The 144,179-nt window shown below is 47.8% G+C and overlaps 1 protein-coding gene across 5 annotated transcripts; it reads left to right on the top strand.

Annotated features, from left to right (window-relative positions):
- The first annotated feature begins 26,453 nt into the window (after positions 1 to 26,453).
- Positions 26,454 to 138,485, top strand: NMNAT3 (nicotinamide nucleotide adenylyltransferase 3). Of its 5 annotated transcripts, XM_079100486.1 has the most exons (6): positions 26,454 to 26,745; positions 38,756 to 38,899; positions 76,818 to 76,967; positions 124,037 to 124,220; positions 128,395 to 128,474; positions 133,976 to 138,485. In XM_079100486.1, exons 2-6 carry the CDS (start codon positions 38,839 to 38,841, stop codon positions 134,356 to 134,358), a joined length of 858 nt encoding a protein of 285 aa, XP_078956612.1. In that variant the 5' UTR covers positions 26,454 to 26,745; positions 38,756 to 38,838; the 3' UTR covers positions 134,359 to 138,485. The 5 variants fall into 5 exon arrangements, with proteins under 5 accessions (XP_078956612.1, XP_078956615.1, XP_078956613.1 ...); XM_079100489.1 differs by lacking the exon at positions 38,756 to 38,899 and having other exon boundaries at positions 76,822 to 76,967; XM_079100487.1 differs by lacking the exon at positions 38,756 to 38,899.
- Positions 138,486 to 144,179: the final 5,694 nt, after the last annotated feature.

Raw genomic sequence — 144,179 nt, 5'->3', positions numbered from 1 at the left:
AACCCCAGAAGGGTCAAAACCACAGTGACTTCAAGTTCAACTTTATTTACTCAACAATTATGTTTATAATAACAGAATATCTGTGCCCTTGATTTTTCTTCATTTTCTCATGATTTACTAAATTGTAGGTTTTTTTTTTTTAAAAAAAGGAGGGGGGCAAAACCTCAATCTACAAGAAATTCCCTAATTAAAATCACTTTCTTCTTCACCTGCCCTGAATTTCATTCCAGCCATCTTAGATTTAAACAGGTCTACTTCAAGTTCACAGATGGACAGGAGCCTTCTCAGAAGCAAGGACAACTTTCACTTCTGTCTTCCATGGACCCCAGCAAGAGAGTGCTCTGCCAGAAGGCAGGGACTGTGTCTATTCCATTTCTACCTCCCCAGCTCTGGAAACAGTCTGGCACACAGAAAAGTCCAGTTAGCTTTGGAAGGTGGGAGCAGCTCCAAAGCTGAGCTGAACCGAGGTAGCCTGTGCCCTGGGTCATGGACTCTTTAAGGGCAGGGCCAAGTGCCCTCACGTGGAGTCCCTCCAGCACAGAGCCTTGCATGGTGCCCAGCTGGCATTCACTGCATGTCTATTGAATGTGAGTGGAATACTTTGAATGATCAAATGCAGCTGCACCACTTTTGACAGAATGATGGCCTCTATTTTATATGACTTTGAGGGACCAAGAAGGGGAACAGCTACAGTCATTTAAGAGAGACTCTGCCCTACCAAAATTTACAGCAATCTTAATTTCCCTGCTGACTACCTTGAGTTCTGGTCTGGGGTCTCTCACCTGAAGCAAAGCATCTAATGTACTAACTGAAGCCTGACATGGTGGCATATGCCAGTAATCCCAGTGACTTGGGAGGCTGAGGCAGGAGGATTACAAGTTTGAGGTCACCTTCAGCAACTAATGAGGCCCTGTCTCAAAATAAAAAATAAATTAGAAAAGGGCTGGAGTGTAGCCCAATGGTAGAGCATCCCTGGGTTCAATGCCAATGCCTAAAGAAAAGAAAGGGAGAAAGGAAGAAGCTTTCTCCTGAAATTAGGGCTTCCGCTGCTCATCCATCAGCTGAGATGGCTGCTAGGACTAAGGTGAGTTGTCCCTGGGTCGAGGACCCTACCTGACCTGACCTACAGGGAGAGAGAAGGGAGACAGATTTTTTTTAACTTATTAGTGCCAGGGCTCTCAGTTAAGCAAGCACAAAGCACTATGAGAAAATTCACTTCGGTCCTTGTCAAAGGGGAGGAGCCACCTGTGCTGAGCAATGCAAAGAGGGGACAAGAAGACACTGAAGGTCTGTTTGCCCAGCATTGCACGTAAGGCTAGTTAGAAATGGTTCAGCTGAAGTGGCATCCTGAGTCCCGTGTCAGCCGTGTGTTCCTCCTCCTCCTCCTCCTCCTTCTCCTTCTTTCTTCTTCTTCTCCTTCTTCTTCTCCTTCTTCTTTCTTCTTCAACTTCTTCATATGAAATAATAACACACACAGTTTGTCAGTCCATAGCATTAAGCAATAAATAACGCCCTAAGGTTTACAGTGGACCTCTGTGGTGGCTTCACCAGGAAGCAACCCATGTTAAGCTGCAGAGCCCCTCATTGGGATGAACTAACTTGGAAATTCTTCTTCTTAGGGGATCCCCAAAATTATGGAAGCCTCTGCACCAAAACCTCCAGCCCTGCCGGTTTGACCTTGCCCCTGTCAAGCACACCCCAGCCCAGCACCCCAGAGTGAAAAAACTCCAACTCTCCTGCACGTTTTCCTGACTTTTATCTTCATTTTTCTAAATAAGACGCTTATGAGGCAGCTAGTGCTTGAAGTGTGTTTTAAGCTGTATCTAGAACCTTCTACCACAAAAGATGGGGATTGAGCCTCTCCCACTCTCATCGCCCAACACCCACCCCCCAAACACATGTGTATGCACACATGACCTTTCCTCTCCTTCCTTCTCCAAAAAAATCACATCACAGTTTTTGGATGAATCATTATAGTGTTTACTTTTAAGGACCATGAAAACATTGTTCAAAGCTGAGACAAACGGTACATTATAATTACATTTATTTTCTTGAATGTTTTTCATTTTCCCTGAAGTTGAGACTGCCTTACCTTTTCATTCGCTGGTTTTTCCTTGGCATCAAACATTAACGCATGTTCAACACGGACACAGCTGGAAAACTGTTCTTATTAGAGTCAAATGCACAAGAAAAGTCTCTAAATTTCTCTTTTTTCTGGCAATGTCTCTCCTGGATCCCTCCACCTCCTGCTCCCAGGTCATTTTCTAGCTGAACAGCTGTGGCCCAGGTCATCTTTTGTCACCAGCTTGAAATCCCTGTTCCCTCTGCCTCCTGGATGCCATGTCTCCGTTTTGTGCTTACAGAAAGGGTGCCTGAGAGGTCACTGTTTTATTCTTGAAGATTTGGCCGTACCGAGAATTCTAGATTGAAAAGTTTTTTCCTTTAAGTATTTTGAAGAATTGCTCGTTATCAGTCAGCATCCTGGGTTGCTGTTAAGACGTCTTCTGCCATTTGTACCCACTTACTTTTCTATGAAATATCCCCCACCCCCTTTAGGATCTTTTCATGATCTCTGGTACTCTGGGCTCTGTGGGTCATTTGTCATCCACTGGGCTGAGCATGCGTTAGGCTCTCTCTATCTACCTTCAGCTCAAAGCCTTCAGCTCTGGAAAATGTATTTATATTATCTCTTCAATAATTTCCCACTGATCTTATCTGTTCTCTATCTCTGTAGCGCCCATTGGTTAGCTTTAGACCTATTGATTGAGTCCATAATTTTTCTTCCTTCCCTTATCATTCTTCCTGTCTTTCTCCTTTCATCCATCCTTCCTTCTTTCTTTTTCATTGTTTTTTTTGTTTGTTTGTTTGTTTGTTTTTGTCCTATTTCTGTGTTCTAGATATCATTCTGGAATATTCCTACATGGTGATGTTGGACTAGGCCATCAGCATCCTTGTGGGAGCCGAGGGAAGGAAAGGGGCTGGGCTCTTTCCAGTCGACTGTGGACTGTGACTTGATCCTGCTTTTAGCAGCACCCTCCAGAGCTCCCTGCCCCACACGCTGGGTGTCCAGAGTTCACGGCCTCCTGGTGGAGTTACTTCAGAGTCACCTCCTAGGACCAGAGAAGAGGAGGTCTAGAGCCTACCTGCTCCCTACACAAGCTCGCATCCTACCTGCCTGTCTCAAACCTTGCCTGGGAGGCACCTGGGCTTCCCACCCCTGAACCACCCGCTGGCTGTGGACCACTCGGGTGCTCACTGGTTGCCCTGCTGCAGACAGAGCATCTCTGCCATCTCCACCTCTCCCATCCCACACTCCCAATGGCTCAGCTCTCTCTTACCCACTATCTTCTTTGTCTCCACAGATTTGTACCACATTTATTTCTACCATTTTAATGGAATCTCGGGAGAGAATAAGGAAAATACATATGTACAAATCACATTGTTTAACTCAAGGTTTCTATTTTTCTTCTTTTGTTTAAAAAAAAATTGCAATCTTAACATTGTTTCATACCAAACAGAGCTGTTGTATTTAACAATTGAAACTGTCAAATCTCGTCCTTCTGACAGTCCTAACACATTTTCAAGAACCTTAAAAAGTTATCTTCTGGGAATTTCAGTAACAGGTACATTCAGCTCCCCCTACCCGCAACTGGAACCCCACATGCTTTACTTAGATCCAGACATCTGGTATTTGATGCAAGTCACCTGTGCTAGTTCTACATCATCAGATTGGGTTCTTGGTCGCTGCAAGATCTGAGGTGGTCACAGTGAGCATGGAAGAACAGGTTCCAGATGGGTAGGAGAAGCCTAGACAGGCAGCGAGAGAAAACAAGAGGGAGGATCCAAAAGGAACCTGAGAGTTCCACCCATCTTCCATCACCCTCATTTCGTGGTGCCATGGACGAGCTGGCTACACCTGTGTGGGCGGAGGTAGGGCCCCACGCCCTGCTATGCCTGGCTCCTTCAGCTGAACCGTACAGAGAAGGAGTGGGCTACAAGTCTCAGAAAAATGTTGGAAGAGTGAAATGAGAAGATAAATCTGAAAGTTCTTGGAAAATAAAAGGGCTATATAAATGCACAGTGTCATTACCACCTCGTGCAGTTCAGACAAGTCCAGTCCTAACTCATTTTAACATTATTGGGTGAGTACATTACAGTAATCTATTGGGGAGATAGAAATGTGCCTTGGACATGACAAACGTCTGGAAGTGTCTGTGAAGAAATGCAGTGTTCATTAAGGAAATTAAAGCCCATGACATCCAAGGTTGATCAGGAATAGATCCGCTCCAGCACTCTCCTGTCTGCCATGGAGCTGACTCAGGAATAGATCTGCTCCAGTGCTCTCCTGTCTTCCATGGAGCTCTTGGAGGACTTGTGGGAAGATGGTGGAATTCCAAGATGGAGGAAGTCTGGGTCCTTGTGTCACCAGGTGGAAGCCAGCTTTTCTGACCCATACCAGACTTTGTCTAAGGAGAAATGAACTCTTGATGTACTAAGCCACTGGGATTTGGGGGCTCATTTGCTACAAATATACAGTCAAACCTAAGAAGCTTGGGCTAAGAAGAGCTCCCCCATGCACTCGAGTCCAGGGGGTGTATGGTGTGAGAACAGAGAGAACCAATTGGATTCAAAGGCCCTTCTGTCATGCCTGGGGGTTCAGCTGAGACCAGGAGGACCACCTGGACTGGGGTTGGCGAAATATTGTGGACTAGACGAGTGGGAAGTACAAGACTCAAGATGAGTCATCTCATACTCACGGTAGACAATTTCTCCACCATAGTTCACCACAAGTGCCTTCTCTGTCTCAGGGTGTCCACCATGTGGCAGGCCTCTCAGTGCCATCTCTCAGACCCAGTCTGAAACTCAATCTCATAAAGGCCCTTTTCTACCCACCTCATTTCTTGGGGCAGCAAGCAACATTAGTCATGCCCTCCCTGACCAGAGATCCTGCCCACAGGTGTAAGATCTCCCTCTCATGTGGGTCCTCCTCTGAGAACCTCCTTAGAGAACTTCATGGTCACCAGCCCTCAGTCTCTGACACACGGGCAGGTGCAGAAAGGATAGCTACATTTGACCAACTTCCTAATTAAAATGCCATGGAACCTCGGTTCCAACTAGAGTCCTCAACTTTGAGAAGCAGAAGTGCCTTAAACATCACAGATTTCAAACGCTCTTCCTTTATGAATCATGAGAGCCTGCGAGGATCCATTTAAACTGGAAAAACATCAACCTTGTTATTAGTTTTTTTAAAAAAATGTTGAATGTGGAATTCTCCAGTGGTTCCAGAATTTTCGGCTAAGTCTAGGGGAATGGAGTCACCAGGTGTCCTATATTCTAAAACAAGCCCAAAGCAATTTGAGTCCAACATCCTGACCCCTCCCTAAGTCTTAGGGGGAAATGGCACAACCAGGCCTGCCACCTCCAGCCCTGGGCCACCCTCTCTCCACCTGTCTAAATGATAAGGGGGAAGGAGAATGTACTAAGAAGAAGGAGGTCGAAGGAGAAAAGCATCACAGTCCCTCGCCAAGGCCAGGTACATGAGGCTATGGAGATTGAGGGAGGCTGCAAGAGGGGAGGGCGGGCCTCACCTGCCTGTAAGTGGCTTGGTGCACTTAGCACTCATCAGTGCCTCTACAGTTGGTGGCAGCTGGGATAAAGGCTAATGATACCTTTTAGAAAAATCTTGACATGGGTTCCATGAAGTTTGGGGAAAATTCTAGAAAGAGGCTGGGGCCTACATCTCTCCTAGAAGCTTGGAGGCTGGCTGTAGCAGCAGCTCATACCAGCAGTGGAGCAAGGGTGATGGTATAAAGAAACCACCACCATTACTACCACATGTAGTCCACAGATGGGGCCAGAAAGAACCCCCCTCCTCCTGTGGCTCCCAGGAAGGGGATTAGGAATGATAACTCCGGGGAAGAATGAAGGAAATCCTGGCTGCCCCCTCATGGATAAGTCTTTGGCTAAGGGGAAGTTGAATACTACCCCCAAAGTCTGCGTGTACCATTGGTATGAGCTATGATTTGGATATGAGCTGTCTCCTGAAGCACCTGTGTTAGCACAGCCAGGTCCAGGGTGGAATGAGAACTAGGTTATGAGACCTGTAATCCAATCAGTCCATTCTAGTTTGAATGAACTAACTGGGTGGTAACTACAGGCAGATGGGGTGTGGAGGGCATGCTGGAGGAGGTGGGTCACTGAAGGTATGCCCTGGAAGGTTTCGTCTTCCCTGTGAGCCCTTGCCCTTACTCTTACTGATTCCTGGCCACCCTGAGTGGAGCTGCACTATGTCATGCCCTTCCACCATGATGTTCTGCCTCAACTTGGGCCCAGAGCAAAGAAGTTGACTGATCATGGTCTGAACCTCTGAAACCATGAATCAAAATATTCTTTCCCCCTCCAAGGTGTTCTTGTCAGGTATGTTGGGCACAGTGATGCAAAGCTGAACGAGACAATAAGAAACCCCCACGTGGGCCACCAGCCAGAGTCAGACCTGCACCAAACTCAGGAGGCCAGTAGCACCATCTCCCCACTACTGACCAGTTCTCAGGAGGGAGGACTTCTGCTTCTTCTCTTCCTGCTTCTTGCCTTCAACCTGGAGGGCCTGGACCCACGGGATGGAGAAGAGCAGGTGTCTGATAGGCAAGCCCCATGTCCCAAGTCCAAGGAGCCAGGAAGGAGATGGGCCCATGGCCCCCTTCCTCCTACAAGTTCCTGGAGACAGGGCCAAGGCCTTCGCTGGGGGAGGGTAGGCAAGGAGGTCTGAATGGAGTTTCAGATTGAAACTTTAAACCGGTCAATTTCTAATGAGTGCAGGTGCCAGAATAATGGTGGCATCTGCCCAGGAAGTTGCTGAGGCTGGAGAAGCATCGACATGCCCAGGCAAAGGCACCAATTAGAGAAAATAAAATCATGACTTTATTTAATTCACCCCAGGTGAATTAAGACTATCCCACAAACCATAAGGGCACACCAATTTGTTATCTGATTTCAATATTTTTAGGAAAAAACAAAGTTCTGTTTTAATAATCCTATTTTTTTTTCCCATTTAACCCACTCACTTTATCGTGAGTAAAACCACGAAAGGAAGGTGGTTCACCCGAGACACACGTCCAGCAGCAGAACCCAGAGAAGCTCGTGCCTGGTTTCTGGTAGGGTTGAAGGGAACACCAGGGCTTAGCATCATCTGTAACCACCCAGGTGGGCCTTCAGGGGTACCCATGGAATTCAAACCACCACAGCTTCTTCCACCCCAGGACCATCTGAGGCACTGCAGACACACACCTAGGCACGTCAGAAGAGTGACTTGTAGATGGTGCTTTGCATCCATTGGAGACGTTGAAGCCAAAGACCCAGCATCATAGCCTGATGCTGACAGACAGACTGAGGCAAGGAGAAGTGAAGTGACTTGTCCCGAAGACTACAGCTGCCAAGTGGCAGAGCCAGGGCTTACTAAGTTGGATGTTTGTGCTCTGAATTGCCAGACCCTGCTATCCCCTGCCCATCACCTCACAGAACCCTTCCATCTCCACTTACCTGAATCTGCTGTCAAGAATCAGGATAGAAGAATCTGGAGAAGGATGCCCTCTTCAAAGTGGGCCTTTGCTCCTCCAGCCCCAGCTAGGACGTCTGCAGGGACAGACCTGGAGTTTCTTTTTTCAAGACTCTTTTCAGATCTGTATATATGCAGAGGTCACCCAGGCATGTGTCCCTGTGCCACTGCCCACAGGCCTCCACTGAAGGAACTTCCTGTCCCTGGAGAGCCTTCTCCTCATGACCCATCCTCAGCTCATTTTCATGTGACTCCAAGGAAGGAAGCTGGAGGAAGGAAGACAAGCCACACCAGGCACGTTCAGGACACAAGCACACGTATCCACATGCGAGTTGAAGAAAGGCCCAGACAAACCCAAAACATAAGATGATTGGATATTCTACCATTCTGGACAGTTCACCCCGTAACATTCCCTGCAGAATTGCTGGCCAACAAGTTTCAAGAGTGGATTGACCAGCCTGAGGCCTACTTAAGGGAAGAACGTGTGAATAAAGAGAAGAAATCTCACACCCCCCAGGTAAGGAAAGGTTTGTTTCCAAGTTTACTTTAAATATCACTGAATTGTTTCATTTTTCAAAACTTACAAGCCGGCCCTCCTTTCCTGTTAGAAATTGTGCAAACATGGCACATCTTCAGCATGCCTTGCTAACCACGGATTCCATTATGTGTTTAATAATTGACTATTCAATAGAGCATTGATGCATTTTTGTCTGGAACTAATTCACCTTTGTCTGTGCCTCAGCACGAATGTTCGGTGAATCACAGATGGGATCGTGGAAGTGCTTCGAGAGCAGGCTGCCCGGCACAGATCCACAGCCGCAGGATTATTCATGTCAGGCCCTGTGCTCAGAAATGTTCTAGCATGCTAAAACCACCTGAAAATGTGATTTATGAAAGCTGTGGAGTGCGGGACTACGCCTTTTCCCTGCTAATGAGAACTAACAAATCACAGTCTGCAGGCCGCTTAAGCCAAGGAAGAAATTGTCGGTTACAAAATTAACAAAAATGACGCCCTTACAGCCCATTAAGGCCATGGAGCTACCCAGTTGGAAATCAGGCCCAGCTGTGTTGACTGGGGAAGGAGCATTAGCAAATGCATATGTCTTGGCTTCTCTTTAGTGAAAGGAAAAAAATCCCCAGGCCCTCCTGAAGTGTTCCCACCATGCTTTCTTGGTTTGGATTTATGGGTTCGGGCAGCTCTGCAAACAGCACAATGGTACATAATCTTTTGATGAACTGGGTGCATCATCCCACAGGGTGCCCTCCTGGGAATGACCAGCTCTGTGCCCTCGCTCAGAGGCGGAGCAGAGCTAGTGTGGCATGAGCATCACAGATTTTTTTTTTTTTTTTTTTTTTTTTGGTACCTGGGATTGAACTCAGGGGCGCTTTACCACTGAGCCACACCCCCAGCCCTTTTTTATGTTTTATTTAGAGATAGGGTCTTGCTGAGTTGCTTAGAGCCTCACTAAATTGCTGAGGCTATCTTTGAACTCTTGATCCTCCTGCCTTAGCCTCCCAAGTCACCGGGATTACAGGCATGCGCCACTGGGCCTGGTGATCATCACAGATCTTTTAAAGGGAGGGAAAGAGAAGTTTAGAATGTATTCCCAAATTGTTATTAGCCATTGCAATTACTTTTGCTACTTTTATACCAGAAACAGAGGACTTGGCATGGGCCTTGGTGGGGAAGCCCAGGCACTGGCTGGAGGGGAAGGGTCCTCCAGCAGAGAAAGGCTGGTTGCTTGGGCCTCTTCCCAGCTATGAAATAGTATTGTACAATGAGGTAGAAGGGGTATGGGATTACAGGAGACATATTTCTTCTAGTCATTTGTAGAAATTGAGTATTTAATTTGATAGCTAGTGTATTATTTTGTATCCATTTGCTTCAAAAATTCTGGCACAGTTAGATGTCCAGGACTCTCTCTTGGTGCAGCTTGAGTTTGCCAAAGGGATTTGCACTGCTTTTGGACATGGGATCTGTGTTTTTATTTAGTGAGTGCCCTACGGGAATGGATGACTGAATTCATTTATTCCCTGAAGGCAATCTGCTTCTCTGTTAGGGACAGAAGAGGACAAAGAAAATACCTTTCTCTGACATCACATGGCTTTGACCAGTTCCTTTTTTTTTTTTTTTTTTTAACTTGAATGCAGGAATGCAAATTAGCACGCACCCAAGGGCCAGGAGCTGAGGATGGCCTGTGCTTCCTGGGGCAGCCAGAGCATTATAATTGAATCTACACCTGGGCCAAGACTGGAAGGATTTGGCCTGCCAATCAATTTTTTTTTTTTTCCCACTAATCAGCAAAGTTGCTAAAATGCCCTCAAAATCATTACCCAGGCCTTGAGTCTCTTGAATGAAAAGGATCCAGCTGCCGTTTTTGCTTTGTGAACCCTTGTCAGAATAGTCAAGCTGAAGAATGAACATCCAATATTTGTATCTATAACTATAGCTTAGAGCACTTACTAAAATGCAGACTCTCTTCTAAATGTCTGTACCTATTATTTAATCACAACTATATAAGTAACTACCTCCAAATAACAGATATGACAACTGGGTTCAGAGAGGCTAAGCAGGGTGCTCTGGGTCACAACAGTGGCGAAGCTGGCTGGGGACACAGACTATACAGTGCTCTAGTCTATGTCCTAAGACACCAGCTACTGCCTTGCATGACAGAAAAGTACGGCATGCTGTTGTATCATTAATGGCCTGAAAGGTTTTGATCTTTCTGAACTTCTTGATTCAGTCTCTAATAAGTGCATGGTATTATGACAAACCTTGAAGGAATAATAAAATAAGAGCACAGAGCTCCACCTCTCGCTCCACTATCAAGATAGAAAGATGAGCGTCGTGGGCGGGTGGAGAACAGGGGTCTGTAGACAGGGATGGCAGGCGGTGCCTCTGGGCAGCTGGGTGAACTTGGCCGTGAGACTTGCCTCTTAGAGCCTCCGTTTGCTCTTCTTTTATGAGATGCAGACACTGCGCTTGGCCTCCAGATGTCCTGCTCCAGATCACCGAGGCTGTGTTCATGTCCGCCTGCAGTGGATGGTCCCTGTCAGGAAGTTCTCTACATGGGATGATGGGGGACAAGGTTTGGGGCAGCCAGCATGTCCTGGTGTAGCTTTGGTCTACTGGGGACAGTGTGCTAGTGTTGCGATTTTTGAAGAAAGTATAGCAGGGTGGCCATCTTCCTGTAACCTCACAGGGGACAGGGGACATCAGACACAGGGACTATGATGTCCCTGGAGTGGGAAAGAAGAGCATGCATGGAAAGGCTGAAAAGGGCAGACCTGGGCGCAGGGGTGCAGCTGCCAAAAGAACATTTTAAGGAGAATATTTTGAAAAGTTTAGTATAAAACATATGCTATAACTTCCCCGCTCCATCTCCCTACAAAACCATCAGCAAAAGCCAGGCCATTTGTTCAGTGCTTCTTAGAGTTGGACTTGAGGGTAGTAATTTATCAGAGGTTGATGGTAAGGGTAAAAATCACGTGGTGAACCTGGCCTTTGGGCAAGAACAGAGAAGTCCAGACCCCCCACTGCTGTTTACCAAGGAGCCGGCTTTAAGATTACAAGAACCAAGGTACGTGTCTGGAAACCCACACTACACAAAGAACAGATAGCAGGAGAGTCCCGGCAGCCTTCCTGGAAGAGGAGGACGAATGACTGAAAGCAGAAAGGAAAGATGCTTTTCAGAATATTAGGAGCATAGCTCTTCCTGATGTGACCCCGGAGGGCTCCAGGAAGCCCCCAACCCACTGCCTGTCTGTCTCAGGCCCCTGTGGCCCCACAGGATGACACCTGGAGTGTGAAAACATCCCTGGTTACAAGACAGAGCATACCTGGCACACCTGGCCAAGTCTACCAACCATTTGGGCAGAAATAGGACATTTGGAGGGCAACAGGCTGAGCTATTTCTAGGATAAGCTCCCCAGGCCCCATGATTTGAGGGTTCCCACAGTGGGGGGTGGGGAAGGCATTACTGGAAAGAAACAGAAAATGGGAAGGAGCAGATGGCCCACACGCTCATTCAGCTAACCTCCCCTGAGCTCTGTGCCAGCTCCTGCCAGATGCTGGGCACCCTGTTTCCCCCTTCCAAGAGTGTTGGTCTAATAAGAGCATATAAATAAAACCCGAAGTGCATCTGCATTCAATCAGCCTATAAATATCTGCATCCTCCCTTAAGCCCAGCCTCCACTAGGGGCCTCTCTGTACAACACTGACTGCTGAGCTGGCTGCCCCTGGGCTGAACACACAGAGGGGTCCCCTGTACCCCAACACTGAGCAGAAAGGTTAGATCTTGGAAACTACGGGGGCTCTGTGTGTTCCCTGATTTCAGCAACAGTATGAACTTTAACGGGTTTGGATAGATAGTTCTAGCAGAGGAAAGCTCTACTGGCCAGTTGCTGATGGGGTCTCCTGTGACAGTCTCTCCAATCATCACACCTGGGGAGAAGAATGGGTGTCAAAATGACACTGGCTTGGAGAGTCACCCCTGGGCGTAGATGTGAGTATGGCAATTTATGGGTTGAGAAACTGAGTCTCCATGTGGAAACTTGCAGACAGTTATCCAGCTGCAAAGTGGCAGGACCAGAATTTGAGGCCATCAGACACGTGACATGACCGGCTGGCAGGCTTCTCTTTCAGCCTGGCTCCTGGGATGCTGCCACTCCACATCGAACCCCTGTTGAATGACCAGTGTGCCCCACAGATGTCTCTGGGCCTCTGCCGAGGCTCTTCCAAGTCCCACCCCTGTCTGGCCAGCACTCCCCAAATCTCTAGAGGACGCCATTTCCTCTAGAACACTTTCCTGGACCCCCTCGCCCCCTCACCTGTCATTGTCCTTTACTTCTCTGTACCTTTTGTGAGCCAGCTAAGACTGATCCTCTAACTCAGAACCTAGACTGGGACCCGTGTCAACTGAACTCAATTATTTGTACGAAGAAAAGAAGCAGGGGAGGGGCGCAGAGGGAGGAAAGGGGGTACATCCCCCAAGGACTGCCACAGGCCTTTCTTCCAATCCCACCGGGTCTGACCTGCCACCACCACCCCCTGACCCTCAGATCTGGCAAAGACAGTGACGTCTCTATCCCCAGATCAGGGGCACGGTTTCCCAAGCTGGGGCAGTAAATTGACACTGCAGTCAATTTTTAGTCTTCCCGAAAGGCACGATTTGTTGGCTGGTGATCTGCAGTGAATTTCTAATCACAGATCAGCGGTTCCCCTCCTGCTGCCCTGACAGGTCTCCACGCTGCTGTGTGCTGAGGGAACGGGGACTCTGTTTGCCTAGGATCTGCAGGAAAACTCATCAGGAAGGGGAACTGTGGCTTAAGCCTTCACGCCAGCTGCTAAAGCCTCATGCAAACACTTTCACCTGATAACTGTCCTCTCGGTTCTGGGACAGTTCAGAGTGGAGAAAGTCGTCGTCACTAGGTGTACAGATGATTTTGTCGCCCCTGCATACTGGGGCCTGTGACAGGTATCTCCAGGAGGGCATGGAGACCAGGGATACAGAATCTGTGATAGGGGCCAGTCTGGATCTGAGTCTTCCCAACTTAGGAAGCCGTTCGTGTCTATGACCTCGGTGAACCCTCACCGCAGCAGCAGGAGGGGTGACCTCGCAAAAGCTATTTTCTCACAGGACACTTACAAGACGCTAGGTTCTGAACTCACTTGCTTTACAAATGCTGTCTCTTTTATGGACATGTATCTGTGAGATAGGTGAGCTGTTTTAAACTTTATTTATTTATCTCAGAGATGTTAAGTTCCTTGCCTGAAGTCACCCAGTTAAGCGAAGGAAGTTCTGGAGCTTAAATTCAGGTCTATCTGATAACCAATGAGCTACAGGCCCATTTCACAGATAAAAAAACAACAGTACATAGCAGAGATATAAGAGAATTTGAGCAAAGTCACAGAGAAATAGAAAAGGATACAATGGAATTTAAGTCTTGGCTTGCCTTAAAGAAGCACAGCCTTGGCAAGTTGCTTTATCTGTTTCCTCAGCTATCAAATGAGGACAATGGCACCTGTCTTGCAAGCCCCTCAACGTGCTGCTTTGAGAATATACAAAGATTCTCACTCTGACCATCTTCTGGATTTCTAGACCCCGAAGTCCTTAGAAACCAATGAGTTCTTGCCAGCTCAGGCCAGCAAAGGTCACAGGGCAGAAGTAATAATACTTCCTACTGCTGAGTCCCAACCATGCTTCAACCACTCTTGAAGCGTGCTTGGGAGCAGCCTGCAAAGGGGGATTTTTATGAACTTGACAGGAGACCCAGGCACAGAGATGTCAGGTGATCATCTCAGATTTGGTCTGGGGCAGAGCCGCTGTCTGGACCTGCCCTCCCTGCCCCATCCTGCCTGTGATATGCAGTAGCACTGGTCAGTCACCTCCCAGAAAACCGCCTTTTCCTTTCACAGAGGAAAAAAAAAAAAAGACCAAGTATCACCAATACACGTACGGCTGAACTTTAAACAGAACAGCTCGGGTAGGTTAAGAACTTAATTATTTGGCCTTTTATTTATTTATTTATTTATTTTCAAAACAAAATGTATTCATGTGTATAAGAGCTTTTTCTTTCTGTTTGCAAATAATATTATTTAGCCTCCTTTTACTGAAGGGAATTTACTTGGGAGTAAAAAAGAGAGAAAGAGGGGAAAGAGAGAGAAAGAAAGGAAGAAATTACAGTGGATAAAAGACCTAGGGGACATAATTACAGAAATTCTGCAGGTTCTGCATTAGCTGGAAAATTGCAGCCATTTCATTGTGGGAGTAAAGCTATTTTCTTTTATTTTAAAGTGGATCCTTCACCTTCCAGTGGGCTAATTATGGTCCTGCCTACATGTTGCACTCATAGGCTCCAATTTCATTCTTTCATTAACCACATAACAAAATTGGGCCTGCACTCTGGAAGCATCTTTGTGACGGCTCCCGAGTAACATGCGGGAGGGAGGCGGCGATCACTCACTCGTGACTCAGTCCGTGTTTTCCATAATTGAGCCCCCCAAGGACCTTGTCGGAGGCCCGTCCCCCAGCTCAGCCCAGAGAAATCCAGGAGACAAAGCAGGTGGGGCGGGGAGCAAGGAGGTCCAGGCAGGGCGACCGCAATGCCTGTTAAGAGGAAAAAACCCTAAAATGATGTTTGTGGAGAGTTCTTAATGTTGTAGGAGAATATGTGAGATATAATGCTTAGGAAGAAAAGGAGGGTATACAATATAGAGACAGTGTGATTTCAACTATGTTAAATATATATATATATTTATATTCTGTAAATTGATGTGTATTAACTCCACAACACCATTTTCCATCATTACGATATTTTAGAGTCAATACATAGCAATTTACAGAATTCTTTAATATCCAAATATAATAACTCGAGCCCAAATCGCACCAGAAGGAAGGAATCCGATGCCACCTCCTCCTTGAGATTTCAAGGACACCCTGAGCAAAAGGATTTCATTTTTCTAGGAGCTGCTTCTCACCTTTCCTTGCAAACCCTCTTCGCGGGGTTATTTAATCCCCTCGAGAGATCTCAGCACCGTTCCCTCTCGCCCGCTCCTCTCCCTAAGCCACTTCATCCCTCTCAGGACAAGCATCCCTCCAGGCACCGGCAACATCAGGCTATTTGTGAAATACTTTATCCTAAAGGTTTGAAATTAAAAAGGTGGGGCGGGTGCTGCAGCATGGGCAGGAAAAGCCACCAGCTGAAGAGCCGGCTTCAGTCTCTGTGGTGACCGGACCTGCCAGGCCCCAGGCAAGACTGCCTGGCGCCTCTCATTCAAGACGCAGGGAGACCCTGGCACCCTGGGTGACCCGTTCTGTGTGTGCGCATGCGCAAGAGCATCCCTGGCCTCTGCCTCTTGCGTGTCACGGTGTCTTTCTGTGTTCCCTACTCTCCAACCTCTCTGTACATCCCTCACATCTGCGTCTCTGTCTCAGATGATCCCTTAGGCTTCCCACTGGGTTCACAGCCTGTCTTTTCCAATTTCTGGACACCCCAACAATGGAACCTCCCTTCCTCTTTGCTTTTGACAGAGAAATAAAAAACGTGTTTGATTCGCCTGCAGGGAATTGAGAAAACTTTTGTTTTCTTCTTCAATGCTTACCATCCAGCCTAGCAAAGGCTGGGAGAGCTAGTAAGCTTACTAAGGTGTCTTGCCCAACAAATGCCTACCTTGTCCTGCTGCCCAAACACAGAAACAGCTACTGCTTTAAAAATAGCATGCTTTCATCTTTCAAAGGAAATATGCCAAAATTTTAACACTGGCTTTCTTTGGGTGGTAAGGAAGAGTTTTGTATTATTTATTTCTTCCTATTTTTCGGAATTTTCCAAATTGTCCATAGCTAGCATGAACTGCTTTATCATGATAAAATCTCCCATGTATAATGCACCTGCCTGATATCTGGTTTAATCCTCACAACAGCCTTAATGGGGAGATATTTATATGCTATTTAGAGGTTCAGAGGGGTTAGGCAATTTGCTCAAGGTCACACAGGCAGAGGTAGAAATCAAACTAGACCTTAGGCCCTCAGCCACTAAATCAGCTGCCTGTGGGGTGGCCCATCCTCTGCTCGTCCTGCAGGTTCAGAGCCCTGCATGTGCCTGGAAGCTTACCAGATTGCCTGAACTTCCTTGCTTGGCTCCCCATTGCAAATGTGAGAGGTTCAGTATACTATAACTCTGGAGGCTAGCCTTCCCCGGGGGTCCACTTTCCCACTTGTCAACCTCAGACTTGGCCCTGGTGACCTCACTATGCATCCTCAGCCTGTGGAACCTAGAAGTGGCATGTGACTCGTTTCAGTTAATAACATCTTGGGGGCACATGACTGACATAAGGAGCCAGCTTACACTTCTCCCTGTCCCTCCCTTCCCTCTGCCACAAGGCAAGGTCTCTGTTTTGGTTTAGATATGAGGTGTCTCCCAAAGGCTCACGTGTGAGAAAATACAAGAAGGTTTAGAGGTGAAATGATTGAGTCATGAGAGCTTCACCTAATCAGGGCATTAACTGGGTGGTGACTGTAGGCAGGTAGGGTGTGGCTGGAGGAGGGGGCATCACTGGGGGCATGCCTTTGGGTATCTATTTTGTCCCTGATCTGCAGAGCACTGTGTCCCCTCCCTCACTCCTTTCCTGTTGCCACATCCTGAGCTGCTCTCCTCCACCACACCCTTCCACCGTGATGTTCTGCCTCACCTCAGGCCCAGAGCGAAGGAGCCTGCCATCTATGAACTGAGACCTCTGAAACTGTGAACCCCAAATAATCTTTTCCTCCTCTAAAATTGTTCTTGTCAGGTCTTTTGGTCACAGCAGCAGAAAACCTGACTGAAACAGTCCCCAAGAAGATCTGTGTGTAAACGTGAGGTGCAGGATGAACAGGTGGCCTGGGAAAGACTAGATCTTTGTTTTCCCAAGCTACTGGGATGTGGGGGTTGTTTGTTAGCACAGTGTGACTTAATCTAAGCTGACTGACTTGATGGATGTAAAACAGCAAATGGAGAAGCAATTACTGTGCATTTCATACTCCCTGATCTTGGGGGGGAGGCAAGAGCCGTCTTCATTTCACCAAAGCACTAGTGTGAGATTCCACTTGTCCTTTCTGAAAATGATCTTGGGACAATTATCTCCTCCTCCAGGGTATATTTCCACAGCATGCTCTCCTGATGGGACAGGCTGTCAGAATCCGTCCCTATCATGGGCTCTGGATCTGCCCTGGGAACGGCAGGCCAATTAGTGCATGGCTCTGAGACATTACCGGACCATGTGGAGGGGAGCATTCGGCCGGTTCTCCTCCCCTCCAGGGGCACAGAGCTCCCGCCAGCTGCGTTCACAACTGGAGGCTGCAGGCTCAGGTGCCATCTGGGCACAGCGTGAAGCAATAAAGATGGACGGAAGGGAGACTCGGGGGTAGTGCAGTCAATTACCACCTTGCGGTCTGAGAGCCAGAGAGCCACACGGCCTTTATAGACAATCTGTGCTCTCCATGCCTTTAACAACCCTGCCTCCGAGGGAAAACAGTGACTTAACCCTCGAGCTGCAGGCTCGGACTGAACGCAGTAGCTGTCCTCGCTGGGAAACAGGTGGGAGAGGAAGCAGACGCTGCCACTGCCACCCAAGGAAGAGGTCAAGTGCTTTTTCAAAGAATCCCGGCGGGAGGGATAGAGATGATCATCTCATCCCCCAGTTACTGAGTTGGTAGTTCTGTTGATGACGTTTTCATCCAATTTGCTCTTTTCCCATCGTCCCTGCATTCTTTCATCTGGGCCATTGTTCTTTGCTTCACTCATTCCATAACTCATTCTTTTGTCTGCTCACTCTGCCAGGGAGGACTCAGCACAGTACCATCGGGTGCTCAATAGCCTGGGTTGCATGCAGAGGAGGTGCAGGCAAATAGGGTGGGGCAGGGCCAGCAGACAGAGGAAGGGGACCCGGCCAAGTCCTTCACTGCATGCAGGAGCTCAGCAGGGAAATCTCCAGTTCGGGCTTTTATATTAGGATCTAGGATATGGGGGAAACCTCTCTGGCTACATAGATAGCTCTAACCTGCCTCGCTCTGCCAGAAACACTGGCACAGAGCTGCAAGTCCTATGGGAGATCTGAGTGTCCTCCTGGCTTCTGTTGATGAAGGTGTGGTGCATGCAGACAGTCACTGTTCAGATCTGCCTTCAGAAAAGAGTGACTCGTGATGTGAGAGGAATGTGGTTTCCTGACAATCTGCAGCTGCTGTCTTCCTTAGGGTCTGCCTCTATTTTCAGTCAAGGTCATGGTCTTCTTGAGCAGCCAATGATTAAACAAAGTAGAGGTCAGGGCCTGGCCATCTCTGAGAGATGCAGGATTCGCCCAGTGGCGCATCCTAGTCTGTGGGCTCTCTGCTCCATGACGCCTCCTTCCTCTGCCTTCTGTAACTTCTGCACCACTAAATCCATCTCAGAATCTGCTTCCTGGAGAACCAAACAGGCTCAGGAGGACAGGAGACGTGGGAGGGAGAAAAGGATGAGCAGGCTCCTCCCATGCCAGGGACTCCAGGTCACATTGCATTTCTTGCCTGCTCCTTTTCAGAAGAGGGAAGCTTCCCGGATCTTACTACACCCCTGGAGTCCTGTCATCTTCCTGCAGTTCTCAGCTGGAGCAGGACAACACCAGCAAAGAGATGCTAAGTGAGATGGGGAGATCAGGACATGGCCCCATGGCCCTACTAGACCAGCTGGGCCCACTGATCAGGCAAGCTGCTCTGACTGCAAGCATTAATGTCTGCTATGAGACTGGTTCTTGAGTGCTTCAGGCCCTAAAGGATCAGTGGCCATCCACACCTTGCTGAGGCAGCAGAAAGCAACAGGGCTGATCCTCAGAACATAGATCAGGGAGGGCTGCATGGAGGAGGAGGTGATATTTGATCTGAGCTTTGATAAATGAGCTTCCTGGAGACACAGTTATAAACCAGGGCCTGCAACCTGCTCTACACACATGTGTTTAGCGCCCACACTTGAAGCCTAGAGTGGGGTTTCACTAAGGCTTCTATGAACACCAGCAAAAGAAACCGATTCTGGCTAATGTGAAAGGAAAGGAGATCTGCAGGGAGGCCTCTGGAAGCTGAAGAACCAGCCGAGGGCAGTCAGAAACCCAGTGGCCCCAGGTCCTGGGTGGCAGGCGCTTCTTCACGGTTCCACCAGGCACTGACTGAAAATGGGTGAATGCCACCGCCTATAGGGTCTTCGTTCCTCTGCTCCATTTCTCAGGGGAGGGACAGTGTCCTCCCACTGGCTGGGGCATGGTCTGGTGCCTCAATCCACGGTCCTGGCCAGACAGATGTGCACCGCAGGACACAGGAGGAAACCATGAGCAGCCCAGGGAGAAGCTTCTCTGAAGGCAGCGACCCCAGCCTCCAGCATAGCCCCTAGGCCCAGCAAAATGAAGATGCAGATTTGCTACAGGAATGAGCCATCAGCAAGAGCCGCTTCAGAGTGGAGGTGTGGACAGAGTCTAGGTGCCCTGGGTCGAGGATTCACCAGAGGAGAGAAGGTGTGGACAGAGACATACCCGTAAGAGGAGGTGCATGATGGACTGTTAGAGAGGTCACTGCGCACAGCAGTGGGAGGTGGAGAGAGTTGAGGTTGTTGATAAGACCAAAGGAAGGCGCAGGGAAGAGAAGGCCAAGAGGCAGCAGAGGAAGGGAATGGCATGGTACAGGCAGCAGGAAGGTGAGGCTGGCCTTTGGACTGTGTCTTGGCCCTTGCAGTGTGTCCTTCGCTGCTGAGAATGTCTTATGCTAGGTCCTAATCATCAGCTTCTTGCTTTCTTGCTGGTCACTAGTATTATTCTAACCTTCGTGTTAGTTAATTTCATCTGTCAACTTGTCTGGGCTAAAGGATGCCCAGATAGCTGGTAAAACCTTTTTTTCTGGGTGAGATGAGGATGTTTTCAGAAGAGATTAGCATTTGAATCAGTAGACTGAGTGAAGAAGATCCACCAGTCTGAGTGGGCATCGTCTGAGACGTTAGAGGGCTGGAACAGAATAAAAAGGCAGGGGAAAGCAAGCTCTCCCTCTCTCCTTCAGCTGGGACATCCTTCTTTTCCTGACCTCAAATGCCAGGTGATTTAGTCAGCTTCATTTCACTGCTGTGACTTAACAGATCTGACCAGAACAATTTTAGGAGGAAAGGTTATTCAAGGGCTCACGGTTTCAGAGGTCTTAGTCCGGGGCTTGAGGTGAGGCTGAACATCATGGCGGAAGAGAGTGGCAGAGGGAAGCAGCTGGCTTCATCAGGAAGCAGAGAAAGAGACTCCACGCTCCAGATACAAAATATAGACCTCACAGCCACGCCCCAATTCCCACCTCCTCCAGCCACACCCTACCCTCCAGTTACCACTTCAATTAATCCCATCAGGGATTAAGTCACTGATTGGTTAAGACACTTACAGCCCAGTCATTTCTCCTCTGAACCTTCCTGCATTGCCTGCATGTGAACTTTTGGGGGGCACCTCACATCCAGACCATAACACCAGGGCTTCGCGTTCTCCTGCCTCTGACTCTGGAGCTTACATGAGCAAGCCCTTGGCCCCCATCTCACCCCTGCCCTGGCTCTCAGGCCTTCAGACTCGGACTGAAACACACCACCTGCATTCCCGCTTCTCCAGCCAGCAGAAGACAGACCCACAGTGGAACTTCCATCCTTCCATAATCTTGCCAGTCAATTCCCATAATAGATCCCTCTTATGATCTCAGTATATGGTATTGGTTGCCCCTCTGGAGAACCCTGCATAATAAAGCCTCAGTCTGACCATGAGTCCTTGAAGACAGAAACCAATGCTTTGTATGTAGAACAGGAACGGTGCTGCATAGGGAATCCAAAGAACGGGACTCTAGAACCACTTTGTATTATTGGATTGTGCAAGACTGTGTATTACTGATCCTCCATTACAACTTGGCCAAATCAAAATATAATTTTCTTCTGATAAGAAGTCTGGAGATAGGCAGTTCAGAGTTCATACTTAACATTTCAGACTCCTATTTACCTGCTTGCCCTCCTTAGCAGATGGACTTGAACCTCAGGCTTGTTACCTCATAAACTCAAGATAGCTCCTTGGTCTCCAGGCTTATATCCACATTCCAGACCAAAAGATGGAAAAAGGAGAGGGGCAGGTAGCTCCTGTGTTTATAAAGCAAAACCTTCCTAGTTATCACAAGCAGACTCCTATTTGCTTCTCGTGCCACCTCTAGCTGCACAGGAATCTACCTATGGTGATTTTGACACATCCCGTCTCCCCCTAATAGCATCCTTTGGGGTTTCCTTTGGGGGAATGGCCTCTCTCCACTATGAGAGTCTTAGTAAGAGAGGAAATTCAAAGGAGTCGGCAGCACCTTCCCCAGGACAGCCAGGAGAGTGTGTACTAATTGTGGCCAATCAGAGGGCTTCTCCAAGAGGACCGTCACTCATGACTGAGAGAAGTGAGGACATAAGAATGTCTAGAATCTGACCAGTACCCTGCAGTGACACCCCAACTGGACCATTTCTACTAAGAGCTCATTCCTAAGGTTCTCACTTCCAGCTTTCCAGAGCTGCCTTCTTCCTGCTTCTTTCTATCTTGATCTCCATTCTTCCTGTGAGTTCTGAGGTCCAATCCTGCCAATAAAGCCTCTTCTACTAGGTGAGCAGAGACTGTGTGTGTGGATGGTATCGAACAGACAAACAAAATCCTAATAGTCCAACCCCATGACTGCCTGTTGCGTGAGACCCCGAGAAAATCCTCTTTGGGTAACAATCTCTTCATCACAAAATGATGGGCTATTCCTTAAGTGTGTTCCATTCTGAACAATTTTTAAAACTCTGATCACTTACAGAAAGCCTTTTGTACCAAATAGGCCCTAATGAACACCAAGGCCTGGATTCAGGTTTTAGAGGCAGGGTGGGATGTAAAAGCTCCATTAGGAAAGACAATTGGGACACTGGGGAGCAGCTACTGGAACATTCCTTAGACAATTAAATCTAGGTAGAAGCCACTCAGAATCCACCGAGCACCAGAGTGCAATGTTTTCATTAGCAAATAGGTACTACTTTGTGTCTTCTGGCCATACTTTCTAGGGTCCACTTAAAATGCTATGGTTTCAACTGTTCTTAATCTAATACCTCTTAATTACTCCACTGTAAGAGATGTTTTTAGGGAGCATTTGTTTTCCATTTGAATGCTTCCTTTGCAGGGGACATGCACTGCCTTACAAAACTTTGGCATAAAGGGAGGAGACCTCTGTAAACTCAGTCCACACCTTCAAGGAAAAATTATTTTGTTAGAACAGCAAAGTGGCCCCAGTTTGGCCTTATGTTCTAGCAAAAGCTCATTGCTTCGCTGCATTTAATAATCCATGAAACATTTCTATTAACTTTAGTGTGTATGAATTGTGTGGCTGCAAAATGGGAAAAAAAAAAAGTGAGAGAGAAGCAGGAATACAAAATATGCAGAAAATGAAAATAAGTGAGATCTTAAATATTTGATCAAGGCCTCTCTTTTCAGGTAGCCAGTTACCATCTTGGGCTCTCAAACACCAACAGAAGCCATGCAACACCATTCTGAATTATTAAAATGACAGGGGGAACCTTTTTTCTTTTTACCACTTTTAAATGAGCATGTAGCCTTTCAAGCTAACCTTTACTTAAATATTTAACACAGACACTGGGTCAAATATAAAATAGCAAAATTTCTCAAATACTCAACCTGTAATTACGAATCAGATCAGATAATGCAATGCAGCTGCTCCATCTTACCTTTGCTGTGTTCCAACAAATCCAGCCGAGCTTACTTGAAAGTTTGTCTCCTAGAATGCTTTTAATCTAGGTATTCACTGATTTTTCATTCACTCAATTCTATTCGTTTACTCATTTTTTTTCATTCATTCAACAAATATTTTCTGAATACCTATCAAGAGCCCGGTACTCATCTGGGTGTGGAGATGTATTAGGAATTAAAATGTAAAGACTCAGCTCCTTTGAACGTTACATGTAAGTGAAGAAGACAGATAATAAATAAAGATACACCTCAGTAACAAGTAAGAAGTACTCTGAAGAGGCGGTATGTGGGGGTGCTCTTTGGTTTTGGGCAGGGTGGCGTGTTAGGAAGCTAATGAACTGGGCAAGTTGCCTTGAGACTAAGGGAATGTGTCATGTCAGGGAGTGAGACAGCAACACAACAGCTCTGCGGTACAAATATGTCCCCGGCATCTGTTATGGCTTGGAGACGAGGTGTCCTCCAAAAGCTCCTGTGTTAATGCAGAAATGTTCAGAGATAAAATGATAGGATTATAAGAGCTGTAACCTCATCAGTCCATCCTTGTTTAAATGGGCTAACTGGGTGGTAACCGTGGACAGGTGGGTGTGGTGGGAAGAGGCAGGGCACTGGGGGCATGCCCCGGAGGGGAGCATCGTCCCTACTGCCCCTTCTTCCATCTCTCTTTGCTTCCTGGCCACCAGAAGCAGCTCTTGTCCTCCATGGCCTTCCACCATGATGTTCTACCTCACCTTGGGCCTGTTATAATGGACTTGGCCAACCATGAACTAACCCTCTGAAACCATGGGCCAAAATAACTTTTCCTCTTCTAAGTTGTCTTGTCAGGTATTTTGGTTGCAGCAATGAAAACCTGACTATCACAGTGTCCAAGGAAGGGCAGTATAATCAAGGAGAACAGAGGTAAGGATTAGCAATGTTTGGAGAACTCGTCAAGGCAGAACACAGAAGGGCCTCGCCAGCCACCGGGCAAACGGGAGGTTTTATTCTCATTGTGGAGGGAGCCACTGGAGGCTTTTGAGCAGGGGTGTATTGTAAACCCACTCGTGTTGTGAAAAGTCACTGGTTGAGTGGTAGTGGAGGCTTTCTAGTGGAGGCCTGCTTCCACAGCCGCAGGAGAAAGACTTGGCATTAGCATAGCCAGTTAAAAGTCCACCTGTTTCCTTTTTCACATTTTATTTCCACCCAGGCAAACCCTGCTCTTTCTGAGGGAGAGCTCAGAAGTCAAGGTTGGAATGGGTGCATCTAAATGCAGAGGTAGATCCAGAGTGTGGTCTCATACTGCACACCCAAGAGCCTGTTTTCCAGAATGTGCTCAGATCACAGCCTAAACCTGTGACTCCCAGCCAGGCCAGCTGCACACTCCTTGCTGCCCCAAGGAGTGTTCTCAATGGGGCTCCATCAGAACACCATTAAGTGACACAAGGATCCTTCAGGATAGTGTCATATTATAACTTGAACTCTTTTTCTGCCTAGAAATAATTTATTAAATATTCACAATCATGAGCAAATCTGTAAGTTCCAGGTTTCCCCTTAGAGACGTGTTTCCTGCAGGCTTTTCTTGGGCGGGATAATTTAAAGTGTTTTTTTTTAAATACTGCTTTCTAGAACATTCCCATAGGATTAGGCTCCTATCTATTACAGTGGAGGTTTTTCCATGCCTTCTTCTAGGGGCTGCTTTTCATGTCCTGTGTTACACCTCCATTCCCCTCTGGGGATTCCTGCACCTCCCAAATAAACTACTTGCACTTGACTACTAGTCTTGGAACCTGCTTCTGGGGGACTCAGTATAACCCATCTTCTATATAAAGTCCTTCTCCTTTCCCAGTGGCATCACCTAGCCACTTTCCTTAAGCTGTAATGGCAAATAGGATCCAGGAGAAATTAAAGTTACTAATACAGGAGAGGGCCGACTATGCTAACCCCAGCATACTCGTGATCCAGTAGCTGCCTGTGATAGCCAGCCAAGGACATTGCTCACATCTAGGTAGTTTCCCTTCTGAGAGTTAGGAGCCAGCTGTCTCTCCAGAATGGATTTCTCAGCCACCACCTTCTCCGAAGGTTAGCTAAAGTTTGGCTGTTATGTGAGGTTCCCATCTCCCATAATAAGTGGACACTGGAAGCCAGGCTGTCTCCTAGAGCAAGCCTTGGCCTTCACTAGCCCAGGAAAGAAAGCTTCGCTTGCATGGGGACTCATTGCCCAGTCTTTCCCTGCCTGACCTAGGGACCCGACTCAGAATGACTTGGCCTCCGATTTTAATCTGGGGGCTCTAATCAATCCATCATTCCACAGGCTACACACAGATTCTTAGAAATCCCCAAGCTTTCTCGTGGAACTCCTACCATGCTGGGACATAAATTGACTTAATAAAGAAGATTCAAAGGCTATTATTCTTGTACACTTAGATGTTAAGCTACTTAATTCTCCCCCAAAGTTAGTGGGAGTAGGGCTCAATTACAGGGAAGGAAACTGAGACTTGAAAAGGTAAAATGACTTGCCCCAGGTTATCAGGTGGGAGAAGGGACCCAGAAGGCATGAACACTGCCCTTCAGTCTGAGTGGGGAGGCACCCTCCATCGGGGTGCTAGCTGGGGGCTCCCTGTGCTGGGGTCACTGTTTCAGCCCAACCAACCTCATGGAACACTGAGGATCTGGTGACAGTCAGGACCCAGAGTGAGTTTCACACAGCACTCCCTTGTAGTTAGGAATACCAACCTTGACATCATCCTTGATGCCTCTTTTTTGAACAGTCCAATTCACTTCTTTAGGAAATCCAATTGGCAGAAGTTGATGAATCTTGACCTTCAAGACCCTCCCTGCAAGTCCCTTGTGAGTGCCAGGAGTTTTGGAGGTTTGGGGGTGGGAAGCAGAGAAGCCAGTCTTCATTAGGGAAGCAAATGAGGGACCCATATTACCTAAGAAGATCTGAGGGGTTAAAGACCTGTATCTCCCAGGACCCAGGATTTTGTGATGAATTGTTTTTTTTTTTTCATTCCTAAATAAATTTTCCCTTGCAAGCCCTAGCTCTGTATTTTTTTTCTTTCTTTCTTTCCTAAAACTGCCCCTTCTCCATCCCCCACAATCGTGCAAGCTCCAGGCCCCAGAAAACCTTCATGCACTCCTGGTTTGAGGTCTCAGCCCTCACAGGGCAGGGCTGGAGAACAGAGGTGTAAATTTGTCAGGAGAAGGAAGCAGGGGCTCTGTAAGAGAGTAAATTCTCATCTAACATGGCAGAAAGTCAATAGATAAATCAAGAAATCGCTATGTAAGCTTATTTTTTCAGCGACAAGAGGTGACCACCAGAAGAACTAAACGGAGGAAATGATAAAAAGGGTTGTGGGTGGGAGAAGCAAGGGCGAGGGTCCTGTGCTTCCATTAGCAGCACATTACAGGCGATCATTTTACTTTGTAAAAAGTGCTCATGCATACTTTGGTATATATTCTGTAATTTGGCCTTTAAAAAAAAAGGTAAGTTAAAAGAAAATGAGAAGGAAACGTTATTCAAAATACAGGAAAATAAAAAGCCAACTGGGAAAGGTCCTGACAGTTGGGACTCAGGGCGGGAGCGCGGCGGGGGTGGTGGTGGTGGGCGTGGCTTGGCGAGGGGCGGGGCGGGTGGGGCCCTGTCCCCTTAGGACCCAGCCCGGGCGAGTGAGCCGGCCGCAGAGCTGCTCGCTCACTCTCCGCCCACAGCGGGGAGCCCGGAGAGCGCGAGGTCAAGTGCGCCTAGACCCCGCCCCCTGGCGTGGGGGCGGGGCGGGCTAGCTCGGGACTGTGGGTCCCAGTCCCAGGACAGTCCAGGCCCCGGGACACCAGGTGCGATCCCTGCCCTGCCCTCCAGCGCGGGTCGATAGCCCAAGTTCGGCCGGACAGATCCCCAGTCCCCGTCGCCCCCAGTGCCACTGCGGAGCCTCGTGACTCGCAGGTAAGCAGAGCCAGGGACCCTGGCCCGCCCGCCTTTGCTGGTGTGGGCGTCCGCGAGGACCTGGATCGCGACTGGACGCCCGTGCCCACGTGACTCCCGTCGGCGGCGGAGACCTGGGCGCCAGGTGGTGGCGGAGTTGCGGATCCCCGTAGCCCTGAACAGTTCCGCCCCTGCTCCCCACGCTGCGGGTTCTCACTGCGTCCACCTGACCCCAGTTACGGGTTAGACTCCAACCGCAGCCGGCGGACCTGGATGGGTTCGGATCCCACCGTCTGCACGCGTGCACGCGACAGTTTAACATAAGTACCCACAAATCTTCCTCGTGCACCGCTCAGTGCTCACCGCCACTGGGCCAAGTACTGGGGTCACAGAGATAGGCTGACCAATGTGGTGCACGCCGCGTGAAGGGCCGTGTCCGCACACAGAGGTGTGGAGAACTAGGAAGAGCTGCGAAGGTAGAAAGCCCAGTGTTTATCAGGGCCCCAACCGCAAAAGCTGCTGGAAGTCAAACTTCCATGTGAATCAGAGTTCCAGTGTGGAAAACCATGGAGCAGGCACGTCTTGTTGGGAGAGAAGGTGGCTTGTTTGAGGAAGGGGAGTCAGTGGGACTGGCCTGCAGAGAGCTGGAAGTGGGGGAAGCAAGTTCCTTAACCTTGACTTCCTCCTCTGTAAAATGGGACTGTATCTACTTAGGGAAGATGGAAGCCCTGTATGTAGGTGAAGGTGCCTTTCCAGGGGAGCAGTTGGGGAAGCAAGGGTGAAGGTGTTCAACAGGGACTCTGGGTGTCCTCTGGGGCTGCATTCAGCAAGCTCCCCTCCCCACTCCTGAGAGGTCCCTCTCCTCTGCCAAGTGAGGGGTTCCCAGTAGAATCTCTCAGGCAGCCTGCTCTCTAATATGAGGTCTGGTTCAGCTATTCATTCTTCAAACATTTAACTGGCCCCACCCTTCCTTGCTGTGAGGATTCTGAGAAATCAGACACAGGCACTGCCCTCCTAGAGCCCGTGGGGGGTGGGCCACAGAGTGACAATTCCAACCTGATGAAACCCAGCTGGGGAAGGATGCTCTGCTTCCATCCCCCACCAGGCACTGCCACCCGGTGAGTCCTGGGACACCAGGCTCACTCTCACAGACCACAGCTCTGTGAGAGAAAGAGAAGGGAAGCTCGAGTCTCAGTGGTCACAGACCTGGCACTTCACAGCTCTGTCCCTGACCCTGGGCAGTCACTTGTCCCCTGAAGTGTGACAGTTGCGAGCTAAACAGGTGCTCATCATCATTGGCCAGGAAGAAATATTAACTCTCACAGTCTCTCTCCCCTGCATGAACTAAAATAGTAATGACAATAGCGCCTCCTTGGAGGGTCATCCTGGGGATTGTCTGGATACCTGAAGTATGCTGAGCAGTGCAGGCATGTGGGAAGAGGCTGCTGCTGCTGCTAGCTACAGTACATGCCTTGTTCTGGGCAGACATCCTGGATGGAAGGAAGCAGCAGGCAGGTTGGGGGTGGGGTAGGGGCATGGGGACTGTGCAGGGTGATTAGTGGGGAAGTTGGATTATCTAGTTTAGTGGTGGTTTCCCCAGAAGCGTAGGCCTCCAGATGAGAGGGACGTTCTGCATGATAAAGGGCCTGTGGGAGCCTCTGTCAAAAGCACAGCAGCCCAGCTTGTGAAGACTCAGGCCAGAAACACAACCCATAGCGGTGGTTGGGTGGTTGGGGGAAGAAGGAAGGTTGGAAGACACCTAAAATGGTCTTTTGCAGGGGGTTGCCTTTAACACCTGGCCCTATGTGGGTCCCCTGCGGGGGCTACCTACCTTTGCCCTGCTGACCCCCACCATCCAAACGGGTATGGGAATTGTCTGGTTCTCTGTGGAGTCCAATTTTATAACCGCTGCACCTGGCAGAGTACCATGAACAAAATACGTGGATGAATAAATGAAAATAAGCCCAGAGATAAACTTTTTTGGCTGTGTACAAATGTGTTTTTAAAAATGAAATCTGTAGACAGAGGAAGACAACTTTTTTGTTTTGCTAAGGGCCAAGCATGTTCATGCACGTTGCAGTTTCATGGTGACCATGAAGCTTTTTGGTCAGATGAAGTCACCTCTGTGACCTTCCGTGCATCACGGGAGTTTACCAGACCTAAGCTTTTGCATCTGTAAAATGGACCTCTTTGTACCCAACTCAGCATTATGCAAGATAACTAGACAAAACTCTGACCTCAGTGCACCCATGCAGTATGGCGAACACCAGTCAATAATAGCTGGTGTTATTTTTATTATATTTATTATTTTCCCATGATGTCACATGCACACAACCCATGAACCACAGGCACAGATGTGTGGTACTGATGTTGTACTCTGACTCATCTGGTAGCAAAGGCGCTTTGCAGACATTAAACAGTTTGTATGAAATGCAGCAAATTCATGTGCATTTCATTCATTATGTAAAGCACTTGACTGTGAGATCTTAAAAGAAAAAAAAACCTGGAAAATTATAATTTATGTGCCTTTCAAGTTCAGGTATTTTATCATCTAGATAAATCTTCCATGCATCTATGTTAAACCACTTTGGGCTGTCGAAGCTCTTAAATAAAGTGGCTTGTCCTGACCAGTGTCTGTCTGTGCTCGTTTATCATAGTTCCCTAGTAGAGATGGACAGATCCCATTTTGCAGGGCAGGCCTTGGGACGGCAGCTCCTGCCCACTCTTTTAGCCGTGCAGCTCCACATGATGGTGTTTAACAAACCACACTGGACTCACTATTCCCTCGTCATCGTCTCTGTCACATGCACATAATCCATGTGCCAGTTTAGAAATTAAAATAGGAAAGCATACTTTGTGTGTGCGTCTGTGTGCGTGCACACGCCGAGGATGGAACCCTGGGCCTCATGCGCATAGGCAGGAGCTCAGCACTTAGCTACACCCCCAGCCCCAGAATAGCAAGGCAACTGTTGCTAGTGTGAATCTGGAAATCAGCTCTGGAGTGGATAGGTTTGTGAGCGAAAGTGCCTTGCACAAGGGTGACAATCTCTTCTGCCAGTCTGAGCTGCCTGCTCTCACCTCATGGGGTGCTGTCTCTGACCTGGCCTCTCACCCAAGGGAGGCCTAACATCTTCTTGCTCCCCTGGGTGAGAGGCCTGACATCTTTCTGCCTCTGGCCAGAGCTTCCCACCACCCATAGTTCTGGGCCTCTGCAGGCTGAGGCAGGAAAGCCTTCCTAAGTGGGCTCCTCTGCCCTCCCGTGGAACCCGGCACCTCTGCTGCATGCCCTTCTCCAGGGGCCCGAATCCTCCTCTGCCGAGCTGGGAGCACTTCCACAGCTGTCCAGGTCTCCTGCCTGCCCATCGTTCTACCTCTCTCCCTTCCTTTCTTCTTTCCATGAATACTTCAGGCAGTGTCCTGGGGATTTGAATAAGGAGTTAAAATGACTTAATCTTGACCCTTGTGAAGGCCGCACACGTCTTGAGGCAGATTAATGAAAACAGAATTAGGTACATAACTGTCCACACAGCAGCCCATCACAAACTGGGCCCGTGGTCATGAAGGAGGAGCCTTGAGTGTCATGACCGCATGTAGAAGGGGGACGTGGGACAGATCAGTCAGTATCGACACAGGTTCAGCAAGCCTGTGGGTGTTGATTGGAGGCTCATGTTCCTTATTCACATGCCTTGAAGACTGTCGTGGGGTATTTTCCATAAATCCTGTAAGCAGTGTTTTATGCACCAGGTAATCTTACTGAGAATGTGACTTTTAAAACAGTCGTGCTCCGGCTGATACCACCGGTCACCTTAACGAGTCTCGCTTCCTCAGGTGTTGACGCATAACGCACGCACGCCGAGGCAAGCATAGGGTAGAAAGTAAGAAGTTTTATTAAAGAAAAATAAAAGCAGACTTCTCCTGGGTGGAAGAGGGGATCCAAAGGCAGAATCCATAGGATGAGCAAATCTTGTCCTTTTTATAGGTTTTATTCTCCTGTGCTTTCCCCTTATCTCTTTCCTTCCTGCCTATGTCACTAGGTGACTAGGCCCAGTTTTGCAGGTGAGATGCAAAAAGTGAGAAGCAAATGGGCAGGAGGAGGGCCAAAGTGATCCTGGCAGGTAAGGGCCCAGGAGGCATTCATTAGCAACTCCCTGTCTGTAGTCCTTATAAGGACAGGTAGATTTGGTACTCCCTGGGCTCCGGAGGTCTTTGACATTCCATTTTCCCAGGGGCAGTTTCCAACTTCCAGATGCAGATGGCTTTCATGGCCTCCATTTCCTCCCTCTGACCCGATCCCCTATTTCTACACTATCTGCCTGTCCCCAATTCAGGCTTCACAGCTGCCAAGTGGAGGACTAACTCTAAGGCTCCGAGTCACGCACTCCGTGGTGTTCAGAGTCCCTCCTCGGATGTTGTCAGTGTCATCCTGGGTGGCAGCCACAAAAGGGCATCCTGCTCACCCCCAGGTCCATCTTGCAAGGCTCACACTGGAGTCCTCTCCCTTCCAAGTGAAAGAATCCACTTGAAAGCCTGTTTGCTTTCTCCTTCCTTTGCTACCTCTGAGCACAGCAGCCTGAGGGCCAGCATAGCTTTGATCACCCAGCGGCTAGTGGGCTCCCATCTGAGCCCACCTCTCCTGTCCAGAGAGGGGCCCCACCTGTGTGCATGCAGCTGTGGCAGGGTGCCTGGGTGGTGGGCCTCCCCGTGCAGAGCTCTGTCATCCCAGTGCTGTCCCTGGTGAGGAACCAAGGCCTCCAGAGGGACACCATGCTGCCCTCAGGCCCATTCAGTTCCAGGAGGACAGAAGACTATAACACTAAAGGACTCGGTTTAAATAAGAAAGGATCCAAACAGCCCTGAGAAGCATTCTCTCTCCCTAGTATATCCTGAATATTTTTAGTTATTTTATTTGTTTGGCCTGAGCTGTTGACTAAATATACCTTCAATCCCCACTGGCCTTAGATATAGACCTTATTACGAGAGATGAGCTGTCATCCTCCCCAGAGCAAAGGAAGGAGGCCAGCCTGGCCGTGCAGACACAGGGAAGTCCTCCACGTCCCTCCTGGTGGGGCAGGTTTAATGGCTGCAGTGTAGACCGGCGGGTAAAGGCTGTATTCCCAGGGTACCGCTTTAATAGGATTGTAATCATGTGGCTTGTAGCCACGGAGCGAAGTAGCTCTGGAAATCTCTCTTCCATAAAGGCTGACACACAGCGATGGTATTTATGCCTCTTGAAAGCTCATGTTAAGTGGTGGATATTTATGAAAAGGGTTTTGAGGAGTAAATGTGTCCATCAGTCAACCTGGAACTTTTTAGAGCTCCTCAGATGGTTTTAAATTAGAGCCAATCTTCTTCCTGCCTTCTGCCTCCATCAGCCCCCCTCCCTTGCTTCCTCTTATAAAAATGGAGTGTGAAGGCAGGACAGAGCCCAGGCAGGAGCCCGGAACTGCCTTGCAGCAGAGAATTAGCATAGGAGAAGCAGAGCAGCAGGGCAGGTGCCTGGACTCTGTTCCTAGCTGCCTGGGCACAGTGTCTGGAGGGAGAGTGGAGCCCACTGACAAGCCAGTTCTCAAACCACAGTCAAGGCAGCCCTGCCACCAGCCAGGGTTTGCTTCTGGGGTGGGGAGAGGTGAACGAGGTAAACAAGTGATGAAAATACTGGATCTGGGCTCAACGAGTGGCAGATGGGAGGGAGCGAGTGTCAGTGTAGGGGAATCTGCCAGGCCAGGGGAAGCGAAGCCTCAGAAGGCTGGAAGTTCCTCTGTGAGCAGGTGATCATTGGGCCAGAACACCTGTTACCTGAATGAGTACGTAGGAGTTTAACTTGAAATTATTACTGACTTTTGAATGTTCATTTTAAAGATCAGAAACAGGTGTTTACTGTACAAACCCTATCCTTAGTATCAACGCCTGCTCTGCTTTTGATTCCCCCATCTGGCCGCCTTCCCTGAGACGCTTAGGATGCTATTGCCCATCTTTCTTACTGCTTTCTTTGTGAGAAAAAGGCTGCCAGTGTCTGTTAGCCACTTTATATTTTGTTAGTAATCAAAGGATCGTAGATGATAAAAGCAGACGAGCTGCCTGTTTCTGGTGTCACAGAAATGCCACTACCTCTTGGCTTCTTCTGGGACTCTGCTTTTAAGAAAATAATCTGACAATCCCCAGCACCTCAAAAAAAAAAAAAAAAAAAGAAAAGAATCTGAAAAGTGGAAATAGGCACAGTATAAAGACACTCTCTCCTTCATTACTGATAATAGTGAAAACTTAGACGGGGTCTGAATGCATAGGACAGCAGGATTGTGAAATTGCAGAACCCCAGGTCAGTGGAATATTACGCGGTCCTTAGGAACGTGAAGGTTGGTAGCTCAGGAAACCTTGGTAGCACACGCTCAGTGGACAGAGTGCCGTTAAGGATCCATGCAGGCAGACTGTCTGCCCTCCAAGGAGACCAGAGTTGTATATGAACAGTAGGATTTAAGATACCATTTTTTTTTACTGTGTCAAGTTTCTTGCTTTGTTATTCCTATAATTTAAAAAACAATCTTAAAATGAGCCAAGTTAAATAATGATCTTTCTGCTGTTTTCAGTTTTAAGGGCACCACCTGTTTAGCCTTATCCTGAATTAAATCTTTCAGTCAGCAATTTTTAAAGTAGCCTGGAATCCCTGCCTCCATGTCTGTGGTCCAGGGCCATATTCTGGGTCCCCTGGCACATCTACAAATGTGCTCATCCTGTGGACTCGGGTTCGCGGGGTGTTTGATTAATGGAGGCTACTGACCCTTTGGTCTCCAGTGGCACAGGAAGGAGTGGGGCTTTGGTTGCACCTTCAGGACCTCACTGATGAGGTCTCAGCACCCGTGTCCGTGACACACCCTGAGGTCAGCAGTACCGGGCACCTTGCACTATTCAGGCTTGTTGAGGCTTCGGTGCTCCAATACCTTGTTGCCAGTTCTTTTTGCCAGTTATCCCTGTGAGCACGCATCCTTTGCTGCCTGATGCTGGCCAAAGCCTAACAAACAGCCGACGGTGAGTCCTAGATCAAACTCGTTGGCTTGGCCACACAAGGGGAAGCCATGACACGTCATATTGGAGACAAAGATTTGAGTCTGAGTGGTTTATCTGGAGTGGATTCCAGGAAGCACCAACAAGTAGGGAAATGGCCAGGAAGCATGCCATTGAGCAGGTCACCAGTGTGGGGACGGGAGTGTAATCCTGCTGGGAATTCCCAGAGCTATCCTTGCAGGGTGCGGGAGCTGGGTCTACACACTCGATTCCTGTCAGTTGCTGGTTGAGCTTTGTTCCTTAGGGAGAATTAGTTCATGGGTTCCTCTGGCCGGTTCTGATCTCCAAAGGAAGCATGGGGGCAAAGAGAGGCAGATGCTGGTAGTGGGAAGGCCAGCTGACCTGTTCTAAGACAGTGGGGTCTGAGGTGGGGGCACAGCCCTGGCAGCGCCTGCTGTAACGGCATTCCCTAAACAAGGAGCACTCCCAGAGGACTATGCAGAAGACACCCACGGTCATAATTCCACGCTAAGACACAGATGCAGTTACATCACATTGAAGACTGCATCACATAATATCAACCCCCCAAAATTATGGGAACACTTTAAGAAAAATATTACCATATCCTCTCCCCAGTGAATCAGAATAGACTCCAAACTTGGACTTCAGTGGCCCAAACTGGTTTTCTGTAGCTGCACGGGGGTGAGCCAACACCCGGAAAGAGGGCCTGAGTGTTTAATAAGATTTACCTGTACCACGTGTCCCCTTCTTTCATAATGCTGGTATTTAATAATTTAATAGTAGCTCCTGTTATTTCTCTAGTAAACGGAGATGGTTTTAGAAGAAAACTTCATCCGGCACAAACATTTAGCCTCATTTGTATCAACCCGTGATTACACCTCCTGTGCCATGCTTTCATATTGGTGCTGGATACACTACAGACACCAGTGCCAGGGGATGGCAGAGAATCGCCGCAGTTACAGCCTGAGGCGTTGTGATGAATGCTTTGTAGCCATTGCCTTTGTACCGAAGTGCTCCGCCTCCAAGTAAAGATTCAGTAAGCTCTTCATCGAACTCTCTGTTCAGTTGAGGCACGAGGTGTGGCTGTGCTGGTGCTTCGTCGGTTCGCCTTTGCTCGTGTGGGTCCCCACCCATTTTGTCTGCTTCTGTCACAGCGTGGAGAGGAATAGCAACAGGAATTGGGGCCATAATGCAGACTCTGTGACCACTCGCCACATGTTTATTAAAGTCTCTTGGCGTACTCATTGCCACGAACAAAGGCTTCACTCCAAGAAATGATTTAAAAGTGTTCACGTAGCAAGTACGATCGGGTCAGTGGCTGAAGTTCAAGCGCTTTGAGTTATGGGCATTTTAAAATTTGTACAGAAAGAATTCAAGATCCTAATGTTTTAGAGACATGAAGCCATTTCCCTTTAACCTGTGGTCTGAGATGCATCCCAGGAAGACCGAGAGGACAGCCCTGTCCCACGCGCTGTGCCTGTGCATGCAGCAGACATCACCACTGTCCTCTGAGAGAGCTCCCTGCGGCCCCCACGGGTCAGGGCGTGCAGGTGATAGTTATTTAGTTCAATGTTTGTACCTCTTTCTTTCTTTTTTTTGTTTTATTGTTGCATTTTTCCCCCCTCAGTTTCTTCTCATTGCCCAGAAGATGAAGCAGGTAGCCCCAGATTACGTGCTGTTTTCTCTTTTTACGAGTTTGGTTGAAGTCACTTGTATTGGTGGGAATGCATTGAGATTTTTATTTTTTTCTACACTTCGAGAAGTGCTCTGCTACTGGTCCCAGTGACCTCCACGTTACCAGGTCTTGTGGACCTTCTCTGTCCACGTTGTCCGCGCAGCATTTGCTGCCTCTGACCCCCGCCAGAGTTTTCCTCTCCTCCCTCGTGGTCCCTTCTCTGACCCCTCGCCTGCTGCCTTCCCCTGGTGGCAGTCGCCGTGGGGACAGGCTTCCCTGGCCTCCTTTTCAGTGTGCTCCACCTGATGGCTCCATCACATACCTGCTTTTTAACTGTCACTGTTACATAGATGCCTTCAGCCTCGTCTGCACCACGTCTCCTCTCCGGAGCCTGGGCCTCTGTGTCCGGCAGCCTGTATGTGACTCCTCTTGTGGCCCCTCCCGTAGGCTTCCAGAGTCAGCATGCTTCATTCCTTCTAGACCATTCCTTCTTTCTCAGGGCCAATAAGCACTTGCCATGTCGGGTCATTTCTGAGTCAAGGGTAACTTGTCAGCTTGTCAGCAAGCTGCCGTCTCAGGAAATCAAGGGTCCGCCAAGCACACAAACGAAGGCCTACTCCTCAAAACTGAGAAGCCTGCAAGGAACAGTAACTCCGTCATCGTCCGTCGCGATTCTGGTGGTGGAGGGGTCCAGTTAGGCAGCTCGTCTGCGTCTCTCATCCAAGAGCAGTTAGAGGGTGGCTGGGACTGGCGCCACCTCAAGGGCTTCCTGCCTGTGGCAGCGGCTGGCAGCTGGGGCCTCAGCTGGGAGGCTGGCTGGAGTGTCTTGGCGCGGGGCCTGTTCTCGCAGCAGGCAGCTGCTCTGAGGACACACGTCCCAAGAGGACCCCGGTGACTGGACCACCGCCTGTGCTCTGCCCTGCGTCACTTCTGCCATGTTGCTTTATGGCCTGCCTAGCCTCAGGGGACAGGAGGTCGTGCACCTTGTGAAAGGGGACACGTCGCCGTCTCACTGAGAAGAGCACGTGGACGGGAGACCTGCAGGGACAGTGTTGGACGAGGCCTCTTGCCGCAGCCCCCAGCGTGTCTGAGGAAACCACGATAAAGCCACAGACGGTTTATGCTTTAGAGTCTAATCTTTTTAATAGCGAATATATTTATAAGGTATAAAAGTTAAGAAAAAATAAATATGAATGTGTACATTGAAAGCGTTCATGCTGTAGCTTCTATCCCTACCTCCCCATGGACAATTGCTGGCCAGGTTTTTTTTTTTCACTCTCTCAGGATTTATGTGTATTTTTAAATTTCACTCTTTTAATATAAAACCTGGTCGTCTTCTCTCACGGTCTGCACCCTGCTGTATTTAACTCAGTAATACGTCTGGAAGGACTGCCTGCGTAGAGGGTCTCTGCCCCTCTCTGGCACGCAGTGTTCTGCCCGTGCGTCCTGCAGAGTTCTGAGCCTGTTTTCTAGGGTGCCCGCTGAGCTGCCTCCAGCCCTTCACCCTTCCAGTCAGTACTGCGGTGAATAACCGACGTCCTCTTTCCTGTCTGAATAACACGGGAGCCTCCCTCACGAGCCCCAGCCAGTCACAGGCCTGCTCTTCCCACAGCACCTGCATCTCATGCCAGAGGGCACCTCCCATGCCACCCCTCTCTGCATGGGCTCCCAGGGGTCAGGGAAATGGCCACTGCAGCTCATTTCCACACTGTCTGGCACAGAGCTGTGTGCCCACACTGTACAGCAGAGGCTGGGACAAGAAGGGAGGAGGAGCAGGGGGAGGTGCCTGGGTGAAGGTGACTGGGTGGCCTGTGTCCCACCTCCTCCAGTCTCATCCATCGCCATCGTCCTTGGTGGCAGTTACCACCCCAGACCTGGGTGGTTCCTCCCTCAGGTCCTGTTGAGAAGTGCTGGTCTTCCTGTCCTGGGGGCAGCCTCCAGTCCCCCAGGCTAGCCCAGCTCTGCTGCCAACAGCTTGTCCTGCTCAAAACTGCCACCAGCAGGCTTTGATGTGGATGGGGGTCATCGCAGCACCCAGACATCACTGATGAACTGCTGTCCAGATAAAAAGTGAAGGACCTGGGATTCTCCCTTCCCGAGGAAGCATCCTTTGGCTGTTTCTGTTAGGAACTGTATTCCTTAAGGAATGTGAGTTGATTCTGTTAGTGAAGTGACCATACTCTCAGCTACACAAGCAAGACTGAGGGCTGCTCCTGTTGCTTTAAAGAAGGCATTCTTGGATGGCCTACGTTCAGCACATTCAGGATTCTTTCTGTTGTAGGAAATAAAAACTTCATCCAAACTGGGTTAAGCAAAACTAGGAGTGCGCCTATTGTCATGGAAAAGCATTTGGGTATCAGGCCCAGCTGGATCCAGGTGCTCAGAGGAATCCGACCTTCCCTGTCTTCCAGATCTTCTTACCGCTGCGAATGGCTTTATTCTCTAAGGTGGGGAAGATGGCACTTCTGGGCTTCTGTGGAGTTTATGGCTCCATTCTTTTGCCCAGTGTGCAGATTGAGCAGGACTCATTAGTCCTGCAGGGATAATGTCTCCACCCCTGGACCAGTCAGTTTTTCCAGGAAGTCAAGTGCTCTAAACGTCTTGATTACCAGAATCCTGAGAAGTGGTGGCTGAGCAGTTTGCAGAACAAAGGGAGGCGGGCTGGCCTGCACAGCGGCGCTGCCCCCCACCAATGGCAATTCAAATCTGAATTTCAGACTGAAGCTACCTGAACCGGGATGGTAGGCCCGGGAGTTAGGAAAAGGTTCCTTGTGCCCATCTCTCTGCTTTTGTATATGTTTGAAAATCGCTGTAACAAAAGTGCTTTCTTCAAAAAATAAAAGGTGCATCAAGGAAAGAGAAGGGGGCTTTTCCTGCCGTGGTATGAGAACTCTCAACAACAGCCTTCACGTCCCTGGTTGCTGTTTGGTTTTCTTGCTTTGTTCTTTTCATTGTACAAAGAAACCTTAAACCTTTTCTCTAAGCTGGAGATTGGGAGGAAGACACAAGGCACTTGACTTTGGATGGTGTGGTGTGCTGTGCTTGCAGGGGACTGGGGGAATCACCCAAGGGCCCCGACATCCGTGTCTCCGTGGTGTCCAGCACGAAAGCTCCGAAGATTCCGGCTGGGAGAGAAGGATGTCTGCCGTGCTCATGAGTCTGCATCTCCCTCTTGGTGGCCGGTATTTGAGCCTGAGGGTGGGTGGACAGACCAGCTGAGGGCTCAACAAGGCCCCGGCCTTCTGATCCACATAGTCAGGGGGAGGCCCAGAAGCCCAGCTGTGAACTGGATGCTGGAGGAAATCTTAGCCTTGAGACCATGTTTTCATTTTATAGGTGAGGTGTCTGAGGACAGAGGAGTTAAGTGACTGACCTCAGGCCACACGGAGAAGTAGCAGGAGCAGAGCTCGTACCACCTGATGGTCGTGTGGCGTCTAGTGAGCGCCATTGCCTTGCTGAGCTGCTTCCTCACCTGCTGTGGTGGGGGGAGCAGTGGCCCTTCCAGAATGCCCACATCCTAATTCCTGGACCCTATGACGACGGCAGATTACGTAGGGGAGAGCCATGGTGGCAGATGAAGTCGGGGTTGCTCCAGAGCTGAGCTTAAGGTAGGGGGAGGGTCCTGGGTCCTCTGGAGGGGCCCTTCTCTTCCCAAGGGTCCTTCTAAGCGCAAGAGGGAGGCGAGAGGGCCAGTGGGAGAAGCAGCATGAGAGAGAGGGCACTGACCTGGGCTGGCCGGAGGACAGTGGGGCCACGAGCCAAGTGGCAGAGAAGCTGGAAAAGGTGAGAAGGGCCTTCTTCCCAGAGCCCGCAGAGAGGAGCTGCCCTGCCCACGTCTGCGTTCCGTCCCTTTGGGACTTCTCACTCGGCAGAACCGGAAAATAAGAGATGTGCGTCGTCGTAAACCACTGGTTTGGGGTGATTTGTTACAACAGCCATGGGAAAGCATCACGCCTCCGAGGGGCAGTAATCATGCCCACCTCAAGACTGGCGTTTAGAGTCAGGGAGATAACGTCTGGCCCCCAGCAGAGCTGAGATGCTTCCTGACAGCAACGGCCCAAGTGGACCGTGGAGGTGGGGGTCATTGATGTAGAGTAGAGGGAGGGAGGGCAGGCGATGACCAGTGTCTTTCAAGAACCAAGTTGGTGCCTCCTGTGGAGCTTGGGATTGTAGGAGGTGCTGCTATTGGAGATGCCTGGTGCCCAACGGGGTGGCCGGTGTCACCTGTGGGAGTGCTCTGCCCCCAGCATCAGCTCGGCCTTCCTCCTTCAGGTCCCCAGCACTGTCCTGCAGGACAGGAGGCCAGAGCTAGCTCAGGACTGGCCCCACGGTGCTCCACTGTGGCCTCAGGGATCTGTATGTGGGCTGCCTGACCCTCACCCCTCAGGCCCCCGGTGTGAGCAGGACTGTAGTGAGCATACCCTGGGCCAGGCACCTGCTCGGGGCTCAGTGACCGGCCAGCGTGGCTGTCTCTTGCCATCTTCAGGACAGCCCTGACGGCAGGTCTTTCCCCACCATGTTGAAAGGAGCAGACAGGTTCCAGGAGGCCAGACATCTTGCCCAAGGCCCCAGAGCTCCTCAGTGGCAGGGCAGGACTACACACCAGGTCCGCCTGGCTCCAGATCCAGCTCTGGACATCCCTGGTCCCCAGGGGAAGAAGAGAGACGGCGTCCTTCACGGCCGACAGGGAAATCGGCAGGACTGTGTTTGGGTGCTGTGGCCCATGGGAGTGAGCCCCCCAAGTCCCCAGGTGGAGCCCCACGAGGGAACAGCCCTCCTGTCCTTCCACACCTCTGGGATGATGGAGTCCAGGTGGGACAGAGGTCCCTTGCTTCTCCAGGACCTGAGGGCACGTGCATGTCTGCCATTTGCTCTTGGTCACAACCGTGGTTTCTGGTTTACTTTTCAAACTGACGTTTGGACTGGCGTTCGACGGGCCTGGGACGTTTCTGTTAATTGTTCATTTTGTCAGGTGTGATCACGACATGGTGGATAAGTAAGAGAGAGTCCTTGTTTTAGGAACTGTCCTTTATTTTTGAAGTACTTAGAGGTAAAATATAGTGTTTACGACGGTTCTTTCTTCAGGGAAAAGAGGTGAAGTGAATTCGGCAACATGTGAATGACCATTTGGGGACCTTGGTGTGGCTGTTCACTGTGTTTGTGTTTCCCTGTTTCTGATGTTTCATAGTGAGAAGTTCCCTGCGCTCCAGGGAAAGACCCCCAAGCAAGTCACTTGAGCGCAGCAAGGCCACCTGATGCCGGGAGGGCAGGGGCTGGGACCGCGGAGGAGGTCCAGGAGGGTATCAGACGGCCAGACCTGATTCCAGGCCTGGAAGGTGCACAGGGCATTTGTCCAGCCATCTGGGGTCAGTCCCAAATCCAGTAAATAGGGAACAGCTGGCCCACGTCCTTTGTGGCCTGATCAGGGAAAGCTTCCTTGCTGTGTGACTGTCCTTCCCGGCGACTTTCCCTCCACAGCGGCAACATTGCTTTGCTTTATTGTGATACAGGAAAAGGACCATGTTATTTTGATACACATCTTCCCATGGTGTATTCTACTTAATAGGCATTGCATTTGTCACTGTGGATTCCCCAGCACGGCTTATTTATTTGCTTATTTATTTTTGGCCTATTCTGTAATCTCTACGGTTTTACATGAAAGTTCATTTTTCAAACACAGCATCGGAGCAGATAATCAGATTCCCCGATCTCCTGTTAGCCCTCTTCCTTTGTATTCTTCCTTATCAAAATGGCCAGCTGTTGAAGAAGAACCTGAGACAATTGTTCTCCCCTGTCCCGTCTAACTCTAGGGTAACAGTATCGCTGGGTCCGTCACCAAATCCCAAGTTCTATGCTGAGTGTCTTTTAAGGGAGACATTGCTGCTGATCAAGAAGCAAGGCTTTGCCAAATACTGGATTAAAATACTCTAAATACAGTGTCATCCTCCAAATAAAACTCTTCCTTTCCTATAAGCCTTTGGGTGTACGAATGAATAACCAATGACCCCTTAGAGGTAATTTCATAAATTCTCGGGGAAATGAATTGAATCAGATCAATATATCTGCAGATGCATCCGATTTTTTGAGCTGTGAGGGACTTTAAGATGAATCTGGTACAGCTCTGTTAGTGCAGGAAACATTCATTTTAACTGCATAGTCAATTCTCAATTAACAAGGGTAATGGAGTGGAAGGAGGTCACTGGTAATCAAAAATCATGGTGGAAATAAGATTATAGTCAACACTCGATTTTCTGAGGGCAGATTAACTGGCATGGGGATTAATTGAGGTTAGGACACGGTGGGACCTTAGGATGTCATCCCTTTGGTAAATGGCCAGCAGCTGCTCACTGTCTGACACCCACCCACCCGCTGTGCCTCTGGGCTTGGGTCAGACTGAGCAATGACCTTGGATGAATAGGCACCATCATGGTAGAGACCTCCTGGGAGCGGGGTAGGGGTGGAGGTGAGGGCTCGTTCCCACCGACCCCTACGACAGTGGGTCCACATGCCAAGCAACAACCACCTGATGGCTTATTCTGCCTTCTTGCTGGACCCCACCCTGATTCCCGATCCAGGAGGTCTAGAGTGGGACCTAGGAATTTCCATTTCTAACAGGTCCCGGGGGTTGCTGATACTGCTGGTCTTTGAAAACGGCTACTTTCTAAAACAGGTTTTTCATCCCAGTCTGCACATTACAATCACCTAGGGAGCTTTTTAAAGCTCTTGATGCCTGGACGTGCCGCGACTGATCACGTGAAGGGCTGCGTATGTGGGACCCAGGCAGAGCAGAGTGCCAGAGTTCCCCAGGTGATGCTGAGGTGCAGCTGGGACCGACAGCCACGGCTCCAGACGTTGCTTCCTCCAGACACCTGCCCCAGACAGCCTTGGGAGTCTCCCTTAGCTAACCCCTCCAAAATTTTAATTTAGATCAAGGGTTTGTCATGTAAATAGATTTATTGGAAAAGTAAATCACATATTCATGCAGAAAAACTAATTTAACAGGCCAGAAATTGGACATAAACACAAATATATTACCTGTTGGCACTTTGGCATTCTCACCTGGAGCCATCTTGAATCCCATCACACTTGGGAGTCTCCACTCTGGCTCTGTCCTGTTTTTGTTTTGATTTTGTTGAAGCCCTGGGGATAGAACCCAGGACCTCACACATTCTCGGCAAGCACCCTACCACTGAGCCGCATCCCCTGCTCTTTCTAAAAATTTTATTTTGAGACAGGGTCTTGCCAAGTTGCTGAGGCTGGCCTTGAGTTTGCGATCCTCCTGCCTCAGCCTCCTGAGTAGCTGGGATTACAGTCATGTGGCACCAGGCCTCACGTGGGGTTGTGCTTCTTGATCCTTTTCTATTGCAAAGGTGATGACATACATTTATTTTTGTTCTTCATACCCCCTCGTGGACCAAGGAAAGCTGCGCTACCTCCAGGCACAGCTGAGCTGCCAACAAGACAAACAGGTGGTGTTACAGCATAGCCCTGATTAGGTGACAACCTTCACTCTCGAAATACAGTAACTGGTCAGTAGGGGAATGAAGAGTGCTATCTATCGCCAAGTAATGGAAGACCACTCAGAAAAGGAGCCACTGCCGATTTACACAGCAACGTGGATGAATCTCAGAAGCATCGTGCTGAGTGAAGCCAGACGCAGGAGGCATCAGTGTATGATTCCATTTATACTTAAAGTTCCAAATCAGGCAAGACCAGCCTCGATGGAAAGAGTTAGAGTAGTGGTTTCTTCAGGGAGGGGGACAGGCTCGGCGGCAAAGGGCATGTTCCAGATGTTGGTGGGGTTGGAGTACCATGGACACCTGCCTTTGTCAAAATCCATCCAGTGGTGCACTTGAGAGTTGTGCAATGCATTGTGGGTCCAGAGGGAGGAAAAGGAAAGCTAAGCAAATCTACAGAGAGAGAAGCTGACCTCTGGAGCCATGTGCCTTCTATTTCTGTGAAGAATGCCAAGTGCTCTGCTGTCTGCATTTAAAAATTTTTTTTTAATTTCTTTTTCTTTTTTTTAAATTTTTTTTCACACATGTATGTAGGGTAATAATGTCTGTCTCATTCTGTCGTCCTTCCCATCCCCACCACCCCGCCCCTCACTCCCCTCCACATAATCCAAAGTTCCTTCATTCTTCCCTACTCACCCCCTACTATGGATCAGCATCCACTTATCAGAGAAAACATTTGGCCTTTGGTTTTTTGGGATTGACTTATTTCACTTAGCATGAGAATATCAAGTTTCATCCATTTACCAGCAAATGCCATAATTTCATTCCTCTTTATGGCTGAGTAATATTCTATTGTGTGTGTATATAGCACATTTTCTTTATCCATTCATCTGTTGAAGAGCATCTAGGTTGGTTCCATAGTTTACTATTGTGAATTGAACTGTTATGAACATTAATGTGGCTGCGTCACTGTAGTATTGCTGATTTTAAGTTCTTTGGGTATAAACTGAGGAGTGGGATAGCTGGGTCAAATGGTGGATCCATTCCAAGTTTTCCGAGGAATCTCCATACTGCTTTGCAAAGTAGTTGCACCGATCTGCAGTCCCACTAGCAATGTATGAGTGCACCTTTTTCCCCACATCCTCACCAGTACTTATTATTGCTTGTATTCTTTTTTTTTTTTTTTTTTTTTTTTTTTTTTTTTGTGGCGTTGGGGATCGAACCCAGGGCCTTGTGCTTGCAAGGCAAGCACTCTACCGACTGAGCTATCTCCCCAGCCCTATTGCTTGTATTCTTGGTAATTGCCTTTCTGACTGAAATCTTAGAGTAGTTTTCATTTACATTCCTCTGATTGCAATAGATGATGAATATTTTTTCATATGTTTGTTGATCAATTGTATTTCTTCTGTGAAGTGTCTGTTCAGTTCCTTTGCCCGTTTATTGATTGGGTTATTTGGTTTTTTGGTGTTAAGTTTTTTTGAGTTCTTTGTATATTCTGGAGATTAATGTTCTGTCTGTTACATGTGGTGAAGATTTTTCTCCCATTCTGTAGGCTCTCTCTTCATGTTATTGTTTCCTTTGCTGAGAAGAAGCTTTTTAGTTTGAATGCATTTCATTTATTGATTCTTAATTTTACTTCTTGCACTTTAGGAGTCTTGTTAAGGAAGTGAGGCTAAGCTGACGTGATGAAGATTTGGGCCTACTTTTTCTTCTAGTAGCACAGGGTCTTTGTTCTAGTGCCTAAGTCTTTGATACACTTTGAGTTGATTTTTGTGCAGGGTGAGAGATAGAGGTTTAATTTTATTTTCCTACATATGGATTTCCAGTTTTCCCAGCACCGTTTGTTGAAGAGGCTATCTTTTCTCCTTTGTATATTTTTGGCACCTTTATCTAGTATGAGATAACTATATTTATGTGGGTTTGTCTCTGTGTCTTCTATTTTGTACCATTGGTCTACATGTCTATTTTGGTGCCAATATCATGCTGTTTTTGTTACTGTTGCTCTGTAGTATAGTTTAAGGTCTGGTATTGAGATGCCTCCTGCTTCACTCCTCTTGTTAAGGATTGCTTTGGCTATTCTGGGTCTCTTATTTTTCCAAATGAATTTCGTGATTGCTTTTTCTATTTCTGTGAAGAATGGCATTGGGATTTTAATAGGAATTGCATTGAATTTGTATAGCACTTTTGGTAGTATGGCCATTTTGACAATATTAATTCTGCCTATCCAAGAACATGGGAGATCTTTCCATCTTCTAAGGTCTTCTTCAATTTCTTTCTTTAGTGTTCTGTGGTTTTGTTGTAAAGTTCTTTCACCTCTTTTGTTAGATTGATTCCCAAGTATTTTATTTTTGGTGAGGCTATTGTGAACGGGGCAGTTTTCCTAATTTCTCTTGCAGTGAATTTGTCGTTTATGTATAGAAATACATTTGATTTATGGGTATTGATTTTATATCCTGCTACTTTGCTGAATTCATTTATGAGTTCCAGACGTTTTCTGGTGGAATTTTTTTGGATCCTCTAAATATAGAATCATGTTGTCAGCAAGTAGTGATAGTTTGAGTTCTTCTTTTCCTATTCGTATCCCTTTAATTTTTCACATCTGTCTGATTGCTCTGGTTAGAGTTTCCAGGACTATGCTGAATAGATGTGGTGAAAGAGAGCATCCCTGTCTTGTTCCAGTTTTTAGAGGGAATACTTTCAGTTTTTCTCCATTTAGAATGATGTTGGCCATGGGCTTAGCTATTGTCTGCATCTTTGAAAGGCATCAGGAGAATCCAGATTGATGAGTGAATGGAAGGGTAGATGGACGATCAAATACACCTAATAAAATATTAATTATAGATTTAGGTGATGGATATCCAGGTGTTCACTCTACAATCCTTTCACCTTTGCTGTATGCTGGGGCAGCTTTATAATGCTGGTGGGGTGTTAATACACATATTCAAAGCAAGTACTCCCCTGCTGTCTGAGCTCTTCAGCAGGAGCCCCCCAGTGGGTCTCCCTGGGGCTGGCTCCTCCCAGATGTCAGATGGGCCAGAGGCCGGGAGGTGTGAGCCAGGAGTGGAGGCCAGGGTCCTTATGAAGGGGCTCAGTGCCCAGAGAGAAGCCCCGGAGTCTGGGCTCCCCGTGCAGGGCCCGTGCAGGGAGATGCCGAGGCATGCCCTTCCTTCCCCCGTGCTGGTTCCCAGGTGCTCACCTGGGCAGCGAGCCTGGGGAGGGACGACCTGCAGAAGCTGTGTTAGATGTGAACTGCAGATGTCCCCAGGCTTTGCCACAGAGAGGGAAACTTCCCAAGTTCCTCCAACCACAGGACCCCCAAACATGCCACCCTGATGTCTCGCTGGCCATTCTGAACCCAGGGGATATTGAGGCTGGGGGTGCTGGGGCCTGAGCTTACTGTCCCCGGGGTTGGGCAGGTTCAGTGAGCAAGAGCAGCCTTCTCAGGCCTGGTTAGGGGTTCTCAAGTGGACCCTGTACCACGGACCAGAGGCACCACTCTGGACTGGGTCCTCCGTGCCCTCAGCACAAGCCACAACATGCCCACCCATGCCGTGACGCTCACAGCACACTCCCTGCTAAGCCCTACGCACATGACTTCCTCACGGTGCAGGGTGGCCTCCTGCTCCTCCACCCGCCCACCCACATTCACGCTGTCCTCCTCATGGGAGCCCCACACTGTCCTTGGCCAGAGCCCTCTTTGGCAGACTTAGCAGCCCTCCTTACAGCACAAGCGCCTGTGGGACACCCCTGTGACAGTACCCCCACTGTGCTCAGAGCACCCTCCCCCACCCGGGCACACCCCTGCTGGCCTCTGGGGAGGCCCCTGTCCTGCCACTGGAGGTGGAATGCCCTGGGATCCCTGTGCCACTAAAGCTAACCTGCTGTCCTCTTCCTTACTCCTGCCAGCATCTTCAGATGCTCAGAAGAACCATTTGGCCTTGAGGGAGGAGTCTGTGATTGATGTCTAAAGGGTGGTTAATATGCTGATTAGTCTATTGCTTCCTCCAAAACCGAAGGAGTCCATCTTGAATACCAAAGAGCTTGGGGCTCCCTGGGGAGCAGCCTGGGCCCCTCAGCGCTCCTGTTGGTCTCTGCTGGTCTCTGCAGCTTCAGAAGCAGTGGAAAGTGACGTGGCCCATCCCCGTGACCCACAGGAGCTTGCCCTGTGCTTCTCAGCTCTGCGCCTTTGACCCGGCCTCCAGCTTCAGTCTTCTCAGAAATAAGATGGTCCTAATGCTCTGCACAGCCTTCGCACAGATTGAAGAGAACACCGAGACCATGTCGTGACAGGCACAGGTGCTGCCGAAATGAGCCAGTAGACCTAAAAAGCACCCAGTACACTTACATTTAGCTACTGTAACTGTTGCTTTTATTATCAATTTAGTATGATTTTGATTTATTATTGTCACCCACGAGGATTCAAAATGTGAGACGATAATATTTGGAATTCCTGCAACAGTCATGATACAATTTTTTGTTTTTCTACAGATGGTGTTTTGAACATTTAAGTTGCTGCTTGTTTTTTCCATGTCTTACTCCCCTTCTAAAATGAGTTCCTTGAGGGCAGGGACCATGTCTTCCACACCTCTGTCCCCAGGACCAAGCACGTCATACATGGAAGGTGCTGGGAATCTGGAGATCAATGCAATGGCACAATTTCTTGATGCGTCCATCATTCCCTAAATAACACTGTTCAGTTCATCCAGAGTGCACTTGGGAAGCGAAGCTGCCAATGCACCTTCGAAGCCACAGCCACGTTCTCATTTGCATGCTACTCTGTCGATTCACGTTACATGCCAGTTAAATGGGACATTAAGCTGCCAATATGTCTGCACTCTGCATGGTAGAATCCGTTTCCCTTCAATCAGTGACCCGAATTCATTGCCTCCCATCCATTATGGAGGCCTGTCTTCCCCACATCCCAGCCAGCGCCCACCAGCCCTGGCCCTGCCCCGTCTTCTTATGGAAAGGCCACGATGCCAGTGAGTGCAGCTGGATTCCCATCCCAGCATGACCCAGCGCTGTGGCGCATCCGAGTGTGTCAATCACACCTTTCAAAATTTCTCCTAGAAATAGAAAAGGCTCTTAAGAGCTAGTGCCGAAGAGTGCCAGGGACCTGCCTGTCACCTAAAGTAGTTTCCAAGGCATTTCTTTTGGAGAGCCCTCAGAAGCAGCCATTGTGCTAGCATCCGACTTCTTCCCTAGCTGGCTGTCACCTGGGCCAGGTTTTAGGTAAACGGATCACAGTGAGCACGGCCACACTGGCATGGCAGTTTGTGAACTCTTGCTATTTTGTTGCCGTGGGCTAAAGATGCCGTGGTACTTGCTTCGTCCCTCCTTCTGTGGCTCAGGCACTTTAGTAATTTAAAAGTGCTTCTTCTCCTCCTTCATCTAGAGAAGTAAAAATAATTATAATAGAAAATGGGTAATTTGCAGCTACAATGCCAGGCTGATAATCAAAAACTTGTAAATGGAAACATGAGCATATGTTTATCACTTCTTGAAATTAGATTGCAATTGAAAGTAGCTGTGGCCTCAAAGAGAGGGCATCGTGGAAGGGAAGGCGGGCTGAGCTGTTGGTGGGGGACCTGCCTGCTAATGAGGCTTTTAAGTTGCAGTTGTCTCAGGAGCAGTGAATAAAGGCAGACGTCCCAGGAGCTGCTCAGCTGTTCAGGGACCCTCAGGTAATCACTTGTGGATTGATCGTTCCCCCACGTCAGCCACGCAGGGGCTCACCAGCCTCTGCCATCAGGGTCCAGATCGATCTTGTCAACCTAGAGCACAGGGCTCTTGCCCACCTGGCCCATGTCCCCCACCCACCTGCAAGCCCAGCATGCCCCCCGCCCAGCCTCTCAGTTCCCAGGGTTTTGCAAATGCTTGTTCTTTTTCCAGCCTATTCACCTGCCTGATTCCTATTCATTTTTCAAAACTCAGAACACTTGGTACTTCTGCTGGAGCCCCTCCCTCACCCTGGCTGGGCCAGCGCCCTCCCCAGTGCACCCAGATTCCTGTTTCCATTCATACCAGTTCTTAACATCCTGGGTGTGACCATCAGGGGACCTTCCTGTCCCCTTCAGCTGGCAGGAATGGGGCTTCCCTGCCTGCCTTCCTGATTCCTGACCCACTGCCTAGCTCCCAGGAGATGCTACTGGATGTTCGTGGAATGAAGGGATTATTAATAGGAGTCAAGGAATTGAAAGGACTTTAAAGTTTGGCTTTGAAAAAGCACAGTTATGGCATAGTCATTGATAAAATAAATCCTATAATGCATTACACTGCCAGCTGAGATACTGGACCATCCGTATCTAAACTAAGGGTGGATCATGAGATAGGCCAGCAGTCTTCAAGTCAAAAGCAGAGTCAGCCCAAGGGACACCATGCTTTGCTTGTCTTAGATACTCTGTGCCTCTGCACTGGAGTCAGGACAGTGGTGTTTCTCCTGTTGTGTCTTATTCTTGTGGATTATTAGAAGCACTGAAGGACAGAAGAAGGGGGTCAGTCTTAATCATTTATCAGTTGTAAGCCGAGGAAGTGGGTCTAGCCCATGTACACCGCTGCTCTGTGGCCCAGCACGAAACCAGCTCCCCTTGGGGACACACGGGGCTCAGGCCCTGCCTATGAGGGGCACACAGAGCGAAGTGGGTCCCTCCCCCCCTTATTCTGAGCCAGTTCCTGGGCCCTGGGTCAGGCAGCTTACGTTTCAGGCAGCCCCCCATTTGGAGATGACTTCATTTTTACCCCCAAGAAAGTGGTAACCAAGGACCTGCATGATACAAGATCTGTTTGGTGGCTCAGAGAATAATGGCTTCTGCTCACGTAAGCATTTTACAACTGCTGGTTTGTATTATTTTTAATCGAACAGGTTTTTTTAAATCAGTTGCCAAATGCTTAGTTCTTCTGTCGGGCCCCTGTCACGTCTCTCGCCATGGGGAAGCAAAGGGGGCCAAGTGTGACTCCTGCTCGAGGGATCTCGCCCACCAAGGCAGCCAGTGGCACCGTTCCAGAGAAATCCTGGTCTCAGAGCTGTCCCGACCCAGGACTCTGTGCCGTGTGATCTGCCAGCTCCCAGAGACCGAGGGACATGAGAGGGGTCAGGGCCAGCAGTGGGACCATGTGCCCCTGCTCAGGCCACGTATCTTGTCTCCAGCACGAGGACCTGTGGAGTGATGAGGCTGGACCAGCCGTCCTGTGGCAGCGCTGTCCCGTGGGGTCTGACCTGCGAAGACGTGTGCCTCTGTTGTGTGAGGAGCCAGGCAGCACATGGAGGGCACCTGGCAGCCTGGCTCTGGGGACTTCTGGTGGGGCAGGGCTGGGCTGCAGGAGGCTGGTATGTCTGTTCCACTGGCTTTGCTAAGCCCAGCCCTTGCCAGGCACAGAGCACAGAGGCCAGGAGCCGAGTGCCCGGCCCCACCCCCTGCCTCGTCTCGTGCGGGCCACACTTGACAGCAGTTGTTCAGCTCCTCTGCGGCAGTGCCAGCTGTTTGTTAATAGAGTAGCACAAGTTGAATAAATATTGCAGAAACGGATGAACTGTGAGGGTGAAAGGGTAGTTTTTGAGAACCGAATGGAATGTTCTGGAAAGACTCAAGGTAGGCATTGCCCCTTCTCCTTCCCCTGGCCAGGCATCAGTGGAGGAACTAGACTGTAAAAGACTTGTGGAGAGGGAGGCAGGAGACAGAGAGCAAGGTGATTCTGCCCTGGTGTTGCTTCTCGCCTATCTTTAGGTGACTTCCCTATCTAGAGGAAACTGAAATGGGGACTCTTGCTGATGGACAGCTCCAGATTCTGCTCCAAAAAGTGCCTTAGAGCTGCATCAGGTCACCTACCTGAGGTTGTAATTGTAAACCGAAGTTCACATACACATCTCTTCATGATTCTCTGTTCCACCCGTTTGTTCCTCTGCGACCACGTGGTCCACATTCCAGTCCTGGTGGGTTAGAGCCTGTGCCACCCTTGGGGACAGTCACCACTGAGCCAGGAATGTGGAGGGGCCAACCTCTGAGCCTTAGAGGCCAACAGAAGCCAGTTCGTGGCCCACCTTGTGCCTGGCTGATGAGACGGGGCTGCAGCCAAGGACCGAGAGGGGCCAGCCCAGGTGTGTCCTAGGGAGGGGCGGCACAGAGGGACGGGAGAGGCCCCACAGCACCCCAGCGGGGTTTCAGGAGGTAGCAGCTGGTGGTGGCCAGTGTGCAAGGGCCTGGGCAGAGAGACCGGAAATCTGCCTTGAGAAGTGCAGGTTAGCTGGGCTGAGGGAGAGGCCACGCCAGGGAGGATGTGGACGTGGACAGAGGAAGGGTCCCAGGCCCGCTGGCTGATCGCTCTGCAGACTCTGGCCCAAGAAAGTGGTGACCAAGGACCTGCATGGTACAAGATCTGTTTGGTGGCTCAGAGAATAATGGCTTCTGCTCACGTAAGCATTTTGCAACTGCTGGTTTGTATTATTTTTAATTGAACAGTTTTTTTTAATTATGAGGTTTTTAACAACACCACCATTTTCATTATTCCATGATACATGGAGACATGTGAGATTCTGTTTTTTACACTTGAAATTAAAAAAATAAAAACACTTCTGAGTCCTATTTTATTTTTAGAATGACCCCTTAGGAGTCATTTAATCCAAACAAGATTTTTATAAAACATAGTAGGCACCGAAAATGACAAGATAACACCAGTAAGGTCATTTATGAAGCTTCGATTCTTTGACCATCCCCCACCACCAATTCTATCCTTTCCTGTGACATTTGGACTCCAATGTTTCAAGAAGGTGGAAGTAAGAGACGTTTCAGGAAACTCGTTTTGTGCTTTTAAGTCTTTTTCAATCATCTCTTCAGAAATGCATGTCTCTGGTTGAGCATGCCAAGCTCCGGTGTTTCTTGGTTGATTTGACTGTGAGCCTGTAGAGTTACTGGGAGAGCCGCCTGCTGTCTGAGCAGAGCTGCTTTGGTCCTGTGGTGACTCCTAGCTGCTCCCGGGGAGGGCAGGGGTGGTGGCTTATTGGATCTTGATGCCCTCTCCTAGGGAAAGAGCCTGTGGGGCATCTGGTCACTTTTACTTTCAACATTAAAGCGAATTTAATTTGTGTTTGAGAATTTTGTAATTCTCCTTGAACGTTTTGCAGTTGGGAACCTGGAGTTGAAACGGTCAAGTCCCCACTAGGGCTTCTGGGGCGCCACTTGCCACCTACAGGCTGCCAGTTCACACCCAGATCCTGGGAGGCAGCTGCAAAGCCCAGAAGAGGACCTGACAGGGTCAGGGCAAATCCTCACCTGCAGCCTTGAGCACGTGGTTTCCCTTCTCAGTGTCCCAGTTTTTGCATCTGCAAAGGTAGAGTCACAGCATCTAATTGAAATAATGGGTATAAGACAAATAGCAATGGTCCCCTTAGATAGTTCATAATGACATGACCCAGCTCAGGGCTAAGTCTGCAGCTTTTCTCGGTTCTGTGTCCCTCGGAGCTATGTGGCTCACATCGAGGTCCCCTGCGGAGTCCTCTGAGGATGGCACCTCGAGGACCATGGTTTTTGACTGGCATGGCTCCTCTACGATGTGCCAAGTCTCCTGGGACCCCATTCGCAGCTGGGGCCCTGGCTGGCCTGGGGTCCACCCCAAGGCAGGAGGCTTCTTCCCAGCATCACCCTAGCCTGAGGGTTGAGTTACATCCCCTGGAGTTTTAACAGGCCCTTGGGGGCTGGGATGGTGTGGTGTGGGGGGAATTCAGGAAGGCTGTTCGATGCCCTCGCCCAGAGCCTGGGACTCTGAGGCCAGGGCTCTGGGGGTTCACTGTACTCTCAGTCACAGACAGCGTAGACTGCACCCTACCTTAATCCCACAGCTGCCTTGGAGATGTACCCTATATTTTCAGGAGCCTGGAATCTCAGCATTTCTGCTGGAAAAGCTGTTCAAAGCCACTGGCTGTGAGTCAGCCACATCTTCTGCAGATAAAGGTCCACACGTTATTAGCTTCTGCTCTCTTAATATCACGGATGTTAGGCAGACTTCCTCCTCTCAGGCTGACCTCTGGCTTTGGAATTATTGGGCATGAACATATGTGGAATCACTGGTGGAGTTTTTAATCTATTTTGTTTTTATCTTATTTTTCCCTTCACATTACTTGGAAATGTACTTTCTGGAACTGAGGCCTAATGCAGAACCACTCTGTAAAAAATAGGGGCTTCTTATGGAACTTAAAGTGGAATCCGCAGGGCGGTACCCTGCTTGGTCCCCAAGGCCTTCGCTTTCACGTTGAGGAACGTTTTGCTCACAGGAGTCTGTCTGCCAGACTTGCAGTCAGGGTTCTCACATGCCCAGGACAAGCTGCTCACGCCATTGCCACTTCCTGCGAAGTCCACAGCTGAGGTTCCGTGAGGCCTCCCAGCTCTTCCCAGTTTCCAGAACGTTTTCCTTGGATAGCTTGAAAGGTTCATATTGGATGAAACCAGAAAGTTACTTTAAAAAACTCACTCTGGAGGTATCACAGTGAGGAGGCTTTATTTATTTATTTTTATTTGAACAACTACGTGTTCATTTTCTTTGGTTGTTTCTCGAATCTTCCTGTTGAGGAAATCAGATACTCCCTTTTGTAAGGGAAGTTGTGAAATCTTCCCTGAAGGGCATTAGAAATAAGATAGAGCCTTCTCCCTTTGAGAGAGGTCTGGCTTCTGCCTCCAGGAGAGGAAATGCAGTACAGAACGTCTCCAGGTCCTTTTTACCTTAGAGTCCCCCAGCGTGTTCCCTCAGCGAAAGGGTCATATGCATCTGCCACACTGTCCCCTAGTGTCAATCTCACCGGCCTGGTACAGGGTTACGTGTTATATTGCATATCACATGACCTTTAGATTAAGCCTAAACATCTCCAGGACCAAAGTGCTTGCTTCATAAGACAGTGTCACTGGGTGATAGAAATTCCAGCTGTGGCAGGGCATGTGAGCCTGGGCCTCCGACTCTAGCTTTGTTAACTCACTGCGTAACCTCAGTTAAGCCATGTCACCTCTCTGGTCCTCAGTTTCTTTAACTATAAAATGGGATTTGGGATCTGATGTTATATTATGCAAATGGAGCACCAAATAAACAGGGTTAGATATTTCAATTAAGCATAAGCCTTCCAGAAATCTCATTCCCTCTGCTTAAAGAAGGATCCTCCTCCCAATTCTGTATGTTTGGGTGGCAGTTTCTTCAAACTACAGAAGAGGAGAGGCCTTTCTGAAATTAGCAGAAAGCAATCGCACAGTGTCATGATTTCTTCAGATTTGCAGCAAATCTTGAAGGCACACACCTTGAAGAGGAAATACTTCACATTACGGGGAAGAGAGGGGATTGGTTCCTTTCAGCAGAAAGCAGTAATTTCACTAAGAACCATCGTGGAAGCGGTATTTAGGGGACTTGTCTCTTCCAAAGCACTGTGCTCCTGTGTGTTGAGATAGAAGTGACCCATGCTCCTGCCTGTGTTTATCCAAAAGGGAGTTGGGCTGATAGTTTCTGTCTAGAAATCGCTTCTCTGCGTGGGGGTCTTAAGACACACCCGTGCATCTCATCAGGGACCTGAGCTGCTGCTGTGGTCCCTGCGTGTTTCCCTGGCTGTATTAACACCCTCTGGGCGAGCTGTTGAGCAGCCTGCTCGTGTATTAATCCAAACTGGGTTTCCACTGGGCAGGCACGGGGGTACCCTTCGTGCCCACAGTCTCTCCTGTGCGTGTCGGGGAGCACTGGGGACTTCAGACTGTGCCCCATGGAGGGAGAGGGAAGAGTTCTCTTCAGAGAAGTAGCGCCTCCCTTCCGGGCCCTGCAGGAACTGTGTGTTCACGAGTGAGAAAACTGTCACCCTGGGGGTGCGGGGGGCAGACAGTGACACAACCTTTAGAAACAGTGCCGTGTAGATCATGGAACTTCTCGGGAGGAACTGAGTGGCGCCCTTGGCTTCCGTGTGACCTGTGACTTTGTCCCACGGCCTGGAAAGAGACCAAAGATAGACTTGCTTGGGACTTCAGCCACTGACTGTGGCTTTTTTCTTTGTTCAAATGAACACACGGCAGCCTCGGCACCAGAGAGCTCAGCGCCATGCCAAGGTTTCTGCTGCTGGGCACCGACGGGTTGCAGGAGACCTCAGGAGGCCATGGGCAGGCGCGAGACTGTCGCCACACAGCCCTTGATGGGGCCCAGTCCCTGAGGAGCGCCACTGTTCTCCAGACCTTGCCAGGCGAGGTGCTCAGAGCGCATTTCATCGCATTGTCGCCTTGGTTTGTTTGTTTCTCAAGACCATAGAAAGGACACTGCAGTGCCCCCTTACCTGATGGTGATGCATTCCGCGACCCCCGGCAAGTGCCCGAAACCTCAGAGAGTGCCAAACCCCGTCACTGAGTGCCCTTCCCACTTACCCAAGCTCTTCGTCACACTCTGTGGTCACAGCTTCTGCAAACTGAGGTGCAACGGCAAAACCAGGACACAGTTCCTTTTCCGTCTTTGGGATTTCACAGAGAAGATCCGTTCTCACTGTAGGTCTTGGGAACCTCACCATGGGATTGTTGTTTTCTTACTAAGTTGAGAACTTTCACCCTTTCGTTTGAAGGAGGCGCTTTTCAAATTCTCCTTTGCATATCACATGGCCAGTATCACTACTTTTGCACTCCGGAGTCCTTGTGATGCTAAATAGGGGTTAGTGGAGCACAGACACCGTCATCCCTCTACAGTCAGCCTGCAAACAGAGACGGCCACTCAGGGATTAACGGGCAAGTAGCATATACAGTGTGGATACTGTGCTGGACAAAGAGGTGGGTCACGTCCTGGATGGGATGGAGTGAGCCAGCACGAGAGTCCATCCTGCTACTCAGAACAGCTTGAGATTTAAAACTTAGGAATGGTTCATTTCTGAAATTTTCCACTTTATATTTTGAGGTGGGGAATGGAAACTAGAAAGAAAAACCATGGATACGGAGGAAACTTAGGGGAAAATCATATCAGCATAAAATAGTAGTAATGAAGCCCAAGCCTGGCCACTCCTGCTGCCGTGCCTAAACACCCTGCTCTGCGCCTTGGAGGTGGAGATTCACTGTCAGGTGCGCACGCCTCCGATGACTTCGTAAGTCTAGAGGAAAATGTACACCGAATACGACAGTAACACCGACTGCTCGGCCTGAGTAATATAATACTCTGCAGTTTGCATTTCTTCCCCCTTTATTTGCTCACTCACAGCCTCCCACATCAGTCTATGCAGAAACATGTCACTCTTTCAAACAGTGGCCTAGAATCACATGGATTTGACCATTCTTATTTTGGTAGACATTCAGGTCCCTAATCTTTCATTATTGCCGATAAACCTGCAGAGAATCGCTTGCTAACATATGCTTGCAGACATCTGGCTCTGTTTATTAATAATCACGCTGCATTTATTTGAAGATGTGCTGCACACACACACACACACACACACACCCACACAGTTGTAGCTGAGCTATGGTCACTTTATAGGAAGTTTCTCAAGTCCTGCGTCCCCTCCACCCCTCCACACTTTACCTGTTCAGTTGTTGGCTTTAGGAACTAAACTGGTTCTGCTTCCCATAGGCAGGCGTGCTGCCTGGCTGGGGGTGGGCAGGGGTCCTGCCCCAACCTGGGGTGACATTCGCCCTCTTACCAGCTTCTGGAAGTGGGAAGTTGAACTCTGCCAGATCCCATCCTCCAGCCGGGAAGCGCTGGGAAAGCTCAATATAAACGGAAACTCTGCCTCCAGCACCTGATGGGTGCCTCAGTGTCCTGTGACCACTGTGAAAAAATCGTCACACACTTGGTAGTTTAAAACAGCAGAAGTTTATTCTTTTTCACAGTTCGAACTTGGTATCCAGGAAACAAGCTCTGGTCTGGTCCAGCTTCTGGTGGCTGCCAGTGTCCCTGGCTGTGGCCACATCGCCACAGCCTTCGAGGCTGGTGTATCCAGGTTTCTCCCTGCTTCCTCTACACTTGACTTTCCGTGTGTGTCAGGTGCTTTTAAGGATGTGTGTGATTGCATGTCGCACCCCCATCTCAACACCCCTAACTTCATCTCATCTGCAAGACCTTTTCTCCAAATAAAATAATATTTGCACATTCTGGGGGTTGGAACCGGGTATCTTTGGGGGACATTATTTTAATCTGCTATGGTGGGATTTCTGACCTTTTTTCTGCAATATATTAACTTGCTTTTGGGGCTCCTGTGATATGTCTCTTGAACTCTTTGGAGGAATGTATTTTCACTAATGAGGAAGTCAGGGTTATTTTGCTCTGTGAGTTACAAAATTGGCTTCAAAGGTGAGGGAGCAAAGCCAAGGTCAGACAGAAAATCTCTGGTTGACAAGCTCCTTAGCCCAGAGACTGCATGGCGTGAACTACCCACACAGCTGCAGCAAGTTCAAGTGAACCGTCCCCTATCCTCTGTTTAATTTAGAAATGTGTAGCTGTGTGGTGGTCTGCATGTCCTAGCTCAAAGGAAGTTGAGAAGCAGTCCTTTCCACCTTCCTTTCTGTAGAACAAAATTACGCTCAAACCATGACATTGGTCTTTGGAGTCGGCCCAGATGGACATACAGGTGCTCAGCTCTTGTTCAAAACCCATGAAGGGCACTGGGCAATATTAAGGGCAGAAGCCCAGGACGTGGGTGCCTCTCCAGCAGTGTCAGAACACAGGCGGGGTCTGTGCGCGCAGATTCGACAGGAAGAGGACATCTGCTCCCAACTCTCCCGTCCTCCCCCAGAAAGGCCGCTTACAGCTCTGGACTTGGCCCTGCCTTTGCGTGCGAATGCTAATGTCTTCTACTTCCATTCCCCAATTTCACAGCAGACCTGCACGCTCATAAATTAAACTGCACCACTCAGCGTTATCATGGGCTTCTAGGATTTTGTCCAAAATGGCCCAAACTCCTGCCTATCTCAGCAGAACTCCGTTTGGCCACCACCTATTAATATATTACAGAGACGTGAGGCCCACAACCCAGAGTGCAGAGCCGGCAGGTGGGGTGCGTGCCTCCCTGCAGAGAGGACCCTGCAGCCCGAAGGCAGGACATGTCCCCTGCCTCACTGCAGACCAGGGCAGGACGCAGGTGCGCCTGCCGCTTGCACCTGGGCAGGGCCATGTGGGCCCCCGTCTGCCTTCCCAGAAGGAACCGGAGCGAGGAGGGCTCAGTGTCAAGCGGAACACGTCAACGGCCAGAAGAGAAATGCAGCCAGCCTGTGTCACTTTCTATGCCAGTGACCAGGACTGAAAACCCAAACCACGGTGTCTCCGCAGAAGAGGCTGCCCAGTGCAGGAAGGCAGCGGCGCTGTGCGGCCAGCGCAAGAGGCTGTCGCTGCTTTTTAAATCAAAGTAAGATGTGCACTTTTATTAAATCAATTGACACAGCAGGGCTTTTCATGAAAAATTAGAGCTCTGTCCCCACCCCCGTCCCTCGCCTACATCCCAAAGGCAAGACTTGAATTTTTTAATTATTTGGGGGTTAAATGCACAGCTCTAAATTTTATGCCACCGAGTCTCATTATGAAAGGTGAAGATTTAACTCGTTTGTACTCTACACCCTCCCTTTCCTGGGTTTTTTTTTTTTTGGTACTGGGAATTGAACCCAGGGGTGCTTTGCCACTGAGCTATGTCGCCAGCCCAGGCCTTTTATATTTTATTTTGAGACAGGGTCTCTCTACATTGCTGAGTCTGGTCTCAAACTTGTGATCCTCTTGTCTCAGCCTCCCAGAATTGTGGAGAGAGCAGGCATGCACCACCATGCCCCGCCAAACCCACTTTTCTTGAGAGCGACAATGCATCATCTAGAAAACTACACTTCTCGGTTTTTCTTGTGATAGTTTTCCTTGTCCCTGCATTCTGGCACATGAGATGTAAGCAGAAGTTGTTAGGTGGGGCTGTAGGAAAACTATCGAGAGAGCTGACTCAGCAGTTTAGCTTCTTTTGCCCTTCTTCCTTCCTTCTTCCCACTTGAAACACAGATGTGATGGCTGGAGCTGCAACAGTGATCTTGTGACAATGAGGCAATCCTGACAGTAGATGGAAAACATTTTCCAAGAATACTAGAAAAAAAAATTACTGATAACATCACAGCTGCTGCTGTAGCCATGAACTGCCTACCTTCTCATTTTATTTTATGAAAATGGAAATCGAAGCCCTCTCTTAAGACACTCTTTCCTCATATTTGTTATTCACAACCAATTCTGTTTCTTGTTCATCAACTTTAATGAGCATCAAGACCCTCCCTGAGTTTAGAGGAATGTATTAGTGCCTTTTCTGTCTTCCCAACACTCTCTCTGCCCACATCTCCTCAGCAGCTGTGTTCTTACATTGCCTGTGGGGTGGACATGACTTTCTTTTCTGTAATCACAGTGAAGGTCTTTTTGCAAGATTGGCTCCAAATATTGAGCACCATGAAGTAGGATGTGTGGCTTATGACCTCATGCTTGCTCCCTCCTGGGCCAGGCAGCCCTGGGTCACATAAAGGGAAATCCCTGGTATCAGGGTCAGAGGAATCTTCCCATCTTCGGTTCCAGGTTTAAAGTTCAGCCTCATTTTAACGCACACGCACTTTGGCCCACGCCCCTCTCTGGTCTTGTTTCCTTGGATCTGCTGCCATTACTGTTGAGGGAGGGGTGCCTTCACCCCGCCCTCAGTCCTCCCAGTCTCTCCAGTGCCGTCTGTTCTCTGAGGGACCCATGTTGCCCTCCGGCCTCTACAGCACTCACGCTCGCAGCCCCACCTCCTGGTTTGGATGGAGGCCTTACGTACGCTGTGCCTTTCTGGTCTGTCTTCTTTGTTTTGCTGGAACACATCCTTGAAGAACTTTCAAGAAAGAGCCCCGAGGGGCTGGCATGGAGCCCATGGTGTAGCCTTGCCTGGCACGCAGGAGCTCCTGGGTCCGGCCCCCAGGCCCAGGCACACGGGAGAGCCCGGGAGGCAGACCTTCGGGTCGGAAGTCTGCCCTGTCCCTCCACCTAATTGGGGCGTGTCGCCATTGGGTCGGCCTGGGTCGAAGTCACACCGGCTCAGATTGGCCTTACGGTGAAAGGGGGGTTCTCGGTTCACTTAGTGGAAAAGCCCCAAGTGGGAGCGACGTCAGGAGCGGCGCTGACCCTAAGAGGACAGGACGGGCCTGGAGACGGGTTTTCTGCTGTCTCGGGATTCTTTGAGACACGATGGCCTGTGCCAGGGTGACCGCAGAGAAGTAGAGGAGGCACCCTCGGGACTCACGTGTGATCCTAAGTACACACGGCAGAGGTGACCATGGGGGACGTTCTGAGCACGCGTTCAGTAGCTCCTTGACTTTGTGGGTGCAGCTGTTGAACACCTTTCATCTTGGAAAACCTAAACCCCATGCACATTGAACAGTGACTGCCCCCCTCCTCCCAGGCCTGTCTATGAATCCGACTCGCCTAGGTACCTCACCTTGGCTGGGGTCGGATCTGCCCTTTGTTCTGCCTTATTTCACTCATCGCAGTGGCCTCAAGCTTCATCCATTCGCAGTGTATGTCAGAATTCCTTCCTTTCTCAGGCTGCATAATATTCCATTATATGCACACGATGTGCTTAAAGGGTTCTACTCGTTTTGCTTTTTCATCTGTCCATCCATGGATGGTCGGGTTCGTGTCCTTTTTGTTCTTACGAGTAACGCTTCTGTGAACAGCTATACAGAAAGCTGTTTCTGTCGCTCCTTTCCATGTGTGGCATGGGTACTGAGTCGGGCTTGCTGGATCACATGGAAATCTTTTTAAGCTTCAAGGGACCTCAGTCCCGTTTTCCACAGCAGGCACAGCATTCGGTGTCCCCGCCAGCGACGCACAAGTGTTCCCGTTCTCCACATCTTTGCATCTTTGCGACGCCTGTTCTTCTAGGGTGGCCCTCCTGGCGCGCGGGAGGGGCTCCCATCCTGGTTGTGATTGGCGTCTCCCTGCGTCAGTGACGCTGAGCATCTTTTCACGTGCCTGATGCCCTGCTGATCTCCTTTGGAGCGACGCTACCTGGGCCTTTCACCCACTCTCCAGTCAGGGTTGTTTCTCCGCTGGGCGTAGGACACCGCTGGGGACGGTGTCTCTGCTGGGTGCTGGGGGAGCAGAGTTCACAGGGAGGGGCTCCAGGGGAAGCGTCCCTTAGTCCTGAGATCACAGTGTCACCTGAAAACCATGTTTTCCCAAAATGACCCTTGAAAACTTCCCCACAGCACCCAGTCAGGAGTCAACATCCCCAGGTCCTCCATTGGTGTGGCCTCTCTCAGCTGCACCAGATGGACAGCTGCCTGGATTCTAGGGCACCTCCCACAGAGAGTGCCTGTGTTCACACACTGGGACCACTTGGCCCACAGCAGTGCACACGCCCTGAAAGGCAGGGGATGGGGCCGCCCTAGAGGTGTGTCTGGATGCCCCAAGTCCCTGAGTACCTGACCTTTAATGGGCTCCACAGTAAAGATGGTTAGCATTTCATGTCATCAGAGTAGGGATGATAGCACAAAGCCAATGCGGTTCTCTGGGCCTTCCCTCATGGCACAGGAAGGCTGCGGCAGCTCCGAGCATCAGATCCCTACGCCACAGTGTCCTGGGTGGGAAGGGGCAGAAAAGCTCAGAAAAGGGACATTCTCTCATTGCTCCTCATCAGCTGGGGGAATCTATCCCAGAGGCCTCTGGATCCCTCCTCTTGCCTCTCACTGAGCAGAACAAGGTCACACGCCTACCCCTGACCACTGCAAAGGGTTGGGTCACCACAGGGGGTGTGATGCTGTGGTTACTGCCTGGATCTGTGCCACTCGTCCCTGAAGAAACAGCATGGGGGTCTGCCAGCCAGGAGCGAGGGGAGGGTCCCCGTGCCATGGGAAAGGCCCGCAGGCCCTCCTTGGCCAGCACACATCCCTCTGTGACATCTGCTCGTGGAGATCAGTTAAAGCACTTAATCTTCACCTGCATTTTACTTTATACTTACATTGTTATTTCACTGATTGAGTGAGACCAGTACCTAGGGGAATTCACAGGCGTTAGACCCCGGGATGAGGCCTCCTGGTCTGATACCGCCTCTCGGCTCCCCTGGGCTTCAGCCCAACCTGTGGCCTGATCAGGCATTCCGGCTCCATCCATGACCTCAAAGTCCCGGGTCAGGCCTGTTGTCCTGGGAGTGGTCTATTGTCCTGGGTCAGGCCTGTTGTCCCGTGTCAGGCCTGTTGTCCCGGGTCAGGCCTGTTGTCCCGGGTCAGGCCTGTTGTCCTGGGAGTGGTCTATTGTCCTGGGTCAGGCCTGTTGTCCTGTGTCAGGCCTGTTGTCCCGTGTCAGGCCTGTTGTCCCGGGTCAGGCCTGTTGTCCCGGGTCAGGCCTATTGTCCTGAGTCAGGCCTGTTGTCCTGGGAGTGGTCTATTGTCCTGGGTCAGGCCACCTCTTGCCTGAACCTCTGAACACCTCCGTGCTCCACAGGGGACACGTGCTGTGGCCTGCACACACAGGTTGCCCCGAGTCACAGACCCTGTGAGGAGCCACGGGTCAAGGCCTAGCATGGCAACATGTCAGCCTCGGGCTGGTTTCCAGATCCACACAGAGCAGCAGAGTCCAGCTCCCCTCGGGAGGGAGCCTGATGGGGGGTCAGCTGGAGTGTTGCCTGCAGCGGCCCAGATGCGGGTCAGCCCGGGGAGGCCGTCCTGTCCCAGGCAGAAATCAGCCAGAAAACTGGCGGTTCAGTCCCTGGTCTGTCCATTCCCTGAGGACTGGATGCCCTCATCCCAGTGGCGGCTTCACCTGTCTTGCTCTTGCAGGGACAGGCCGCATCTGTGGTGGACGCTGGTGTCTCGACACAGGGTTAGCAGTGTGGGCCCTGCTCCTTGGTGGCGCAATGGGAAGTGTCCTCCTCCCTCCGTGGAGGCACCAGGAGTGGAGTCCTCGGGTGTCCCTGACCCATCCTCACGACCCCGCTCTGTGGGTCACCCTCGTCTGGAGAGAACGGGAGGACTTGCTCGGAGCCACAGAGCCCGTCACTTCCTCCATCACAGGGCCCCCCAGGCGCAAGCCCAGGCAGCCTCAGCTCAAGGACAGAGGCGATGTCCATGTCTGTCGCTGTTTGCGTGCCCTTGTCCTCCTGTTCATGAGAAGTGGCAGCCTATGCATAAGCTTTGGTGGGGACGTGGACATGGGGACGTGGACAGGGCTTGTTCTGCCAGTCCCACCAAAGTCCAAGCAGTAACTGAGGGAAGACACAGTCAAGTTTGTCTGTTCAAGACTCAGGGGCTGCAGTGGTTCCTGTGACCTGCCCACCACGCTGGCCTCACTTGCAGCCAGCACCATGGTGACTGTGCATCCCGTTAAATTCATGTTGGAGGAACTCCATTCAAGTTCTAATTAACCACAGCCCAACGCTGGATCAGCTGAGCTCGGACTTCACAGGTCACTGCCCAAATTTGCAGTGGTCTCATCACCATGGCTGTCTGCTCACAGCGCAGTAAAGAAGGGAAGACGGGCTGCTTGGCTCATAATTTCCAGAGGAAATTATATCACGTGTGACTGGAGAGAGTGGCTCTGAACTTGGCCGTTGTGCCCGGGGAAATTCCCAAGCGAACACCTGCCTCTGAGCATCCCGCCGGTGGACTGCATCCCTCTGCCGGGATTCGCTGAGCCTCGCTGGTCTGTCCTGCCTTTGTGGACGGTGGCCAAGTTCGAAGCTCTCCAGTGTTTGAAGGTCCCCTGGGGTCCCCCTGGGGTCTTGGGGAACTTGGTAGCAGTGGCAGCTGATTTTCTCTCGATGTGAGTGCACGGACACCAAGCCAAAACGAAGGTGTTTACTTGGTTAGAACTTTCAGATTTTGTTTTAGGGCTGGTCTTCAAATTCAGTCTAAGGGGATTTGAGATCCTAGGGACCAAACTGATAGTAGTATAGGAGCGACAGCTGTCACACCACATTCCTCAGCAAATCCTCCTTCCTTAAACCAGAAAACAGCCTCGCTGTCCTCCAAGTTCAAGATGCTTCAAGAGCATCAAGCTGCTTCCACCTACCCAGTACCAGGCAGGACCTCGGGCAGACACTGGGCCACTGGCGCCTCCTGTCTGCCTCCGTTCCGTTGGCTGGGACCCACCACCTACCCTGAAGCTCATTTGCCATTTATACTCTGCAAGCACAGCTCCAGGCAGCCTGACCCACCCTCCACCCCTAGCCCCAATGTGGACTCTCCTCACTGGGAAAGGGGGTTCCCCAACACCCTTCCACATAAGGACAGCTGGCTGTGGTCGTGTGGACAGTCAGTTGTGTCTGAGTGTCTTTATGACAAAAATAAAAGAATTATACACACATGGAAAGAGCATAGTGGGTCTCGCAGCCCCTGATATCTTCCCAGCATCCGTCTCAGTTGTCCTTCACCCTGAGGTATTTCCTGGGCCACCAGAAGCGGTTCAGAATTTACTTTCCTGTCTTTCAAGAACTTAAGGGTCTGAGATTTTGCCCTACTTGCAAGCTAGCAAGTTAACATGCCACTCTCATGGACGCTGGCAGAGGACATGAGCATCCTGAGGCAGAGACAGAGGACTGTGTGACTCAGCATACAGTAGTTAGATCTGAGGATTTTCTCCTGCTGCATTCCTAGGCTGTAGTTCCAAAGGGTCAAGTGAAGGGGATCAAGTTATGCCTTCATGTGCAGTGAATTTTGTTACAGGAAATAAACCCCATGTTTAGGGAACCCAAATATTTTATAATGAACAACAAACATGCCTATAATTTGCTCCAAAGAGACATCAACCTCATTATACTAGATAGTAGCTATGCCCACCTTTGCCCTAGAAGATAATATCTGCTTTCCAAGGCTGCTGGTCACTATACAAATATTCTTGAAAAGATAGTCCAGGACAAGAAGTAGTCAATACTTTGCTCATAGGACAAGTGGAAGTGTGTATGACTCATGGAGTATTGCCTCTCAACATTGTCCAGGTTTTGAACTCATCCACACAATTTGATTCATCCACACAATTTGATTCTTCCACATGTGTCTTCCAGCTTCTCGGAGCAAGACCCCGTGCTTGGAGCAGGGAGTACAGATTGTAGAACACATTCTTTGCCCTCAAGGAGCTCACTGTCCAGTAGGAGAGACAGACAATGGAGAAAATGCTGTGTGATAGATTTAAGAGAGGTCCAAGGGGGTGTGGCAGCCCAGAGGAGGGCTTCCTGGAGGAGGTGGACACTTGAAGATGCGCCCCTGGCCTGGCTTACAGGGATGAGAGCGAGCACGGCACTCCGGCAAGAGTGGAGAGCAGCTGGATGGAGCAGCATGAGGAAGGAGCTGGACGTTGAGCCAGGAGGCTGGAGAAGCAGGTCATGAGCAGATCACAGGCTGAGGAGTGCCAGCGCCCTAGAACACGCAAGGTCGGGGGGCGTGGGTGGGAGTCAGAGGCACATTGAAGGACGCCCTGGGCTGCTGAGCAGATGGGTCGGGGGAGGTGGGAGTGGAGGCAGGAGACAAGAGTAGATTCAGACCCAGGGGAGAAATAATGGGCCCCAACCAAGGACTGAGGAGGGTGCGAGAGGAACAGGTAGTAAGGATTTTAGAGGTGGAACTAACGGCTGCCCAGGGGAGGGGAGGGAAGGGCCCAGATGGCTGCCAGTTTGGTGCCACAGTGCCATCCCCTGCTGTCACCAGCAGTTCTGGGCATTGCTGCCACACAGGGAAACCCCAAGCGTTGCAGGGGACCTAGGACTGCTTCCCACATGAGACGTGGCCTTTTGCCCACAGCTGGGCTGCAGCAGGGGCCCTGGCACAGACCTGGGTCAGGACGGCCAGAGGCAGAGCGAGCACAGGAAATCCTAGGACACTGCTAGCGCGGGAACTGGGAATCCAGATCCTAGGATGGAGCCCACCTAAACCAGAGACCCTATTTGTGGGATGAGAACAAAATTTAAGAGCTGACATCCCAGCTGGGGAGACAGAAACCCTGAAGGGTAAGGCAAACTGGGGGGCCAGCCGGGCCCCACGTTGAAAGCCAGAGTGGGAGCCGAGGCGGGAAGGCCCAGGCTCTGCCGCTTTGACTGGGGACTCGTTCGCTCTGGGTTGTGACGCCTGCTTCCGCCCAGACCCTGCGCTGCTGTGACTGTGGATCCCAGGCTCCCACTTTGATCTAATTTTCACTTAACCTTGTCCCCCAAAGAAGAAGGCAGACATTCCCTCCACTCTGCCTTAGACCCTCATATCCCTGCCCCTGGGCAGTCGAGGTTCTAGGCAAGGAAAGAGTGGGGCCTCAGTAATCCCTAGTAGACGGTGTGGCCCCTTTAAGAGGTCAGAGGAGGAAGCACTGACTTCCAGGGGGACCACCAGGGCGAGTGCCCAGGAAGCAGGAACAACTAAAAGCCACACACAATGCCAGGTGACTGTCACTGGGAGAGGATATGGCACCCATGTGGGCAGTGGAGGCCAGATGAAGGATGTAGCCTGTTACCAAAGACTATCGCTGGGTGGGCAGGAGGGCCGAGCCCATTACAGTGCTTGGTGCCTGGAAGCACGCGGGGGTGTCACATTAGTTGGATGATGGAGTTTGGCGTCAGGACTGGTCAATGTGCTTAACGTTTTAAGAATAGATTGGATTGGGGCCAAACCGGAGGTAAGGCGGTGACTTCAGACTCTCTCGCCTTAACAAATGTGAGGACCTTCACTGGGCGCCAGGCGGGGGCGGCCAGTGCCCCTCTCCGGGAACAGCATTGTGTACTGGAATGGGCTCCAGTGACCCTGTCTGAGCCATGGTACCCTGTCCAGGCTGGGACGGTGGCACTGTGCCGCCCTTGTCCACTCAGACCTCAGGCTCTGCTCGTCCTTTATTCTGGAAGATGGCCTTCTCCGAACTGTCCGTGCTCCTTCACCATTTTGCCCTCGCTGGGGAGAGGGACCAAGATAACCAGAGTTTGTCTTCGATGTGATTTTAAAACACAGCTTAATTAATCCAATAAGATAACGAAATCCTGCAGCGACGCGGGTGTAGGCAATGTCGGCCGTCCTTGAGGGCTGGCTGTACTGGGGCAGGGCTTGGTGAAGGGTGAGGAGATATCATGGCCGACTGGCAGGCGTTCACCATAGACCACTAGAAAATGGGGGTGGGGGGTCTTTTTCAGACAAGGGGAGTACCAACAGCAGAGCAGGTTTGGAAGATAGTGAATTATGTCTTGAACACGGGAAAGGAGGGAGCTGGTATTTCTGGAGCATCTTGTTGGGTCTTTTGGGGTTGATCCCACTAACCCTCATGGCAATCCTTAGAGGTAGGTGTGATCATCTCCATTTTCCTCACGGATCTCTGAGCTGAAGGTGGTCGATGCACTTACTATAGTGAGCACATGCTATTCATCAAATGCTTCTGGTTCTCCACCTTCAGCAGAGCACCAGTGGACATTCTAGCTCACTGTAGTGGAGTCGAGTCTATGGAGATGCCATGTCCACTTTGGAACCAAGTGTAAAATTGCTGGTAAGGGGCCTCCCAGAACCCTCTTCTTTTTGCTGTGGTGGCTGACTATATTCTATAGTGAATCATGTATTGTCTTGAGTTCTGGGTTGAAAGACAGATGACACAGAGCAGAGCTTCCAGATACCGTGAAATGGTGTGTAATATGAACATGAAATAAAAGTTTTATTGTCATACAGATTTGGGGGTTGTTTGTTACTGCAGCTTACCCAATATCTCCTAATACAGTCAATTGAGGTCACTCAATTATAAAGTACTCATTGACTTTGATTCCATTTCATCTAGATTGTTATCAAGTGGTGTCAAGTAGACATCTCTGGACTTGTAGATGTCCATAGCAAAATGGAGATCAGAGCTGTAGATGTGGGTGTCATCTACCCAGGTGTGGTGAGGAGTGGAGAGAAAGCCATAGGATTTCATCTGTGGACTTTGGGGTGAGACTTTCTCTCTCTCTATCTTTTGTTCTTTGCCATGGACTTGCCGTCAATGCCACATAGCCTGCTGCTTAGTAGGACATCCCTGCAGGGTCTGGTTGTTCAGAGATGCTGGCTTGAGCTTGTCGACAGCTGCACATTCATAACATTGCTAAAAACTTCATAAACTCTGAAGCTTGGAAATTGCCCAAGTGACTTGAGGTTTTGCTCACTTGTAAATGTTTGAGTATTGTGTCCACAAATTGCAAATTGAGTAACTCAATTTTGAGGCACAGCTGTTATTTGGAAAAGACCCATCTAGGAACACAAGTTCCTTGCAAAATGATTGTGCTTCATTTTTGTCAAGTATCGGAAAACCATTTAACTGCCAAGCCATATGGCAAATGCCCCCTGGAAGCAGGGTGCAGCAGCACACCATAATAGATCTGTTTGGGGGGAAGTAGGTGGGACAGTGTCTGGCTTTTGTGATCTCCAGAAAAGCAGGTTCACTGCTGCTTATTTCAGCTTTCCAGATTCCTGAGTAAGGAATTTTCCTCCATGAAAAATTCATATAAAAAATTAAGTTATGGTGATTTTTTTTTCCTTAGGTGTATTTTTCTCTTTCAAACAATCTGCCTTTGAGTTATGAAATAGATCTCACTTGGGCAATAGAAACTTCCCAAGCTTTACGGACTTTTTCATTTCTTTATAAACTGCTTCAATAAGCGTTCATTAGATCAGTATAACTATTAGAATTAGGATCAGCTGCATATAGGAAAAAATAGAAAACAGTGATGGCTTTGAAGAGTATTTCTCCCCCAGGTAAGAGCCACCTGGAGTTGAGGTCCAGTGCTGTATGGCAGCTTCAGGGTCCGCAGGCTCCTGGTTTTCTCTCACTTTATTCTCTGTCAAACTTGACTTTGCCCTTGTTCTCGGCAAACAACATAGCTGCCATATTCCAGCCTTGCGTTCTAGGCAGCAGGAATAGAGATCAGGAGAAAGGCATGGCTTCCATTTCAAAGAGAGCTCTGGGAATTGTCACCTAAGATTTCAGCTCCCCGTTCCTGACCAGACCATAGTCTCATGGGCTGCTAAGTCTCACCCTGCTGCTAAGGAGGCGGAGAAATGTAGCAATATGCCCAGCTAAAAGACAGATGCTGTGGCTAAAACGGAAGGAAGAATCCATATTGGGAGGTACCAGCAGGCCGCCATGCCTGAGGTCCTGGGTGCTTGTTCTTCCTGTGAGCTAACAAACTTCTTGTGAGCAGGAGCAGGTTTTATTTGTCCCTGGACCTCCAAGGCACCAGCACGGTAGCAGGCAGGTTGTGTTCTTAATTATCTGCTACCTTCCCTCCCACCGCCGACCCCGGGCCCTCTCACCTTCTGCCCTCTCTTCTGTCTTCCTTGTTCCCAGCCGGCCAGTCAGCCATGATTTGGGGCATGCTGACTCTTTATTCTCAGAAGACGTGATTTCTGTCAGAATGGCTTCAGATGGCCTGTCCCTGTTTCTCAGTATCAACTCTCACTCCCAGACAGCTGATGCTTGGAGCTGATGATTGACATGGCTGGAGCTGGACCAGCTGCAGCAGAGGAGGACCTGAGCCCTCTTCCCAGGCAACGTGGTCTGAGTGACCTACCTATCCGCAGGAGCATGTGCCCGGGGGCTGCCGAGTTTTAATCATGGTGACTAGAAAAACATTGGTGGGGTCTTTTTTAAACAAGACAGCAAGCACGTAGAAGCAGGCATAAGGAATGGTGAATTCTGTTTTAAACATAATGAAGGAGAAAGGAACGAACATTTCTGGAGAAGCCCCTGTGGACCCAGTCCTGTGTGAGAGGGGCCAGCGTCATTATCTGCATCTTCCCTGTGGCTCTCGGGGGCTGGGGAAGTTGATGAGGCTCTTGCAAGTAAACACCCATCCTTCCCAGGCTGTTGAAAGACGGAGGCTCAACGCGTGTCAGGTTTCTAGCAAGTGCCAGGCTCGTCACTCGGCAAGCCCCGTGGCAGTTGCTGAGCTCCACTTACTGCCACGACCGAAATCAGTCCCAAACCTACGAGTGTGGGGTTGTGCGGGACCTCCTTCCGTTCCTTGGGCTCCTTCAAGTCTTTTGAAAGTTCTCAGCACTGAAGAGCCGGCCGCCCGCTTCCCTGGGAGCCTCGTAATTAGGACGAGAGCATAATTGGCATGTTTGTTTCCTCCCAGGGCTGGCTGGCGGAGGGTCTGCGCACCGACACGGAGGCTGTGTGGCTTTTGTTCTTAGCAGCCCTGCGTGCCCATAGCAACCACGGGCCGATCTCACCCAGTTGAAAAGAAAAAGTACCAGCGCTCTCGTGAAGGTTGATTGCCCAGAAGCTGGCATGCTCACCCAGGTGGAAAGGGTCACCCTGGGTCCTGAAAAGTGTGTTCGTCAACCCCCCATACACACCGTGTCTCTTGTTTTCTCGAAGATGAGGAGTCTGGTCCGAGAGGTCTGGGTAATGAAGGCTGCTCGGGAATCCGTTTCCGTGCCACCCCAAGCCACCGGCTTTATGTCCATAATCAACAGGGTGTTGGCAGCGGCCCTTCTGGGTCGGGCATCAGGTGCTCACCGTAGGGAAAGGTAAATTGACTGCCTCCCGAGCCAGCAGCATTAGCACGTTAAGTCTGCAGTTAGCTTTCCCGGCCTGCCTCCTTCTCTGTGTCTGCGACAGCCTGCGACAAAAGGGCCGGGGTGCAGCCGAGCTGGAATTCAGTACATGTGGAGCATCGGCCACGCCACGCTACCTGGCAAGCCAGGAGAGGTGGGAGCAGCAGAAAGGCCGTCCTGGCGAAGCTGGGTCCCACCCGATCTCCACAGGGCGGAGGGGACCTCCTGAGGACGCCAACGCGGCCTTGGCTCCTGCCTCCCCTGCCCGCCTGTGGTGGTGGTGTGGACACCTCCGCAGCACTGTCCTCCTCCCCAGGGGGCTCCCCTCCCCGCAGCCTGGCTCCGAGGTCGCTCTGGGAGCCCGCCCTAGAGAGGCAGAGTGTGAATTTCCTCCGCTGCTGTGACAAGTCATCACGCGCTTCGTGCCCGAGAGCAGCACACGGAGGCCAGAAATGTGCTGCGAAGGTGGGCGGGTGGCCCCCCTTCTGGAGGACACGCTGCCTCCTTGCCGTGCCCACCTCTGGAGGCCACTTGTGCTGCTTCACGGGTGGCCCTTCCCAGCACCTTCCTTCCTCCGACCCTGCTCCGTCCACGCGTCTTCTCTGTCTCACCCTCCTGCCTCCCTCCTGCAAGGACGCTGGTGACAAAACCAGAGAATTCAAGATACCCTCCACATTCATTTAGTCACACCTGCAAAGTCCCTTGTACCATGGAGCATAACAGTCACAGGTTCTGAGGACGAGGTGCGGACACGTGGGCGCCAGTATCCTGCCTCTCCAGGTGACGCGTTAGCTCTGAGCCCCGTGCCTGCCCCACCCGTGATTATACGGTGATGGGTCATCGCTCCTGTAGGTGACTGGAGGTTCCTCAAGGAAGGGGCCGCGTCTGCTCTGCCTCCCGTTGTACCCCATGCCCAGAACAGAGGGACTGGCCCCGGCACACACTTGAGTGCTTGTCCCATGGGCCTGTCCAGGGGCCTGGCTGCAGTGCAGACTCTGGATGGTGTCAGGAAACCCTCAGGGACATCTCTTCAGAGGGGCTGGCAGTGTCTGGAAGGGGGTCTGGTAGGGGCTGTCCAGACTGCTGGCAAAGTAGCAGCCACCAACCTTCAGTCCCCCAGGGCGGGAGCCAGCTGGGCCAGTGTGCGGAGGGGTCCTTGAAGAGGCGCAGCAGAGCAGTGTGTCCTCCACTCCACCCGAGGGGGCGCCGTGCCGTCACCGGAGGGGTCTAAAGTGCCCCAAGGAGTCAGAAAGGCCAGTCTGCTCTGAAGGCCCAGGCCTAGACTGGAACAGAACTGAAGAGAGGACAGCCGTCTGACAGGAGCGCTTGGTTCCTTACCCACCCGCGTCCCGAGCGCCCAGGTGCGCCAGTGTGGGGACCTGAGGGCACCAAGAGAGGAAGGAGCCACCTCCAGGACCTGCCTTCTGGGAAAAGGGAGCCACGGTTCTGTGAGAGAAGAAAGTGGCCAGGGCGTCCCAGCCTGTCAGCATGGGGAAGGGCACAGGGTAGATAGTCCAAGGAGAAAAGCGTGAACGTGCATCACCAGCGGTGGGAGGGCATTTCAGGTCATAGCCATGTTTGCAAAGGCAGACGCCTTTTGAAGTGGTGTCATTTGCAGAAGCAGCAGGCTGTCTTTGAGGAGTGGATGAAATGCTGTTGGGCGGGCAGCTGAAGGGTGGGAGGCCAGAGGTGGGACCTGCCTTGGCTCCGGTTTAATGGCAGAGTCCAGAAAGGCTGCTCGCCACCTCCTCCACTTGTTAAATCCTCAGCAGCGTTTATTACCCACTCCGCGGGCCTCCATTAAACCCTGTTGACGAACAGCCTTTCCAGCAGCAGAAAGTCTGCCCGGCTTACTCTTCTCCTGAGACATTATTAGGTGGCAAGGGCAGGTGGGCCCTTTTATCACACGTGCCTGGTGGATCTGCACTTAATTCAGAGCCTGGTTTGTTCCCAGATGGACCCCGAGGGAGCCCATTCCACCCCTTAGCGCATTTCTGCAGGGCTTGTGGAGAGGGTGCTGAGTTGGAGATCATGCTGCGGGTGCCCTGGTCTTGTCCCTGAGCCTTGTCCTCCAGCCTGAGGCGTGGCTTGGACAGGTCACAGTCACTGTCAAGCAGTGTGGCTCAGGATAGCCCAGCGAGGAAAACAAAGCAAGAGAGGCACTTGGTAAAGGTCATCGTTCTTCTCAACAGCACACCCCTTGCCACTGATGCCGCCGTTTAAATAAATGTTCTAATTTGCAGTTTCTAGAAAATGAATCAAAACCCTAGGCTACTGAGATGCTGCACTTACATGTTTTAATGGCTCCAAAATTTTGTATTTTGTGAAAATGAAGTAGAATTTTGAAAGGCTTCAAAATAGTTGTGAGAAACAGCCATCTTCCTTAAATATACCCATCTCCACGAGGCTGCTCTTGCTCCTGTGAATAACTCAGTGCACTTTGCAAATAATATCTCATTAAACCACTCTGCCTCCCAGGAAGAAGCTGGCAGCAGCTTGTAGACCCATGTCTTGGCACGCAGTAGCGGGTGTTCCTGAGCCTCAGAGGAAGCTTGGGGAGACAGCACTACCCTGTGGCTGAGAGCTGTTCACCTTCACAGCGTAGCTCAGAGTATATCCAGGACAAGCTCTCTGTGCACTGGGAAGTACTCAGGGCTTCCCCACTACCAGGATACCGGTCCCTCATGCAGCTAGCTGGCCAGTGTCCTCTTTCCAACACCACTGAGCCCTACTCTGGCCAGGCTCTGCTCAGAGCTGAGATCCAGAGACAAGGGAAACAGCCTCCTGCCCCCTCGGGGCTTGCTCTCAGGTGGATAGGAAGCGCGTGGGCAAGTTTCTAGATCGTGGCATGTGATTTACTAAAGGTAAGCAGAGGTGAGCGGACCCGAGCCGTCTCAGCAGCCTCTGCGCTCTGAGCACAGTCACATCCTTGGCCCTGTGGCGGCCACTGTAGACCAGCGAACCCAATTCCCAACCCACTGTCCCTGCTGCTTCCTACTGAGAGTCTGTGAGGCTGGATACGTGCCTGTCCAGGCCCCTTGTAGCTCGAGCAGCCGTGTGACAGAATTCTAGCCAATGAGAAGAACCTAGAGCACTTGTGTTCTGATTAAGAGGAACAGCCAGTCTAGTATGACTCCTTTGTTATGGCTTTGATATCAGGCGTCCCCCAAAAGCTCACGTATGAGACAATGCAAGAAAGTTTTTTAGAGCTGAGATGATTGATCCCTGTTAGGGATTAACTGGGTGATAGCTGTAAGCAGAGAGGGTGAGGCTGGAGGGGTTGGGTCACTGGGGACATGTCCTTGGGGTTGATCTTTTGTCCTTGGTGAGAAACACTTTCTGCTTCCTGGTGCCATGTCCTGAGCGGCTGTTCTCCACCACAGTCTTCCGCCATGATGTTCAGCCTCAACTTGGTTCCCAAGCTGTGGAATCAGCCATCTATGGACTGAGACCCCTGAAACTGTGAGCCCCAAATAAGCTTTTCCTCTAAAATTGTTCTCACCAGGTCTTTTGGCCACAGCAGCAGAAAAGCTGGCTGAAACTCCGTGCTCCTGTGGCCTTGATGGAGGGCATGGCGGCTGTCGCTACCGCAGTCTTCTTGTGACCATGAGGAGCTCAAGTCCCAGATAAAAGACAGTAGATGAAATCAGGAGGTCTGTAGATTAGATAATAGTCCTGTTGCAGTGTTAATTTCCTGATTGTAATCATTGTTCTGCAGTTATGTAGGAAAATGTCTTTGTTCTTAGAAAACACATGCTGAAGACTTTGCAGGTCAATGGGTATCATGTCTACAACGTACACTCAACAATTTCAGGGGAAAAGTTACTTCTAGGTATTTACAGGTTATGTGGGTGTGTAAGTGTGTATATATATGCGTACGAGTGAATGATCAAGCAAGTGTTGTGAAATGTTAACATTGGGGAATGTGGGTAAAGAGTATACAGTAATTCTTTGTACAAATTTTTTGCAATTTTTTTTGTGTGAAATTATTTCAAAATAAGTTTCTCTAAAGTGCTTGTCTACTGAGTCCATACCCAGTGACTGTAGTTGTAAATAACGTGATCTGCTGAGTCAAGAGATGGGGGTGTGCTGGGGTGTTCTGGTAGGGAGGCCATGAGATGCTCGCAAAGAAACCACCGACAGGTAGTCCTTCGTTGCTAGTCAGTAAAGCAGCAGGTAAGCAGCGGTGGGTACGAGCCTGGAAAATTTGACCACGTGGCCAAATTGAAACCTGCCTGTAAATATTAGAGGACCTTGCAAAAGCAGAAGAGAGATGATAGACATGAGCAGGGGGCCCAGGGGAAGGGTGGAGGGCTGGACAAGGGGAAGAACCGGAAGGAAGCTGACCCAGTTCTGCTGCGTGCCTATGTGAGTGTATCACAGTGCATTCCAATTCTCCATGTGACCATAATTATACCAAAAAATAATGAATAAAAAGATGACCAGTGGAGAAGAGGAAGGGGACCGAGGGAGGGAGAGAGGAAGGACTAGGGATTAAAATGGAACCAGTTTATTAATATGTCGAAGCGAATACCAGTGTTATATATAACCATAATGCACTAGTTAGTCTAAAATAAAAAACAATTCCTTAGGTCAAGAGGGCCCCAGTTCCCAGCACCTGAGAATTCTCCAGGTTCCCCCAGAACTCACACTTACAGCCGAAGCCCCTGTGGCTGGAGGGATAAGAGGAGGGAATGCATCCCATCTGCTGGCCACTGCATCATCTGCAGCTGCATGACAGATCACCCCAAAACAGGCAGCTTGGAACAGCACGCTTATTTGTTTATTATTTTGATTTATTATCTCAGCTTTTTTATTAGAGTAGTGTAATTATACATAATTGCAGGGTTCACTTTGACATATTTATGCATGCCTGGAAGTTGATTTACTTCATTTCAGTCCAGGTGCCCCCCACGCCGCCATCCTCCCCCTCATCTTCCGCTACTCCACTGGTCTTCCTTCCACTTGTTTATTTGTTTATTTTTGCCTGTTGCTTTGCTTGTCTCTGTGGGTCTCCAGGCTGCTGGCTCAGAGTCTTACCAGCCTGCAGCCAGGTGTCCACAGGGCTGCAGTCTCACCTGAAAACCTGGCCATCAAAGATGGACTTCCACACAGCTGCTGGCCATTTTGCGTCCTCCTGGCTTCGGCCACCAGGGATCTCCTTGGGCTCCTGGCCCCATGGGTCTCTTCAGGGGCAGTTGGCACCTTGCAGCTGGCTCCCTCAGAGTGCGCTAGAGAGGCGAGCAAGAGGGAAGCCCAGCCTTGTCACCCTACCTCAGGCAGGACTTCCCCACGCATTTGTTCATTAGAAGCAAGTCACTAGGCCTGCCCACCGTGCAGGGGAGGCGGCTGCCAGTGAACCAGGAGGCGAGAAGCATCAGGAGCCACCACCGTCTCTCTTCTCCTTGCCCCGCCCTTGCCATGGTCAGAGTGATTATCCCCATCTCACAGATGAAGAAACTGAGTTTCAGAGAGGGGCTGTGCTCTGCGCAGGTCTTGCTGCCCCTGAGGCAGAGGCAGGAGTCAGGGTGAGGCCTACCTCCCCTGGGGCTCTTCACTACCGCCCAGCACACAGGGCGCCACAGGAGGGTCCTGTCTGCAGCTGCCCTGGGGCCAGGCTGCTTCCTTCTTTCCCCTAACCTCACCCTGGTGCTAAGAGTGGGGACAAGGGGAGCTGGGCCCTCTCAGAGCTCAAGTCCCAGATAAAAGACAGTAGATGAAATCAGGAGGTCTGTAGATTAGATAATAGTCCTGTTGCAGTGTTAATTTCCTGATTGTAATCATTGTTCTGCAGTTATGTAGGAAAATGTCTTTGTTCTTAGAAAACACATGCTGAAGACTTTGCAGGTCAATGGGTATCATGTCTACAACGTACACTCAACAATTTCAGGGGAAAAGTTACTTCTAGGTATTTACAGGTTATGTGGGTGTGTAAGTGTGTATATATACGCGTACGAGTGAATGATCAAGCAAGTGTTGTGAAATGTTAACATTGGGGAATGTGGGTAAAGAGTATACAGTAATTCTTTGTACAAATTTTTTGCAATTTTTTTGTGTGAAATTATTTCAAAATAAGTTTCTCTAAAGTGCTTGTGTACTGCGGACCCTCCTGAGTTCCTTTTGGACTACCAGAGTTGACATTACAGGAATCTCATAGACTTCCTTTTGACTTCAGGGTGGCCCGTGAGAGCCCGGGGAGGGCTTAGGGGTGAAGGGCAGAGTATGGGCTCTCAGGTCAGGGTGCCTGGGTTCCAGTCCTGGCCCAGCAGCTTCTAAGGTCCCTGAGCCACATGAGTAACCACTCAGAGCTATTGAAAGGATTCATCAGAAGGTGTGTACCTCGACCTTGGCCTGGCTCCTGGCCCATGTGAGCCTTCCCTAAATGCTCCTGAATCTATTGCCTCCTCAGTCCTCCTGCAAGTGAGGGTGAGAGACACTGGCCTGGACCTCTGTCTTGGTGCCAGCTCCCTGATGTGAGTTCTTGTCCCCATAAAGGCAGAGTGGCCACTGCAGTGGGAGCCGATGCGCCTGACAAGATGAAGAGCCGAATCCCCGTGGTGCTCCTGGCCTGCGGCTCCTTCAACCCCATCACCAACATGCACCTGCGCTTGTTTGAGGTTGCCAGAGACCACCTACACCAAACAGGTTGGTGAGGGGCCCGAGTCCCACAGAACTGGTGGGTGGGTTAAACCTCCAGGGGCTGTGCTGGCCACTGTCGTTGCCCCCCTCAGTGGAAGTGCTCAGCTGATTCACTCACCAGGTAACTGTGCTTTCCTGCATCACGCACAGAGGGCTGACGCCCCTCAGCCACTAACACCTGTGCAAGTCACACCCTGGCTGCAGCGTTGGGCATGTCTCAGGGTCACTCTCTGCCCCACCTGCCTCACATTCTCCTTGACGCTAAAAGAGACCAGGCCCTTTAGGGGACCTGAGCCTCAGTCAGGGGCTTCTTCCCTGTGCTCCCAACATGCACCTCCACAGCCAGGTGAATAGGCAGCATGTGCCTCTGAAAGCTCCTGCCACTCGTCTGTGGGAAGGCAGGAGCTCCCTAATGGAGATGCTGACATTTTCTCCTTTTGAAGAATAGATCTTAGACTATTGCAAATTAACAATCCTGTCTGTAGGGTATTTTCAATACAGATGGCATGACATTGCAGGAAATATTTAATCAGCTGGAAATATATAATCTGGGAACGTTTCATCTCCTTGACTTTCCATTTCATTATTAAGGGAATAAAACGGCATTTAGAGTCTGTATGATTCTTTCTAAAGATTGTGTCATTTATACATTTGATATCAGATGTATGTGAAAATATTTACATATTATGGATTTATGTATGTTTGTGCATATAAATATGTTTTTATTATTGCTTCGTTCAAATACTTTCACATTTAAGGGCATTGTTTTCATACCAGAATCAATTCCTGTTTACCTTTAATATATAAAAAAGTATTTGAGTAACCATGTAAGTCATTTCTTCAAAGAAATCATGTACAAGTGTTTATTGTAAAGAAAATACCTTTGTTTACAAAAGCATATTTTTATTATTGAAAAAGTGAAAGTGCATCTCTATTCTTGGTGAAGACACATAGCTCATTGTTATGGTTTGGATGTGAGGTGTCCCCCAAAAACTCACATGTGAAACAGTGCAATAAGGTTCAGAGGAGAAATGATTGGGTTGAAAGAGTCTTAACCCCATCAGTGACTTAATCCCCTGACAGTGATCAACTGAGTGGTGACTGAAGTGGTGGGCGTGGCTGGAGGAGGTGGGAATTGGGGCGTGGCTTTGGGGTATAATTTTATCTGGCAAGTGGAGTCTCTCTCTGCTTCCTGATCACCATGTGAGCTGCTTCCCTCTGCTACACTCTCCGCCATGATGATCAGCCTCACTTGGAGCCCTGAGGAATGGAGCCAGTCTTCCATGGACTGAGACCTCTGAATCTGTGAGCCCCAAATAAACTTTTCCTCCTTTAAAATTGTTATGGTCAGATTTTTTTAGTCACAGCAGTGAAAAAGCTGACTAAAACACTCATATAAGGGAGTTTTTAAAAATTCAAACAATACAGTTGAAACTGGCCAGTGGACATTAGTGGGTAGTGTACCAAAGAATAAATATTTATACCCATAAGTTTGAGAACAGATGCCCTAAGTCACTAGTAATCAATGAAAACACAAATAAAAATATGGTCAACACCACAGGTTATAGGCACCATGAGGGCAGCTACCCTGGTTGTCTGGGCACCATAGAATTGCCTCTGTCCATCCCTGGGCTGGTAGTTGGTGCCTGTAAACATCAGCTGTGTCTGTCAGTAGTTTTAGCCTGTGAGACTGGCACACATTAAAGACTGACAGGATCCGTGCTAGCAGGACAGGGAGGACAACAGCCACTCTCATGCTGCTAGTGACAGAGTAAAGGAGGAGACACTTTTGAAGGACAATTTGGTGTTCTGTGACAAGAAGTTTAAAATTTGTATCCACACATAATGAGAAGAAAAATCAGTCAATGGCATCCAAACCAGCACTGACAAGGGTGGACTCAGATGTTAGAATCAGCAAAGAGATCAAAACACTTATGTGCCAAATGTTCACAAATGAAGTTAAGACGTGAAATACATAAAAAGGACTCTGATCAAACTTCTATAGGTGAAGACTATAATCTGTGAGAAGAAAAATACACTAGATAGGAACAAAAACAAATTAGACACTGTAGAACAGAATGTGACATGAAGGTACACTAAAAGGAACTACCCAAAATGGAACATGGAGAGAAAAGGAATTTTAATACAGAAAGAAAGCATATCAGTGATACATGAGATAACTTCAAGCAGCTTTATACACTTGTCATTGGAATCCCAAAAGGGAAAAAGAGAAGGTGTGAAAAAATGTTTGAAAAAATAATGACTTAAGTTTCTTCCAGATTTGACATAAACATCACACAGATCCCAGGAACTCAACAAACCCCAAGCAAGAAAATATGAAGAAGAAGATAACAGCAAAGCATGTGATAACTGAATTTCTCAAAACCAGGAATAAGACAGAATCTTAAAAGCATCCACAAGAGAGCAAACATAAGAATGACAGCAGATTTCTTGCTACTGAATTTACCAGAAGAGAATTCAGTAAAATAACCTCATTACAGAACTGAAAGAAAAAACTATCCATCTAAAATTCTATATCCAGCCTATATTCAGCAAAAATGTCTTTCAAGAACAGAAAAAGATATTTTTACAAATATAAAAAATGGAAGAACCACCAGAAAACCTGCATTACCAAAAAAACAAAACAAACAAACAACAACAAAAAAAAACCTTCAGGCTGAAGGAAAATAATACCAAATTGGAACTATTAATCTACAAAGGGAATGCAGGACATTGGAAGTAGTAACCACATGAGTTTTTATATGGTATATGAAAGATTTTTTTCTTATTAAATTTCTTTAAAATGTAATTGACAGTTTAAGCAAAAATTATATTGTGGGGTTTATAACACATGTAGAAGTAGAATATATGTCAATGGTAGTGTACAGGCTGGGAGGGGTAAAATGGAAATGTGCTATACATAAAGTGATATAATACCACTTCAAGGTGGGCTGTGATAAGTTAAAGATGTACACATTAAACTTTAAAATAGCAAAGCACACAGAGCTAATAAGCATACAAAGGAAATATTTGATCCTGAATATGCTCAATTCATTCAAAAGAAGAAAGAAGGAATGAAAGCCACAGATGGAGCAGATAGAAGACAAATAAGAGACTTAAACCTGACTGTATCAGTAGTCACTTTAAATATAAATAGTCTAATGACTTTTAGTAAGTGGCAGATTGTCAGATTCGATAAAATAAGCAAGACTCAGCTATACAGCAGCCCTCCCTGTCCACAGGGAATACGTTCCGACTGCCAATGGATGCCTAAAACTGCAGATAGCAGCATATGTGCTGTGTTTTCCCCCATTCACACATACCTGTGATGAAGTGTAGTTTATAAATTAGGATAGTAAGAGATTAACAACAACAAAAACAAACTGGAAAAATCATAACTATACTATAGTAAAAGTTATTTAAGAAGTAGGGATTATTTATTTCTGGAATTTTCCATTTAATATTGTCAGACCACTTTTGACCTTGAGTAAACTGTGGAAACTGAAACTACAAGTAAGGAGGGAGTGTGCATAAGAAGCACACTTTCTGGGTTCAATCCCCAGTCCTGCACCAGAGAAGGAAATGTAGGGAGTGGTAGAAGGAGAGCACCTTAAATATAAAAGCACAGATGGGTTAAAAGAAAAGAATAGAAGCCTCTCCTGTTAAAGTTGGAGCAGCTATAGTAATAACAAGGAAAATAGATTTCAGGAAAAAATATGACCAGAAATAAGAAGAAGGTCATTTCGTAATTATAAACTACGAACTTAGATTCCAAAATCCTAAACAATATATTTCAAAACTAAATCAACAAAGCAATGCATATAAAGGATAATATATCATCAGCAAGTAGGATTATCTCAGAGGTGCAATGTTAGTACAATGCTCAGAAATTAATTATTGTAATTCAATATATTAACAAACTAAAATAGAAAAACCTTATGATTATCTCAACAGACACAAGAAAGACAGTTGTTAAATGCAACATCAACCCATAACTTCAAAAAAACTTTCAGCAAAATAGCAATAGAAAACAACCTTCCTCTATCCACAAAAAAGCTACAACTAACATCTTACAACAAGGGAAAGACTAATACTTTACCTCATAATATCAGGAACAAGATAAGAATGTCTATTACTACTATGCTGTTCAAGATTGTTTTAAGGGCCTAGCCAAAACAATAAGACAAGAAAAAGAAATAGAAGGCATCCAGACTGGAATGGAAGAATGAAACTACTTGCAGATGATATCATCATCTACAGAGAAAATCTTAAGAAATCTAAAAAAAAAAAAAAAAAAACACTAGAACTTAATAAGTATGAGAAGGACACACAATCAATACATAAAAATCAGCTGTATTTCTTCGGTATACTAACAACAAAGGATTATAAACTGAAATAAAAAGGAATCTCCACACTGCTTTCCAGAGTGGCTGCACTAATTTGCAACCCCACCAGCAATGTATGAGTGTACCTTTTCCCCACATCCCCGCCAATACCTATTGTTGTTTGTGTTCTTGATAATCGCTCTGGAAAGCAGTGTGGAGATTCCTTAGAAAACTTAGAATAGAACCACCTTTTGACCCAGCTATCCCACTCCTTGGCCTATACCCAAAGGACTTAAAATCAACGTACTACAGAGATACAGTCACATCAGTGTTCATAGCTGCTCAATTCACAATAGCCAGATTGTAGAACCAACCTAGATTTCCTTCAATTGATGAATGGATAAAGAAACTGTGGTATATATATATACCATGGAATATTAGTCAGCCATGAAGAATAATAAAATTATGGCATTTGTAGGCAAATGGATGAAATTGGAGAATATCATGCTAAGTGAAATAAGCCAATCTCAAAAAACCAAAGGACGAATGATCTTGCTGATAAGCAGATGATGATACATAATGGGGGAAGGGAGGGAGGCAAGAATGGAGGAAGGAGGGACATATAGAGGGAAAAGAGGGATGGGATTGGTGGGGGGAGGAAAAAAATAACAGAATGAATCAAAAACTATTACCCTATGAAAATGTATGATTACACAAATGGTACGCCTCTACTTCCTGTACAGAGAAACAAGTTGTACCCCATTTGTTTACAATAAAAATAAATATATAAATAAAATGCCACTTGCAATAATATAAAAAAGAAATACTTAGAGGAACCTGACAGACGTTTGCAAGATTATACAGTAAAAACCCCATAACATGCTGAAAGAAATTAAAGACATCCTAATTCAAATGGAGAGGTATACTTTGTCCATGGATCAGAAAACTCAACAATGATCAGGCTTCATTTCTCTCCAGATTCACCCATAGATTCAACATGATCTCAAAAGGCTTTTTTTCTTCACATTTTTTATCAGTGCAGTATAGTTGTAAATAAATGATGGGATTTGTTGTTACACGTTTGTACGTGCACAAAATATAAAAATTTAATTTGGCCAATATGAACAGGATTTTTAGTAGAGGTAGATAACACTGATTCTAATATTGACATAGAAATGGAAGGAACCCAAGATGTTTAAAACAACTTTGAAAAAGGACAGTATTGGAGAATTCACACTATCTGATTTCAAGACTAATTATAAAACTACATAGGCGTCAAGATAGTTAAATAGATAAAAGGACCAGAATGGAAAGTATCAGTGTGACTCCCGCTTACATAGACAGCTGATTTTTGACACAGGCACAAGGGCAACACGGTAGAGAAGGACCATCTTTTCAATAATGTAGGAACAACTGGATTTCCACACAAGAAAAAAGAATCCAATCCAGAGCTCACACCACACACAACTCTTAATGGGTCGTAGACCTTAATGTAAAATCTAAAATGATAAAATTTATAGGAGAAAGAATCTTTGTGACCTTAGGTTAGACAAAGGTTTCTTAGATATTACACCAAAAGCATGACCCATAATGGGAAAAAAAAAAAAAAAAATGGTAAATTGGACTTCCTCAAAATTGAAGGACAGTTAAGAGAATGAAAAACTGAACCATAGACTGGAAGATCGGATAAGAGGCTGGTATCAGAATATATGTGGACCTCTCAATTTAGAAATAAAACAAAACAAACAAAATAGCAAATATTTGAATAGACTCTTTACCAAAGAATATATAGAGATGGCAAGTAAGCACATGAAAAATTCTCACAGCATAAGGAAGATAAAGATCAAGGCCATGTGCCGTGCCACTGTCCCCTGCAGCCGGAGCTTGCCAAGCTCAGCTGAAGACCCGTCCTTGGGCAGTGTGTCTTTCGCACACCGCCAAGGGACTGTAGTGGCGCAGTGGTTGTGGAAAAGAGCTCCGCAGCTTCTTAAAAGCTACATGTACATCTGCTTAGTGATTCAGCCATTTCCCCCCATCCATATTTAACGAAGAGAAATTAAAGAATGAACAGGTTCATGCAAAAACTTGTGCATGAATGTTCAGAGCAACTTTAACCATGATAACCCCCAACTAGAAACACCAGCCTGTGAATAGAGAAGCAGATTGTGGTTTATCTGCACAACAGAATAGTACTCAGTAATGAAAAGGAATAACCCAAACCTCAAGCTGAGTCTCAAGATGATTATGCCGAGTGAGATAAGTCAGACTACGAAAATATAGATATGTGTTTCATTTATATGAAATTCTGGAAGATGATAGAAAACAGATTCGGAGTTGGGGTGAAGGGGAGCAGCAGAGGGAGGAACTTTGGGAGTGCTGGATATGTTCACTATCTTGATCACAATGTTCAGGAGTGGACACGCACATCAAAATCTTCAAATAATACACTTTAAATATGTGTCAACTATACATCAATGAAAATACCAAACTTCCAAAATAAACAATAACTCTACAAAGTTGCCTTAGTTATACATAAAAGGCAATTCTTTAGGACAAATAATTCATTTTTTTTTAACAAACAGCAAGAGAAAAGGAGGAATTGGAAACTGTAAACAGACTGGAGACATGTAAATAAAATATTACGTAGTGAGCTTTCATGTCACTGTGACCAAAATGCCTGATGAGAACGGCTTAAAGGAGGGAAAGTTTATTTGGGGCTCTTGATTTCAGAGGTCTCAGTCTGCAGACAGTCAAGTCTGTTGCCCTGGGTTCAAGGTGAGGCAGCTCATCATGGCTGAAGGGAGGGCAGAGGAAAGCTGTCAGCTGATGGCCTCTGGGAAGCAGAGAGAGGGAGGGGACAGGGCCACAGGGAAGATGCACCCTTCCAGGGCACACACCCAGGGACCACCTCCTCCAGGCCCACCCCACCTGCCTCAGTTACCACACCGTCAGGGACCAGTTAGGGCACAGCTCGGAACCCAGTCACCTCACCTCTGAACATCGCTGCATGCATACTGGAGCTCTGTGGGACAGCTCATTTCCAAACCCTAACTTTTCATATGGTCATAATCTGAATCCAAATCCAAACGAATCAACTATGAAATGATATGCCTAAGAAATTGAGGTAAATTTAAGCCCAAATGGATATTAGATAGTGTTAAAGAATTATCATATAAAACACAATTATTGTTTAATTTCTAAGGTCAATGATGGTATTGCTATCATGTTAAAATGAAGTGTGTCTTTAGTTCTCAGGGGAGAAGTATGTGCCTTGGTGCAGCACTCCCTGTATATCTTACAAGAGTGCAAGTCCCCTGCAGCTGGGGACATGCCTGGCTTCTCCTGGGTCAACAGAAAGCGACGTGCTCTGCACCCCTGCCTCACGATGTGTAAGACTCCACCTGTATGTGCTCACTGTTAGTGAGCAGCTTGATCCTGGCCATTCGGTGGCTCTTCCTGCCCAGCGTGGCTCGTCCCAATGTCCCCTGGCTCTGTGTGCCGTCTTCCTTGTGAGGTTCCTCAGAGGCAGGCCGGTGCCCCTTGCTCCATGGACGGCTCCATCTGCTCTGTCCTGGAGACTTAAGGTGCTCGAGGTTGAGCCTGAAGGTTCTCTCCTTTAGCCTCATGGAAAGGCTTCATGGTGACCCTGAGAGGTTTCAGAGTCCTCCTGATCATGAAAGGTCGTGGAACCACAGAATGCATAGATAATTAATCATACAGAACCCTAATGCATGATTCCTGTCACTTAGGCTATCAATGGACAGACCTTAGTCGCGTATGACCCCAGTGGCCCCTGGCCTGTATTTTGAGTGCCCCTTTCTATAGGAAACGCTTGGTCGTTCCTCAGGTTCAGGACAGAGTCCCTCTCAATGTCACCCGTCGGGCTGCCTTGCCACGGCCCACAGGTGCCTGCTGCATCCGCTCCAGGCCAGGCGCCGGGCTGGAAAGGCGGGTCCAACTGCAGCCCCGCCCAGAAGGAGCGCGCAGCCCGGGCGGGAGACCGCGTAGCCATCAAAGGTGGCGCTGGGCACCCAGGAGGGGCGTCTCCCCGGCAGCTGGGGAAGCTCCTGGAGGAGGTGACACCAGCCCCTGAAGAAGGTAGAAGCGGGATTGAGGGAGCACTTCCGAGGTCACTCTGGGAAGGGGAGCAGGATGGGGAGAAGCCGGCAGGTGGAGATGGGGCTGGGGCACGGAGAGCCCCGGCGGCAGCGAGGGGACCTCCTGGCCCTGGTGAGGGTGTGGGGTGGGTGTCCCTTGTCTGCGCTGTGGCTGTCCGGCATCGACCCCTGCTGCTCGGGGACCCCGCCGGCCACAGCCTCCCACAGCAGCCGTGGCCTCTGCAGGGCCACATGCTGGCCAGAGCCTTCCTACTGTAGTGAAGACGGAAGGAGAATGGGGTCCCCGGTGACCCTCCCTGCTGTCAGTGTGTCACTAAAACAACTCCCAGTTTTAATTTTATATCACGTGGATATAAATGGAATTAAACAAAGCTAAGGTGATTTGTTTAGTGGCTTCAGGTAGAAATGAAGGACCTTCCTCCTGTGCTGCCGACTCTTTCCCTTTGACTTTGACCCCTCTGCTACAAGCAGCCCGTCGAACTTCAAATGGCCTTCCTTCCTTTCTTCCTTTTTCTCCTGAAACAGACCCTTAAAAACTGATAGAAAAAGAAAATACTCAGCACTACATATAAATAAATAAAATTAAACAAAAGATCCACTGACAACTAAAAAGTATTTATTTTTTAAAAAACCTATAGAGGTGCTTTAAGGTATCAAACAGCCTACTGTCTTCAGTGCTGTGATGACCCAGCCCCTCGTCCTGGAAAGGCGCATTAGATAAGGACACACCTCCCTGCTGGTTTTCACTGTTGCTCATCCATCACCAAAGTCGTAGGAGCCAGATGGATAACACGCTGCACCCACTGGTTTTCATGCTCCTTTACTTGAAAGAATGTTCCAGAAAAAGACAGGGTGTGCACCTGTGTTCTCTGAACTGCTCAGTGTGGTCCTCCCATCCTAGCGGCTCCCTGCCCTGTACCGCAGGCTCCCTGGGCTCTCACAGAGGAGGTTCTCAGAGGCTGGACAGAGGAATCTGTGGAGGGGATGTCGGTGGCTTTTAAAAGTTCTTGGGGGCTTTTTTTCTTATTTGAACTGATGTTTGTCAGAATCGATTCAGCCCAACATGTGAGCTGTGGGCAGCTTCAGACGCACCCCGTGTTGGCTGAGCACACTGGGCATTCCAGCCTGTGTTCCTCTCAGGGCATTGGATGTGTTCCCAGCTGGAAGTGGTTGTTTTCCAACATGGATTCACGAACTTTCTAATGGAAGCAGAATTTAATTTAAATCCTGTTTTATGTTATTTAGATGGTTTATTTCCGATCAATATAATTTGGCTATTGGCCTATGTTTCAACAACAGTCCACTTGTATTTCTTTTTTAAAATCAGATTTTGCCAATTTAATTAATACTCCTTTAATGACTAGTTAGCACCTATTCATTTCACATAGTTAACACACATTTACATCACCCTTTCCACTTACCAGAGAGTGTTCTAAGAGTGTTTCATGAACTGGCTTTAATCTTTATAGCAAGTGTAGGAGGCAGATACACTTACTCTGTTTTACATCTGAGGAGGTTGAGGCCAAGGCTCAGAGAGATCAAGTAACTTGGCTGGGATCACACAGCCAGGAAGTGATAGGGCCAGTATCCCCCATTGTCCATGCCCATAATCACCATGCCACACTGCCTCCGTGCATCAGATCTCTTCTTGAGCATCAGTCTGAGCTGGTTGCTATGCTAGATGCAAGGATGCATGGGAGCAGAAAGAGCTCTAGCATTTCTGGAGAACAGACACTACTCAAATCCCAGAGGTAAAAATTACCAGGTGACCTGCACCACAAAGGGGCTGTTCCCAGTGCTGTCAATGTGAACAGAGGCAGCAGTGTTTGATGTAGGCTGAGTCCAGGGAAGGCATTGCTGAGAACATTATGCTGCACTTCTTAGGTTAAAAATGAGGTTGGCTGGGGTCAGGGGATACAGGGAGAAAACAGTCTTGGCACAGGAAATTGCATGTGCCAAGGCCCTGTGGCAGAGGAAAGCAAGGCCACCAAGAAATGCCTGGCTCATGATGACTAGGAAACATGGAGCAAAGGGAAAAGCTGCAGTTGGCAAGGTAGGGGAGGAAAAGAGCACATCGTAAGAGCCCTGTAGGCATCTGTAAGAACTTTGCTTTCATCCACACAGAGATTATTTGCATCTCGCGCTCTTTGTTGCCCAGGCAAGCACACATACTAGGAGGCAGTTGAAACGGCATTTTTAACACAACAGAGATTACAGGAATGAAGAGAGACGTTGCAGTGCAGTGGAAGGTGATCAGAAGGTGAGGTTCATCCAGGACTGGGTTGAATCTGAGGGAGAGAGTTGCCCCCGCTAGAGAGTCCAGGAGAAGAGCCAGATTTGGGGAGCAGACAAGTTCAGCTCAACATGTCGACCTCGAGAGCTCTGGGAAGACAGGATAGAGAGGGACCTTCGAAGAGACCGTGATATCAATGAAGCAGTGCAGGAATCACAGAGAACTACAGGGAGAGCTGAGCTCAGGGACACCCAGCAACTGGCTGCCCACGGAGGAGGAAGAGCTTGCAAAGTAGCCAGAGGAAGCCTCAGAGAGGAGAGGAACCCAGAAAAGACAGAACCCCCAGCACTCAGTGTTAGAGGTTGGAGTACAAGTTAGGGGAAGACGGAAAAGCAGACTCTGGGTTCAGCAGCCTGGGTTGCTGGAGTCTGGGAGGGGCAGTGGTATTGACCCCGACATAGCTTTCCATTTAGGAACAGGCAGACAGTCCTTTGGGGGATGGCAGGATCTAGGGAAAGTTGGGGCGCAGTGTACAAGAGCAAAGAGAGACGGTCTGCCCTGGGGGAGCAGGTGTGCCCTCTTCAAGGCCAGGAAAAGGCACACCTGACCTGACCTCTCAAGAGAAACTGGAAACACAGGTTTCCATGTTTGGAAGGTCATTAATGTCTGTATCACTTGCAGTTGCAAAATATGGAGTGCAAAATATTCTACAGTAAACAAATATTTAAATCTAGTAAGTAGGTTTCTTTTCCCAGAGAGGTTAGCAGTTCTGAAGTTATTTTCTGTGTATCCTAGAATTGAGCAGTAAGTAAATATCTTGTGGATCTTGGAAGGCAGGTTTCCCGTTGTTGGAGAGGGGAAATACAAATGTGAACAGAGAGAAGAGAGACATGCCCTGCGGTGTGGGACTGGAATTGTAGGTATCAGTGTGAAGTCATGGAGAGACAGGATAGGAAAGGCGGATGGATGGGTAGATGGCAGAGAGAGGTAGACAGGTAGATGGACTGATTAGATGGACAGATAATGGATGTGGGTGTGTATACAGATATGAATACATCTATATCTTAGCCTGGCCTGCTGAGAGATAATTATACCCCAGTACCAATTATATAAACTGGCATCCTAATTTTGATTTCTAAATACCATCATATAAGAGGGTTCCTTAGAAAAATGTTGGTGCTGGTTCTGGTAAGAGAACGTGGAAGGGAAACTTGGAATATCTCATGATACTCGAAAATGAAGAAGCACTTGAAGTATGGCCACCTGTCGAAGGACACAGAGGCCAGCCTGCAGGTGTCCCACAGCCACAACCAGGCAGTTTGAGCATGAAAATAAATAATACGTGTAATAAGTAAATACATTTGACTCACTGGATGAAGTTGCAATAAGAGTCTAACTGATTTAACAATCAAATGAACAAACAAATGGAGGAGAAGGAGAGGGCTTCTCGGTAGAAGGCCAGTGCAGAAGGGACCCAAGGTTGGGAAATCCCCACTTGGCAACCAGCAAAACTGACTTATACCAGAATCGCTAGCAGGTCCTAAAGCTAGGTGACTTGGGAGGACAAGATATGTACACATCTGCAGAATAACTCCTAGTAATAGACATAGTGATTCCAAAGGAAAAAATAACAACTTCACACTGGAGAAACGTGGCCTACACAATCTTAACCAAACCGTCAAAGCTAACACTACCAGCATGGGACAGAGCGACATCATGCACGTCCTCATGTCACCCACTGGGAAGGGCACACCGTCCCTTCTGTGCCATCCCCAGAGGGGCATACTCTGACTCTGTTCCTGGGGGAATATCAGATAAAGCCAATGAGAGGGACATTCTACAAAACAATTGACCTATACAAAATGTCAATGCCAAGATAGACAAAATAGCTGTTCCAGATGAAAGAAGAGCTAAGCGGCATGGCAACTGAATGCAGCCCAGGCCTATGCATTGATTAATTGATTAATTGCTATATTGGGGAATACTGAGACAATTGGTAAAATATAAATTAGATCTATTAAGTCAGATAATAGTGTCGTGTCTGTGTTAATTTCATGATTTTGATTATTTTGTTTTAGCTATGTCAGAGAAAGATCTTGTTCAGAGGAAACATACTTAAGTATTTAGGAATGAAGGGACATTGTACCTGCAATTTACTCAGCTGTTCAGAAAAGTGTGTGGAGTTAGCGGGGTAGAGAGGGGGAGAAGGATAAAGCAATCGTGGTAAAATATTTCCATTCAGGGAATCTGAATGAAATATATATGTAATTATTTTTACTATTCTTGCAACTTCTCCTGAAGTCTGAAGTTTTATCAAAATGAAAAATCAAAAGAAAAAAATCCTAAAATTTTAAATATGGGCTTATTAAAAGGTAAAAAAAATTATAGTGTGTGGACCACATAACACCCACCTTCCCCAGAAGATTCAGGTTGTGCTTGCCTGGTTTCCAGTCTTTGCAGGTGGATGCATTGACCTGGGCTCGTACTCCTTGCTGCTGGAGGGGAGATGGGCAGGACAGCGGCGGACGTTGGGAAGAGGTGTTTGGCAGCAGGGAGAGGAGGCACCCTTTGTGACTTCTCTTGTCCTCCAAGGTGAGGGGCACAGTTCTCAGCTGAGAGCAAGGGAAACCGGGAAGCTCAGAGACTTGAGGAGGGAGGTTATCGTCTATGTGGTGTGTGACCTTGTGGCCCAGGACCTCCAAAGCACTCCCAGACAATGTGGCTGTGGGTCACAGCTGCAAGAGGCCCTGGGGTGGCTTTTGCCAGCAGCTCTTGGCCACTGTAGGGAAGCCTCAGAGAAACAGGAAATCTGAGTTCAACTGCTGGGGGGTGGGCACTGGGCTGCCTGAGAGTGGTGGGGGTGAGGAGGGACAGTGGCTTTATGGACTGCTTTCAGTGTCCTTGAAAGGACTCACCATGGGACCTCAGGCAGACCAACAATCAAGTGCAGGGGACAGCAGATGGACTGGGGGGTCACGAATGCGCTGGAGCCCCATGGATGTGGACGCATGGTCTTATCAGAAATGGCAGAATATGTGACTAGGGGGAGCCAAAGTGGGGTCAGGGCTTGGCAACAGAGACTTGTGACACGAGCAGTCCTAGGACTTGTAAGGTCCAGGGCACAGAGCAACACCCAGATGCAGAGGAGGCACCGTGAGAGGCAAGCAGGCAGGAGCTGAGGTGCTGGCTGGGTTGTCCACGCAGATTTGGAAATCGCCCCAGCAGTGGCCAGATGAGGGGTGAAGAGGAACATGAGTGTCAGATTTCAAAGCCAAAGCGTGGCCATATTTTTAAGCTCAGTAGATGACGCCCCAGTGAAGGAGGAGAGGCGGGGAGGGAGCCTCCTTATGGAAGGCCAAGCACAGGAGCTCAGGGAGTCGGTGAGAGTCAGGGCAGAGGAGCAGAAGACAAGAGCCTTGTCCCACGCTGAGTCCTCAGTGCAGACGTAGTTTACACAGAGGAGGGTACTTCTGTTCCTCAAGGTTTGATTCAAATGGAACGAGGTGGGGCGTTGGAACGGGCAGAACACTGGAGGCACAGGAGTAACAGGGACACGCAGGAGAACGTCCCCTGGCTGCAGGACTGAGGGAGGCTGTGTGCAAGCGCAGCTCGGCTCTCAGGAGCAGTACTGTCCCGACCTACACAGGGCAATGGAGACTTAGGGAATTGTCACCTAGCCACCTACTGTGGGGGTGCTGGGACCTGAACTCCGGTTCTGTCCAAAGGCCAGTGCTGTTCTCTGCCCTGCGCTGTCCTGCGGGCTTTGTGGGTCCTGAAAGTGCAGGTCCCGCTGACAGATCTGGGGGTGGCTGAGTTTGGGTGGACCAACAGGAAGTAGAGAAGTGGCCAGGACTTGACTTGAGTCTGAAAGACCAGACAAGGAAAGTGGCCTTCAGGCGAAGGGGACGCATTGAAAGTTCTTAACCAAGTGGCCCATTAGATGCCCACTAGGTGGAACCTAGACCATGGAGGAGCCTTGGCACAGGATCTTCAGCCTCTGGAAAAGCAGCTGCTGGAACCTCAGAGCAACCTGGCTCTAGAGAGCCTCAGCCGTGACCCAGTGCTTGGGCTTGCTGACCCTGACTGTTCTGGCACTCTCCACCAGAGAGGAGTGTCATCTTTGGGGGTCAGTCATGCAGCACTGGACAACTCCACCTGCCTGCAACTTGGCCCTGTGTGTATTACCACCTCTTTACCTAGGTCGTCTTGGAACCTTGTCAAATGCCTGGATAAGGCTTTGCGACCATGGCCGTTACTGGCCTGCTCATCTGCAAACTGCCAAATAGGGAAGTGACCTATTCCTAATGAACTCTTGCTTGCGCTGAGCAGCCATCACTTTCTCTAAGTGCTTAGAGACAGTCAGTTCCAGGCTCTTTTCCTTGATTTTTCTCTGGGTCAAATTCAGAGTTCCAAATTAAGGTCTCCAGAATTTATTCTCCAAGCTTTTCAATGATCGATGCAACAGATCCCTCCAGAAGTAAAAGCCCTGGTTTTCCAGGCTTGTGGAGCAGACCTGGGCACAGATCTGAGGTCATTCAAATCTCTGTCCTGACCTAGGCAGGATCCAGGAGGCCATGGCTATGGAGAGAACCCTACAGTGCACAGACCCCACCCAGACCTGACTTGCCACCCAGCCAAGCTCAGCTCTGACTTGGTTGCTCCTGGGTCCTGAGATTCTCCTATTTCTGCTCTCCCTTGGATACCAAAAGAAAATAATGCAGAATGGTGGTAAACTTCAGCGGAGACATTGTCCCCTCGCTGTGATCATGGGGTCACAGAAAGAGCTCACTGGCATTGCAGTCGACCTTGATGTCAAACTTGCTCACTAGCTGCATGACCTTGATCCGTTGATTCTGCCCCTCCAGCCTGTTTCCTCTGCTGTAGCATAGGAATAACCTCTCCTAACCTTACGTGGTTATTTATTTTAAGGCTTAAAAGAGATGATGTCCATAAAGCGTCCAGCCCATGCAGTATATCCAGTCTGTGTTAGGTCTGTCCTCTTGTGTCCTGAGTAGGCCCCAACCCATTGCTGATTTAAAGCGTCTCCCATTTCTGCGGCCATGACCAGACAGGTTAACATAATATTCTCATATCTATGCATGGAAGTGAGAAAACCACAAAACAGTTTCTCATGTTTTCTTTTAGCCCTTTCTTGATACTTTATGATGTTATTTCCTAACGATCCTGCCCCACATGCTTGTGGCATCCCAGATTAAATTGCATCGTAAAGATAACAACCCAGTCCAAAGCATCATCCTTTTTTTTCTCCCCTTTGGACAACCTTGAGGAGGGGAAAAATAGTTTATGGCTCCCAGTTTTTCTTCTCAGTGACTTGCATTTTAAATTAAAGCATATTATTGTAATATCATTTACACCAGCAATTTTCTGTGTTAAATAAAAATGTCTGATGGGTGTCCAGTATGATGCACGGCACTTCCGCTACCCTTGTGATTTTAATTTTAGTTCTCTATTACACAGTGCATATGGAGAGAATTAAATGCATCATGATAAGGTGGTGCAGTACCATCTGAGATAAGGGGGGAAATTAAGCTATAATAATTCCATTGACGGCAGCGACAGCCCCAGTTCTGGGTCTGCTGGGCTTCTGGAGATACCACGAGAGTGTGAGTAAATATTATATAAGCTCAGCATGTTACTTTAATCTTGGGCTCACACAGACGCTTATTAATCAAATAGAGTGATTTTAATATATATTCATGGGCAGTGCTCCAGCTTGACCTGAAAAAAAAAAAAAACAAAAAAAAAACTATTCATTCTCCCATTTCTAATTTAAAAGATTTTTCTGGAGAAGATAAGCTTAAGAATGCTGAATTACTCCAGCAATTGTTTTCAACTGAGGTAAGTTTTTGCCTATCCTGGGAGGCTTCAAGGAGTTAAGGTTACAGCGTTACATTCCAAATTCTTTCAAACAGAGGTGCTTTTCTGATTTCACGACAAATCAGTATTTTCTCTGTCTCTGCATTTCTACCTTGAGATGTGACTTCAGTGAAGCAGGCTTTGAAAGGGTCTGTGAGGAGGCAGTTGCCAAGGCACATGTTCCAGCACCAGACTCGGTTGCACCAGGGTAGGGTTTGAACAGCACTGGACAGGTGTGTGTGCTTCGCACTGAGACCCTCAGACACCTCACGAGTCCCCAGTCTCTGGGCTGCACTGACACTCTTGCTGATCTCCACAATATGAAAACTGGCACCCACTGCCCATCCCCTGAGCTGTAAGATGCCCCCAACCCCTTCCTCTAGCGTCCCCTGCTCTACTCCTTTTCCCCAACAAGACACAAAACTCTAATATGTCAGTAGTCTTACTTTACTTCTTGCTTTTGTAGTTTTACTTTCTCATTCCTTAAAAAGACTGTTGCCAACCACACATCCAAGGAGACTAGTATCTGGAATATATAAAGAACTCTCAAAACTCAATAATAAAAACACAATCAGTCCAGCTAGGAAATGGGCAGAAGACATGACATTTCGCAGAAGAGAAAGTACAGATAATAAATAAGCACATGAAAGATATTAATCATTAGAAAATGCAATGTGAAAGGCACTGTAAGACATTACTACACACCTATCAAAGTGACTAAAATAAAAACACAGCAATAACACCAAATGCTGGAAAGATGCTCAGAAACTGAACCACTCATAAGTGACAGTAGGAATGTAACATGACTCGACTACTCTGGGAAGAAGCTGGGCAGCTACTTATAAACCAGACCCGCAACCACCATGATCCAGCGGTCGTATCCTGGACAGTCATCTGAGAGAAACGAAAACCTAGGTTCACACGAAAACCGGTACACAAATGTTCATTACAGCTTCATTCATAACAGCAAAAACCCAGAAACCACCCAAATGTCCTTCAAGGGATGAATATATCCGTACTCTAGAATATTCCTCTGCAATAAAAAGAAATGAGCTATTCATGCAGCAACTTGGATGAATCTCTGGGGAACAATGCTGAGTCAAAAATGCCGATCCTAAAAGGTTATATGTTATATGATTCCACTTAGCACACATTCTTGAAACAATAAAATTATATAATTAAAGAACAGATTTGTGGTTGCTGGGGTTAGGGATGGGGCCTTGGGAGACGGGAGGGAAGAGGCATAGACAGAAAAGAGCAGCGAGGTTTCCTGTGGGGGTGGAGTGTTCGCGTCTTGACCAGTGGGTACGTGAAGACCACAGATGAACTGATATACACACTCAGGTTAGTGTATTTAAAACATCTGATAAGATCAGTGGGTGAGTGGATCTTACCAGTCTCAGGGTCCTGGCTGTGGTGCGGAAGTACAATATTGCGAGAAGTTTCCACTGGGAGTAACAAGGTGAAGTCCCTGGGATGGTTCTCTATTACTTTTTACAACTGCCCATCAATCCACAGTCACCCAAAATATTAACAAAAAAAAAAAACAAATTGGAACATGACTCCATTTGCGTGAGGGTGAAGGGCGGAGTGAGGAGGCACACACCCCTCACTGGGCACCACGCTGTGGCTCCACAACAGCCCTGTGAGGTAAGTGTCAGTGCTCAGTATTACAGGAACAAGGACACCTGAGGTCTGGAGAGGTGACATGTTCTGCAAGCATTTGGCGAAGCCCAGGTCCCTCTGAGCACAGAGCTGGGGCTGTCACCCTGCCACAGGCGGCTCTTCTCCTGGGCAGGCTTGCTCCCTGTTACCTTCAGCTGCAGCCGCCGCTACACCAGCTGTCCAGCCAAACTCTCAGGTCCCCAGGGAGTCAGCTCCAGGGTTGATATGCCAGAGCTGGTAACTGTCCCTGCCTTGCAAATGGGAAGCGGCCATCATTCAGAGTCAGGGTCCTTCACTAAGGACCATCAAGAGAACCCATGCAAAGAGCATTCAAAAAATCCAGTCGGGTAAGACGTTCTGTGAAGTAGAATTCCCAGCAGCACAAAGGGCATTAATTAAAAGGAATTGAATAGATGTGTCTGAATAAATATTCCTAAAGATGAGGTTGTCAAGACCCAGTCAGACCTTGGGGAAATTTATGAGTTACTGATAATTATAGGGAAAATAAATTTAAAAGGACAAAATCATTTAAGGGTAGATTTTATAAACTAATGAGATTGGCTGCTCACAGGGGTGGACAGAAAGTGAAAAGAATGGGGGAGGGAAAGGAGCAGAAGATGGGGTGAGCAGAGGGACCCGTCCCCGGGTGTGCCTCTTTCTACAGCGCCGACTCTTAGATGGTGGGATCCCAAGCCAGAAAATCGACACGTATGACCCCAGCCTACGGGGATTCAGTGGGAACCCAGCACAACCCGAGCAGTAGGAAGGGAGGCTGACTGTTACAAAAGAACGTATAACCGCACTGGAGGCGGTAGGAGGGGAGAGAAGGCAGCGTGAAGCCGGGTCCTGCAGGGCTCAGAACCACAGAAGTGGACATGTAAGCGCACCTCTCTAGCTAGCACTGGTTTTCCACAGGGGTAGGGGTGCGTGTTTTTGCGACTACCTTATGTAAATACTAGGATCAAGCAAATAATTATTGTGGATGATAAAGCCAGGCTTCTTACTGTCGAGGAAAGTGATCCCATATGTCAAAGGACTGAAAGCAAGAATGAAATCTTTGGTGTTGAATTGGAGTTGGGTAGTTTTTAATGTATGTACAGATGGACATTATAGAAATAAACAGGTGTGTGGACATATTGCTAGGATAAGTAGATAGCATGGATGCAGGGATAGTGAGTATAATTGTACACACAGGCATATGATTTCCAAGCTCTGTCTTCTAAGAAGGTCTAGAAACCATGACATCTAGAGGCAATGGGTACAACCAGTGCCACCGGCTTCTAAATGCCATTCTTCAGTAGCAGCAACCAGAGTCCCTTGAAGAAATGGTTGACCCCAGGGCTGGGCAGGGACATTATAGGATGAACCTGAACATCCCAGAAAGCAAGGAAATGGTTCATAAATAATAGGAGACAGAGAGAGAGCAACTTAAAGGGTCTTCCACTGGGCAAATCTGGGATCATTTAACAAATAAATAAGAATATTGGATTAACCCTATGGAATAAGATGACTAACACCTCAGTCCATATTGACAAAAATAAATGAATAAATAAATGCAGAAGAAAAGGCAGCTCTTCCTTTTGTTAGAATTCTAATTAAAACTGTAGAAGAAATGTTGGGAAGAGGAAATCACCGTTTCACAAACATCACAGTAATGATCATCGCAAACCAGAGTCATTGGTGGATGCCAAAATTAGACGCAGAAGTACGATGGGAAGCAAGATATTTACATATCCTCATAGCGTCCTCCTGCATGGCACTTATTACAGATACACGGGGCAAACAGTGACTGCCTGGGGAGAAACGTGGCAAACACCATCTCGACCAAGCGCCCACGTTAACATGCCCTGAATCGAGGCAGATCAGCATCCCGTGCCCTCTGACGTTCCGCACTGGGAAGGGAGCAGCAGCCCTTCTGAAGTCTTGCCTAAGGCGAATGAGCTTCCTCCGTCCTGAGAAAACATCAAGGAACCAGGCTGAGGGGTGACCTGCCAGTAACCATCCGGGGCTTCTCCAGGTCCAGATCCTGAAAGACTGAGGAGCCGCCCCGACTGGCGGAGACTAAAGATACAGGAAAACTACATGCCATCCGAGATCCTAGACTAGACCTCAGACCAGGAAAGAAGCATCGTCGGGCAGTGGGGAGCAGAATGGGTGAAGTCCCTAGATTAGTGGATGGCCTCAGTGCTGATTTCCTGGTTTAGATAATCTTGTAAGATGTCGACAGTAACTAAGGCTGAGGCAGAGACCACGTGGGAGCCCTTTGTGCTACTTCCAACTTTTCTTAGTCTAAAATTATTTTAAAATTAAATGTTCAAATAGGTGGAAAAGCAAAGGAAGCCAATTATGTTGAAATCATCATCAAATATTTAAGTTAATGTGTTAGAATAAAAAATAAAATTAATCATGCGAAAACAAAATAATAGTAGTGTTACACATGAATAGCTTCTTAAATTTTACAGAATATTTTTATAATGTTATTTACTCTTCAGAACAAATCCGTGAGGTTGGTATTATTTTCCCATTTTATGGATAGAAATCTTAATCTAAGAGGTACTTGTTATGGTTAAAATGAGCATAAAACACAAACAAGCAACAACCTCAAAGCCGGAGAAACAGCTCCTGTCCCGTGTTTCCTGCCTGGAAGTGGCCGTGGAGGTGGAGCCCGTTAGAGACCTGAGAGGAAAGCCGGCAGCCGCCTTTTGAGACTTGTAAGGATGTCAGCCCCATAAACAGCACAGAGCCTCGCACGTCCTGGGCACTGATAAAAAAGAGTGAGGTGAGGGAGATGGTGGTGGTGGGACCTGAGAGCCAAGGCGCATCTTCAAGTTCAGCCCAGCAGCCTCCCTGATGGCGGAGTCAGAGCATCCCTGACAATGACCGGACCCACTACCAACCTCAGAGTGGGGCATAGCTTAACCTCGTTTGAGTGGGTTCCCCTCTCTCCAGTTTCTATCTGTATTCGTGGAGGGTATACATGTGTCTTCATCTATTTTTCTATCTTTAAGAGTTAACAATACTTGGATTTGCAAAGTGATTATTATCAAGCTGTCTCAGGAATGATCAAGAGGAGGATGAGGGGTGATGATCACGGGGGGCACCTCTGACTCTCAGTCTGTCTGGACTTGCTCTTGCTTCTGTGCAGGTGCTTGGAGAACTTTCCAGCTTTTGGAGCCTGAGGAATTTTCCTCGAGACCCACGAAGGACTTTGGCACCCAGGATATGCTGTAGAATAATGAGCAACACCCCTGACTCCGCAGCCCGGAGCTGCACTCTCTTGACGTGGATCATGGAGACCTTGGCCCACAGACAGGGGGCACTCCACTGCTACATCAGATGCCACTTTGCTTTGCGCTTGGTGGCCTTTCGTGACCGGCATGTCCTCTGGTGCTACCCTCAAAAATCAGCACATGAGACCAATTGCACATAATCAAAAATACTCTGAACATCCCCCAAACCACCCCAAGCAAGATGGTGTGTATACGGCTGACATTTACACACTGCATATATGCACAGACAGAGCACAGACAGTATGCTCACAGTAGCATTTGGATTAAAATCACAGTCCTAGAATCAGATTACCTGGTTTAGATCTTAGTGCTACAACTAATGAGCTTTGCATCCCTGGGCTAGTTATTTAACTCCTCTGTTCATCAGGAAAGTGGGGGTGATCACGGTTCTTCCACACGAGAGTTGTAAGAAATAAGATGGTTAACCTGGTGGCCCATTCCTGTAATCCTAGTGGTTCAGGAGGCTGAGGCATGAGGATCACAAATTCAAAGCCAGCCTCAGCAACTTAGCCAGGCCTTTTCAGCAACTTAGCAAGATCCTCTCTCAAAATAAAATATAAAAGAAAGGGGTGGGGATGGGGCTCAGTGGTTCCTGGGTTCGATCCCAAGATCAAAAAACAAAAGATGATATATGTAAGACCATTAGACAGTTCCTGAGACTTGGTTAGCACTCATACATGACACTCATTAGTATCCTTATTATACAAACATACAAATGTGTATATGTACGTGTGTGTGTGTGTGTGTGTGTGTGTGTATCAATGTATACATAAAATGTAACTTTAAAATACTCAACTTTATGGTTTGGATCTGGAATTACTCAATTTTATGGTTCGAATGTGAGGTATCCCTTAAGCTCATGTGACAGACAATGCAGGGATGTTCAGAGGTGAAAAGGTCAGATCGTGAGAGCTATAGCCTAATCAGTGGATGAATATGGAAGATGGCGGCTGTAGGCAGGTAAGGCCTGGCTGGAGGAGGTGGGTCTCTGGCCGCATGCCGTGGGGATTTCTATTTTGTCCCCCTGGCTCCTCCTCTCTCTCTGTTTCCCAGAAGCCATGAGGTGGGTGCTTCCCTCAGACATTCTGCCCCACCTCTGGCCCACAGCAATGGTACTGGACAGCCATTGATGAGACCTCTGAAACTATGAGCCAAGGTAAACCTTTCTCCCTTTACGTTGTTTTATGGGGTATTTTGGTCACAGTGATAAAAAGCTGAGTAACACACCCCAAAGGCTCATATGTCAAAGGCTAGGTTAGGTTTCTCCTGCAGCAATGTAGAGAGGCAGACCTTGGGGAAGTGACTATATCATCAGTGGATTAATCCATCTATGGGTTCATTGAAAGGATGATTGGGACATAGTGGAGACTGAGGTGAGACCTAGTGGATGGAAGCAGGTCACTGGGGGAACATCCTGGAGGGATACATCTTGCTTTCAGCCCTATCTTCCTCTCTTTCTCTCTCTCTCTCTCTCTTTTTCTCTCTCTCCCCCTCTCTCCCTCCTTCCCTGCTGCCAGGGGTAAGCATCACTGCTACGCGACCACAATCTTCTGTCTTTCCAAAGGTCCAAAGCATTCAGACCAAGTGATTCAAGTGACTATGGACTAAAGCATCAGAAACCATGAACCAAAATAAATCTTTCCTCCTTTAAGGTGATTTTTCTCAGGTACTTTGTCACAGCAACAAAAAGCTGACTAACACACTTAATAAGAGTACACAGTTGAGGAAGTTCAGTGCTAGTCTGTTGTGACTCCCCCTAGGTTACCTGCTCAAAGCAGCCACAAGCTTCATTTTGTGCTGCTTTTAAAGTTCCTCTATGATTGGCCCATGGCTAGTACCAGGGACTGCTCCCTAACAGTAAGCTCAAAGCCACCATCCACATATCTGAAGGCAGAGTGGGGCTGAATCCTCCAGTGAGATTAGCTGGTATGCATCCCTGTATGACAGCTTTGGCCCCTGAGATGGAGACCCCTGCTTTGAATTGGAGATCTTGTTTAGACTCTAGACTTCAGATCCCAGCATTCTGCTGATACCACTAGTTCCACTTCGTGGTTATTGAGATGCCATAGTAACTAGGGAAACTGTGTAATTGTATTTACCTTCCGCACTTTGCATATAACCTCGAACGACGACCAAGAAGGATGATGGCGCCAGTAGGCGCAGTGGCGATGGCTGCTTTGACAGCAGTCCTGTGGCTGCAGTGGTGCAGAGGCTGCACAGTGGCAGTGGTGGCACTTAAGGTGACGGTGGTAATGCTGCAGTGGACTGGGCTGGTCTGTGTGGCGGTGGTGGTGTTGGTGTTATTGGGATGACAGTGGAGACTGTGGTGGTGGTAATGAGGTGAAGGTCACAGTAATGGTGTTGGCAGTCATCTTGCTGGTCATGGGGGGATGGGGATGGTACTATCCATTTGATGGTGGTTGTGAGGATCCTGCAGGTGGGCAGGGTTGCTGACCGTGAGTGGATGGTAGCAGTGCTGGAGATGACCAGGTAGATGCTGGTTGCTATATGAGTACTTAAACCTGGATGACAGGGATGGAGGCTTATATTTGAGAAAGCTCCCCCAAATGATCTGTATACACCCACAGTTGTAAAAAAATTTCTCAGGGTCTCATGGGCAGTGCATCCAAATGAAAGCAATCTGATCCGTGATGTAATCTGCTGATGGAGTTAGCCAACTATTTCACAAAGCATGGTCTTCTGAACACTTATTCCACAGAATGATCCATGAAAGCCTAAAGAGTTAGTTAAACCCTGGGATTTCTGTCCTCTTCTTGGAGAGCGGCTGTACACATCCATGTGCTCTGGACTCTTAGAGGATCTACAGTCTGCTGCAAAAATCTGTCTCACTTTGTCTACTTCAGTGTTTCCCAAGCATATTTGGTCTCTGAATCCTTTTTCTCTGGAGGAGGTGGTAGGTCCCTGTTGACCATTATGCAGAACAGTTAGAGAAACACTAAAGAGCACATGAAATGAAAAAATAAATAAAAAAAACTTTGAACAAAAATGTTCGTTCCCTACAGGGACTAATTTTTAAGTGCTTGGTAAGAATGGCTGGCTTTAGGTTAGCTTAAATTATGTCTTATATTACACATGGAAAAGATCATCTTAAATTTACATAAGCAGAATTGACCAAGGAATACATTAGACATGTAAATTAGGGGTATTATTAGAAACAAGTCTCAAAAATGAAATTGCATTAACTCTATAAAACATTTACAACCTAAGAAACCCATATCCTTTTATTCCATACTCATAAAATTGGTAATTTGGTCATTATAGAAAAGTGGTCCTTGTTTACTTTGGAGCCTGGAGCTGGGTTAATGAAATAACCTCCAGTGACTGATAGGAAGTGGTCTTTTCAGCTCCTGCCAGTCTGTGGCTCTCCACTAATGTGTAGAGATCACCTGGGATCAACTTCCCACGCCTCGCTGTTGGGGAACAGCTTCTGCATTACTAGCAATGACCTGGCCTTGAGAATTTCCGGCAGAACTGATGTTGGAATGTTGTCCTCTGCTCTGTCAACCAGAGTCAGTCTTGGGAAAGATTCCTGTCCAGGAGCAGACAGGTGAGGTGAAGTGGAAGGTGGGAGACTTAGGCCTCTTCTCTAAGGCCATGTCTGTTAACTTTGAGGCCAGAGTGAATGGCCTGACCCTAGCTGCGTGCAGAATCAGGAAGATGGCTTCCTGCTTTCTACGACCATCCCTCTGCCACTGAGTAACATCAGTCTTAACAAGAAAAATGAAAAAAAAAAAAAAGACCAAAAAAAACCAGCTTAGCCGTTTAAATTTTATCTATAAAATTAAGCCCTGTGTTCTGCCACAGCATTTAACTCCATGACCTATTTCATTGAATCCCGTGGCACAGATCTTGGACACTTTCCTTGAGTGTAAATTGCCATGAAGGTAAATTGAAAACGTATCAGGAAATGGGCAAGGACATTAGTGCAGAATCAAGGAGTCATTGAGCTTCGGTGTGCTGAAGATTTTTTTTTTAATCTCCTTTCAATGCAATTAAAGTGGGACGAATTGATTTGATGAACAAGGCTTCACCTGTCTTATGTCACCATTTGCCTTCTGCAGTAAGGGTGGCTGTAGATGTCCCATCCTCCAGAAAACCTGCTCCAGCCTGCTCAGAGATCTTCTGGGCTCCCAAAGCTACCCTCCTATGCCTCTGCCTGACACTGGGTGGCTGTTCCTCTTCCCAAGTCCAAACCCCCCATCCCTCCATGTTTATTTCTGAATCTATAGTGTTGGCAGACTACCTGGCTTGAAATGCCATCTGCTGAATAAATGAATAGCTCCTCTTGCCTTAAAAAGAAGGAAGGGAAACAGTGTTTGTAGTGCACATAAAGGAGGTGGGCCCAGACTTGGTGATATTTCCAGTGTGCTCTGAACCACTATCTACCCCTGAACTGGTCTCTGTGAACTTGATTCTCATACCAGCCCTCTGAAATGTGTATTCTCATTTATTCTCATTGTACAGGTAAAGGAACTGAAATTTCTCATGTTCCTTCCACTGTCCATAGCCCATCTTGAGAAGTTGAAGTGGCACATTGCTCAGGGAACAGGACCAGTTTGCATAGATCCCACAAGCAGAGGCGGCCCAAGGCAGATCCTGAGCTGCTCCCCCATGAGACCTCCAGGGGCTTACCCCCACTCAGAAATGCTGTTTACAGCTGGGCCCCCCCTCTCCATGCCCCCTGCCTTTCTTTCTGTGAAAACTTCCTGCCAGGTCTAAGGTCCCCAAAGAAAATGTAATAAGATTCTGAGGAGCCCAGCGACCCTAGCATGGAGGGCTCTGGTGAGTTCATTTTAAATCACCCACTCTGAAAGGACACATTTTGTTCAGCACACAGCAGGAGTTAAATGGTGGGAGATGGAGGTACAAAATAGAAAAAAAAAAAAAAAAAAAAAAGGTTCTAATGTCCAAAAAGCAGTAGGACCTGGAACAGGCAGCCGCAGGCAGCCACCTCACCAGGGGCTTCGTCACTGCTCAGACACAGAGCCACTGCCAGCCAACCAAGTGCCAAGTGGCTGGGACTCAGAGATGATTGTAGAGAATGGGGCAGGAGAGAGAGAGCAAAAGTCCTTTCTGTCCAGTCCCAGAGGGAAATACAAACCCTATGCAATATTGATGCTTTGTTGTTTACTTGACCAAGTTTTTAGGAAGTCGCACTCAAAGAAAGTAGGACATTTGAAAATGAAAGGAAGGAAAACTTCACACTGACAAACTTGGGCATTGAAAATTCTGCAGACCAGAGGGGGCTTTGTAGCACGCAGGAAGAGTCTGGTGATTGAAAGATCCTTTCACTGCACAGACAGAAGGAAGGGAAATGGCAGGCAGTGTACCCAGGGCCCTGGGGAGGGAGGCCAGGCCATCTGGCTTCCAGCGGCCAGCTGTGCTTCCAGAGGACCAGGCCTGTACTTTGAGACAGCAGGATACCTGGATCTGCTTTTCTCTCTACCATAAGCTTCTTTGATCTAGACATGCAGTGGCCTTTGAAATTGATGGGCACTGCTGGCCGGCAGGGCAGAGAGCTGGACAGAAAATGGACAGTCTCAAGTTCACTTAGACTGTGCAGGCCAGGAGCTCTCTGGCTAAAGAGAGAAAAAAAATGGCAAACTGGTTAAAAACGCTTGAAATCTGATGTGAAAATGAAGAAAAGGTATCAAAGCTTCAATCGCTTCTGGCCAGACCCCCATGTTTTTCAGGCTTAGCTTGAAAGCCAATTTAAACCACGATAATCTCTTTTTAAAAACAATGCATATCTGTTTGGTTGAGGTTTGAGATCCTGGGCTTTTGCTTTCAGTGTTTTTCCCTTTCACCTGCCATTACCCCAGCTTCCTTTCCTTGTTTACTCGGTTCCTAACAGCTCTGCAACTGTTGCTCCTGAGCTGTCGTAGATTTTTTGCCTTTCAAGGCCTTATTTCCCAGGGTCCTTTTCAATCTGCACAACCAAAAAGAAGAAGAAGAAGAAGAAGAAGGAGAAGAAGAAAAGGACAAAAGAGTAGGTAGGGGCCAGCTGTGCCTACGCCCACAGCGACACTGAGCTTCTCCCAGCAATAGCCCCAGAACTGTGTTTGCAAAGGGAAGGGGAGAGTTAGGGATTGCTCTGTGCTCCCGGGAAGCCACATCTGAGCATTACCTAATGCTTTTCTCAATGGTTTTGACACGTGTAGTTTTGTTTTAAATATGTATGGTAATTCTTAATAAAATACTGATAAATGTGCCAAGGCATTCTCTGTGGAAATAATGAAGTTTTTACAGTTTGGAATGCCATTAAGTCTTCGCTTCATGGTTTGTGAGGCTGCTAGCATTTTAAGCAGCAATAACATTTTATTGAAACCAGTCCTGCTGGGGAGGGGGGTCTCATTTTTTCAGGCCAGCTCCTGAGGGGGGCAGTTCCTCCATCATATCCCAGCGTGACCTGGTTTGAGACTACAGACAGAGGTGGGGCCTTCCGGTGGTGTCCTTTATCCCTGGCTGGCCTAGCCTTTGCCTCTCCAAACCTCACCACCCGCCCTCAGGTTAGTAGAGGTACACAGGCAGCCTTGGATTCAAGTCCTAATCCTACCATTATCTGGTAGTATTGATAGGTAACAAATGACGTGAATGGTAGGAACATGAGGTTAAAGAGATCATTCTATAACCCAGGTCTATTGTACTGACCCCTGCATGCTCTTTTTAAAAGCCATTTACCTGCAGCCCTGCCTGGCTTAGGTCAACAGGATATGTTACATTCCCTAGCAAACAACCTGCTATCTGAAGGAGGAATGCAGGCCTGAAATGCTGGTAAGGACACAAGTCACCCTGAAGGGGTGGAATTTTGTGACCCTTACACAGACCAGATCGAAGAACTCAGGGAGAGGATAATTCTTCTTACCTGTGAAGTCTGTAAGAACACGTTCCAGTTAGAACCAGTCAGCATGGGCCAATGTGATACAGAGTTGCCCTGGACCTTCACCATATGCAGTGGGGACTTGAAAGTCCAATGCCATCCTGTTGTCAGTCAAAAGTCAAGAGGTGGTCCTGGGTGGAACTCCAGACACTTCCCTGGGACACTAAAGCTGGAGGGCAGGAGAAGAGAAGCCGTCCTTCTCTGTCTGAGAAACCAATTCTCTCCCCTTTCCCTTTTCCTGTCCCTTCAACTCATAACCTGCTACTCTGAGCAACATGTCTGAAATCTTTCTGGTGGGATTGCAAGAACTAAAAGGTCTGCTGCTGCCGCCTCTGCTCTGTGATGGATCCTTGCCCTGGAACCGAAAACCACTGGAAAACCACATGACATTTGGAATCTTTGTTACTGTTTCAATTATTGTTACTGCATAACAAACCACCCCAAGCTCAGAGGTAGAACTTGACCATTTGGATAGGCTCATGGATTCAGTGAATCAGGAATCTGGACAGAGCACAGTGGGGGCAGCTGGTCTCTGCTCTGTGTGTCTGGGGACTCAGCTGAGACAACTCTAAGGCTGGGGGTGACCAGATAACTGGAGGCAGTGGTCATCTGGAGACCTCTTCGCTTAAGCCTGGCAGGCCATGCTGGGTATGGAGACTGTCACGTGTACACTGGGGTCTCTCTGCATAGGCGAGTTTGGGATTTCACAGCATGGCAGCGACCTTCTAAGACACAGTGTCCCAAGACCCTAAGTTGGAAGTGCCTCAGAATCCACTCCTCCCACTTCTGCCACTGGGTAGAATAGTCGCATGGAAGAGTGACCAGGTTTTCCAGGAGTCCTTGGGCCCTGAGATAATGGTGGGGCCATGTTTGGAAAACTCATTCTACCACAGTTCTCTCTTTTGCTGAGCCTGCCAGACCCAGGAGTGGATCTGCGTGCCATGAGTGGGTCACATGTTACCTAATTATAATCACGAGGGTCTTAACAGTAGTATTCACATGCATTTTTGTTGTTTCCAGGTAAAGCATTTTATCAGTTAGCTTCATCTGCATCAAACCACAAAATAGCAGGGATATGCTAGAAAAACAGTTTGTTTCTTGATCACAGGTCTGTGGGTCAGCTGGGACATCTGGATTCCGTCCCCAGCCTCTGGGTTCAGGGAAACAGGAAGGGCGGTGACCACTTCCATGTTCTTCTCATGGGGACAACAAGGGCTCGGGATTGAAGCCCCACCAAGCTTTGCATCTCTTCATGTCCCATCTGCTAACATCCCACTGGTCCAGGCAAATCTTTTAACCATGCCCAAAGTCAAGGGGTGGGGAAGTACGTTCTGCCTTTGTGCAGTGCTATAATGGCAAAATGAGGAATTGGGACCAATAATTCAAACTACCATAGCCATTTTCTAGCACGAAGAAAATTGGATAAGGATATTGTGGCATTACAGCTAGTGTTTAACAGTATAATCTTGGATGCAAAATACCCATATAAAGTAGTAGGTTATCAAATTGCTAATAAAAGAATAATTCTACAAGACTAGGTAGCATTTATCCCAGGTATTCAAGGACAATTTACTATAAAGATATCTATTAATATATCACATTACTAAGACAATATATTTTTATGAAACCTAAATCATCATCCCAATACATACTTAAAAGTCATTCAATAAAATCCAATACCTATTCAGGGATTTTTTTTTTTTTTTTTTTTTTTTTTTTTGCACTCCTAGTAAATTAGAACTGCAAGAATCCTTCCCTAGCCTGATGCCTAATGGCATAACAAGGCTTCCCCACAGAAGCAAGGAAGTAGAAAAGAATGCCTGCTCACTGCCCTGATTTTCCAATGACATCAGTTGAAAAATAGGAAGGAGACTCCACTTTCATTGTTTGTGGGTGATGTTCCTGCATCCCTCCAAGGGAGAAACGTTGAAAAACTATTAGAATTAATAAGTTCAGTAAGGGAATGTAGATCCAGGATAAACCAACCAAAGTACAGGGTTTTCTATGTAACAGTGGTAGTACTAGGTAATGAAACAAATGTGTATTTATATAAATACACAAAATATCATGAGAAAAAAATCCATCACAAGCATAATGGCCAAGAACACATGTCTCCGGGGCCAACCTGAGCCAGACACCTGAGGGGTGCCAAGGGCCGCAGCTTGGCCTTCTCCTGAGACACTCGACCAAGTGCAAATGTGACCAAATGGGTATGGACACTTATTATTGACTTTTTAGTGAAAACGTCAATGGGTGGGAATTTTGCCTTATTTATTTAACTGGAGGAAAGAAATCCAGAGACTAACTAGGTGCTCAGAAATTTCCCACCGTGTCATCACACAGCACCAACGGTGTGATGTTGACTCCAGTTAGCACAACGGAGCATAAAGTCTACATTAAAGGAATGTGTGAACAGAGAAAAACAGAATCAGTGGGGGTGAGGGAAAAAAAGTGTGGAGTAAGAGGAAATGAGACAGACATTTAAGTAGTTAGAGGAAAAAAGCAATTTGATTTCCTACCTCATGTATTTTACTCAGTAAAATACTAAAGATAATATAGAGTCAAATGTTACCTCTATGAAACAGGGACCTACCCAGCAGCCAGTACTGGGCAGATAGAACTTTCTGGAAGAGGCCAACCAAAGTCACAGGTCATATGAAAAGGGACCACAGTTCCAAAGGAAGTGCCAGGCTGCAGATTCAGGGCAAGTGGCCTTCCATTTAAGGAAGAAAATAGAATGTTTGAATTTCTGGTTCTCCATGAGCCTCAAGGAGAGTGGACAGTACAGGCAGGAGCAGTCTGGGGACACCGAAGTGCTTGAAGTGGAAACGCCATTGCAGAATGGATGCTGGGGGCAGACAGGTAGGCAGGCTGCTCCTAGCAATGAAATGGAATTAGAATGCCGGGAGGAATTCCTAAGAATTAAAGGATACGGAGATGACAGTTTTAAGCAGAGCCATAGAGAACTGATGCCAGATGGGAGCAGGGGAAGTCAGTGACTGGCAGAACCAAGAGTTGGATACTAAGCATTCTTGTTAAGAAGAGTTCATATGTGTTGATAGATAGCTGGACAGTGACAGTGGGTGGGCACTTTTCAAAAGAAGAGATGTGAGTGTAACAAGTGCTGAAAATCACCTAGGCAAGTGTAAATGCAAATTTTAAAACGCAAAAAAATACTCTCAGAGATGGGCAAAGATGTTTCAATGAGCAGCCCCAGCACTGGTCGGTGTGCAGCGAGGTGGGATCCCTCACACCTGCTGATAGCTCTCTCTCCACTCATTCAGAGAAGCATCATAGCATTTTAGTAAAACGTAACAAAGTCTCCCAAATCTTCAAGCCATTTGAACATTTCTATTAATTTATCTTTGGAAATGACCCCAAACTTGCAACCAAGATCAAAGGATGGCCACTATATATTGAATCTAGCACACAAAAAAATTATTTTCCATTATTATGTAACTATTTTAAATGGTTAAAATTTCAAAGGCACCAGTGACCAAGAAAAATGCTGATGATATAATCTCATAAAGAAGATATGTAATATTAAAAAGTGCACCATGATCAAGAGGGGTTCATCCCAGGGATGCAAGGTTGGTTCAACATATGGAAATCAATAAATGTAATTCATCACATTGATACACTTAAAGACAAGAATCACTTGATTATCTCAATAGATGCAGCAAAATCATTTGGCAAAATACAGCATCATTCATGTTCAAAACACTAGAAAAACTAGGAATAATAGGAACATCCCTCAACATTAGAAAAACGACATATGCTAAACACAAGGCCAACATCATTCTAAATGGAGAAAAATTGGAAGCATTCCCTCTAAAAACTGGAGCAAGACAGGGATGCCCTCTTTCACCACATCTATTCAGCATAGTCCTGGAAATAGCCAGAGCAATTAGACAGAAGAAAGAAATTAAAGGGATATAAATAGGAAAAGAAGAACTCAAACTAGCCCTATTTGCTGATGACATGATTCTGTATTTAGAAGAACCAAAAACCTCCACCAAAAAACTTCTAGAACTCATAAATGAATTCATCAAAGTAGCAGATTATAAAATTAACACCCATAAATCAATTGCATTCTTACACATCAATGATGAATCAAACGAAGGAGAAATTAGAAAAAACTATCCCATTCACAATAGTCTCAAAGAAAATAAAATATTTGGGAATCAATCTAACAAAAGAGGTGAAAGACCTCTATAATAAAAACTACAGAACACTAAAGAAAGAAATTGAGGGGATCTTAGAAGATGGAAAGATCTCCCATGTTCTTGGATAGGCAGAATTAATACAGTCAAAATGGCTGTACTACCAAAAGTGTTATACAGATCTAATGCAATTCCTGTTTAGGTTCCAATGATGTTCTTCATAGAAATAAAAAAAGAAGTCATAAAATTCATTTGGAAAAATAAAAGACCTGGAATAGCCAAAGCAATCCTCAGCAAGAAAAGTGAAGCAAGAGGCATCACAATACCAGATCTTAAATTATACTACAGAGCTATAGTAACAGAAACAGCATGGTACTGGCACCAAATAGACTTACAGACCAATGGTACAAAATAGAAGACACAGAGACAAACCCACATAAATATGGTTATCTCATACTAGACAAAGGTGCCAAAAACATACATTGGAGAAAAAAATAGCCTCTTCAACACGATGCTGGGGAAACTGGAAATCCATATAGTAAAATGAAATTGGACCCCTATCTCTCACCCTGCACAAAAATCAACTTTAAATGGATCAAGTACTTAAGTATTAAACCAGAGACCTGAGCCTACTAGAAGAAAAAGTAAGCTCAAAATCTCCATCATGTTGTCTTAGAAACTGACTTCCTCAACAAGATTCCAAAAGCGCAAAAAGTAAAATCAAGAATCAATAAATGGGATGGTATCAAACACAAAATCCTCTTCATAGCAAAGGAAATAATCAAGAACATGAAGAGAGCCTACGGAATGGGAGAAAATCTTTGCCATCTGCACCTCAGGTAGACGACTTATCTCCAGGATATAAAAAAGAACTCAGAAAACTTAACACCAAAAAAACAAATAACCCAATCAATAAATGGGCTAAGGAACTGAACAGACACTTTGCAGAAGAAGAAATCTGATTGGTCAACAAATATATGAAAAAATGTTCAACATCACTAGCAATTAGAGAAATGAAAATTAAAACTACACTAAGATTTCATCTCACTCCAGTCAGAATGGCAATTATCAAGAATACAAGTAACAACAACTGTTGGTGAGGGTGTGGGGAAAAAGGTACATTCATACATAGCTAGTGGGACTGCAAACTGGTGCAACCACTATGGAAAGCCGTATGGAGATTCCTCAGAAAATGAGGAATGGAACCACCATTTGACCTAGTTATCCCTCTCCTCGGTTTATACCCAGAGAACTTAAAATCAGCATACTACAGTGATGCAGCCACATCAATGTTCATAACAGCCCAATTCACAATAGTAAACTATGGAACCAACCTAGATGCCCTTCAACAGATGAATGGATAAAGAAAATGTGCTATGTATACACAATGGAATATCACTCAACCATAAAGAGGGATGAAATTATGGCATTTGCTGGTAAATGGATGGGACTTGATACTATCATGCTAAGTGAAATAAGCCAATCCTAAAAAAAAAAACATCAAAAGCCAAATGTTCTGATATTTGGATGCTGACTCACAGCAGGGAGGAGGGGCAGGGAGTGGAGGCTCACTGGATTGGAAAGGGGGAGTGGTGGGGAAGGGAGTGGGGTGTGGGAATGGGAAAAACAGTGGAATGAATCTAACATAACTTTCCTATGTTCTTATGTGAATACACGACCTGTGTTACTCCACATCATGTACAACCACAAGAATGGGAAGTTATAATCCATGTATGTATAATATGCCAAAATACACTCTATTGTCATGTATAACTAAAAAGAACAAATTTTAAAAATAGGAAGATATATAGGTGGATTTGCATTATTTGGAGAACAATGTACTCAAGACAAAGAAAACGAACCAAAATATAAATAGCATTAACCTGCTCGATGTGTTTTATTAACTTTAGATCTTTACCATTTACATTAATTTCTAAGCTTATTTTATTCATTGGCAACATTTAAGTTACTGTAGGACTTAGAATGCAGTACTGTTGGTTGGGTCTCTCCCCAACCCTGATTCCTGGGTCACAGAGCAATCATTTTGACTCTTGGCTATTTCTCTGGTCTTCAGCTCCCTATTTGTAAATAACAAGGTCATACTGTTGCTTCCTGACTTTTCAGATTTAGATATTATCCGTTGGCTTCCAATTATGAAAAATGAGAATCTAGCTCTCTCACGTCTCCGCCTCTAAACTTGTCTCTTCCTAGGATATTGTCTTAGTCCATTTTAAGTTGTGATACCAAAGTGCCTGAAGCAGGGTAGTTATAATGAAAAGATAGTAGTTATCTCATAGTTTGGGAAGTTGAAAGCCCAAGATGAGACAGCTCCATTTGTTCAGCCTCGTGCTAGATGGTGTCACATTGGAGAGAAGTCACGTGAGAGATCAGACAGCAAGACAGGAAGCCGGAGCTGGGGAGGGGCCAGCTGTGCTTTTATATCAACTCGTCTTGAGAACTAACTCAGTCCACGAGACCAGCACTGGCTCTTCCAAGAGTGGGGTCCCCAGTGACCTAAATACCTCCCACAGCCCCACCTCCTAACCCGGCCACAATGGGAACCAAGCTCCCAGCACACGAACCTTTAGGGGAAGCACTGAATCCACATCCCGGCCGCAGCAGCTGTCTACCTGTGTTGCCCTTCAGGCCTGACCGCAGCCTGGAAGTTCTGGGTGTGTTGGTGGACCTGGCGGTCCTCACTGTATCTGACCGTGCCTTAGGTCCAAGACCCCCGGGTGTAAATAGGTCTGTGTCTTCTCCTGATGCGTCTGCTCCCCAGAGAGGCAGCTCTGATGTGGTGTTCTGGGAGACAAATGTGATCCTGGTCTTGAAGATGGTACTTCTCCCTCCCCGCGGCTGTGCCTGTACTCAGGTGTCAGGGTTCGCTCTGGTCCAGAAGGCAGCTATCGGGCCTTCTTCCAGGTGGGAGAAGAGGGTCAGTAATCAGGGACTGGGGTGGATCTAAGGACTCCTTAGAACCTCTCAACTGGCCCCCTGTTTTCAGGCCCTCCCCCACCCTCCCCCCACCTCCGGTTGCTGCTCCTGCAGGTCCTGGGCTGCTCTGGGCCCCTGCCCTACATGCCCCTTGCCTCTTATTGCCTCCGCTGCCCACCACCCTGGTGGATATGTCCACTCTCCAGTGTCCAACATTTGCTGCCTCTTCCCAACTGCTGCTGTCAAGCCTTCGCATTCCCTTTGTCCATGTGATGCTATTCTTATTTTGTTCCCTCATTGTCATCTGCTTGGGTTCCAGAGGGGTGGAGATAAATAAGCCGTCCTACCCGCCATTTAAACTCACAGCCATGTGTCGCTCGAGCAGCCCCGGAGTAAGGGTGGTGTGGCCCCATACTACGCAGTGTGCATGTTTCCCAGACAGAAAGAAGAAGGCTGAGGCCTTCAGGAGCTGTCAGTCTTCAGGAAAGGCGAGGCAGACAGACCACCATCACACAAGTGCTGTAGTGGAGGTGGGTGGGTCTGCAGAGGGTCACTGGAGAAGAACCTGCCTGTAGAGAAGGAGCGAAGTGGGTCACAGAAAAGGCAATGCTAGGATTGTGGCCAGGAGCCAAGTGAAGGGAAAAGGCTTGGACTTATGACCATTTGGAGGACAAGAGGAGTTTTAGCTCAAATTGTTATTTTTATTGACTCTCCTCTCCTGGGTGCTATAAAAAAGCATTGATTTCTCAATGCATGACCTGTGCTGTCAGAATGAGCTGACCCATACAGGGGACTCCTGGGTGTCCAGCACGCCCTGCAGAGCTGCCCGGAAGGGCCCAGCCTCCCACCCTGTTTCCTCCTGTAAAACAGAGATTAATGTGAAGGTCAGATGTATGTAAATGGTTCCAGAAAGTCAGAGCCCAACATGAGTTAGTCCTCCCAGCCCTGTTCCTTTTAAAGAGGAAAAGAGAAAGAAGTGGCATGTGTGGCCCACGGATAATACAGGACTCAGGTAGGACCCAGGTAGGCAGGAATGTAATTTTGCTTTCTTAACACTCAACATTCTCTTAAGCCACAATTACCACAAATGGTGAAAAGAAAAATCTTCTATTTTAGGTGGTGTCTCTTACAGGTCAGTCATTAATCAAGTTCATCTTTCCTTCCTGCATCTCCAGAGCAAGTTTAGCATCCTGGCATCCAGAAAAGCCATCTGGCCCTCACTGCCCGCAGCTGAGGGCTCTGCCCTCAATCTTAGGCATTAACCTCTGTCCTCGCTGCCTCAGTTGCTGGAGCCTCCTCAGCATCTCCTGGCCGCAGCACCACAGCGCTGGCTTCTGGGCTGGTGCCTGGGCTCTCCCTGGTCCTGCCAATGCCATGGTCCCTGGCTTTGGGCTGCACCCCAGTTCCCTCTACCCTCCCCACAGTGCCACATCCACTGTTAATTCTTAACCCCTGTCACTACCATCTGAAGGAACGTTGGGAATTTCCAAAGCTCCTTGGCTGCCCTGCTGAAGTGGTGGGGTGGAGGCTTCCAGAGCACTCTGTCCCGCCACACTGCCATTTCTGTGCTGCTGGTGCTGCTCTGCATTGTCACAGGGCAATACAAGGTCTCCTCCAGCACTCTAGGAAGGAAGCGCCATGCACGCCCGCCTGCTCTGCAGTTTCCAAACTTCACTAGGCCTCTTAGCTCTGCCCGCCCAGCCCCAACTCTGAAAAGTGACAGGGCACAGGGAGCAGGCCTGACTCAAGTCTGAGCTCTCTAAACCATTGACCATCCTCCAGGATCTTCCCACCCTGCTGCCAAGTTCACCTCCCATGCCCACCCTCAGCCCAGAAAGGGCCTTTCATTTTCATTTGCATATTCTTATCTTCTTAATACTCAGGATTCTGGGGTAACTTTGTGCTCTAAGTCCCTGGACTCTGGTTCTTGATTTTTTTTTTAAAGGAACTTAAACTTTTTCTCTCTCAATAAACCTGACTCCTGAAAGCTCTAACCCTTGCAAGTGTTACCTCTAAAATGAGTCTCAGGAGCCAGTTCTGGAAGTCGAAAGATGAACATTACCTCCCTGTTCTCTGCTGGGTTCTGCCACCCCTTGATATGGTGGTTACTTCAGTCTGCAGAAAGGAGGGCCCCTGGTAGCCAGGATGGCCAGTGAAAATGCATCATAGATCATCAAGTTCTTGGGGGAAAGCTACATGCTTTGGATCAACTCTCCTTCTGAAACAAGAAATGATGGACAGAATGTCTTTCGTACTTCATTGTTAAAGCTGAAAAGATGAGAGATCACTTGTAACCAGAGAGGTTAGTGGGCTACTGAAGCACCAGAGCAACTGATGCCCTGAAATACACACGTAAGTTTTGAATCAAGGGTCGTGCAAGTCAGGAGGGGCAGAACCCAAAAGCAGGCACTCTCCCAACCTCAGGGAGCATGGAGGTGACTTCCCCAACACTAAGCTCAACCTGAAGGAACCACACCCTCAGGGCCAAGGTGAGCAGGATCTTAACTCCTCTCTTTCCCCCAGTCCTAGAGGACTTGTGAGAAGCCTTGGTACCTTGGTACTGAGACAATCAGAAGACAAAAGAGAGGAGAAAACATCCTCAGGAGGAAGGACCACATATGAGCCCTGGCTCAGATTCACAACCTTCAGCCCACATTAACCCAAGAAGCTCAGGTCAGGATCTTGATGTATGGCTCCATGACTTGTAGTAATTCCAGGAGCCTGCAAAAGCAAGGGTGAGGCCTTTCCAGAGGAGGACGTGACCATCAGGATGGGAGGGCACTGACCAGCAAGCATTCAAAGATGACTAAGCACAGAAGTAAAACAATCTGACTGAGAACTGGCAGAAATAAAAGACAGAAAAACACCTTGTCCAGACTCTGAAACTAATATTATCCAATACAAATATTGAAACAGTTACACCTATATTTAAAGAAAAAAAAAAAAAAACCTAAAAAGTGACTTGCCAGATTTGTTGAAGAACCAGTCTGATTTCTAGAAATGACTAAAATGAACAAAATTAAAAGTTCAGTGAAGGCCCACTAAGAAGACATAATCATTCTAAAACTTCTAGAACAGAAACACCAAAAAACAGTCTCAAGATGCATGAGGCAAAACAGAGCTGAAAGGGAAAGTAGTCACATTCACAATTATAGGTGGGAACTTCAACATCCCACTCTCAACAATGACTAGACAGAAAACCAGCAAGGATTTGAGGGGCCGAACCACACAATTAAAACTGGTATGTACAGAACTCACCACCCAATGAGAGCAGAGCACACATATTTTTCCAAGGACCAATGTAACATTCACCAAGATAGGCCATATTCTAAATGTAAACTAATCTCAACAAGTTTAAAAGAATTGAAGTCATTCTAATTGGGGTGAGATGAAATCTTAGGGTAGTTTTGATTTGCATTTCTCTTATTACTAGAGATGTTGAACATTTTTCCATATATTTGTTGATCATTTGTATTTCTTCTGTGAAGTGTCTGCTCAGTTTAGCCCATTTATTGATTGGGTTGTTTGTATTTTAGTATTTATTGGGTTATTTGTATTATTTTTATTGATTTGGTTATTTGAGTTCTTTATTAGTTCTGGAAATTAGTGCTCTATCTGAAGTGCATATGGTAAAGATTTTCTCCCATTCTATAGGTTCTCTCTTCACATTGTTTCCTTTGCTGAGAAAAAGGTTTTTAGTTTGAATCCATCCCATTTATTGATTCCTGCTTTCTCACCTCAATTAGAATGGCTATTATCAAGAAAGAATACAAGCAACAATAGGTGTTGGCAAGGATGTAAGGGAAAAGTTACACTCATACATTGCTGCTGAGATTGCAAATTGGTGTAGCCACTCTGGAAAGCAATATGGAGATTCCTTAGAAAACTTGAAATGGAACCACCATTTGGCCCAGCTATCCCACTCCTTGGCCTATACCCAAAGAACTTAAAATCAGCATACTACAGAGATACAGCCACATCAATGTTTATAGCAGTTCAATTCACAATAACTAGATTGTAGAACTAACCTAGATGCCCTTCAATAGATGAACAGATAAAGAAAATGTGGTATATGCACACAATGGAATGTTACTCAGTCATAAAGAAGAATGAAATTATGGCATTTTCAGGTAAATGGATGGAGTTAGAGAATATCATGCTAAGTGAAATAATCCAATCCCAGAAAACCAAAGACTAAATGTTTTCTCTGGTAAGTGGATGCTAATACATAACAGGGTGGGGAGAAGTAAGGGAAAATGGAGGGATGTTGGATTGTGTAGAGGGAAATGAGGGGTGGGGAAGGAGAGATAATGGAATGAGACAAGCATCATTATCCTGTGTACATGTATGATTACATGAAGAGTATAACTCTACATTGTGTACAATCAGAGAAATGAAAAGTTGTACTCCATTTGTGTACAATGAATCAAAAAAATTGAAGTCTCATAGAATATGGTTTCTGACCACAATGGAATCTTACTGAAATCAATAAAAGAAAAAAAGGAAAATATTAAAACACATGGAAATTAACACACTTGTAAAAAACCCATGGTTCAAAGAAAATATTTCAAAGGAGTTGTTTTTTTTTTTTTTTTTTTTTTTTTTAAAGAAGTGGAACCAAATGAAAATGAAAATGTAGCCACATTGGAAAAAGAAAAAAAAAAAAACTTTTCATGTATATGACAGGATTGTCTATGTAGAAAATCCCAAGAATCTACTAAAAAATTCTCAAAATTGTAGAACAAGTGATTTCAGTTGCAAAATAAATTACACACACCTGTAATCCCAGCAGCTTGGGAGGCTGAGACAGGAGGATCATGAGTTCAACGCAGCCTCTGCAAGAGTGAGGTGCTAATCAGCTCAATGAGACCCTGTCTCTAAATAAAATACAAAATAGGCCTGGGGATGTGACTCAGTGGCTGAGTGCCCCTGAGTTCAATCCCCAATACCCACCTCCTCAAAAAAAGATCAACATACATATATACATATATATATATGTATATATGTATACATATATGTATACAATATATATACACAATATATATGTATACAATATATATGTGTGTGTATATATATATATATACCAATAGAAAACATGTGAAGACCAAAATTAAAAACAATGCCACTTAAAATTATTCTAAAAAAGTAAAATTCTTAATTGAACAAAGCATGTATAAAATTTCTGTCCTGAAAATTAAAGATGCCAATGAAATCAAAGAAGACCTAAACAAATAGAGAGAGGTATGACATGTTCATAGGTTGGAAAACTCAAAAGTTCAATGAATGACTGAATCAGATTGACAGAGCAAAACATATATTTAATGAATTGGAACACAGATCGAATGAAATTATTTAGAATGAAGCATAGAGAAAGAAATTTTATAATTCCAGAAGAGAGGGCAGGAGACATGAAGGCTCTCATATATACAATGAGAGGACTGGAAGAAAAGGGAAGAAAGAGAGCAAAGGCAATTTCCAAAGAAATAATCTGTGGCTTAGGCATGAGGTGTCCCCCAAAAGTTCATGTGTAAGACAATACCTAAACATTCAAAGGTGAAATGATTGGGTTAAAAATCATTAACTTAATCAGTGCAGAGTCCACTGATAGGGATTAACTGAGTGGTAACTGTAGGCAGGTGCGGTGTGGCTGGAGGAGGTGGGTCACTGGAGCATGCCTTTGGGGTACATATTTTGTCCACGATGAGGGGAGCTTAGTCTCTCTGCTTCCTGATTGTCCATCTTAAGCTGCTTTCTTCCACCACACTCTTCTACCCTGATGCTCTGCCTCACCTAGGGCCCAAAGCCATGGAGTCAGCTGTCTGCGGACTGAGACCTCTGAAACCATAAACATCAGATAAACTCTTCCTCCTCTAAAATTGTTCTTGTCAGGTCCTTTGGTCACAGTGGTGAAAAAATTAAACAGATAATAACTAAAAATTTTCCAAATCTGACAAAAGACTGCAACTCACAGATTTAAGAGACCCAGGGATCCCAAATCAGGGTAAATAAAAAGAAATTAATATGTATACAAAGACGATGTTTAAAGACAAAAATTAATACAGATTACCTTCACAGAAATGGTAGACTATAGAGTACTTCTCGATATCAACAATAAAAGATGATGGAAGAGTAACTTGAGAATACTGAAGAAAAAATGTTGCAACCAACTATTTTATACCCAGTGAAAATATCTGTCAAGACCGAAGCCACACTAACTTAAGGAAATTCTACAGAGTATATTCTGTAGACAGAGTAATTCTGCCAGATTCCCAGATGGAATATCTGACATACAGAAAGAAGAAAAATATCAAGAAAATGATAAATAAATGAAAAATTTAAATAAGCATGGTTGCATAAAAGAGAATAGCAAGGTCTAATAGGGTAAAGTGAAAGATAAACTTAAAGCAGCAGCAAAAGTGACGTGTGTAACAAAAGGGTGGTAAATGGAATTCTGAAGACTATGTTTGCCTTTCTCCTTAATAACACAAAGGTTTTGATTTACTGTGGCAGTAAGACTGTATGTAATTTCAGCAGTCTCAAAGAGAAAAAACTGAAATAATAAAATCAAACATAGAGAATAAAAGTAACTAGAATATGTGTGCCAAAAAACACAAAATAAGATAGTACCTTTAAACTCAAAATATCAGCATTCACATTAAACATAAGTAATCCTGTGTTTCAGTTAAAAGTCAAAAATTGTCAAACTTGACATTAAAATGTTTTCATGGGCTATTTACAGAGTCTTGTCTAACACAGAAGTGTAGAGATCGAAAATTGAAAAGTGGAAAAAAGAAGTGGTGTACATACTAGCCAAAAGAAAGCTGTTGAGTCTCTATTATCAGAGAAATAAGCTGAATTTTAGAAAACCATAATTTTACCAAAGATAAAGAAGCTCAATTCACAGAAAAATACATATGAATTATAATTATAAGGGTACTTAGTTATATACTCTTAAAATATATCAAACAACAGTTGAAAGAACTAAAGGGAAAAATAGGAAAAAAATCTGTGTAGTGAGAGATTTTCTCACTTGTGATTAATAAAACAAGCAGACAAAAAAATCAGTAAGAATATAGATAAAAACAAAACAATGAGTAATCTTAACTGAATAGTCAAATCATTACACCAAACAACCACAGAATACAAATTCTTTCCAAGCACACATGAAGCATTTACCAAAACCAACCAAAAAATGGGACATAAAGCAAGACTCAACACATTTCAAATGATTGAATCAATTTAGAGTATGTTCTCTGACTACAAGTGGAAGTAAATTAGAAATCAATACCAAAACCATATCCCAAATGTCACAATATGTTTGGTAATGAAGAACGATACTTCCAAATAACTCATAGATCAAATCAGACATCATAATAAAAACTAGAAAGTATTTTGAACTGAATGATCACAAAAGCACTCTCTACCAATGTAAGTAAAATGTGCTCAGAGGGAAATTTTATAGCCTGAACTGTGTATTTTAGGAAATAGAACCAACTGCAGATTAATTAGCTGAGCATATATCACAAGAAGTTAGAAAAAGAACAGCAAAGTAACACCGAGAGAGTAGAAGCGTAGAATTAATAAAAATAAGAACAGAAATTGGTGGAACACAGAAAACAAGCATTCGGTGGAGAAAAATCAATATGCCAACAGTTGGTTCTTTCCAAAGACTAATAAAATAACAAACCTCCAGTACTACTGTGCAAGGAAAAGGAAAGGAGCCACAAGCAGCCTTAGGAATGAAAAAGCCATCAGTACAGATGGTGCCGACATTAAACAGATAAGAGAACGTCATGAAGAAACTTGTACCAATAAATTTCAAATGTTAGCTGTAGTGGACAGAAATCCTAGAAAAATGTAAGTTGCCAAAAATCATAATGAAGAAATGAAATCTGTATCATCTTTTAACCATCTTTTAATCTGTATCATCTTTTAAAGAAATTAATCAACTGTCAATGATGCTCACACAAATTAAATTCAAACCTCATAAGACTTCACTGGTGAGCTCTACCAAATACCAAAGAAGAAACGTTTTTTCAGTCCTCCACATAAGCCCTCTCAGGGTATAGCTGAAGAGGAGAGGCCTCAAGCCTCGGTATGAGTCTGGCATCACCTCAGTACCAACACCTCATTAGGATACTGCGTTAGTCAGCTTTGTGTCATTGTGACCAAAATACCTGAAAAGAACAACTTGGAGGAGGTGCCCCCTGTAATCCTAGCCAGCTACAGTCTTTTCGATTCACAGTGTCAGAGTTAAGTTTATGGTCAGCTGAGTGTATTGCTCTGGTCCCAAGATGAGGCATATCAAGGCAGAAAATTGTGCAGAGAGAAGCTGCTCAGGATGCGGCAACTGGGAAGCACAGAGAGAGAGAAAGCAGAAGGGCCTACAGGGAATGTGAACCCTTCCAGGGCAAGCCCCACTGACCGACCACCTCCAGCCATGCCCCACCAGCCTACAGTTACCACACAGTTAGCCCTTCCAACAAGGATGGGCTGATTAGTTTGCAGCTCTCACAATCCAATCATTTTACATCCCTGTATTAACAGAGGAAATTTGGGGGACACCTTGTATCAAACTGTAACATTCCATCCCAGCACCCAAAAGTTCATGTCCATCTCATAATGCAAGATGCCTTTAGTTGATCTTCAAGAGACCCCACAGTCTTAACAGTTTCATCATTGTCCAAAAATCCAAGTTCAAAATGTCTTCTGAGACTCAAGGCAAACTCTTGGCAGTGAACCTTTGTAAAGATCAAAAGCAATTATAGATATCCAGTATACAGTGGTGCAGAGTAAATATTTTCATTCAAAAAGGGAAGAATAGGGGCATAGAAAGAAGGGATGAGACCAAACAAGACTGAAACCCTGCAGACAAACAGGTCCCTTAACTTCACCTATAACATCTAGGATACCTGGGGGCAAGTTGTTCTCTCCAAAGGGCTTTGGCAGCTTAGGAAAGGCTTTGGCCTTGCCAGTTGAAGGTATTCATGACCTCTCACTCAGCCTGGTTCTCTCCAGTCAGCAGCTTTTGTCAGAAGACAGTTCATGTTACTGGCATGAATTCCTAGGGTCTGCATTCCAGATTCAGTTTCACCTTCACAGCTTCGCTTTTCACCCGCTCGGGGCAGCCTGCACAAATGCTGACCCTGCTTCACTTTGCCTGGCACTCCCAGACCTTTTTTCAAAATCTTGGTGGAACCCTCCTTGACGGCTTAAATTCAGCATCCTTCATTCCTGCAGAACCAGCAGTACATGAATGATGCCAAGGCTGACCACAAGTTCATGGTGCCCCCTGTAATCTTAGCCAGCTACAGCAACCTCTGAGTACTTGGGTGACTGAGCACAGTGAAAAAAAATTCCTAGGACCCCTTGTGCAGGCAGGACATAACTGGAATCTCTTCTCAAAGGAATTTTTCCTTCTACATCCTTAAGCCTGTGATGGGTGTGGTACTGTGAATTCCTGAGATGCCTTCAAGTCTTCTTTCCCATTTTCTCTGTGCAAAGTACTTAGCATTTCTTTTGTGGCTATGATCTCTTCAACAACCACACCTTTCTTGACCTCAATTTTAAATGCACTTTTCTGGTCAAACTGCAAGTTTTTATTTCACTCTGCTTTCTGCTACTGATTCTCACAGTAAATTTATCTCAAAGCTTCTAGTAAAATTCATGCCACTGACTGAATGCTGTGCTGCCTTGAAATTTCCTCTACCAGATTAATTATCCCATCACTTAAGTTCAGCAACATGCAAAGTCTCAGGACATAGGAAATGTAGGCAAGTTCTTTGCCAGAATGTCACATGAGTAGCCTCTAGTCCAATTCCCTGCAGAGAGTCATCGATTCCCTCTGAACCCTCATGAGCACAGTCCACATTCCTATGGGAATTCTGGCCTTCTGAGCTCCTACCAGAATTGCCTATGAAGCTCTGTTACGACAATCTAAGACTTCTCTATTCTGCATCTCCAAACTTTTCTAAACTCCTCCCACAGACCAGTTCCAAATGTGTCTGAACCACGTGGTCAGGTACTGTCACAGCAATGACCCCTCGACCCTTGATACCTGTTTCTGTGTTAATCAGCTTTGTGTCATTGTGACCAAAATACCTGACAAGAATTTAGAAGAGGAAAAGTTTATTTTGGTGTATAGTTTCAGAGGTTTAATCCTTGATTGACCAAGTCCATTGCTCTGGGCCTAAGAAGAGGCAGCACATCATGGCAGGAGGTATACCAGAGGGAAGCTGCTCAGGACATGGCAGTCAGGAAGCAAGGAGAGAAATAGGGGAAGGGGTCCCAGGGAAGGGCCGTCCTTCCAGGGCACACCCCCCTGACTACCTCCTCCAGCCACATCCCACCTACCTACATTTACCAGGTAGTTAGTCCAGTAGGTTATACTCCCACAGGCCACTCGTTTGACCTGCACACACTTCTGCAATAACACGGGAGCTCTGGGGGAGTGGGGGCCGCTCATATCCAGACCACAACAGACAGTAAGAGAAGGAATCACAGACCCATCTTCCTTCCTAGAAGTAACTGGCAAAGTGAAGCCATCAATGCATAAAAAAGGACACTATCTCTACCAAGTCAGGTTCACCTAGAAATGCAAATGTCAGTTTAAGATTAGATCATTAATCAGAGCAATCCACCATGTAAACTGACCCTGGGGGCAAAATGCACCATCATGTCAACAGTTGCAGGAAAAAAAAATTGAATAAAATTCAATATTCTTGTATGTCAGAGACTCTTAAGCAAGAAATAGAGAATGTCTCTGAAAGTAACACTGTCGGGACCAAGTAAGACCCAGCTACTAAAGCAAGACGACGTCCTCAAGTGCGTAACACATGAAGTCCTCTCGTCAGGCAGACCCCACGCAGGTTCACGGGCTCTGCAGGGCGTGTCCGGGGCAGATCAGCACACGCCACATCTGTTCCCGGGCAGGCCATCCCTTCCACTGGCAGCAGGCTCCTCCAGAGTCAGTCCACACCCTATCATCTCCCACACCTGCTTCATGCTGCATCCCCTCTTCCACCTTGCAGCCTCAAAATGCACTCCCGTGTCCTACACAGGGGACATTATGATGTTCTGCAAATATTTTTCTTTGTTGTACAGGGGCACTTGACCACTGAGCCATATCCGCAGCAACAAACCCCCCAAAACACTTTTTTATACTTTTTTTTTTTTTTAATTTTGAGACAGGGCCTCAGTAAGTTGCCAAGGATGGCCTCAAACTTGCAATCCTCCAGTCTCAGCCTCCCAAGTCTCTGGGATTATAGGCATGGCCACTGCACTCAGCATCTCACACATATTCTGACATTTGGCTCTGAGGGCCCGTTGCTATATAGGCTCTGCTCTTGTAACTTCCTTTCAGTAAAAAAGCTGCTGCACGTTGTATGAGACTGTTAGGGAGTCACTAACCCTCCAAGGTGATGCCTTTGCCTTGCTGTTGGCCCACACAGGGGAGCAACCAGGCTCACACCCCCTCCGGGCAGGCAGAGGTTTCCAACTGCCTGAACGCACATCGCCAGGTGGCAGGCATCCACCTGGACGTGCAGTATCACCGTTCTCTCCTGCCTAGGAATGTACCAGGTGACCCAGGGCATCATCTCACCTGTCAATGATGACTACGGGAAGAAGGACTTGGTGGCTTCGCATCACCGAGTGGCCATGGCCCAGCTGGCCCTGCAGACGTCCGACTGGATCCGGGTGGACCCCTGGGAGAGTGAGCAGCCACAGTGGATGGAGACGGTGACAGTGCTGAGGTAGAGGTGGTCATGCTCTCGAGCCTCAACCTGCAGGGTCCACAGGGAGGGGGCAGGGCTGCCCAGGGGCTTCAGCCAGACCTCTTCAACCCAGGTCTGAGAAGGGCCTCAGAGTCATCTCTTAAGAAAGATCCCCAAGAAACAAATTGCAAACCACTGTCCATCAGGAGGCACTGTGGAGAGACCCCCCAGAGAGCTGTAGCATCAGGCCCTGGGCCAGTGACTCTGAGCAAGAGACTTCACGTCTCTGAGACCTGTTTCTCACTTGTGAACTGATGAGGATTTTTTTTTAATGTAAATAACTCTCCTAACCTAGAATAGCCTCATAACCATCCTTGTTATTATGTTCCTCATTGACTAGGTTGGAATTTGAATCCATACAATAAGCTGTCTTTTTTGCTTATACAAATTCTAGGTTCTCTAAATCTAGACTTTTATGTAGAATAGGGAAAAAAGGCTGTAAAGCTAGAAATAGTTACTCAAGATGTTTCTTCCTCTCTATCTTTTGGAATTGCTGTTGGTGTTCGACATAAGCAGCACAGCTCTTTCAAGCCCAGGACCAGGGTGTTTGGCGGAGAAGCAGGAGCTTCATCTGTCCTGGCTGTCAGCAGTGTGAGAGGGACAGCCTCACCATCGGTGACAACCACCAGCTCCGTGCAGGGGCAGCGGGTGTGGACGGGGTCTCCCGTTTGGAAGCACCAGGCTTGTCCTGGAATAGGAGGCACAAGGGACAGACAGGTCAAATCATTGGCAGGCCTGTCCCTACAGAGTTCGGTCTTCATTTTTCATTTACTGCAGAGGCACTTGGGAGGAAACTGTTTACATTTTGAGTAAAGGTAAACATTTAGACTCCAGGGCCTGGTTCCAATGACATCACCTTCTGCTGTGGAAGAACCAGCTAGAAGCATTCTTCAGTTCACAAGCTGCTGCCAAACTAAAAGGAGAGCAAACATAAAGTAACTGTTAAGATGTGTGCACCCTTTTTTTTGAACCACCCTCGGGATAAGCAAGACTCCTATCTTGAGTGTTGCCCAAGGAATAAATTCACACCTAGACCATCCTTCTAGATGAGTCACAGATGCCTCATCTACGGAGGCTGACAGAGGGGACAGAAGCAAGGCAATAGATGGCACAAGGAGTCACTTAGTTCGGAACGATCTGCTTTCTCCTCCACCCAGGGAGAGGCAGGTTGTGGAAGGCACAGGCTTTGAAGCCACACTGACCAGCCGAATGACTTGGTGTGGGGGTGTGGCCTCCCTGAGCCTCCTCTCCTCTCCTAGTAAAACGGATGATGTCACCTACCTCACAGGATACTGTGGGGATTGACTGAGATGATGCAGGCCAACCACCTGGTTTACAGGAGGTGCTGGATAATGCTCGCTCCCTTCTCTGCACCCTCAGCCTAGGCCGACATGACTTGTCCTCAAAACCTGTCAGTCATTCATGGATACAAAGCAGCAACCATAGTAATTTAATGTCACTTGACACTTTGGCTGAAAAATGCAGGTGTGAGCAAAGATTTTACTGAACATACTCTTTATCTTTTTTCCCCCTTTTTTGATTATGTTCTTTATTCTACCGCTGGCTGCACATTGGAGCCACCTAGGGAGCTAGATGCCTGTGATCTCATTGGCCAGGGGCGGGGTAAGAGTCCCCTGGTGATGCTAATGTGCGGCTAGGGTTGAGTCCCACGGCCTCGATCACTGAGCGTGTAGATCAGGCTTATGATTCAAACTGAGATCCACTCAAGACCTTGATCGAAGACCCTGGCTGAGAGTCACTTGGAAAACTTTTAAAAATGCTCACCCACACCCCAGAGATGTGGGCTCGCTGGGATGGACCCTAAGTGTGGGTACTTTTTAGAAGGCCCCAGATGATTTATGTGCTGCCATGGTTGAGATTCCCGGCATAGACGAGTTTTCACAGGGAGCTGATAGAGACCCTTCAAAGATTGAAACTCTGACTAAAATCGTCAAGTCAGGTGGTTTGGGCAGCATGGCAGGAGCTGGTCCCATCATTTGCTCCATCTGGTCCCCTCCTGGCAGCGTCCACAGTGGATCAATACCACAGTGACACAGTGGTAAATGACAGAGGGACAGATGTCACCGTGGTATCAGTTCTCCATGGAGCTTATCTGTCTTTTCATCGGGTTGTTCATTTTGATGCCATTTGTTAAAGAGCTTGGCCACTTTGCTGTCCTGGAGCCACGCTGTGGCCATCTGCAAGAACAGTGACCTGCCAGCCCGGAGCAGGAGGTGGCTGTCTTGGCTCTCCAAAGGGGCTTCCCCGGAGATCAGTGGGCTGCTGAGAACACATGGGGCATGCTGCCAGCGTCCATCCACAGCCACGCCAGGGTACCACTCAGCCGCCTGAAGCAGCCTCAGTGGCCCCGGCCCAGGAGACAGAGAGAGGACGTCCGTCAGGAAAGCGCACTGCTCTGAAAGTAACCATTTGCATGACAAAATCCCGAGATCCAAGATTCAAAGTAGAGAGGACTTGAAGGAGGAGCTTAGAGACGAGTCAGACGAGATGGCAGCCGCACCTTCACACGCCAGGCTCTTTCCTGCGAGTCTCCAGTCAGCTCCGCAGCCCTGGGAGGCTGGGTTACAGGTGAGGCGATGGAGGCTCTGGAAGGGTCAGCAGCTCAGTCAGAGTCCTACCATCAGAAAGTGGAGGTGGGACTCAGACCTACTTCAGTCTGACCGGAAAGCCCAGACCAAGCCAGGGGTGCACCCTCAGAGAGGAAGCGTACCAAGCCAGGCAGCAGAACAGCCATGGAATCAGCCGGGCCAGGCCCGGCAGACCTGCCCAGTCTCTGCAGCTTTGGACCAGGGTGAGATCTCTTTCTTCATCCACTCCCTCCCTCGTTCCTGAATTCAGGAGACTTTAAGGTGAGCACTTTCCGAGTAGACAAGAATATGAAGATGAATGAGATGAGGTTCGTTTTCACAATCTGGTGGGAAGACAGACTGAGACAGGTGATCTAACTGCAGGTGGGGTTACTGGAGTGCGTCCTGCGTGCGCTGAGCTTCCTGTTCTGCCACACCCCCTCCTGATCACAATCAGCAGGGGCTGCTTCCCTGGCATTTGGCAGGGTAGGGCACTTGCTCTGTGTGGTCTTGTGATACGTGGTGCAGATGAAGCCCAAGTGAACTTTCACGAACAATTAACAGGTGAGGTCAGTGAGTGGTGGTGACTCATCCGGGTCCTCAGAGCACTTGGCTTGCGCTTGGACTTGAACCCGCACGTTCTGGCTGCAGAGCATGTGCTTTTCATACCAGGCTGTGCCCCCTCCCAAAGGCGGCCCCAGCAAATGCATAATGCAGTAAGTAGAAGAGGAAGATCAAGTCGGCACAGGAAAGCGTGCACAGCGACGACCTGTGTTCCATAGGAAGAAGGTGCAGGTACCTCTTGGCTTACGGGAGTCAGATGGCTTAAGAAGCTGAGCGTGCCAACGGGTGCAAGTCCAATCCTCTCCACAATGTCCACTGTATCCGTTAACCTTCTCATCTTCAGAACCGCCCCTCAGAGGTGGCCACTGTCATTACTTCCTCCTTGCAGAACCATTCGCAAAGACCTGGAATGCAGGTCTCACCCAGGGTCACGCAGCTGGTGAGGGAGCTGGGGTTCCACTCGGGCCGTCTGACTCCACGCCCCGAATCCCAGCCATCGCCCTGCTGCATTTTAAAACCCTGGTTTATACCAAGAGCAGGCGTCTCTATAGAGAGCTCGCGGGGGGCCAGGCTGTGCCAGGGCTTAATGTGGGTGGCTCATCACTTTCACAAAAACCTAAGACACAGGCTTTCCAAAGGAAGCCACGCACTCAGCTCTGTCCCTAACGGCGTGTGTCCTTCACCCCACTCAGCACTGACTTCCGTGTTTTTAAAGTGGGAAACATTGAAGGACGTGAGGGATTAGGCTCACTTGCTGCTTTCACCCGGGGGACACAGAAGGTAGTGAGCTGGCTCAGAGGGGCTCTCCAGGAGGACCCAGATGGCATCTGCTTTCTGTCCCAGGACCTGGCACAGTGCCCGGCACCCCGGGCACCCTTGACCCTTACAGGATGAACAGATAAAGATGGATAGAAGCAGGTCAAGACTTAAATTCTAAGACCCCTGGGGTGGCTTTGGGGACGGAAGGGCCACATGCCTGAGCCCCTGTGTTTATGCCGCAGGCACCATCACAGCCAGCTGCTCCGATCTCCGCCCCCGATGGAAGGCCCGGACCCCGGCCAGGCACCCTCAGCACCCACAGGTGAGTGTCCACCCCCTCTCTCTGCAGGAGGGGGAGGGGACAGGGATCCTGTGAGAACGGATAGCGTCACAGCTGAGGAGGACTTGAGTCCAGTCCTCTGAGCAGACAAGGAAAGCGCAGCCCACCTGGCTGGGTGAATCTTCCAAGGTCAAAAGCTCAGATTACACCACCTGCCACCCCTGTCCCCAAGTTATTGTGCTAACTTGGGATTTGCTGCCCACGGAGTTTACCTACCCCGTGACTTGTGCTTGTGACATGGATTACAGTCGGGGCCACACAAGGATACACTGGTGAGTGACGCTGGGGTTCTTAAAAGCCATATTTAGCCTTTTTGAATTCAAACTGTACCAATCCAGTAGGAAAGAGAGACTAACACTTCCTCGCAGTAGCTCAACGGCTTACTCAGAGGAGGAAACCTATTTCTAAGGAATTTACGGTCCATTTCGCTGATCTCCTAACCCTACCCCACATTCCACCTGCTTGTCACCTCCTTGTGGTTGATGGAGACTTGCTGTTTGTGACTTTAGGGTGTCCAGAGGCACAGGCCTTCTTATGAAAGCAAGCAGGAGCCCCGCGTGGCAATGGGAGGCAGGATGTGACGTCCCCGGGGAATCACTGGCCCACTGGGCCAAGATTCCAGCCATCCATCTGCACAGGCTTCTATTGTGGGGTCTGCAGCTTGGGTTGGTGGGACACACTTCTACACTGCCAAGGAGAGGTGCACCTAAGATGTTTTACACATGGCAGAACTTTCCAGAACCTTAACTACACCCATGTGCATTGTGACTCATCCAGAAAGAGAAAAAGCCCTCAGCCATCCCTACCACTTCTTGACCTTGGAACTCCTTTTCTTTTTAATGCCTGTTAGTTTTTCTCAAATCTAATGCTCCCAAGCAGGAAGGGAGCATACTTCTAAAAGAAACTGGGCATGCCACCAGGGCCTGATGGGGGAATGCAGTCCCCAGATGCTGCTCAAAAATGGCACACAACAAAATCACCTGGAGGCTGGTTAAAACACTGATTCCCAGGCCCCTGAGTGGAAGTGGGGCCCAGGAATCTGAATGTTTAATAAGCACTCAGAGTTCATTTTACAGCCAGTTTGGCAGCCTCCTGCCTATGCTCCCTGGTACTTCCCTGGGCCAGGCTCTGGGCTCAGGCAGAGAACAGGGACAACCAGTGCAAGCCCCTGCCCTGAGCTGGAGACAGGTGTGAAGGAGGGAGCCCAAGCGGGTTGGAAGGAGATGACTGCACCACACACTCAGGCTGAGTAGGCTCTGGAGGCACTTCAGGACAGGGGGACAGGTAGGGTACAAGGCAGGAACCAGCACTGGTGTGGGGCACTCGTGCCTGGGGATCGCCAGGGCCCACAGGGAGAGAGGGAGCAGCCAGATGACCTGGGAGGGATGCCATGCGGAGGCCCAACCCTCTCGCCCCTGGCCTCCCTGCAGAGACTCCAGAATCTGCCTCCTCTCTTTGCCTGAAGGTCCCTCTTCCCCTCCCCTTCTTGGCTCCCCTGTTAAAACCCTCCCTGTCCTGCAAAGCTGAGTCCTGAGGCCACCTTCCCTGTGAAACCTGTCCCAGCCACTGTCCTCCATGTGGGCTCATTCCCTCTGCCAAAGCCCTCCCCCGTTCTCCCCAGATCCCTCTGGCTCCACCTGCCTGTACTATTTGGACTCTCTCTTTTAAAACCCTAAATTCTGCTTGTCTTGTTCTTTTCTAGAACAACTGTGCAAAAAAGATAGTGTGCATGGAGTGAAAAGTAGGCTTTTCCATTTACCAAAATATATCAGTCCCTTAAAAAAAAAAAAAAAAAAACCCTCCATGCTCTTTGCTTGACAAATCCCCCTCTAGGAATCCAGCTAAGGAGACTATTAGAAATTGGGACAAGGATTTATGCAGAAAGATGTTTGTCACAGCAGTTTCTACAGTGGCAGAAAATAAAAGCAACCTCATTGTTGAAATATAAAGAATGGGTAAGTAAATCATCCTGTACACAGAGGGTGAGGAATCTGCATAGAAGGTTTGCAGGACACGCTTCTGAAGGAACAGAGGAAATCAGGATCCGATACCACAGATATTACCTCAAGCATAGAAAACATTTGCATGTCTACATCAATAGAAGAACTTAAGGAAAGACACAAACATGTTGATGGTTTGTGTTGAAAGCAGAATGATTCTTACTGTCGTGTTGTTGTTTTCTGTTTTAAATACATACTTTCCATATGTTCCCTGGGGAGCACATATTTCATGTTTGTAATCAGTAGGAAAAGTTAGTGATTCAAAACCAGAAGGTGGAGTTTTCCCAGCCTCCATTTGGTTTTCCATGACATGGCAGGTCTGTTGCAAGTGACGTATTTCCAAGGGACCATCCTGTGTGCCACGTCTTTTACGTGTCTTGTTATGTCCTGGGCTGCGAGCTGCATGCTGAGTTCAGTGTTTCTTCTGCCAAGAGCCCGGCTTTGCCCATGACTTCTGCGATTTGCTGTCCTCCTTGGACTCACCCAGAGTCCTGTGCGTCGCTGTGACCAGGAGCTCCTGGGACGGGACCCCTTGGGGTGGATGATGGCCCCCCTTTTAAAGTCTGACTGCCCATCTTTTGTGAAGGTGGTCCCTGCCCTTGCTCACGGGGCAGAACCCAGCTCGGTGCTGCTCACAGGACCCCTTTCCATTCAAATAGCAGGTGTTCAATCTGCTCCCACTTTTCAGTGCTGCCCATTAGATGCCCGTCCCTGGCACCATCTCTGGTGTCCTGTGTGGACCCAGTCGTCCCAGGCTTCTCAGTGGGGTTCTGTGACAGATGACACCATGAGTGGCTGTATTCAGACCTGTGCCACGCGGGACGTGTATGCTGCGTTCTCTCCACCGCCCACCTCCATGACTTCTGTGGTCATGCGTGATCACCCTGTTTCCCACCTGAGAAACAGCCAGCTTTCCCAGAGCACCAGCGAACCTCAAATCCAAGCCCAGGATGCCCATGTAAATCTTGGTTTCACCTGATTTGCCAAGCCTGTAGCTACTCAAAGGCAGGACGCACTGCCCCCCAAAACCCCCACAGACACCCCGTTCATGTCACTGTATCACCCTTAGGACAAACCACATTGAAAACCTTTACACTAGGCGTTGGAGTTATGCACTTTGGACTTGGACATAGTCACTTAGTCTGAAAATTCTGTAGCACTGATGTAAGGGAATTTGAAAGGGATGTGTGAATGCCTTTGTCAGACCAGAAGACCAGACAGCTCAGGACTGGGGTCTGAGCGAATGTCGCCATAGGAACTGATCCACTGCATGATGTCACTTGGAATAACAGGCACCACCAGCCTCACAGGCCCACCTCCATGGGGGCCAGGGGACATGTGGGCACTTGTCCTTTCTAGACAAGGGTCAGAGTGAATAGTAGCCCTTGTGGTCATGGTTAAGAAACCAAACAGTACCTAATATGGAGCTGATATGTGGAAACTGCCCCCACAGAACCACTGGGAGAAGAAGGGGGCGTCTTCTGAGTTCTCTGATCTCTGGAAACAGAGGGTGTGTGCCCCAGAAATTAAATGGGGATCATTTAGCACCCGCCCCTGGGAAGACCATAGAACTCATACAATTCTTGGAAAGTCACTGATCCCTCCTTTACTACAGTGGTTGAATAATTAAAAATTATTAAAATTATTAAAAATTAAAAAACCTCACAGCTGTAGAACAGTGTAGAATATATACAATGTAAGCAATGAGACCAAGCCAGATTAGTGAAAAGCATGTAGTGTGTTACTAAATAATTTTTAAATGCAATTTTATTAGTTTAAAAAGGCCAGACATTTAGGAGATGATTCATAAATGTTGAATGGATATTTTGGTGAGTAGACAGGTAGATAAATGGGTAAATGGATAAGTTAATTAATTAATTAAGGGCAGTTAGCATATATAGCACTTACTCTGTGCCAACCATGCTTCAAAGTGCATTAGACTTACAAACCTATTCAATTCTGAAACTAATCCTCTAAGTAAGTGCTACTAACAGCCTCATTTTAAGAGATCACTGAGCCTCTGAATGGCAGGGCTGGAATTTGAGTCGTAGGGTATGCACTAGAGTGTTGGTGTGCAGCCACCAAGAACTCACATGCATGAAGGTCTGAACATCATCACTACTGATAGATTGCCACTGGAGGGGCCGAAAGGTGTGTTTCCATCATTATATCTGCTCTCCGAAGGAGTCCTGTGCCTGTTGTCCCAGGCATGGGGAATCCGGGGCCCAGAGAAGGGAAGGTCTTGACACCACAGTAGCCTGTGCCGGTCTGAGGCCAGGCCTCAGACCTCTGCAGGATGCCGTTCGTCTCTGACACCCGGTCAGCCCAGTGCTCTCTTGTAAACCCACCTCCTCTTTGGTCCACATCCAGATTCTTTCAAATGCTCCACCACAGCGGAGCCCAGACCCTTTACCCCCAGCATTGCCCCTCCTTCCTGAGGCAACAGGGTAGTAGAGATGCCAGCCCTCCAGAAGCCTAGCTTTCGCCATCTACTGAAGCTGGGGTGGGTTTCCAGAAGGACCAGAGAGCTGGCAACATGCTTCTAGCATGGACCTGGTTTTTCCTTTTCAAGAATATGAATGGTGGTGGGGGACCCCAATGCTGCAGATATGATGCACATACAGATTCCCACCAGCAGGCGGCGGCAGAACCTAGCAGTTACAGGTGCCCCACCTGGTGGCTGGCTGCCTGACGGACTCCTGACTTCTGCCTCTCTCAACCTCAGTCTCTCCTGCAAAATGGGCACAGAAATGCCTACCTCCTAAAATTGTTCTGAGGATCACGTGGTGTTATACACACACAGTGTTGAGTAATAATGCTGCACTAAGCACCTAATTAATGTTGTGTTATTTTGTCAACACAATCTACATGATAGAAAAAATCCCCAAAGTTTACCCACCCAGAGCTGTTGTTCTAGAGCTTTGAATATTGGAAATAAGGCCCCCAACTGAGGTCTTAAAGATTCTTTGGTTATTCAAAGAACTTTATAACTAATTCATCTTCCTGATGATGTTTTCTGTAGAAGGACCAGGTCCTAGTGCCCAATGCACTAGGGCTGACATAGATCTCAAATATGGCAGTGATTTGTCTAAGGCCCATAGCTGGTTGGTCTTAGGGCTTTATAAACCTTACCTTTCCTCAGAAAGGGGGATTCTGGGGACACAACCTCTGATCTTGCACTCACACACAAATCCAAAGCCATCACAAATTTGTTACAGCACTGGGAGGGGGGATCCTTTTTGCTTTATTTGACATTTTGTCAAAATTAAACAAAAGCTGTATTGATTAAATCATTGCTTATAACCATAGACCCTGAAATAGTTTCAGATTCCTTCACTTGCTTTTTCTAAAGTCAAACACAGAAACATTGAGCCCTCAGTACATTCCAAGAAAAGCACTTGGCGGGATCTCCCAGCAGAATCTGGCGTTCTCTCTCCCGGCAGCGACCCTTCCCTCTGCTGAGATCCGCCCTTGTTTTCACAGCTGCACCCCAGCTGAAGCTCCTCTGCGGGGCAGACGTCCTGAGGACCTTCCAGACCCCCAACCTCTGGAAAGACGCGCACATCCAGGAAATAGTGGAGAAGTTTGGCTTGGTGTGCGTGAGCCGGGTGGGCCATGACCCCAAAGGGTACGTCTTGGACTCGCCCATCCTGCGGAAGTACCAGCACAACATTCACCTGGCCAGGGAGCCGGTGCAGAATGAGATCAGCGCCACGTACGTCAGGAGGGCCTTGAGCCAAGGGCAGAGCGTGAAGTACCTGCTGCCTGACCCGGTCATCGCCTACATCCGGGACCACGGTCTCTACACCAAGGACAGTTCCTGGCAAGGCACGGGCACCGCGAGGGGCAAAGGAAAGGCAAGCTAGGCGGGACTGGCAGCCCAGCCGCCTCCCCTCCGCCCAGCTCCTCACTGGAGAGGCCGGTTCGGGGTTTTCTGCTTTGGTTTTTGCTTTCCAGCATCTTTCATTTGTCTTATTTCTACAGTGATTTGACTCTCGAGTCTTACCTGTCCTGCCCCAGGACAAGATCGCCTGCCCCCATGCAGGACAGACAAGTGCCAACGAAGTTAGAATGATGGGCAGGTCGTGAGGGCTGGGCAGCACCTCTCGGCCACCGGGTGGTAGTTGGGTGGTGCACACCCAATGCCACTCTGCGCAGGACGGCGCCCCAGGGTCGGAGCAGAATCGCCCGCATGCACTTTTTAACCAAGACCAGGTGCAGCATGCAGGTCTCCATTGGCGGGATTTGACAGGATGCGACAGTGGGCCTTGTCAACATCCGCGTTTCAAACAGAATAATACTAACCGCAGAGTCCGACATTTGGAAATCCTCTGATTTACCGCTACATCTTCCCGTGCAAACCACCGTCTACCTGCCTACCGGCCTTTCGTAAAATTTAAACTAAACTCTTTGTAAGGCGTGGTCCTCAAGTGCTATTTTTGATACAGCAAGTATTTTTAACACTGCTCTCCTCTAAATGCCAGGGCCTCTGGTTTCCCTGTTTCTAAAAAGGAACTGAGGTAAAACAGATGCCTGTTTTAGAAGATGTTTGTAAATGTTTTATGACTGCCTGCCTGTTTGAATATTGGCAAAGGGATTAATAATAAATTGACATCAAAAAGTACTAATGAAAAGTTTCTCTTTTTTTTCTCCCTTTGTTATATTATTAATGCCTGGTGTACCTGCTGTTGCGCTTCTTTTTAGTTACTCCCAGAAATTTGCTACCGTTCCCATTGAATTGACAGGAATTTAAAAGTCTGTGTCCCGGGTCCAGGAGGTGGAGGAAATTATTGCTTTTCAGCACCGTGCAAATAGTTTTCTAATTTAAAGCACTGGTCAGTGGCTCTGTTCAGGTGGCCCTGGAAGAGGACAGCAGGGGCCTCTGGTGTGTTCAGGATCAGACATTCCACTCCAGGTTAGGCAAGGGCTTTGGTGGCCAGGTTCTGTTGGCGTTTGCTCTACACCTGCTGACCCTTGACCTTACTCAGAATTTGCTTTTCCATAGTTCTACTCTGGTCCAGCTTTGCAGAAAAACAAAGGGCAGGCAAGAAAAACAGTGTTCTCCCTACAACACCCCAATATGCATGTTGTGTCTCAGAATCAATGTTAGAAAAGCCAGAGGGAGGGACACTCCTTTAGGGCCCCCAAGCTTGCCTCCCCTACTGGACTCTGCCCTCTATCAAGAGCCCAAGGACTCAGATAAGTCAGGGACAGGAATCAAACAGTCTTGTCCAAAAGCTGCCACAACAAGTAGTGTGACTTGCCCAAGGACTCCCTGCTCTAAGCCTCAGTTTCTCTACCTCTAAAATGGGGAGTTTGATTAGATATTCTCTAAATTCCCTCCCACCTCTATTTTCCTAACTCTGAGTGCTTCTGACATCATTTCTTTTATCAACCTGTCCAGCCTTCTTTGGGTTCAGCACATTGCTAACAAGACAGACAATTCCCCACAAGTGGCGGGGGGAGGAGCTTTGTTTTGAATCTGCTACTCAAAGTGCAGTCCCAGGCCATCAGTATTTGTACCCTGGAGGTGCTTGGCTCCCACTGTAGACCTACTATTCTGTTTGAAAGTACACATAAGTTCAGACTCCATGAAATGGATTTGCCTGATGACCGTGTAGACGGCAGGGAAGTGACAATGGACTTGAGACACAGGGGTTGTGTTCCCAAGACTTGGATGTGATGGAGGTGACTGGACTTCAGATGGAACAGCATGTACAAAGGCCCTGTGGCAGGAGAGGGCAAAATAAGTACCGAGCAGAATTCATCATCACTTCCTCAATAAAGCCTAGTTATTACCTCGTGCCCCTGAGAGCGGGTACCTTGCCTGCCCCCATCTCCCTGGCCAGTCTTTCCATAGCATCAGGGTATCAGACCCAGCAGACTTGCTGGGGAAGTCCTCATCTCCCTGATCCACAGCTGTATAATATGGCTTTCACCAGCTAAGGCATTAATTTTTGAGCCTTTTCAATGTCTTTTCTAAAATAAAAAGCACAAGGAAACCTTTATTAAAATATTTACATATGCATACACACATGCATATATATGCATCTTCATTTCTGTTCTCTTGCTTTGTCTTACTGATTCATGTATCCATTTTTTTTAATAAAAAGGAAAATATGCATGGCAGCTGTGCCCCTGACATACTGCGTGGACGCTGACCTACACACCTGATTTCACCTTCCTTCCCATTTCTTCGAGTCCTCTTTGCATCTAGTTTGCCAGAATGTTTTGTTTATTTTGCAAGAACAGAAAAGCAGTAGTTTGCGCTCCTCAGTAAATAGAATTTCCAGTCTTAAATAAAGGTTCTCCTGTGGTAGCATTGGCTGCCCAAATGAGAGGAGCCCTGTATCCTTGCCTGGAGAAAGAATTTTTCATTTATAATCCTGTCTGTGTCGCTTGGGACCGAATGATGTGAAATCCCATTTTAAACTGATTGTGCTCCGGATTTGCAAGGTACGTTTGGTAATTGGGTTAATACATGAATATGAATTTCCTTATCCTTGTCCCCCTGCTTCCTTTACAGCGATGTTTCTGCCCTTCCTTTTTGCAGAGGTCTCCCTGCAATTTAATTTCAGTCATGAAGTCATTTTCTCAGACCCAAACTGGGTGTTATAGATACACACACACGTGATAAATGCATAATCTACAAGAATTGGCCTCGACGTGGGCCTCAGAACAGTTTAGTATTGTTAAAGTGACTTAAAAAGAATCGTCCATGGCCCTGCAGACAGGAGACTAGCAGGGACCCTGAATTCCATCTGGTCTCGCCTTTCTCCGATATTCAACACCAAAGCCCCACAAATAAATGGGAGTGTCACTGTTTAAAATGGCCACAGTGCGGCGTCGTGTGGACGGGCCTCAGGGGTACCGCTTTCCTTGCTCCTGTTGGAATCCGCGGGGTGCTGGCCCGGCCCGTGAGTGTCGCCTTCCAGCCTTCCACCCAGCCCCACAACATGGCCACTCTCCCCCATCCTCCTCATGGCCTCCCAAACCCAGCCACCCAGCCGCCATCAGCTGTCACCGCGACGGCAATGCCCTCCTACCCAGAGTCCCAGCCCACGGGCCCTGCCATCCGTTCTCCGCAGGAGATTTGCGTGCCTATCTGGTCGCGTCCCTGTCCTGCTCACGCCCCTTCTGGAAGACAGCACTAAGAAAATGAAAAGCCAGACGAGCAGGAAACGTTTGCCAAACGTGTCTTAATAGATAACTTGTCTCCTGGGGATGAAAAGAACAACAAGATACGGCTTAAAAAGAGACCCTGCACCTACTAGAAGGAAAAGTAGGCCCAAATCTCAAGGAGACTCATAAAAATGCAGGGAGTAAAATCAAGAATTAATAAATGGGGTGGTATCGAACTAAAAAGCTGCTTCACAGCGAAGGGAACAATCAAGAATGCAAAGAAAGAGCCTGCAGAATGGGAGAAAATCTTTGCCACCTGCACCTCAGATAGAGCACTGATCTCCATGATAGAGAAAGAACTCACAAAACTTAACCCCAAAAATTAAAAAAAAAAAAAAAAAGCCCAATCAATTAACGGCTAAGGAACTGAACAGGTATTTCACAGAAAAAATACAATCTGTCAATAAATACATGAAAAAATGTTCAAATTAAAACTACACTGAGATTTCATCTCACTCCAGTCAGAATGGCAATTATCAAGAATACAAGCAACAATCAATATTGGCCAGGATGTGGGGGGAAAGGTGCACTCATACATTGCTGGTGGGAATGCAAATTGATGCAACCACTCTGGAAAGCCGTATGGAGATTCCTCAGAAAACATGGAATGGAACCACCATTTGACCCAGCTATCCTACTCCTCAGCATATACCCAAAGGACTTAAATCAGCACAGTACAGTGATATAGCCATGTCAATGTTTATAGCAGCTCAATTCACAATAGCTAAACTATGGAACCAACCTAGGTGCCCATCAACAGATGAATGGATGAAGAAAATGTGGTATATATACTCAGTAGAATATTACTCAACCATAAAAAAAATATTGAAATTATGGCAGTTGCTGGTAAATGTATGGAACATTTGCAAAATGTGTGTTTAATAAATAACTTGTCTCCTGGATATGTATGTGAAATAAAGACAAAAATGCTAGGTGAAATAAGCCAATTCCAACAAAACAAAGGTTGAATGTTCTCCCTTCTCCTTTCTCCCCTTCCTCTGGCAAACTCCATTTCTTCTGCAGTGGTCCCCAAGAAGTCACTTCTTACAGGAAGCCTTCCAGGGTTTCCCATTGTACTTCAGGCTTCCCCTTCTCCTTTGTTGAATGTTCTCTCTGATATGCGGATGCTAACACACAATAAGAGGGGTGGAAAGGGAAGAGTAGAAGTTCATTGGATTAGACAAAGGGGAATGAAGGGTAGGGAGGGGGAATGAGAATGGGAAAAACAGTGGAATGAATCAGACATCACTTTCCTATGTTCACATGTGAATACACGACCAGTGTAACTCCACATCATGCACAACCACAAGAATGCGAAGTCACACTCCATGGATGCGTGATATGCCAAAGTACATTCCACTGTCATGTACATCTAAAAGGAACAAATTTTTAAGAAGTGATCAGAAGCACTAGCTAGACACGTGCAGGAGAGGGTGGACCCAGCATCCTGACTCTGCTCTTTGGAAGAGTCCTCTGGTTGGACTGTGCTCATCTGGCATCCGAGAGCTTGGCTTTGGAAAACTGCCTGTGTTTCCAACTGGTGAGGCTGTTTTGTCTTCCTCAGGCACTGAAGCCTGCTGTACCACCTTGTCCAGGCCATTGGTACAAACAATGCCATTTGTGGTGAATGCCTTCTAGGAGTTTGGAATTTCAATAAGCATGGCCGGCCATGTGGCAGAGGGCAGTGCCTACATACATCACCAGCCCATGAAGGAACAGGGGACTTTGAGTCTCAAGCAGGCCTCCCTGGGCAGGACTGTGCACTGTGGCCACATTTCACTGCTGGAGGAAGACTATGTTCTGTGGGACTCCACCCCAGGAGGGAGGACAGTGGACACCTGTCCTGGACCCTTCCAGGCTCAACCTGCTGGGTGTCCTCCTCCATGGTAACCATGACCGTGGGTATAACTGCCTCTGGTCTGTGAGTCCTTCCAGCAAGTCACCAAAGATGGGAACCCCAAGACAGAAACTTCACCAGAAATGACATGTGAATGACAAACCAGCACATGAAAAGATGCTCAGCACTAATCATGAGGGTTTGAGAGCAAACTGGAACCAGCATGAGCCACTACTTCATACCTATTAGAAAAGTTAAAACAGCAATTTCATTCCTAAGTATCTATCCAAAAGAGATGAAAACATCTGTCCACTCAGACTCGTGTGCAAATATTTATAGTAGCATTATTTATTACAACCAAGTACAGGCAAGAACGCAGATGTCCGTTTGGTGAATGGAGAAGCGTGTTTTATCCATTTGATAGAACCTGGTAGCTCTCCACTGCTGAAACAGATGCCTGAGATCATCAGCTCACAGGGACAAAGGTTGATTTTGATTCACAGTTTTAGCTGTTTCCACGCCTGGCCCCATTGCCTTTGGGCCTGTGGCAAGGCAGAACATCATGGTGGGGAGTCCATGGCGGAGGAAGCTGCTCACATCACAGCAGTCAGACAGCAAAGACAGCGAGGCAGAGGAAGAGCTTGGGTTCCAGTACACCTCTGTGACCTAACTTCCCCTCCTGTCTGCTCCATCACCTGCCAGCAGGGACAAGGTCTGGGGACAAACCCTTCAACACACGTGCTTTGGGAAAATTCAAGATCCAAACTGCAGCATATACTGTTCAGTAATTTTACAAAGGATTAGGGACGTCTACGACAACACGGTCAAGCCTGAGAAACATGCTAAGTGGACAAAGCCGGACATATGATGTATGAGTCCATGTACAGGAACTAGAGGGGTGGAAAGCCAGGGCCATCGAGGGCAGGTGGGCCCTTTGGGTGGTGAGAGAGCCATCTGAAACCAGACTGCAGTGATGGCTGCACAATCTATGAACTAAAGCTCATAATTAACTAAGCCCACTTCAACTTAAAAGGGGGAAATCCATGACATTTAAGTTATACCTCAATAAAGGTGATTTTATAAGACTCCTTGGAGCTGCCTCTACTGTCTACTGGTGCAGCCCAGCACCTCCGCTGGGTGGCTGCTCCGCCCTAGCCGTGCTTTCTCTGATCCCTCCACCTGGGCTCTTTCCAGTGCCTCACCCTTCTCTTGCCTTTCCCGCCTGCCTTCTCCCTTCTCCCCTTCCTGCCTGCCTTCTCCCTTCTCCCCTTCCTCCTGCTAACTCCATTTCTTCTGCAGTGGTCCCCAAGATGTCCGCTTCTTGCATGAAGCCCTCCAGGGCTTCCCACTGTACTCCTGGCTTCCCCTTCTCCTTTGTGACACTTGTCCCCCATCACTAATGGCACTACTGACATCCTCAGCACAGCCCCTGGCTCACAGTGGGCATCCAAAAAAATGTTTCCTAAAATAGTATCTGAAGAAGCCTCTCCACAGCTTGAAGGGCCCTGTGATTGGCGGGGTCAGGAGGACCCTCTGACTTGGTAAAGCACTGTTTTTGAGGCACGTTGCACACAGAATCCCTTTTTATACTTAATAAGATGTGGGATGTAATACTCAGAGAAGCAGTTTGACAATTCTTATCTACAGTTTTTTTTTCTAATTTTTTTGCTGCTACAAACAATACTGCAATATAAACACCCTTACACATAAACCTTTACGAGCTAGTGCTTTTGTGGGACAGATTCCCGGGGGTGGTATTGCTGGGTCAAATAGTATGTGCACTTTTTATTCTAATAGATGTTACCATATTGTAGGCGGTAGTTTTTTTTTTTTTTTTAAGTACGTTGGATTTTTTAAGCAATCTCAGAGTTGCTGAAATGCTTGTTGCCTTTCCTTTTGCAGAGAATTGTCTTTATTATCTCTGATACAAACCAAAGCAAAATCCATCTCTTCATTGCAACAGATAATCTAGGATGAAGAATTTGGGGAACTCATTTGCCACTGAGAAACCCAGCAATCTGTGGGCAAAACCTCGTTCCTGGTGTTTGCCGGGCACCTCAGTGAAGGGGTATTTTTTTTCTTTTTGATGAAGAAGAGCTCTTCTAGGGGAAATAAGGCAGGGTGGCAGCAGGGCAAGGTTAGTAATCGTGGCAGCCATGGAACAAGAGGATACAACAGAGGTCCAGGTTTCTGGTCAGACTAGAAAGAAGTCCCCACCCCAGCTTCCTCCATCTCTCGCTCTCTCTTATGGTGTAAATGTGAGGTGTCCCCCAAAAGCTCATGTGTGAGACAATGCAAGAAGGCTCAGAGGTGAGATGATCAGATTATGAGGCATGACCTGATCAGTGTGTTAATCCACTGATAGGGATTAACTGGGCTAGAGCTGTAGACCTGGAGGATGTGGCTGGAGGAGGTGGACACTGAGGGCCTGCCTTTGGGGTTTATATTTTGTCCCTGGTGAGTGGAGTGCGCTCCTTCCCCCTCCCTCCCTCCCCCCCCCCCTTTCTCTCTCTCTCTTTCCTGATTGCCATGACCTGAGCTGCTTTGCTGCCTTCATATTCTTCTGCCATGATGTTCTGCCTCATCTCGGGCCCAGAGCTATGAAGTCAGCCGACCACAGACTGAAACCCTGAAACCAGGAACAAACTAAACTTTTCCTCCTCTATGTGGTTCTTGTTAAGTATTTTGTTCACAGTTATGGAAATAGCTGACTTTTTCCTTTCTCCTCGTCCCCACCTTTCTCTCTCCCCTCTTCTCTCTCTCCCTCCCTCCCTCCTCCTCTCCCCGCTACTCCCCTCCTCCCCAGGCTGGCCTGTGTGCCCCGAGGCTGCTGCTCATCATCCTGTGGTCTTAACACCTGTGCCCAAGTGACCTTCCCTCTCCACCCTCTTCTCTGTCACAATTCCAGATTCCCAGAGACACAGGCCCCACATGGACTTGTCCACCCTGGTCCACGTGGTATGGCTGCAGGGCAGGATCACATGTTTCTGTGGCAGTGAAGTTTCTATAAGGAGAGGGGACAGTCAGCCAGGAAGGGAATGATGGGTGCTTCCAGCACTGGGTAAGTGCCACACAACCACAAGAATAGAGACGTTGTTGTGCGTGCCCTGCTGGTAGAGGCGGTGGGCTGGGAGACATGCTGGAAGCTGAGGCCCATGGGAGGGAGAAAGGAGAGCAAGGGGGCGAGGATGGCCCCTGCTGCCGGGCGCTTCTCTCCACAGTCCTGCATCCACGTGGGCACCTGCTCCTGGGCCAGACAGGTGGGCAGGTGGTAGAGGGAGCTCCCCGTGTGCCCAGACATGGCCTCCACACGTTTGAGGGAACGTGGGCCTAGGAGACTGCCTTCCACAGGGGTGGGCTGAGCAAAGGGACTCAGTTGACCTGCAGCCTGACTCCACAGAGAAGCCAGGATCTCCTCTGTGTGGAAGGCAGGACACGCAGCGTGGAGCTGGCATGAGGTCCCCATCCTCCCTGGGAGCCCTAATTGGACCAAAACTAAACTGACATTTTGGCAGAGGGATGGCAGATTTGCACAAAGGGACGCCTGAGGTGTGGATATCCCTCTTGCCACAAGATATGGCCTTGTCCTGAGACCTGTCTCTCCCAAGGGTTGCCCACCTCCCTCTACCTGAGTGGCAGCAGAGCCTCCGCCCGCTGCGCCCGCTGCTCCCGCTGTCCCAAGTGCCCCTCCACCACATCCCATCTCCCTGGTTGCCCTATTTCCACTGCTATGTCCTGGCCTCACTGTGCACCCCAGGAGGGCAGGAGCTGTATCAGAACAGCTCAGTGCTTCCTGGCCTGGACCAAGTGCCCCGGGGCAGCACCAGGTGGCCTGGCTGAGGCCCAGCAGCCCCTTCCCCATCCCCACAGCAGCCTGAGCTCCTTTTAGGGACTTCGTTTCCCCTCCAGAGGTGCATCCCAGTTACTCGCTCCTAGAATTTAAATCGGGAATAGGACAGACTGGAAGTGACTGGGGTTGGTTGTTCTGGGGGCTGTAACCCAGTCCCCATTCAAAGTCACACTTGTTTTCCCTATTTCCCTTCCGAAATGTGTGCAAGCTCCCGATAAGCCTTCCTCGAATTTTCTTATTTCTGAAGTTCTCTCTAACGGGTTTCTGTTGCTTGCAACTTAGATAGGAAGGAGGTTGGGGTGGGGGTGGAGAAAGCAGGAAGGTGTGGAGAAGGAAGGAGGGAGTGGGGAACCTAAATCACCCCCAGTGAGTGAGTGAAAGACACCCTCCCGGAAAGCCTGGCACCAGCTGGACAGCGTGGACAATGCGGACGGTGTCAGGAAGAGAATGCTGTCTTCCTGGAAGGGCCAGGCCACGCCCAGATATTCGCATCTACAGTAACACTGGGCAGCCATGGAAACGATCTCAGAGAATCCCCATGGCTCCCACAGACGTGGTCATGTCCATCGTGTCCTCTGCCATGGCAGCAATGACTAACAGACACCAACTGGACCCCCGCTAATAGAGACAGGAAGGCCCCAGCCCCAGCCCTCAGACTGCTCAGGAGAGAGCCCTGCATCCAGGGGATCAGGTGTGAACTCGGCAGAGGTCACACGCTACTACCCCGCCTCTCCAGTGAGGCACCCAGACTGTGATCTACCTCAGCCTCAAGCATTTGTCTACTTTGTTTATAGTTCCTGATTATGCCTTGAAATGAA

This window comes from Sciurus vulgaris (assembly GCF_902686455.1).
Source record: "Sciurus vulgaris genome assembly, chromosome: 10".
Lineage (NCBI taxonomy): Eukaryota > Metazoa > Chordata > Mammalia > Rodentia > Sciuridae > Sciurus > Sciurus vulgaris.
Note: the sequence above shows the minus strand (reverse complement) of the source record. Positions and strands in the feature narration are given on the sequence as shown.

Coding starts and splice junctions, on each gene's coding strand:
- NMNAT3 (XM_079100486.1), top strand. CDS start 38,839: ATGGTCGTGTGGCGTCTAGTGAGCGCCATTGCCTTGCTGAGCTGCTTC. Junction 124,221..128,394: donor GAGACGGTGACAGTGCTGAG/GTAGAGGTGGTC, acceptor TTTATGCCGCAG/GCACCATCACAGCCAGCTGC. Junction 128,475..133,975: donor GGCACCCTCAGCACCCACAG/GTGAGTGTCCAC, acceptor TTGTTTTCACAG/CTGCACCCCAGCTGAAGCTC.